The sequence below is a fragment of the Arachis hypogaea genome, chromosome 12 (assembly GCF_003086295.3).
Source record: "Arachis hypogaea cultivar Tifrunner chromosome 12, arahy.Tifrunner.gnm2.J5K5, whole genome shotgun sequence".
NCBI lineage: Eukaryota > Viridiplantae > Streptophyta > Magnoliopsida > Fabales > Fabaceae > Arachis > Arachis hypogaea.
Genome location: NC_092047.1, coordinates 102,630,337 through 102,774,515, shown reverse-complemented (window position 1 = coordinate 102,774,515; position 144,179 = coordinate 102,630,337). Strand labels below are relative to the sequence as shown.

Sequence of the window (144,179 nt, the reverse complement as noted above, 5' to 3'; positions counted from 1 at the left end):
AATCCACTTTGAGTGCAGGGAGGTCAGAATCCAACAGTATCAGCAGTCCTTCTTCAACCTCTGAATCTGATTTTTGCTCAAGTCCCTCAATTTCAGCCAGAAAATACCTGAAATTACAGAAAAACACACAAACTCATAGTAAAGTCCAGAAATGTGAATTTAACATAAAAACTAATGAAAACATCCCTAAAAGTAACTAGATCCTACTAAAAACATACTAAAAACAATGTCAAAAAGCGTATAAATTATCCGCTCATCAGACATCCAGGGATTTCCCGCAATATATAATAGTCCATATTTTTCCCGAGTTTAGATGACGCAAACTGGCGTTGAACGCCAGTTCCATGTTGCAATCTGGCGTTCAGCGCCAGAAACAAGTTGCAAAGTGGAGTTCAACGCCAGAAACACGTTACAAACTGGCGTTCAACTCAAAGAATGACCTCTCCACGTGTAAACTTCAAACTCAACCCAAGCACACACCAAGTGGGCCCTGGAAGTAGATTTCTGCATCATTTACTTATTTTTGTAAACCCTAGTAACTAGTTTAGTATAAATAGAACTTTTTACTATTGTATTTGACATCTTTGGATTATCTTTTGATCCTTTGATCACGTTTTGGGGGCTGGCCTCTCGGCCATGCCTGGACCTTGTTCTTATGTATGTTCAACGGTAGAGTTTCTACACACCATAGATTAAGGTGTGGAGCTCTGCTGTTCCTCATGAATTAATGCAAAGTACTACTGTTTTTCTATTCAATTCAAGCTTATTCCTATTCTAAGATATCCATTCGCACCCAAGAACATGATGAATGTGATGATTATGTGACGCTCATCATCATTCTCACTTATGAACGCGTGCCTGACAAACACTTCCGTTCTACATGCAAACAAGCTAGAATGAGTATCTCTTGGATATCTAATACAGAGGACCGAGTCCGAGATATTAGAATCTTCGTGGTATAAGTTAGAACCCATGGATGGCCATTCTTGAGATCTGGAAAGTCTAAACCTTGTCTGTGGTATTCCGAGTAGGATCTGGGAAGGGATGGCTGTGATGAACTTCAAACTCGCGAGTGCTGGGCGTAGTGACAGACGCAAAAGGAGGGTGAATCCTATTCCAGCATGATCGAGAACCTCCAGATGATTAGCCATGCAGTGACAGCGTATCGGACCATTTTCACAGAGAGGATGGGAAGTAGCCATTGACAACGGTGATGCCCTACACAAAGCTTGCCATGGAAAGGAGTAGGACTGATTGGATGAAGACAGCAGGAAAGCAGAGGTTCAGAGGAACGAAAGTATCTCTATACGCTTATCTGAAATTCTCACCAATGATTTACATAAGTATCTCTATCTTTATTTTCTGTTTATTTATTATTATTATTCGAAAACTCCATAACCATTTAATATCTGCCTGACTGAGATTTACAAGATGACCATAGCTTGCTTCATACCAACAATCTCCGTGGGATCGACCCTTACTCACGTAAGGTTTATTACTTGGACGACCAAGTGCACTTGCTGGTTAGTTGTGCGAAGTTGTGAAGTTATGTTTGGACCATGGTATTGTGCACCAAGTTTTTGCGCCATTTCCAGGGAGAGAATGAACAACAAATTTTACAACCTGAGTAACAATTTCGCATACCAAGTTTTTGGCGCCGTTGCCGGGGATTGTTCGAGTTTGGACAACTGACGGTTCATCTTGTTGCTCAGATTAGGTAACTTTATTTTAATTTTAAGTTTTTGTTTTTATTCTCTTAATTTTCGAAAAATTTTAAAAAAAATTTCCAAAAAAATAATAAAATATAATTTTCTTTAGAATTTTTAAGAATGAATTCTAGAGTTTCATGAAGCACGTTGAAGCCTGGCTGGCTGTAAAGCCATGTCTAATTCATTTGGACTGAGGCTTACACTTATCAGTATATGAAGTTGGATGAAGTATCAGCTGTTGTATGACTGATTTGTATTCTAAAGCTTGGCTGGCCATTGGCCATGTCTAGTGTTTTGGACCGGAGCTTTCACTGAAAGCTTGGCTGGCTAGTGAGCCATGTCTAATTCCTGGACTGAAGCTTTAGACTAAGAGTGCAAGATTCCTGGAATTCATATTAAAAATTTTGGAATCCTTATTTTTCTTTTTCAAATAATTTTTGAAAAATACCAAAAAAATTCATAAAATCATAAAATCAAAAATATTTTTGTGTTTCTTGTTTGAGTCTTGAGTCAAATTTTAAGTTTGGTGTCAAATGCATGTTTTTATTCTTCTTGCAATTTTTTCGAAAAATCATGTTTATGTGTTCTTCATGATCTTCAAGTTGTTCTTGACAAGTCTTCTTGTTTGATCTTCATACTTTCTTGTTTTGTGTCTTTCTTGTTTTTCATATGCATTCTTGAATTCTTAGTGTCTATACATGAAAAACTTCTAAGTTTGGTGTCTTGCATGTTTTTCTTTTCTTAAAAATTTTTCAAAAATAAGTCTTGATGTTCATCTTGACATTTAAAGTGTTCTTGGTGTTCATCTTGACATTCATAGCATTCTTGCATGCATTCATTGTTTTGATCTAAAACTTTCATGCATTGAGTCTTTTTCATATTTTTCTCTCTCATCATTAAAAATTCAAAAATAAAAAAAATTATCTTCCCTTTTTTTTTCTCTCATAATTTTCGAAAATTTGAGTTGACTTTTTCAAAACTTTTTAAATTTAGTTGCTTCTTATGAGTCAAATCAAATTTTCAAATTTAAAAATTCTATCTTTTTCAAAATCTTTTTCAAAAATCAAATCTTTTTCATTTTTCTTATTTATTTTCAAAAATTTTAAAAATATTTTTCAAAAATATTTTTCTTAATTTTATCTCATAATTTTCGAAAAAAATTATCAACAATTAATGTTTTGATTCAAAAATTTCAAGTTTGTTACTTGCTTGTTAAGAAAGATTCAAACTTTAAGTTCTAGAATCATATCTTGTGATTACTTGTGAGTCAAGTCATTAATTTTGATTTTAAAAAATAAATCTTTTCCAAAACTAATTTTAATCATATCTTTCCATCATATCTTTTAAATCTTATCTTTTTCAAAAATTTGATTTCAAAAATATCTTTTCTAACTTCTTATCTTCTTATCTTTTCAAAATTGATTTGCATATCTTTTTCAACTAATTAATTGACTTTTTATTTATTTCTTATCTTTTTCAAAACTACCTAACCACTTTTTCCTATCTAATTTTCGAAAATACTTCCCTCTTTTTCAAGTTTCCTTTTTTATTAACTAATTATTTTAATTTTAATTTAATTTCAATTTCAATTTTCGAATTTTTAACTTTAATATTTAATTTTATTTTATTTTAATTTTTGAAATTCCCTCTCTCTCATCTCCTTCTATTTATTTATTCATCTACTAACACCTCTCCTCACCCAAAAAAATTCGAACCCCTTCTTCTCCTCTAAGATCGAATTCTTCTCTTCTTCATTCTCTTTCTTCTTTTCTTCTACTCACAGAAGGGAACCTCTATACTGTGGTAAAAAGGATCCCTATTATTATTTTCTGTTCCCTTCTTTTTCATATGAGAAGGAGTAAGGACAAGAACATTCTTGTTAAAGTAGACCCTGAACCTGAAAGAACTCTGAAGAGGAAACTGAGAGAAGCTAAAATACAACAATCCAGAGACAACCTTACAGAAATTTTTGAAAAGAAAGAGGAGATGGCAGCCGAAAATAATAACAATGCAAGGAAGATGCTTGGTGACTTTACTGCACCAAATTGCAATTTACATGGAAGAAGCATCTCCATCTCTACCATTGGAGCAAGCAATTTTGAGCTGAAACCTCAATTAGTTTCTCTAATGCAACAGAACTGCAAATTTCATGGACTTCCATCTGAAGATCCCTTTCAGTTCTTGACTGAATTCTTGCAGATCTGTGATACTGTTAAGACCAATGGGGTAGATCCCGAGGTCTAAAGGCTTATGCTTTTCCCGTTTGCTGTAAGAGACAGAGCTAGAATATGGTTGGATTCTCAACCTAAGGATAGCCTGAACTCTTGGGATAAGCTGGTCACGACTTTCTTAGCCAAGTTCTTTCCTTCTCAAAAGCTTAGTAAGCTTAGAGTGGATGTTCAAACCTTCAGACAGAAAGAAGGTGAATCCCTCTATGAAGTTTGAGAGAGATACAAGCAACTGACCAAAAAGTGTCCTTCTGACATGCTTTCAGAATGGACCATCCTGGATATATTCTATGATGGTCTGTCTGAGTTATCAAATATGTCACTGGACCATTCTGCAGGTGGATCCATTCACCTAAAGAAAACGCCTGCAGAAGCTCAAGAACTTATTGACATGGTTGCTAACAACCAGTTTATGTACACTTCCAAGAGGAATCCCGTAAGTAATGGGATGCCTCAAAGGAAGGGAGTTCTTGAAATTGATGCTCTGAATGCCATATTGGCTCAGAACAAACTATTGACTCAGCAAGTCAATATGATTTCTCAGAGTCTGAATGGAATGCAAGCTGCATCCAACAGTACTCAAGAGGCATCTTCTGAAGAAGAAGCTTATGATCCTGAGAACCCTGCAATAGCAGAGGTAAATTATATGGGTGAACCTTATGGAAATACCTATAACCCCTCATGGAGAAATATCCCAAATTTCTCATGGAATGATCAACAAAAGCCTCAACAAGGCTTTACTAATGGTGGAAGAAACAGGTTTAACAATAGTAAACCTTTTCCATCATCCACTCAGCAACAGACAGAGAATTCTGAGCAGAATCCATCTAGCTTAGCAAATTTAGTCTCTGATCTATCTAAGGCCACTCTGAGTTTCATGAATGAAACAAGGTCCTCCATTAGAAATTTAGAGGCACAAGTGGGTCAGCTGAGTAAGAAGATCACTGAAACTCCTCATAGTACTCTCCCAAGCAATACAGAAGAGAATCCAAAGAGAGAGTGTGGTACGTGGAATTGTGATCCCTGGTAATGGCTCCAAAAACTTGGTGCTCTAATCTTAATTCATAATTTGTCACAACTCCGTGTAGCTGACCAACAAGTGCACTGGATCGTCCAAGTAATAAAACCTTACGTGAGTAAGGGTCGATCCCACGGAGATTGTCGGCTTGAAGCAAGCTATGGTCACCTTGTAAATCTCAGTCAGGCGGATATCAAATGGTTATGAAGTTTTCGAATACTAATAATAAATAAACAGAAAATAAAGATAGAAATACTTATGTAAATCATTGGTGAGAATTTCAGATAAGCGTATAGAGATGCTTTCGTTCCTCTGAACCTCTGCTTTCCTGCTGTCTTCATCCAATCAGTCTTACTTCTTTCCATGGCAAGCTTTCTGTAGGGCATCACCGTTGTCAATGGCTACATCCCATCCTCTCTGTAAAAAAGGTCCAAATGCTCTGTCACGACACGGCTAATCATCTGGAGGTTCTCGATCATACTGGAATAGGATTCACCCTCCTTTTGCGTCTGTCACTATGCCCAGCACTCGTGAGTTTGAAGTTCGTCACAGCCATCCCTTCCCAGATCCTACTTGGAATACCACAGACAAGGTTTAGACTTTCTGGATCTCAAGAATGGCCATCCATGGGTTCTAACTTATACCACAAAGATTCTAACATCTCGGACTCAGTCCTCCGTATTAGATATCTAAGAGATACTCATTCTAGCTTGTTTGCATGTAGAACGGAAGTGGTTGTCAGGCACGCGTTCATAAGTGAGAATGATGATGAGCGTCACATAATCATCACATTCATCATGTTCTTGGGTGCGAATGGATATCTTAGAAGCGGAATAAGTTGAATTGAATAGAAAAATAGTAGTACTTTGCATTAAATCATGAGGAACAGCAGAGCTCCACACCTTAATCTATGGAGTGCAGAAACTCTACCATTGAAAATACATAAGTGATGAAGGTCCAGGCATGACCGAATGGCCAGCCCCCATGATCTAAGAACTAAACGTCCAGAGATGAACTAAAAAATCCTAAGATGTAAATACAATAGTAAAAAGTCCTATTTATACTAAACTAGCTACTAGGGTTTACAGAAGTAAGTAATTGATGCACAAATCCACTTCCGGGGCCCACTTGGTGTGTGCTTTAGCTGAGCTTGAAGTTTACACGTGGAGAGGTCATTCTTGGAGTTGAATGCCAGTTTGTAACGTGTTTCTGGCGTTGAACTCCACTTTGCAACTTGTTTCTGGCGCTGAACTCCAGACTGCAACATGGAACTGGCGTTCAACGCCAGTTTGCGTCATCTAAACGCGGGTAAAGTATGGACTATTATATATAGCTGGAAAGCTCTGGATGTCTACTTTCCAACGCAATTGGAAGCGCGCCATTCTAATTTCTGTAGCTCCAGAAAATCCACTTTGAGTGCAGGGAGGTCAGAATCCAACAGCATCAGCAGTCTTTCTTCAACCTCTGAATCTGATTTTAGCTCAAGTCCCTCAATTTCAGCCAGAAAATACCTGAAATCATAGAAAAACATACAAACTCATAGTAAAGTTCAGAAATGTGAATTTATCATAAAAACTAATAAAAACATCCCTAAAAGTAACTAGATCCTACTAAAAACATACTAAAAACAATGCCAAAAAGCGTATAAATTATCCGCTCATCACAACACCAAACTTAAACTGTTGCTTGTCCCCAAGCAACTGAAAATCAAATAGGATAAAAAGAAGAAAATATACTATAAATTCCAAACTATCAATGAAACATAGCTCCAATCAGATGAGCGGGACTTGTAGCTTTTTGCCTCTTGAATAGTTTTGGCATCTCACTTTATCCATTGAAGTTCAGAATGATTGGCATCTATAGGAACTCAGAGTTCAGATAGTGTTATTGATTCTCCTAGTTCAGTATGTTGATTCTTGAACACATCTACTTTATGAGTCTTGGCCGTGGCCCTAAGCACTTTGTTTTCCAGTATTACCACCGGATACATAAATGCCACAGACACATAACTGGGTGAACCTTTTCAGATTATGACTCAGCTTTGCTAAAGTCCCCAATTAGAGGTGTCCAGGGTTCTTAAGCACACTCTTATTTTTGCTTTGGACCTTGACTTTAACTGCTCAGTCTCAAGTTTTCACTTGACACCTTCACGCCACAAGCACATGGTTAGGGGCAGCTTGGTTTAGCCGCTTAGGCCAGGATTTTATTCCTTTAGGCCCTCCTATCCACTGATGCTCAAAGCCTTGGGATCCTTTTTATTTACCCTTGCCTTTTGGTTTTAAGGGCTATTGGCTTTTTCTTCTTGCTTTTTCTTTTTCTTTCTATTATTTTTTTTTGCTATATTTTTTTTTCTGCAAGCTTTTGTATTCACTGCTTTTTCTTGCTTCAAGAATCATTTTTATGATTTTTCAGATTATCAAATAACATGTCTCCTTTTTCCTTATTCTTCAAGAGCCAACATATTTAACATTCATAAACAACAACTTCAAAAGACATATGCACTGTTCAAGCATTCATTCAGAAGACAAAAAGTATTGTCACCACATCAATATAATTAAACTAAGTTCAAGGATAAATTCGAAACTCATGTACTTGTTCTTTTGAATTAAAATATTTTTCATTTTAAGAGAGTTGATGGATTCATATTCATTACTTTAAGGCATAGACACTTAGACACTAATGATCATGTAATAAGACATAAACATAGATAAACATTAATCATAAGAAAACGAAAAACAGAAAATTTAAGAACAATGAATGAGTCCACCTTAGTGATGGTGGCGTTTTCTCCTTGAGAAACCAATGATGTCCTTGAGCTCTTCTATGTCTCTTCCTTGTCTTTGTTGCTCCTCCCTCATTGCTCTTTGATCTTCTCTAATTTCATGGAGGATGATGGAGTGCTCTTGATGTTCCACCCTTAGTTGCTCCCAATAATTGTGTGGAGGAAAATGTATCCCCTGAGGTATCTCAGGGATCTCTTGATTTGTAGTTAAATGTTCTACCACTGAGCTATAGACCCTTGAGATGAATCTCTCCATCTCCTATGACTCGGAGGTGGAAGCTTTTGTCTTCCCTTTCCTTTTTCTAGAGGTTTCTCCGGTCTTAGGTGCCATCAATGGTAATGGAAAAACAAAAAGCTTATGCTTTTACCACACCAAACTTAGAATTTTGCTCACCCTCGAGCAAGAGAAGAAAGAAAAGAAGAAGAAGAAGAAGAGAAAATATGGAGGAGAGGGAGGTGTGGGAAGGGTTCTTGGAAAAGAGTGATATAAGATTATGAGGAGGTAAGGTGAGTGGAGGTATGTGGGGATCCTGTGGGGTCCACAGATGCTGAGATGATCCTGTGGGGTCCACGGATCCTGAGGTGTCAAGAATTTACATCCCTGCACCATTGAGGCATGTAAAATGCCTTTGCATGCAATTCTGGCGTTTAAACGCCGAATTGATGCTTGTTCTGGGCGTTCAACGCCCAGATGTAGCATGTTTTTGGCGTTGAATGCCAGTTCTATGCTTGTTTCTGGCGTTCAGTGCCAGCTTTCCTCAGGGTGCATTCCTGGCGTCTGAACGCCAGGATGTTGCTTATTTCTAGCGTTCAACGCCAGATCCATGCTCTGTTCTGGCGTTGAACGCCAGCCAGATGCTCCTTACTGGCGTTTAAACGCCAGTAAGTCCTTCCTCCAGGGTGTGATTTTCCTTCTGCTGTTTTTGATTCTGTTTTTAATTTTTATATTTATTTTGTGACTCCACATGATCATGAACCTAAGAAAACATGAAAGAACAATAAGAATGAAAATAAAATTAGATAAATAAAAATTGGGTTGCCTCCCAACAAGCGCTTCTTTAATGTCAATAGCTTGACAGTGGGCTTTCACTCAGCCACACAGGTGATCAGGTCAATTTTATAGACTTCCCAACACCAAACTTAGAGTTTGACTGTGGGGGCTCTGGTTGACTCTGCAGTGAGAGAAGCTTTTCATGCTTCCTCTCCATGGTTACAGAGAGAGATCCTTGAGTTTTAAACACAAGGTTGTCCTCATTTAGTTGAAGGATCAATTCTCCTCTGTCCACATCAATCACAGCTCTTGCTGTGGCTAGGAAGGGTCTTTCCAAGGATGATGGATTCATCCTCATCCTTCCCAGTGTCTAAGATTATGAAATCAGCAGGGATGTAAAGGCCTTCAACCTTTATTAGCACGTCCTCTACTTGTCCTTAAGCCTATTTTCTTGAATTGTCTGTCATCTCTAATGAGATTCTAGCAGCTTGTACCTCAAAGATTCTAAGTTTCTCCATTACAGAGAGTGGCATGAGGTTTATTCCTGACCCAAGGTCACATAGAGCCTTCTCAAAGGTCATGGTGCCTATGGTAGAAGGTATTAGGAACTTTCCACGATCCTGTTTCTTCTGAGGCAATCTCAGTTGATCCAATGCATTTAGTTCATTGATGAACAGGGGAGGTTCATCTCCCCAAGTCTCATTACCAAATAAATTGACATTCAGCTTCATGATTGCACCAAGGAACTTGGCAACTTGCTCTTCAGTAACATCCTCATTCTCTTCAGAAGAGGAATACTCATCAGAGCTCATGAAGGGCATAAGGAGGTTCAATGGAATCTCTATGGTCTCTAAATGAGCCTCAGATTCCTTTGGTTCCTCAAAGGGAAACTCCTTGTTGATCACTGGACGTCCCAGGAGGTTTTTCTCCTTGGGATTCACGTCCTCCCCTTCCTCCTTGGATTCGGCCATGATGGTTATATCAATGGCCTTGCAATCTCTCTTTGGATTCTCTTCTGTATTGCTTGGGAGAGTACTAGGAGGGGTTTCAGTGATCTTCTTACTCAGCTGGCCCACTTGTGCCTCCAAATTTCTAATGGATGACCTTGTTTCATTCATGAAACTCAGAGTGGCCTTAGATAGATCAAAGACTAAATTTGCTAAGCTAGATGGATTCTGCTCAGAATTCTCTGTTTGTTGCTGAGTGGATGATGGAAAAGGTTTACTATTGTTAAACCTGTTTCTTCCACCATTATTAAAGCCTTGTTGAGGCTTTTGTTGATCCTTCCATGAGAAATTTGGGTGATTTCTCCATGAGGGGTTATAGGTGTTTCCATAAGGTTCACCCATATAATTTACCTCTGCTATTGCAGGGTTCTCAGGATCATAAGCTTCTTCTTCAGAAGATGCTTCTTGAGTACTGTTGGATGCAGCTTGCATTCCATTCAGATTCTGAGAAATCATATTGACTTGCTGAGTCAATAGTTTGTTCTGAGCCAATATGGCATTCAGAGCATCAATTTCAAGAACTCCCTTCCTTTGAGGTGTCCCATTACTTACAGGATTCCTCTCAGAAGTGTACATAAACTGGTTGTTAGCAACCATGTCAATAAGTTCTTGAGCTTCTGCAGGCGTTTTCTTTAGGTGAATGGATCCACCTGCAGAATGGTCCAGTGACATCTTTGATAACTCAGACAGACCATCATAGAATATATCCAGGATGGTCCATTCTGAAAGCATGTCAGAAGGACACTTTTTGGTCAACTGTTTGTATCTTTTCCAAGCTTCATAGAGGGATTCACCATCTTTATGTTTGAAGGTTTGAACATCCACTCTAAGCTTGCTCAGCTTTTGAGGAGGAAAGTACTTAGCCAAGAAGGCCGTGACCAGCTTATCCCAAGAGTTCAGGCTATCTTTGGGTTGAGAGTCCAACCACACTCTAGCTCTGTCTCTTACAGCAAACGGGAAAAGCATAAGCCTGTAGATCTCAGGATCAACCCCATTGGTCTTAACAGTATCACAGATCTGCAAGAATTCAGTTAAGAACTAAAAAGGATCTTCAGATGGAAGTCCATGAAACTTGCAGTTTTGTTGCATCAGAGAAACTAGTTGAGGTTTCAGCTCAAAATTGTTTGCTCCAATGGTAGGAATGGAGATGCTTCTTCCATGTAAATTGGAATTTGGTACAATAAAGTCACCAAGCATCTTCGTTGCATTATTATTATTTTCGGCTGCCATCTCCTCTTCTTGTTCGAAAATTCCTGTAAGGTTGTCTCTGGATTGTTGTATTTTAATTTCTCTTAGTTTCCTTTTTAGAGTCTTTTCAGGTTCAGGATCTGCTTCAACAAGAATATTCTTGTCCTTGCTCCTGCTCATATGAAAAAGAAGGGAACATAAAATAATAATAGGGATCCTTTTTACCACAGTATACAGGTTTCCTTGTGTGAGTAGAAGAAAAGAAGAATAAGAATGAAGAAGAGAAGAATGGATAATCGAAACACAAAGGTGAGGATAGGAGCAGAGATATGAGATGAAAAGAAGTGTTAGTAAGTAATTAAATAAATAGAAGGAGATGAGAGAAAGAAATTTTCGAAAATAATTTTTTTGAAAAGGGGTTGATGATTTTCGAAAATTAAAGGGGAAATAAAATTAAAATTTAAATTTAAACAATTAATTAACTAAAAAGAATTTTTGAAAAAGAGGTAGGTATTTTTGAAAATTAGAGAGGGAAGAGTAGTTAGGTGGTTTTGAAAAAGATAAGAAACAAACAAAAAGTCAATTAGTTAGTTGGAAAAGATTTGAAAATCAATTTTGAAAAGATAAGAAGTTAAGAAGTTAGAAAAGATATTTTAAAATCAAATTTTTGAAAAAAGATAAGATAAAAAAAGATATGATAGAAAGATATGATTAAAAAGATATGATTTTGAAAAAGATAAGATAAAAAAATATTTTTGAAAAGATATAATTGAAATTAGTTTTGAAAAAAAGATTTGATTTTTAAAATCACAATTAATGACTTGATTCACAAGAAATCACAAGATATGATTCTAGAACTTAAAGTTTGAATCTTTCTTAACAAGTAAGTAACAAACTTGAAATTTTTGAATCAAAACATTAATTGTTGATAATATTTTCGAAAATTATGAGATAAAGTTAAGAAAAAGATTTTTGAAAAATATTTTTGAAATTTTCGAAAATAAATAAGGAAAATGAAAAAGATTTGATTTTTGAAAAAGATTTTGAAAAAGATAAGATTTTTAAATTGAAAATTTGATTTAACTCATAAGAAACAACTAGATTTTAAAAATTTTTGAAAGAGTCAATCCAAATTTTCGAAATTTATGAGTGAAATAAGGGGAAGATATTTTTTTATTTTTGAATTTTTAATTATGAAAGAGAAAAACATGAAAAAGACTCAATGCATGAGAATTTTAGATCAAAACAATGAATGCATGCAAGAATGCTATGAATGTCAAGATGAACACCAAGAACACTTTGAAGATTATGATGAACATCAAGAACATATTTTTGAAAAAATTTTTATGCAAAGAAAACATGCAAGACACCAAACTTAAAAATTTTTCATGTATAGACACTATGAATGCAAGAATGCATATGAAAAACAAGAAAAGACACAAAACATGAAAATGCAAAGATCAAACAAGAAGATTTACCAAGAACAACTTGAAGATCATGAAGAACACTATGAATGCATGAATTTTTCAAAAATTTTATGCAAGATTTAAAACATGCAATTGACACTCAACTTATAAACTGACTCAAGACTCAAACAAAAAACACAAAAATATTTTTGATTTTATGATTTTATAATTTTTTTTGGATTTTTTTTCGAAAATTATTTGAAAAAGAAAAATAAGGATTTCAAAATTTTTAATATGAATTCCAGGAATCTTGCACTCTTAGTCTAAAGCTTCAGTCCAGGAATTAGACATGGCTCACTAGCCAGCCAAGCTTTCAATGAAAGCTCTGGTCCAAAACACTAGACATGGCCAATGGCCAGCCAAGCTTTAGAAGATACAAATCAGTCATACAATAACAAATTTGATTAGCAACAACTAGCTTGCTCTTGTAATGATAATTTGGAAGCCTCTGTCCAAATGAATTTAGACATGGCTTTACAGCCAGCCAAGCTTCAACATGCTTCATGAAACACTAGAATTCATTCTTAAAAATTCTGAAGAAAAATATATTTTTGAAAATAAATTATAATTTTTTTTGAAAAGAAAACGAAAAGAAAGTTACTTAATCTGAGCAACAAGATGAACCGTCAGTTGTCCAAACTCGAACAATCCCCGGAAATGGCGCCAAAAACTTGGTACGCGAAATTGTGATCCCTGGTAATGGCTCCAAAAACTTGGTGCTCTAATCTTAATTCATAATTTGTCACAACTCCGTGTAGCTGACCAGCAAGTGCACTGGGTCGTCCACGTAATAAAACCTTACGTGATTAAGGGTCGATCCCACGGAGATTGTCGGCTTGAAGCAAGCTATGGTCACCTTGTAAATCTCAGTCAGGCGGATATCAAATGGTTATGAAGTTTTCGAATACTAATAATAAATAAACAGAAAATAAAGATAGAAATACTTATGTAAATCATTTGGTGAGAATTTCAGATAAGTGTATAGAGATGCTTTCGTTCCTCTGAACCTCTGCTTTCCTGCTGTCTTCATCCAATCAGCCTTACTCCTTTCCATGGCAAGCTTTCTGTAGGGCATCATCGTTATCAATGGATACATCCCATCCTCTCTGTGAAAAAGGTCCAAATGCTCTGTCACGGCACGGCTAATCATCTGGAGGTTCTCGATCATACTGGAATAGGATTCACCCTCCTTTTGCATCTGTCACTATGCCTAGCACTCGCGAGTTTGAAGTTCATCACAGCCATCCCTTCCCAGATCCTACTCGGAATACCACAGACAAGGTTTTGACTTTCCGGATCTCAAGAATGGCCATCCATGGGTTCTAACTTATACCACGAAGATTCTAACATCTCGGACTCGGTCCTCTGTATTAGATATCTAAGAGATACTCATTCTAGCTTGTTTGCATGTAGAACGGAAGTGTTTGTCAGGCACGCGTTCATAAGTGAGAATGATGATGAGCGTCACATAATCATCACATTCATCATGTTCTTGGGTGCGAATGGATATCTTAGAAGCGGAATAAGTTGAATTGAATAGAAAAACAGTAGTACTTTGCATTAAATCATGAGGAACAGCAGAGCTCCACACCTTAATCTATGGAGTGCAGAAACTCTACCGTTGAAAATACATAAGTGATGAAGGTCCAGGCATGGCCGAATGGCCAGCCCCCATGATCTAAGAATTAAACGTCCAGAGATGAACTAAAAAATCCTAAGATGTAAATACAATAGTAAAAAGTCCTATTTATACTAAACTAACTACTAGGGTTTACAGAAGTAAGTAATTGATGCACAAATCTACTTCCGGGGCCCACTTCGTGTGTGTGCTTGGGCTGAGCTTGAAGTTTACACATGGAGAGGTCATTCTTGGAGTTGAACGCCAGTTTGTAACGTGTTTCTGGCGTTGAACTCCACTTTGCAACTTGTTTCTGGCGCTGAACTCCAGACTGCAACATGGAACTGGCGTTCAACGCAAGTTTGCGTCATCTAAACTCGGACAAAGTATGGACTATTATATATTGCTGGAAAGCTCTGGATGTCTACTTTCCAACGCAATTGGAAGCGTGTCATTCTGAGTTCTGTAACTCCAGAAAATCCACTTTGAGTGCAGGGAGGTCAGAATCCAACAGCATCATCAGTCCTTCTTCAACCTCTGAATCTGATTTTAGCTCAAGTCCCTCAATTTCAACCAGAAAATACCTGAAATCATAGAAAAACACACAAACTCATAATAAAGTCCAGAAATGTGAATTTATCATAAAAACTAATAAAAACATCCCTAAAAGTAACTAGATCCTACTAAAAACATACTAAAAATAATGCCAAAAAGCGTATAAATTATCCGCTCATCAGAGTGCTAGGCCATTGATATAACCATCATGGCCGAACCTACAGGGGAGGAAGAGGACGTGAATCCCAGTGAGGAAGACCTCCTGGGACGTCCAAAGATCAATAAGGAGTTTCCCTTTGAGGAACCAAAGGACTCTGAGGCTCATCTAGAGACCATAGAGATTCCATTGAACCTCCTTATGCCCTTCATGAGCTCTGATGAGTATTCTTCTTCTGAAGAGAATGAGGATGTTACTGAAGAGTAAGCTGCCAAGTACCTTGGTGTAATCATGAAGCTGAATGCCAAATTATTTCGTAATGAGACTTGGGAAGATGAACCTCCTTTCTCATCAATGAACTGAGTGATCTGGATCAACTGACATTGTCTCAGAAGAAACAGAAACCTGGAAAGTTCCTAATACCTTGTGCCATAGGCACCATGACCTTTGAGAAGGCTCTATGTGACCTTGGGTCAGGGATAAACCTCATGCCACTCTCTGTAATGGAGAAACTGGAAATCCTTGAGGTACAGGCTGCCAATTTCTCATTAGAGATGGCAGATAAATCTATGAAAATGGCTTATGGACTAGTAGAGGACGTGTTAGTAAAGGTTGAAGGCCTTTACATCCCTGCTGATTTCATAATCCTAGACACTGGGAAGGATGAGGATGAATCCATCATCCTTGGAAGACCCTTCCTAGCCACAGCAAGAGCTGTGATTGATGTAGACAGAGGAGAGTTAGTCCTTCAACTAAATGAGGACAACCTTGTGTTTAAAACTCAAGGATCTCTTTCTGTAACAATGGAGAGGAAGCATGAAAAGCTTCTCTCAGTACAGAGTCAACTAAAGTCCCCACAGTCAAACTCTAAGTTTGGTGTTGGGAGTCTATAAAATTGACCTGATCACCTGTGTGGCTCCATGAGAGCCCACTGTCAAGCTATTGACATTAAAGAAGCGCTTGTTGGGAGGCAACCCAATTTTTATTTATCTAATTTTATTTTTATTTTTATTGTTCTTTCATGATTTATTAGGTTCATGATCATGTGGAGTCACAAAATAAATACAAAAATTAAAAACAGAATCCAAAATAGCAGAAGAAAAATCACACCCTAGAAGAAGGACTTACTGGCGTTTAAACGCCAGTAAGGAGCATCTGGCTGGCGTTCAACGCCAGAACAGAGCATGGATCTGGCGCTGAACGCCAGAAAGATGCTGCACATGGGCGTTGAACGCCCAGAACAAGCATCAATTCGGCGTTTAAACGCCAGAATTGCATGCAAAGGTGATTTACATGCCTAATTGGCGCAGGGATGCAAATCCTTGACACCTCAAGATCTGTGGACCCCACAGGATCATCTCAGCATCTGTGGACCCCACAGGATCCCCACCTACCTCCATATCTTCTTCTTCTTCTACTATTCTTTCTTCTTTTGCTCGAGGGCGAGCAACATTCTAAGTTTGGTGTGGTAAAAGCATAGTTTTTTTTGTTTTTCCATAACCATTGATGGCACCTAAGGCCAGAGAAACCTCTAGAAAGAGGAAAGGAAAGACAAAAGCTTCCACCTCCGAGTCATAGGAGATGGAGAGATTCATCTCAAGGGTCTATAGCTCAGTGGTAGAACATTTGACTGCAAATCAAGAGATCCCTGAGATACCTCAGGGGATACATTTTCCTCCACACAATTATTGGAAGCAACTAAGGGTGGAACATCAAGAGCACTCCATCACCCTCCATGAAATTAGAGGAGCAACAAAGGCAAGAAAGAGACATAGAAGAGCTCAAGGACATCATTGGTTCCTCAAGAAGAAAACGCCACCATCACTAAGGTGGACTCATTCCTTGTTCTTAAATTTTCTATTTTTCGTTTTCTTATGTTAAATGTTTATCTATGTTTGTGTCTTATTACATGATCATTAGTGTCTAAGTGTCTATGCCTTAAAGTAGTGAATATGAATCCATCACCTCTCTTAAATGAAAAATGTTTTAATTCAAAAGAACAAGAAGTACATGAGTTTCGAATTTATCCTTGAACATAGTTTAATTATATTGATGTGGTGACAATACTTTTTGTTTTCTGAATGAATGCTTGAACAGTGCATATGTTTTTGAAATTGTTGTTTATGAATGTTAAATATGTTGGCTCTTGAAGAATAAGGAAAAAGGAGACATGTTATTTGATAATCTGAAAAATCATAAAAATGATTCTTGAAGCAAGAAAAAGCAGTGAATACAAAAGCTTACAGAAAAAAGAATGTGAAAAATAGCGAAAAAAAAAGAGAAGCAGAAAAAGCCAAAAGCTCTTAAAACCAAAAGGCAAGAGCAAAAAGCCAATAACCCTTAAAACCAAAAGGCAAGGGTAAATAAAAAGAATCCAAGGCTTTGAGCATCAGTGGATAGGAGGGCCTAAAGGAATAAAATCCTGGCCTAAGCGACTAAACCATGCTGTCCCTAACCATGTGCTTGTGGCGTGAAGGTGTCACGTGAAAACTTGAGACTGAGCGGTTAAAGTCAAGGTCCAAAGCAAAAAAAGAGTGTGCTTAAGAACCCTGGAAACCTCTAATTGGGGACTTTAGCAAAGCTGAGTCACAATCTGAAAATGTTCACCCAGTTATGTGTCTGTGGCATTTATGTATCCGGTGGTAATACTGGAAAACAAAGTGCTTAGGGCCACGGCCAAGACTCATAAAGTAGCTGTGTTCAAGAATCAACATACTGAACTAGGAGAATCAATAACACTATCTGAACTCTGAGTTCCTATAGATGCCAATTATTCTGAACTTCAATGGATAAAGTGAGATGCCAAAACTATTCAAGAGGCAAAAAGCTACAAGTCCCGCTCATCTGATTGGAGCTATGTTTCATTGATATTTTGGAATTTATAGTATATTCTCTTCTTTTTATCCTATTTGATTTTTAGTTGCTTGGGGACAAGCAACAATTTAAGTTTGGTGTTGTGATGAGCGGATAATTTATACGCTTTTTGGCATTGTTTTTACATAGTTTTCAGTATGATTTAGTTAGTTTTTAGTATATTTTTATTAGTTTTTAATTAAAAATCACATTTCTGGACTTTACTATGAGTTTGTGTGTTTTTCTGTGATTTCAGGTATTTTCTGGCTGAAATTGAGGGACCTGAGCAAAAATCAGATTCAGAGGTTGAAGAAGGACTGCAGATGCTGTTGGATTCTGACCTCCCTGCACTCAAAGTGGATTTTCTGGAGCTACAGAACTCCAAATGGCGCACTTCCAATTGAATTAGAAAGTAGACATTCAGGGTTTTCCAGGAATATATAATAGTTCATACTTTGTTCGAGTTAAGACCACGCAAATTGGCATTGAACGCCAGTTCCATGTTGTAGTCTGGCGTTCAGCGCCAGAAACAAGTTGCAAAGTGGAGTTCAACGCCAGAAACACGTTACAAACTGACGTTCAACTCCAAGAATGACCTCTCTACGTGTAAACTTCAAGTTCAACCCAAGCACACACCAAGTGGGCCCCGAAAGTGGATTTCTGCATCATTTACTTATTTCTGTAAACCCTAGTAACTAGTTTAGTATAAATAGAACTTTTTACTATTGTATTTGACATCTTTGGATTATCTTTTCCTTTGATCACGTTTTGGGGGCTGGCCTCTCGGCCATGCCTGGACCTTGTTCTTATGTATGTTCAACGGTAGAGTTTCTACACACCATAGATTAAAGTGTGGAGCTCTTCTGTTCCTCATGAATTAATGCAAAGTACTACTATTTTTCTATTCAATTCAAGCTTATTCCTATTCTAAGATATCCATTCGCACCCAAGAACATGATGAATGTGATGATTATGTGACGCTCATCATCATTCTCACTTATGAACGCGTGCCTGACAAACACTTCCGTTCTACATGCAAACAAGCTAGAATGAGTATCTCTTGGATATCTAATATAGAGGACCGAGTCCGAGATATTAGAATCTTCGTGGTATAAGTTAGAACCCATGGATGGCCATTCTTGAGATCCGGAAAGTCTAAAGCTTGTCTGTGGTATTCCGAGTAGGATCTAGGAAGGGATGGCTGTGACGAACTTCAAACTCGCGAGTGCTCGGCGCAGTGACAGATGCAAAAGGAAGGTGAATCCTATTCCAGCATGATCGGGAACCTCCAGATGATTAGCCATACAGTGACAGTGCAACGGACCATTTTCACAGAGAGGATGGGAAGTAGCCATTGACAACGGTGATGCCCTACACAAAGCTTGCCATGGAAAGGAGTAGGACTGATTGGATGAAGACAGCAGGAAAGCAGAGGTTCAAAGAAACGAAAGTATCTCTATACGCTTATCTGAAATTCTCACCAATGATTTACATAAGTATCTCTATCTTTATTTTCTGTTTATTTATTATTATTATTCAAAAACTCCATAACCATTTAATATCTGCCTGACTGAGATTTACAAGATGACCATAGCTTGCTTCATACCAACAATCTCCGTGGGATCGACCCCTACTCACGTAAGGTTTATTACTTGGACGACCCAGTGCACTTGCTGGTTAGTTGTGCGAAGTTATGAAGTTATGTTTGGACCATGGTATTGTACACCAAGTTTTGGTGCCATTGCCAAGGAGAGAACGAACAACAAATTTTACAACCTGAGTAACAATTTTGCATACCAAGGATCACAAGAGCAGGTTTTCAATCCATCCAGGAAGCATCAAGATGTATCAAGATCTAAAAACGATGTTCTGGTGGCCGAGAATGAAGAATGATGTGGTGTTGCATGTTTCTAAGTGTTTGACTTGTCAGAAAGTTAAAATTGAGCACCAAAGACCATCAGGAACCCTACAGCCTTTAGAGATTCCGCAATGGAAGTGTGAGAGTATTGCAATGGACTTCGTGTCGGGCTTACCTAGGACTTGGACTGGTTATGACGCTGTTTGGGTGATTGTGGATCGATTGACAAATTCGGTTCACTTTCTCCCCATTCGAATGAGTTGTACGTTGGAGGGGTTAACACATCTGTATATTAAAGAGATTGTGCGGTTGCATGACGTGCCTTCCATCATTATATCTGACAAAGATTCTCATTTCACCTCAAGATTCTGGGGAGCCTTTCAGTGAGCATTTAGGACTCAATTGAGCTTAAGCACTGTATATTACCCTCAAACAGATGGTCAATAAGAGAGAATGATTCAAACCCTTGAGGATATGCTGAGAGCTTCTGTTTTGGACCAGCCAGCGAGCTGGGATCGGTACATGCCACTAGTGAAGTTTGCATATAACAATAGCTACCATGCGAGCATTGGAATGGCTCCGTATGAGGTTCTGTATGGGAAAACATGTCAGTCTCCGCTATGCTGGTATGAAGCTGGAGAAAGAAGCTTGTTAGGGCCGAAAATGATAGCTGAGACCACGGAATAAATAAAGAAGATCTGGAGCCGAATGCTTGTAGCACAAAGCCGTCAGAAGAGTTATGCTTATCAAAGGCGGAAGCCTTTGGAGTTTAAGGAAGGAGAGCATGTCTTTCTGAAGGTTACTCCAACAACGGGAGTGGGAAGAGCCATTAAAACGAAGAAACTGAATCCCCGTTACATCGGACCATTTGAGATTCTGAAGAGAATTGGACCAGTGGCTTATAGGATTGCTTTATGCTGCATCTTTCGAACCTACACGAAGTATTTCACGTGTCGCAGCTTCGAAAGTATACTCCTGATGCAAGTCATGTTCTGGAGCCGAATCAATTCAAGTGAGAGAGGATCTGACGCTTCCAGTAATCCCAGTTAGGATCGATGACACCAGCATCAAACATTTGCGCAGAAAGGAAGTATCATTGGTGAAAGTGGCTTGGAGTCGGGCTGGTATTGAAGAGAATACTTGGGAGCTCGAATCAGATATACAGAAGGACTACCCACACATCTTTTCAGGTAACTAAATCTGAATTTTGAGGGCAAAATTCTTTGTTAGGTGGTTAGGATGTAAATCCCGTAAAATTAGTAAATAATTAGTCAATAAATTAAATTTTTTAAAAAATTAGAAATGTGATTTTTATATTAAAATAGAAAAGATCTCATTAAAATAAAAATTTTAAAACTAATTTCAAAGAATTTGGCCCAAGATTAAGCCGAACCGGTCGAACCGGGTCCAAAATGGGCCCAAGGCACAACTCAGCCCATTAACCTTTAATGAACACAGCTTCCCCTTTCTCTTTGCTCTTCATTCACGCTGCACAACAAGGGAAGAAGGGGGAAAAGCTTTCAAACCCTAACCTTATGAACAAACCACCATATCCCCTCACTCCGAGCTCCGATCGCCGCACCATTTGCAGCCACGCGACCATCGCGTCGAGCTCTACAAATCTATCGGAACAATTTCATAGGTAAGCCTTATTCTCACTTCAGTTTCTCTACCCCTTGAATCTCAAAAATTAGTGAGTATCTATATTGAGATTTTGTTGAATTTGGTACTCTAAGTTCGATTTAGCTTGCGGAACTTATTGCGCTTGGTTCATTTGGTTTGTAGGTACGGTAAGGATCATTAACCCTAGCTATTTCTTGATTTGAGTAGGTTGGGTATTGAGTTTTGGGTATGTATATGCTATATATATGTTAGGTGTGTATATATGTATGATATGGAGTCCTTAGAGCCATTGGAAGCTTGATTGGGAACTTGGTTGGTGTTAGAGCTAAATTTTGGTGTTGAAGCCTTGTCTTTTGCCTAACTAGGTTGCCTTAGATAATACATGGAAATCGGCCAAAGTATGGTTTAGGTTTCACGTATTTATTATATAATGTTCTGTGAAAACTTAGGCTAGATGACCATAGGATAGGTTGGAATGAATGAGTATGTTTAATACATAGCTCCTTGATGATGAATGTGATATAAAATTGAGTGTTTGCTGCATGATTATTGTTTATAATGATGCTAGGTTGTTAGGTGATAAGTTGATGATGATGATGATGATGATGATGATGATGATATGAGTAAATAGGAATAGTTAGTAGTATATTAATGATTTTGTTAACATTATTGGGAAATCTGTGCATATGATTGATTAAAGTTGAGGAATGGTTGTATATGGTAATATGTGATGGAAATGATGTGGTAATTGGTGTTGGGGTGCTGAATATATGTGTATAGAAGGTTGGGAGTGAGTTTTGTTTTGATGAAATTTGAGGTTTGAGTTTGTTTGTGAAAAATAAATTTTTAGCTGAACTTTGACAAGCTGTAACTCGGCTTCTAGACCCCCAAATTGTTTCAAATTTATTTCATATGTTGGGTCCATAAAGTTTTCGCTGTTTGAAAAACAGATGGAAAATGTTTTAAAACAAAAAAGTTATGTGTGTTAGAAGTTTAGAAGGCAAAACTGAAAATCCTGCATTTTTCAGCATTTTGCTGATTCTGCACAACTTGCGTACGCAACCACTGCACGCGACACGTTCAAACTCTTCGGGTTTGGCTGCTTACGTACACAAGCAGTGTGTTCGCGTACGCGAACACTGATTTTTAAGGGGTTGCGTACGTTACCTCCTTTACGCGACGCGACCAACCCTTGCGGGATGGGATCCTCACGTACGCCAGGAAGGTTCTTGCGTACGCGAGCAAGGATTTTCGCACACCCACGCGTATGCGTGACCTCTAAGTAAATGCACCTCGACGCGTACGCGTGGCCCACGCGTACGTGTGGTCCATTTTCAGCAAAAATGGATTTTATATTTTTAAGTATAATTTCAAACTTCTAAACCTCTATTTTCATTCTTTTAGCCCCAAATCATAGTAGTAATTCTAGTAGTGAGATGGAGTTAGGAAATTGAGGTAACTTCGGGGGTGAAGTAAAGTGAAAAAAGTGATGAATTGAATATGGAAATGAGTATATTTGGAGTGTATATGGTACCTTGACTTATATGATATGATTATGCAAAGATTTCCATGATTATGAATATTATTTGGCTTATGCACTCAATTATCTGAGATACGAATTTTCCTGGGTAAAGTACCGTGGCTTGCCACCACGTGTTCCAAGTCAAAACTCGATACTTTATTGACCCTACGTCGTAAGGTTGACCGGACACATATAAATTCCTGGGAATAGTACCCCCATTGAGCAATTGATATTTATATATGTGAAAAAGCTATGCATAGACTCATGGGATGTATGACGGGGGACAGTCCAGGGTTTAGCAGTCGGACTTATCGGGTTGGCTTGATAACCGATAGATGAGCCTCATCAGCCATAGGACAGGAATACATCATGTGCATATTATTTGTTTTGTTTGCTATGCATTATTTGGGAATGCCTAATTGAATATATTATGTTAACTATTATCTTTGCTACTTGCACTACTTGCTTCCTACCTGTGCTTGCATTTGTCTGTTTGTCTGTCTTTGCAAACTCACCGGAGATGGAGGAACGGAGGAAAGGTGGAAAGACTTAGTGTTAAGGTTAAGTTTAAGCTAGGCTTAGTGATGAGCAGATATTTTATACACTTTTTGGCATCATTTTCATATAGTTTTTATTATGTTTTGTTTAAGTTTTATTATATTTTCATAGGTTTTAGTAAAAAATTCATATTTTTTTAATTCTACTTTGAGTTTGTGTGTTTATGGTGATTTCAGGTATTTTCTGGCTGAAATTAAAGAGTTTTGGCAAAGTCTAATTCAGAGACAGAGAAAGGATTGCAGATGCTATCAGGATCTGACCTCCTTGCACTCAAAGGAGCATTTATGGATCTACAGAAGTCCAAATGGCACGCTCTTAATGGTTCTGGAAAGCTAATATCCAGAGCTTTCCAGAAATATATAATAGTTTATACTTTGCTTTGGAAATAAAGGCTCAAAATTGGCGTTCAACACCAGCCACCTACCCTATTCCTGGCGTTGGACGCCCAAAAGGGAGTAGCTGGCGTCCAAAGCCCAAAAGGGAGTCACAAGCCAGCGTTCAACTCCCCTAAGGAGTCCTAGCACGTGGAGACACCCTTGGCTCAGCCCAAACACTCACCAAGTGGGACCGAAAAGTGGATTTTTGCACTGTATGACTAGTTTGTCTTATTTTTGTAATTCTTAGTTGCTGGATTACTATATATAGGCAAAAGTTCACCCTTGTTAGAAACTCTTGCCCACTTTACATGTTTCATATCACTTTTCTGTAAGCATGAGTCACTAACCTCCTAAGGTTAAGGTTAGGAGCTCTGTTGATTCTTATGAATTAATAATATCACTATTCTATTTTAATCTATGCTTGATTCTATTCTAAGATGTATCTTCGTTCTTCATCCTAACAAATTGGGAGTGTAACTTGACCATCATCCCTATTTACATGGGTTCTTGTGAGTCTTTGATGGGATAGTTCTGAACCACAAGCTTGACTATACATCTCTTAGACGGCTAATCCACAGCTTCGTTGGGGACTTCTCGAGACATCAGTTTAGCCGAGGTGCGGGGTGATTAGGGCCTTTGTGGTATAGGCTAGAATCCAAAAAGCAGTATTCTCTGATCCGGAAGATCCGACCTTGTCTGTGGTGTTTTGAGTAGGATCACCAAGGGAATGGACTGCTAGAGCATCACCCTCGTTCATATTGGATGACCGCTGACCTGGCGTTTGATCTGAAGTAGAGGAGATTAATGACCCCTAAGTCGGCGTTAATCATATACAGCCTTCCATGGAATGAATCAGCAGAAGTTGGAGTAGATGGTGAGAAAATTTGATCCAGAAGGAAGAAGCATCTCTGAAGTCTGAACCGTTCTCATACCACTGAAACCACACCTATCTAGTAACGTTTTATTTATTTATATGTTTTATGCATTTTCTCGTGACAACTATATTTTCTATCCATCTGACTAAGATCTGCAAGATAACCATTGCTTGCTCAAACCAACAATCCTCGTGGGATCGACCCTCACTCACCTGAGGTATTACTTGGATGACCTGGTATACTTGCTGGTCTATCTGTGCGAAACGTGCGGAGCCAGTTTTGTGCACCACTTAGATATTCTTAGAAGACCACCCAATTATGGTTTCTGTTTCAGTACTTTAAGCTTTATAATCTGAGTGTCGACGTTCTAGGATTGCCTCTGGCGTTCCCATGACCTTATATCTTATGTGCGTGGCACCTTTACCATGCTGAGAACCCCCAGTTCTCATCCCATACTATGTTGTTGTTTTCAGATGCAGGTCGAGAGGCACCTCGGTAGGCATTTGGAGCTTCTACAGCGAAGTGGTTTCTTTTTCGGGGCTCACTTTTGATATTTTGATACATATATGTTTAGTTTCTCCTCTTGTATTTATAGATACTTTACTTTTGTACCTCTTAGAGGATTCATGGAGAACTAGGGCTTTTAAATAAGTACTTTTGGGCTAAAAGTTGTATATTTTGTATGTAAATATTCTCCGGTCAGCCTTAGCTTCGCAGACTGAGTCAGAGACTTGTTATCTTGTATTCTTGACCTTCTAATCTTGTTTTCCATTTATTTGTATGAGCTTTAGATTTCTTCACACACAAGTAATCTCGTTTCCTGAGCGTTGCTTTTTTTTGTGATTTCACTTTATCCGTTTTTCAAGGCTCCTCGTATATTGTATCATTTTCAATATTATTACATGTATATTTTATTTTACAGGTCGTAATACCACACCACCTCTGTCTTACAGCTTAAGCGTAAGGCTCTGTGTGGTAAGGTGTTACACTGAACCCCAGGGTGACCTAGAAAAATTCCAGGTAAGGGAGACAAAAGACAAGTTCACATTCGTGAATCGTAGCCTACGCTATGAGCTAAAAGGATCTCTGATCGAAGCCATCCGAGCTAACTGAGACCTCTTCGCCTGGATTTTAGCCGATATGCTAGGAATAGATTCGAAGTTCATGTCCTACCGATTGGCCGTAAAACTGGAAGCAAAGCCCTTCGCGCAAACGAAGAGGAAAATGTCCTCAGAAAGAGCAAACGAGGTGGCCAAGCAAACGGCTAGTTTGTTGGAAGTTGGTTTCATCAGGGAATTAAACTACTCTACACGACTTTCAAATGTGGTTCTCGTGAAGAAGGCAAATGGAAAATAGAGAATGTGCGTGGGTTACTCGGACTTTAACAAGGACTATCCAAAGGACTCGTTTCCCCTCCCCAATATAGATGCCTTGGTGGATACAGCGGTGGGATACAAGTTTTTTAGTTTCATGGACGCTTACTCGGGACATAATCAGATCCCGATGCATCGACTTAACGAGAAGAAGACGGCATTCATAACGCCAAAGGGAACATATTACTATAAAGTCATATCATTCAACCTAAAAAATGCAGGGACAACCTACCAAAGACTGATGAATAAGGTCTTCAATGACCACATAGTCAGGTCGGTAAAAGTTTATGTCAACGACATGCTGGTCAAAATGGCAGAACCGGATAATTTGATAGCTGACCTATAGGTCATCTATGAATCCCTTTGAAAACACAAAATGAGGTTGAATTCCCTAAAATGTGCTTTCGCCATGGAAGCTGAGAAGTTTCTAGAGTTCATGATCATTCAAAGGGGGGTAGAAGCCAACACAGATAAATACGAAGCCATACTCTGCATGACAAGCCCCAGGTGTGTGAAAGATGTGCAAATGTTAGCAGGGAGGTTGACAGCTCTATCCTATTTCCTTGGCACGTCGGCAGCCAAAGTGTTGCCTTTCTTTAACCTGGTGAAAAAGGAGATGGCCTTCGAGTGGGGCCCATCTTGCAACGAGGCCTTTAACCACTTTAAGAGGATCTTGTCGGAATCACCCGTGCTCAGAAAACCAAGAAAAGGGGAGCCGTTGTAACTATATCTCATGGTGACGGAAGAAGCTTTGGTTGCCGCTCTAGTGCGAGAGGAAGACAAACAACAGCAACCCGTGTACTTCATAAGTAAGGTGCTCCAAGGGCAGAATTGAGGTATACAAGACTAGAAAATGTGGCTTTCGCTTTGTTGGTCCCTTCCCGGAGGCAGAATTGAGGTACACAAGGCTAGAAAATGTGGCTTTTGCTTTGTTGGTCCCTTCCCGGAGGCTAAGGCAATATTTTCAAGGGCACCCGATTACGATAAGAACTGACCAAGCGATCAAGCAGATATTACAAAAACCCGACCTAGCGAAGAGGATGATAGTTGGGCAGTAGAGTTATCTCAGTATGACATTTAATATGAGCCTCGCCATGTTATCAAAGTCCAGGCAATGGGTGACTTCTTGGTAGAGGTAGTTGGCGATCCACACGAGGCTCCGAACACACGATGGAAGCTCCACGTTGATGGAGCATCCAACCAAGCATTTGTGGAGTAGGGATAATACGGAGGGGGTGACTTACGAGCAGTCCATCAAGTTTGAGTTTCCGGTCTCAAATAATCAAGCAGAGTATGAAGCCATTATTGGGGGCTTAAACTAGCAAAAGAAGTTGGAGTAACACGACTCGAAGTTAACAGTGACTCCCAGGTGGTAACAGCCTAAGTGAACAGAACATACCAAGTTCGAGACCCGCTACTGTAGAAGTACCTAGAGAAAACCAAGCAGTTGTATAGGGGTTTCGAAAAACTAATCATTCAACATGTTCCCAGAGAAAGGAATGCTAGGGCCAACCTCTTGTCGAAGTTGGCCAGTACCAAACCTGAAGCGGGGAACCGATCTCTCATCCAAGACTTGGAAAAGGAGCCATTAGTAGCCCTGTGCTTAACCTAGGGTCACCAAGAACCACCTTCCTGGATAAACCCGATCCAATGATTCATGGAAGAAGGAGACCTATCGAAAAGCATGGAAGAAGCTAAGCTCGTGAGAAGAGAGGCCGCCAAGTACACGGTAGTATAGGGCCAACTATACAGAAGAGGGCTCAACCAACCTTTGCTGAAATGTTTGCGACCCGAGCAAACAGAGTACATCCTGAAAGAAGTGGACGAGGGATGTTGTGGGCACCATATCGGGGGAAAGTCCCTAGCCCAGAAGCTCGTTAGGGTTGGGTATTATTGACCTACAATGATGGCCGATGCTAGCGAGTATGCGAAGAAGTGCCTCACATGCCAGGAGAATGCAAACTTTCATAAGGTACCAGCAGAGGAGTTAAGTTCCATCACGGCCTCCCAACCTTTTTCCTAGTGGGGAGTCGACCTGTTGGGACCATTTTTGATGGTTCTAGGACAAGTTAAGTACCTAATTGTGGTCATTAACTACTATACCAAGTGGGTAGAAGTAGAGCCGTTGACAAGCATATCATCGGCAAACTGCCAAAAATTCTTATGGAGGCAGGTAATCACCAGATTTTGAATTCCTGAAGTCGTGATACTGGATTACGAGACACAATTCTCTGACAAAAAATTTGGAGAGTTCCTAGCAGGACTTGGTATCAAGCAAAAATTCTCCTCGGTAAAATACGCCCAGAGTAACGGACAAGTAAAGGCGAAAAATAAGGTCATCCTGAAAAGGATTGAAAAAGCGCTTAGAGCAAAGGAAAGGCTTGTGGAAGATGAGCTAGCCTTGGTCCTATGATCTTACAGTACAGACAAATCTGGTGCTCCTGCTCTAGCAACAGCCAGAAAGGATGACAGTCCTCAACAGGGCAAACCTTAAAATACTCCGACTTGAACCTATTGAATGAGTCCTCAAATTAATCGAAAAGTCAGCAGTTTGTCTGGTCCCGAAAAGAGATATACCCCTTCCTGTGTTTCCCTTCCTTGTGGGAAATAGTCAGAAGAAGGAAAAATAGAAAGTCGTCACCATCTAAAACGGCTCCTTCATCACGGAACCTTTGAAGGTCCTCCTCGTCCACCTGGGAAGGCATGCCAAAAACATCGGATGTCACCCAATGTTAACGATGGGCACTCCCCCCACCGGGAAGACAGGACCCGGGTCCCCCTTATCTCCCCTCCGTCGCACCACATCTATATCCAAGTTAGGATTTTTTCCGCTGTCAGCACATTACCCAAAAAATGCAAAACACATAAAGGGTCCCTAAACCATACTAAATCAAAGCATCCTATAAAAAATTCCTTCAAAATTACATGAAATCACAGTGCCCTAGAATGTGCATTCTCCCTTAATAAAACCCAAAGTATGCAATAAAACACCAAAACAAAAAAAAAAAACTTCAAATGTGAAGGCGAGATAACAAAGTATACCAACCTGGCTAGTGAAGGAAGCATAGGAAGAAGAAATGCCAATAAAAGGACCTCCACCGGACAACCAAAAGCGACACCAAAGGAATTCCGTGAGAGAAGGCTCTGTGTCTGGAAGAAAGAAAGTAGAGGGAGAAGAAGCAGTTGCGAATGAAATCCCAATGTTTTCAAAAAAGAAATATGAAAGAGTAGGGACAAAGAGGGAAACGCGCAACCTCTCTCCTCCCACTAAAGCGTCATTATAACTCCTAGGAAAACGTAACGGACGAAGTATCTCCTTGAGAGAAACACGACGGACCAACATCGCACCCTAACACACGAAACACAGGGACCAGGCACATGGTCCCCCGAAGAGGACTCCCCTCCCGCACTCACAAGCGCCCTGCCTCACTGTTCACATAACCAAGCACTCCCAAGCAACAAGATCGGGCCCGCTCGCTCTCTCACTCGGGGGGGGGCAACTGTTTCAGACCTAATTCCCGGGTCCCCTTCTCCCAATTCGTCTCGACCCAGGCACCAGGGCCTAGGCCATCACCACGGCCCAACTCGACCTAAGAAGCATAACTGCCCGAACTGGTATTCAGGATTCAAATACTCCCCCTTATCTTTGCTAACAAGATAAGATAAAGATAACTACCCCAAACTATATAAAGGGGAGCCAAAGGCCCCTCAGGTACGTTACTCATTTTATACACCTTATACCTCTCAGATCCGTTCTGAGTTAGGCGTCGAAGTGTCTTTGCAGGTATCACCCCCCGCCGCTCCAAGCAGACGATCCGTTAACCGCCCCGACTAGCAAGTCACCGATCCATCTCACAACCCGTACCAGAGACTTCTAGTACAATAGCAACTAAACAATAGAAAATTTATTATCAATTATGATAAATTAATCACACTATAAAATCTTCTTATGCATTAGGATATACACAAATTCATAAATCGTAACGCACATCCAATGCAAAAATTGAGAAAATAATAAATCTTAAAATAAAAAGATACTGAGCAGCAATCACAACGGAAACAGGAGAAGAGACAAGCAGAAATATGACTGGAAAAGAAAACAGAGAGGCATATAGAGATGTAAACGACAGAGATACTGGTGGCAACGAGCGGACGGACAAGAAGAGATACTAACAACAACTACAAGCATTAAACAATATATGTATGCATTCATGCATAAATACATAATGATTAATTTAGTAGTTAATTTTTACTTGATACATAATATTTTAAAGCTTAAGATTTAGAATTTATTACATATATATCAATAATAGGTGAATTTGAAATTTTTTTTTCAAATAAAAAACATGAGCTTGTTAACTGTCACAAGCAACTCAAGAAGGAAGCCAACAACTCATAGGAAAATTTAAACAAAAAAAAAAAGGAAAGAATTCTCTTCAATCAATATCCAAAGCCATTAAAATAACGCAGTTTGTTGAGCTTTCTTGCTGTATGTGTTTTTCTTTTGTGACGATGCATACAAGATACAAAGTATTTGATGGAATACTATTATGTGTGTATGCATGTGCTTTATGGTATTTGTTGTTTTGATGGTCAGGAATAACAGTTTGTCAAATGTAAGTGTGGGATAAATTATGAGCAAAGCAATGAAGCATATAGAGAGACATGAGAAAATTACGGAAAGAAAAATGTTAGAATATTAATATTTTTTATTAATATTAGTCAATATTTTAGAATAATATCTTTTTTTACTATTAAAACTTAAGATTTAGTCTTCAATATTTAGAACTGATTAAATATTAATAAAAATTAAAAAATTTTATGAATTATGTAACATTACTTAAACTTTTATTTTAATTGCTTTTTTTTTGTCCAATAAATTGAATAACTTCCAATTTTAAATATTATATCATATATTTATTCATGTTACACACTGTCACACCTAATATTTTTAAAGGGTTCTTATCTACTATTTAATTTTACTAAGATGTTCAAATCTAAATGTAACTTATTAAAAAGCATACCAATGTACCATTTCAACTAAATTTCGGCTTCTCTAGTCTTTTCTCTGTACACGAAATGCGAGCTTAAAACGTACATGATTTAGTTATTAAAAAAAAAAAAAAAAAAGACACATGCTAGGTGCTTAGGCTTGGGCTTTTTCTCATATACTTAGCCTGTAGGTTTTTTCAGTTTTGGGCTCCAACCTGGCCGCTTCCTTAGCCATTCCAGACAGCAACATCTTTGAGGTAGCATCGGCAGACGAGAAGGATGAGGTCTGAGAAGAATCTTGAGTCTTGAGCTTCTTATTGGCCGCATCCAAGTCATTAATGAGAGTTCTCTTCCCAAACACAGATCCTGGAGCCAAGTTAAGGTCAAGGGCTGCTTTGTTGACTAAGCTATGTCCATCATTTACTGTCTCAGCCGGCACAGAAGGGGTTGGATCACCAACAAAGAAGCAAAACCACCTGGTATTAATACAAGTAAAAATAAACTATTCACCCCCATGACCAAAAAAAAAAAGAATATATTCACCCAAGAAATAAAAGTCATAAAATATGGTTCAATTCACAATATATAAGATATTCCTTACATTTTAAATTGATGTAAATGAACACAAATTCTTTTTAAAATAAATAAATTTTCACCCCTTAAGGGTTACATTCTTCACTCATCTATACTTCTTTATTGAATAAAGATGGACAGATAATAAATAGTAAAAAAAAAGTGAGATAAGTTTTTATTGTAGATTTGTAGTATATATATTAGTTACATTATTATCATTTATCAATACATACTAAACAGTATAATTTAACATTTTAGCATTGGCTTCGATTTAAAAAGGTGATAATATTTTTAAGGCTATTACCAACCAGATATGGAGGAATATATATGGATTATACTCATGAATAGTTATCATTATTAGAAATACGCTAATTATCATTAAAATTACCATTAGATCTTTCTCACTCTAATTTCAGTCGGAATTATTGTAGAAAAATCCAACGATAATCACTCAAATTCATATTTAGAATTTAGTTACTGTTGGATTGCATTTTTTAACGCAAAAATTATAGTGCCAAATCAAATTTAATGACGCCAAAATTACTGTTAAAACTTTTGTGGAAAAATTCAACGATAAAATAACCTAAAGCACTGTAAGAAAAATTACTTTTATCAGCAATTTATTTTATTTTTAGCGGTAATAAAAATAGCCACTAATATATTTACCGACAATTAGATATTAACTGTCTTATGTTTTGTCTTTAAAAAGTTTTAGCGGCAATTATAACATTTACCGATAAAGACTTTTTTAATTGCCACAAAAAATATATAACTTTTTTACTTTTAACAGTCATTCTCTTGGCAATTTATAAGGCCACCAAAAGTAATTCTAAAATTGCAATATTATTCACTTTTAGTGGCCATTGTTATTGCAGCCGAAACCCATTTTACCGGCAATTTATATGGCCACTAAAATAATTCTAAAATTGTAATGTTATTCACTTTTAGTTGCCATTACTATTGCCGCTAAAATCTTAAGACTTTTTTTAGTTATCTTATACTCATTTTCTTAAAAGTAACGAATTATCTTTTTTTCTAGAATCTCAATTACTTTTGCCAACAATTGTTATTATCATGGTTCTAAAAACCGAACCGGACCGGTCGGTTCAACCTGATTAACCAGGAACCGGTCACTAAGTCGTTCCGGTTAGGCCTAAAAACCGCATAGCAAAAAATTGGTTACAGAACCGGTCAAACCGGTGATTAACCGGTGAACCGACAGAACTGTCCGGTTTTTTAGAAGGTTTTCGGTTCGAAAATAAACCCTCCTAAACGCGGCGTTTTGTCCCTTAAATTAAAAAAAAAAAAAAAAAACGCAAAACGGCAAAACTGAAGTAGTGAACCCTAAATCAAACGCAGCCCCCATTTGATCTTCTTCTTCCCAGAGCCACAAACTCATCTCCTCTCCTCTCTTCTCTGAGAACCATAGAAGCCACCGCAGCCCCCAATCGCGCAGCCACCGCATCGTTGTCATCACTGAGCTCGCCTTCTCTCTGTTCGCCGGTGTTGGGTCCTCTGTCGTCGCCATTGCTCGCCTTCCACCTCGCCGCCGGTAAGTAATACTTTGTTCGCAGTTTCGCACTTCACAGCCATCTCCTCGGCGTCTGCTTGCTGGTTTAGGGTTTAGCAATGATTTCTGATAATACTTGTTATTTGTTTCAAATTGGTTTGCTTATTAGCTGGATTTTCTGAGGTTATTGTTTGTTGATTTAAGTTTTACTGTGGAGTTTGCTGAGTTAATTTCATTCATAATTTTTTGAAATTTTATTCTTGAGTTGCTGTTTTTTTCTGTTGTGTTCTGAGTTGGGGTGAGTTGCTGTTTTTATCTTCCAACTATTTAGTTGGCATGATTCCATCATGTTTGGGAAGCTTTAGTCAATCTCTTCAATATTTGTCGCTCGCAGGGAACAAACTGACTGGCAATATTCCTCAAACTTATGTGAAAGGAAATGCCCTTCACTTGATTGATTTTAGTTCTAACAAGTTGTATGGTCAATTACCAAGAGCACTTGTCAATTGCAGAATGCTAGAGTTTCTTGATGTGAGACATAACCATTTCAATGACTCATTTCCTTTCTGGTTAGGATCTCTTCCTAAGTTGTATGGTTCTTTCTTTATTGATTTGTCTTCATTTTCATTGTCCAACAAAGGAGTTGTCATGGATTATCTTGGGGGTCAATACCTTTGCGGCCATGAAGTACCTGCTTGGAAGTTGAAACAATGTTGGCATGGACTAAAATATTTGTGGTTTGTCCTTGTCCAATTAGTATGGAACTTATGGTGAATGGTTTTGTTAAATTTTGATGGATGATAGTTTAGGTGTTTTGTTAAATTTTTTGAATTAATTTTATTGATGATTGATGATGTTTTTTAAATATTTGAAGTTATATATTTAATTTTTAATAATTTTATTTAATATTTAATAAAACCGGTTGAATCTCGGTTGAACCCCAGTCGAACCAGTGAACCAGTCACTCTACCGGTTCATTGACCAGTTCGGTTCTCGCAACCTTGATAAAAACACAATAGACTTACTATTTCAGTTGAAGGTTTTGGTACATAACATATGAAGTATCCGTCTGACCAGGAAAATATATATATATATATAGTATCCGTGTGTGGAATACTTGCAGCGGAGGCTTAGCTCAGATAGTAAATCATGTGCCTCTTAATATGCTGCATTCGGATTTAAACTTTGGTATATGCACTAAGTTGAAAAGGAATCCTTTAGTGTTACCTTTTAGTATTGTGTGGGTGTGTGTAGTGTGGGTGTATAGTGATACTTAGGATTGGGAGTTATCTAATCCATTCGACCAAAAAAAACTTGGAGTATATATAGAAATAAATCCTCAAGAATTTTGCATAGGACATTTACGTTCTTAATAAATTTTATTATGTTAAAATTTTTAATTTTTATAAAAATAAAATATATAGATATATTTATTATATTTTTAAAGATTTATTTATCTCAAAAATAACAGATTTAATTAATATAAAAATTTATATGTTTTATTTTTGTAAAGTATATAAACTTTAATGATAAAATTTTTTTGAAGATATTTTAAATATATGCTCTTAAAATTGAGTTATCTATAATTAAGTTAAGTCTCACTTTAATTTCTAAGATTAACGAATTGTACTGATTTAGTCTTTGAAATCTCAATTGCTCTAAATTGATCCTCTAGATTCGAAAAAATGCACGATGTTAGTCTCTTTTCCATTTCCGTTACTGGAACACTAACGCCATGAATGACGTAGTCAATTTTTGCCACACTTGACATAAAGAAATAGTGTCGTTTGTGATTTGGCACTAAATGCACCTTGAAACGACATTGTTTGTCTTTGAATAACAAATAAAACATTACCCTTTTTTTGTCATCATTTTTCATCTTCAACTTCTCCATGAGTGAAGTAGAAAAAAAAATTCTTAAGAAGAAAAAAAATTGTTATTTATGTTGATGATGAAGATGATGAACTCAGAGTTATTGGTGAGTCCAGAGCCAATGTGAAGAATAAATCCAACATTGAATCCCCATGCAAGATAGCCCTTCCAAGTCTGATGACAAAAATACAACTCTTTTGTCGATGAGTAAAGTATCATTTTTATCCCCAACATTTAGGGTAAGTTTTAAAATTGTCCTTAACGTTTGAATCGTCCTATTTAAGTTCCTAACGTTTCAACATTGACTCAATGTTGTCCTGCTGTTAGGAATCTGTTAACGGAATTGACAATGGGACAAAATTGAGACGATTTTGAAACGTTAGGGACTTAAATAGGACAAAAACGTTAGGGACAAAAACAATAGGTAGAAATAAATTTTAATTTTATCCTTCACCAATATCAATCTTTTATGGTACATAGTTATTCAATTATTTTTTAATCACATTTAAGTAAATTTCTCTTAATCACATTACTTTGATTCTAAATAAATTTTTTTTTTTTATAATTTTACTCTTAAAAATTTTTACTCTTTATGAAATGTTTGTAAAATGACTAGAATCACATTACTTTATTGTATATGTATCATTTTTTTTCACAAGTTTATGTCCTAATCATTTTACAAACATTTTATGATGAGTAAAAATTTTTAAGAGTAAAATTATAAAAAAAATTATTTAGAATAAAATTAATATAATTAAGTGTAATTTACTTAGATGTTAAAAAATAATTGAATAATTATGTACAGTAAAAAATTGATATTATTGAAGGATAAAATTAAAATTTATTTCTATGTATCGTTTTTGTCCCGAACGTGTTCGTCCTATTTAAGTCCCTAACGTTTCAAAATCGTCTCAATTTTGTCCTGCCATCAATTCCGTTAAGAGATTCCTAACGGCAGGACAACATTAAGTCAATTTTGAAATGTTAAAGATTTAAATAGGACGATTCAAATATTAAAGACAATTTTGACACTTATTCCAAACGTTGAGAACAAAAACGATACTTTACTCTTTGCTGATAATACCCCATTTTCCAACAACAATGAACCAATAAATCCTAGTGCTAACTACCCTTTGTCTGACAACAATGAACCAATAAATTCTAGTGCTAATAACCTCCTATCCCACAACAATGAATCCACTCTCACATCTCACAATAATTTTTGGATTTTAATTTCAGTTTTTAATTTTTCAATTTTTCAAATTAAATTTACTTTCATTTGGTCAACGTCTTTTGTAGAAGTCATTTCTTTCCATTGACACTGTAGTTAGAACACCTAAAAAATAATTTGTTAGGGTTAGATTTTATTGTTGACCACTAGAGAACAGGATAACAAACACACCCACACCACTTTAGAATTCTTGACGCTCTACTTCGACTGGAGTTCTTTGTTGTTGGAACTCTGGCTTCACTTACAATCATGATCCCAGAATCGAAAAGGTGCCTAATGAAAAATAAAGAAGAACTAAAAAATCTAGGAAGAAGAAGTAGGAAAAGAAATTTAGATTATAAAAGAAAAAAAATGATCAAATTAGAGTTAATCCACTTTAAAGTCATGTCATCTAATCATTACTATGTCTAACATGGTAAGAATTGGCCACGTCACTCATAGCATGAGTGTTTTAGTGACGGAAAATGGAGGATAGACTAATGTAGATCGGAAATGTTTGGTAATCAAAGAAAATTAGTCAAAAACAGACAGAATTTGTCTTATTTAACATCATTAATTATCGCAACAATTAATGAATGGTAAATAAGGCAAGTTCTGGATTTTTTTTCTTTCTAGCATTATCATTTTTGAATTTGAGAGACTAACTTAGAGTAATTAGAATCTCGAAGACTAAATCAATGCAAATCGTAAATCTCAGAAATTAAAGTGAAACTTAACTCATCTATAAACACTTAGGTAGCATTTGTTTTGAAGTACTAAGACAGAGACTAAGAGACTGAGATTCAATATCATATTTGTTGGTTGAGAGATTGATACTAAAATTTCTGTCTCTGTCTCCAAAATTTCAGTATTTTAATACCTCCAAAAAGTGGGGATATAGGGGACTAAAGTTTTTAGAGATGAAGACGGAAACTTTAATAACATTTTATACCTAAAATACCTTCATTTCAATTAATTAATTTCAATTTTACCCTTTTATACAAATTAAATTAAAATTTCATTATTGTTTCAGTTTCTGTCTCCCACTTTACACCAAACAAAATATTGAGATTTATTTTAATTTCTATTTCTTAGTCTCTATCTCTCAGTCTCAATCTTTCCGCCAAACGCTACCTTAATTACACTTAATTATTGCTCAAGAAAAGAGATCATTTTAGAACAGAAGTAACATTAAAATTCACCGGTGATGATGACATATATATGATTTTAGGGGACTAGTCATTCAAAGTTCAAACAACGCATCTCAGTTTCTAATTAATGATTTAGATCTTTTTCTACCACCTAAATCTATATATTCAAGGAAAATTATATAAGATGAGATTTCACAATCTTCTCAATAATATTTGCTACTCAAATATTTTTGTATGACTATTTTTTATTTGATTCATATATATAACGACCCATCTATCTAAGTATTGTCATCTTGACTACGCTATCAATTCTGATAAGATGCCACAATATGATTGAATCTAAAGGGAAATTAATAAAAAGAAAAAATTAAAAGTTTTTTCATAGGAAAATATCCTGAATAATACTTTTATTAATGACCAAATTTATGAATAGACATGTGCTATATATTTGAAGTATGTTCGATTTTTAGACATATTTTATGTATGTTAAAATACATTAACAGTTAATAAATTCAAAGAGTAAATAGAAAATTATATTTGAAGTAGAGAGATTACGTTGCTTAGTCATGCCTATTCAAATTAATTATGCGAGGAACAGTGAGATCTTTGTCTTCAAGCTATATATGTAAATATGCTTTCGGATTTAATTTTAATATGTATGAAATGTATAAGTTTTGTATAAATGATTAACTGCAAGTTGCTAATTATCTCCACCGAGTATTTTAATTCTTTAATCAATAGCCACAAGTTTCAAATGCTTTTGTTTACGAAAGCAAGTTGTTGAATAAAATATTTTGACTTGGTTTCATGCAATGCTTTTGTCTAATAATCTTTTCCCATAAGACAAGAAGAAAGGGCTTAATAAACAAAAACGCCTCTTTTATTATTTTTCATATTTTAGTAATGTATGTGACCTTTTATTCAATTGTAACACATTTATTTTATCTCCTTGAATTAGGTTAAGTATGCATAAATATCTCATTTTTAGTGCTCAAATAAATAAATATCATATATCTAAAGGCACAACATACATATTTTAATGACCTAACTTGTCCCATATTTTAAGGCCAAACATATTTTAATTAAATTATTTAATAATAACTTATTTAAAAAAGAAGAAGAAAAACTAGCAGGTCTTCACATACATACATATATACATGCATAATCCTTGAAATTTAAGCAATATTCTAAATGATATCGTTACGCTTTGAGTTATAATCATTAAGCATCAAAGAATTTTATTTCTTTTGAACTAATTATTCGTCTACCCCCTGATCATGAATTAAAAAATATATAGCTTTATGCTTGATAAGTATTGAATTATTGTACCTTTGATTTATTCGGTCCACATCTTATGGCAAATAACCTATTAAGCTTGTTACGGATCGAATATCCTATGGGATCTTCCTCAGATATTTTTTGGAATCTCCTACATACTTATATTTGTAATTATTAATTATTAACTGATCATCATCTCTTTTTATATATAGAATATTACATATATTATTTGATAGGAGAAAGAAAATGTTCTCATGTTTAAAGATGTTACTGTGATCATCATTCATTAATTGTTAAACATTAAAATTTATTTTATAATTATATTATTATATTTTAATAAATTAATTAGTCCTGTATATGACACGGATTATTCAACTTGTTAAATGAAATAAATCAGATAAGGTAATGTTTGGATGAATAAAAATGCTTAAGAAAGTGTTAACTTTGCCAACGTTCTTGTTCTTTACTGTTTTACAGTATGTAGTAATTTTTGCTATATCATTTTATTCGATAGATATATCTCATTCCGTTTATTCTTTTTTTTCCTTATTATATAATATTTAAAAAAGTTATATGTCCACCAAAAATCAGCCGCCAAACATATAAATACACGTATTATATAAATTATTTTTAATATATATTTTATATTATAATATATATTTATACAAATAATTAATTTAGTAACTAATTTTTTGATATATACCTAATATAATTATATAATATTAATTTATGTATGATTTTAAAATAAGAAATCCTCTCAACACACTTTTTTAATAATATTCCTAATTTTTTTATTTCACTAATTTGCAAGCATCCGCTTATACATGAGAGACCATAAAAGATTAGATCTCCATAGGAAAAAGATACCTAAATGCAAACAAAATAATAACCATTTTAAATGGTCAACTCATTTGTATATATAGTAATTTATTAGTTATTTACAAATTTTTAAATTAAATTTTGATTCGTAATAAATTAATCACTAATATATTAATAAATAATATTATACATTAAAGTCTTTTAATTTTGTTAATCATATACATTAAGTTTGATAAAATTGATTTAACATAACAAAAATTAATTATAATTAATATTAAATTTTATTGTTTAACTTAATTGAACTTAATTTATAAAATGACTTGGGTGTATAGTGTTATTCTATATCAAATTAAAAAATATCTTAGAAAAAAAATAATAAAACAAAATAAAATAAAAGATTTGAAAAAGTGAAAGAATCTATCATGTGTAGTTGATAAATTTTCACAAAGATACGTTGCGCAAATGCCAACTTCATCTTTCTGTCTCACCAATTATAACAATTGAGGTAAATAATTACATTACGCATTGCCCCCACCACCATGTGCCTCACAAAATTAAACTACAAAATGAAGAAATCATCATACATATATATGTACAATTTGATTTGAGTTATTATTCAACACATAAATACACTACACCCTCATCAAAAGACGAAGAAAGAAACAAATCACACAGTAAAAGAAGACAAATGAAGAAGCAGCATGTAGACCCCACCATACCCTTATAGATGGCCTATTGAAAGGGCACTTTTCATTGTGCCCAAATTAAATTCAATTGTCACTTGTCATTATTTTTTTTGTTTTTTACCGTATTTTTCGATCCGACAAATTAATGACTAATCCATCATGAATTAGAGCTTTATTTAAAAATTTGTTATTAGTTAATAAATTGCTACGTACACAAGACAAAATTCAAACTCTCAATATTTAAATAAACTAGTAAAATAACTACTAAACTAACCCAATTTAGTTATAATTTGTCACTTGTCACTATTAAACAACAAGGATGACAAATATGTTGTGGGGGGAAAAAAATATTGTGGTTCAAAATGTTGTTTTGGTTTGGAGGAGTAGTTGTGGTACCAATTGATGTTCCTGTTGGGCTTAGTTTTCAATAGTAGTCCAATTGAAGGACAAGTAGTTAGATTGATGTACCTCAAAATGTTTTGCATGGTTTTGGAATATCATGTTAAGTTTACATACTTCCAATAACTACTTGTAAATTGACAGATCATAATAGTTGTGAATTTTTCTAAACATTTAAATAGTTGGAGTTCAATGTTTATGCAGCACTAATAATGTAAAAGATCATTCTTATTATAGTACAAAGAGAATTGAAGAATTTGGTTTCATCTTTCACTCATATATTTTTTCTTTTTATTTTTTTTGGTCTTTCTCTCAAGACAATAGTTTTAAATCATAATGGATTAAAAAATAGATTAATAAATGCATAGTTATTATAAGATCATAAAGAATTTATTCAAATAATTTTTATTAAGAACAAATATAGAGAAGTAACTTTTAATTAGTCAATTAATAATTAATTAATTTTTATTGTAAAATTATTTTTGAACATTAATTTTTTTTATTAGGATTTAGTTCAAGTTTACAATTTAACATTAGAGAATTTAAAATTTAAGACAAAAATAATTTCAAAAACTATATTGATATTCATTGAAAAAAAAATTAATTCCTTAGTTAAATTCTTTTCTTAGATATGAATGTACAATATACTGTTACAAAAAATGGATGGTCATCGTTCATCACCTTAAAAAACTATGTGATTGGCAGTTAAATAAGTCTCCGACAACCATAAAAGATAGTAAATTAGAGAGACAAAAAAAGAGTCTAAACTCATCTTATTTAACAAAATGTGGCGGCTAGTATTATTGTTTTGAATAGTGGTAGTACCAATTGAGGTTTCTGCTGGCTAAATTTTCAGGGAAATGAGACGTTTTTAATTTTTTTAATTATTTAATAAAATGTGATTTTTTATTTTTTATTTTTTAAATGAAATTAAAAGAAAAAATATAAAAAAGATGTTAAATAATAAAAAATTATATTTTACTAAATAATTAAAAAAATTGACAAGATCTACTTCTAATTTTCAGTCATCCAATTCAAGAACAAGTAGTGGTGAGTTCGTTGTAGCTAATTTTTGTATGGTTATGGATTATTCAAATATTTGTAAATTAATAACGAACAATACTACATGTACACTAAAATTAGCCACTAATTATGATGCACAGATACTGACACTGATACGGGACACGACACGATACGGGACACGCCGACACGCAAATTTTAAAATCTTGCATGACACGGGAACACGCATACATATAAAATATAAAGTATTTTTTAGATAAATTGTAATAATATTTTGATATTTTATTGATATTAAGATATAAATTAAAATTTTTAATTATTTTTAATGTCTTATTTTAATTATATCAAGTATTTAAAATATTTTTTGTTTTAATAAATAATAATATATATTATATCTAAATTTATTTTAAGAATATATGTTAAGAATAAGACTTGACACGCTGACACGTGATGGTATTTAGGTGTGTCCAGGTGTGTCCGGAGAAGAATTTTTTATTTTTTATTAAGACACGGTTGGACACAGTAGACACGCGTGTCGGACGAGTGTCGGTGAGTGTCGTGTCCGAAATGTGTCCGACACGCGGATACGACAACTCAACGAAGTGTCCGTGTTTCATAGGCCACTAAAGTCAGTCACTAGTATAAAATACATATTGAAATACAAATACACATTGAAAATAAATTAAACCACACATATATTTATACACAAATACATTGAGACTGATTTTAATAACTGATTTTAGTGAACAAATAACATTTTTGATCAATAACATTTCATCGTCATTTTTTATACTTAAATAATTTAGTATATATTATATTTATGTAAAGTTAGTCAATAAAATCAAAATATATTAGAACCTTGAGCGACAAATAACGATTTTTTTAAGAGAAATTTTTAGATTGTGACAGACCTTCATGTAGAAAGTGAGTTCTTGGAGTTGAAGAGAGATGAGAGATCCTCAAAAGTGAAAAATAAGAGCAGACTATGACAGGAAGAGAGATTGCAGAGAAGTGTGATGAACTTCTCATTACAAGAATGATGAATTTCAGTTTGTTGCACTTCCACGTCAAAAATTTTATTTTAATATTAAAATTAGTCATCATGTATTTGTTTATAAAAATTGTTTAACTTATTTTTATTATATATTTTATATTCTAACATATATTCTATAATAAAAATACTATTTATACATTAAAATTAGTCACTAAAATCAGCCACCAATATATTTATGTGTAAATATATATGTAGTTTAATTTATTTTTAATATATATTTATATTTTAACATATATTTTATACTGATGATTGACTTTGATAGTTAATTTTAGTGTACATGTAACATTACTCATTTTATAATAATAATTAATTTTAATAACTAATTTTAGTATATACCTAACATAATTATTTACACATATATACCTACTAACTAACAACTACTTTTCCCGCTAAAACTAACTAATTTCTCTGACTAACTAACTAACTTTCTAACTAATTTGTTAAATTAATCACTCTAAGTCTCTTTACTTAAGTCACACTTTAACTTTACAAATGAATAAAGTTCATTCCAAATTAACTCATATTTTTTGTTGAGATAAATCTTAGATTGTGGGGCGATTCCAAACCTCCGTAATCATATTTTGAAACTTATACATCAAATTGCATGGTTCTAAACAGTTGCCGATTCAATTATTTTTCAAAACAAGTTAATAGAAATGGTGCAATTTAAAACTAGCTAACGCGAATAAGTACTTATCATCTAACTAAATACTTCCTTCGCATAAAACCTTGAAGATAACAAAGATCAAATTAAAATGCTTTTATAAGGTAATAATAATAATAATAATAATAATAATAATAATAATAATAATAATAATAATAATAATAGGCTCATACAAGATATTCAGATTCATAGAAGAAGTTCAGTAGTTAGCCACTTTTTTTTTGTGGATGACTCAATACTATTTTATAAAACAACAGAGAAAATATGCACTAATATCTTAACTCTACTCTATGACTACGAAATAATCAGTGGACAGAAAGTTAATTTAAATAAATTCACAATTTTCTTCAGCCAGAACATTCCCAATACTCTTAGACAGCACTTGACAAAGGTGATTATGTAAGAGCTTAGGATAAGTACCTTGGTCTACTATCAATGGTACAGAGATCCAAAAAAATTACTTTTAGTGCAATTATAGACAAAGTCCGTCAAAGAGCCCAAACATGAAAGAGGCAACTATTATCAGTTGGGGGAAGACATGTCTTAATCAAGGCAGTTGGAGAAGCTATTCCTGTGTACACCTTTTTCTGTTTTCGACTACCAGACTCACTTATAGAAGATATCCACAGGATATTATTACAATTTTGGTGGGGTCAACGTGGTTAAGAGAGAAAGATGGCCTGAATCAGCTGGGACCATATGATGAGACCAAAAAAGCAACGAAGTTTGGGATTTAAGGACTTAAAGGCTCAGAATATGTCACTGTTAGGCAAACAATTATGGCGTATTACTACTAAGCCTAACTCATTGCTAGCTCGCATACTGAAAGGAAGATACTATAGATATTCAAACACATTATTACAAGCTGCAAAAGATTACCAGCCGTCTTGGGGATGGCAGAGCTTATTAGAGGGGAGAAAGGTGGTGGAAAAAAGTTTGTGTTGGAACACTGGTTCAGGAGAAAATATTCGCATATGGCACGACCCTTGACTACCCCGTTATCCTTTTCAATTAAACATTAACAGTAGTCCAATCACAGGAATCAATATCGTAAAGGATTTACTTATTGAGAATCGAAGATGGAACCAAGATTTGATCACTCAGTTGTTCCCTTTAGATGTCAAAAACCGTATTTTCTCCCTCGGCATTAATGCGGATGGCAGAGACAAAATCCAGTGGATTAGGAATAAGCGGAAGCAGTACGATTCAGCATCTGGATATTTTGTTACTTACAATTTTTTCCACGACCCAATGGAGCAAACCCCAACTGTAATAAAGAACCCTGTAATCTGAAAAGCCATTTGGAGGTTAAAAATTTCATAAAAAATACAGGTTTTTTTATGGAAAGCTTGCCACAGAAAATTACTTGTGTTGGAACTTATCCACTAACAATTTCAAACAACTTTTTCACTGTGCTCAAGATGTGGAACGGAGCAAGAATTAATTGTACACTGTTCGCGACACTGTGGTCCAGCAAAGGAAGTCTGGAGCTCCTTTTCCATTGTATCGGCGATTACCCAAGAAGATTCAGCCGATTTCGCAGCTTGATGGCTCACGGCGATGAGATGCAGCCAAGGAAGTGAATCCTCCCTCACACTCTTTGCATGTATATGCTGGTTCTTATGGAAAGCTCGAAACCTAGAAATTTTTGAAGCCAAGAGAACATCAGCATCAAGCATAATGAAAATGGTCTCCAGATTGCAACAAAAAATTCCCCAAAAAAGATGAAGCGTTAACCTCGAAGAATTCTCGTTTCAACTTTACTTTCTTAAAATGCTTGTTTTAATTTTACCTTCTCTTTTCTTTAAATTTAATCTTTTTGTCTTTTAGTGATATATATATATATATATATATATATACTAGCTAGGTTTCTTTCTTTTGTCCTTCTTTAGATAATGTCTCTCTTTACTTTCTAAAAAAATATAATTTATCTATCTTTAGTAAAAAAAATATAATTAAATATTTATTTAAACTTTATTTCCACGAAACATGTAAGAAATTTTAAATTCATGTTTTAAAAAGTAAGGAAAGCAAAGGTAATTCAATTCAATGCTTTAGTGGTCAAGAGTCAAGACCATTCAATGATTTTATTTTATTTTATTTTATTTTATTGATGTAGTTAAATACTAATAAGAGTGGAAGTGAGCCAGGTTACCTGACGATAATTCATGACTCAGTTAGATTCATTTTATTAAACATTTATGTTTTGACTTTCTTCTAAATTCTATTAGTTGAAAAGGTTAAACTATAGACTTTAAAAAAGACTATAAAATTTTTTAGGCTGTTTTATTAAAATATTTTTTTGTAAAAATAAATTATTTTTAGTTTAAATTTTTGAAAATTTTTAAGTGTATTATTATACTGATATTTTAGTCATTTTTAATTATTGATTTTAGTTATAAAAAATATATATAATATATATAATTAAGATTAATAATTAAAATTTTCTGAAACACCATATCGATATGCTTAAAAGTTTTTTGAATTTTTAATTATTCATTCGTAATAAATCTAAAATAAAATAAAAATAATAGCCAACACAAGTCAAAATTATATATTTTTTCAAAAAAAAAATGATGTTATAAATTGTAAGTATAATTATAACACGTGACTAATAATTGATATAAATAAAATATGATTTATAAATTATAAAATATATTTAATATCAATTTAATTTTTTTAAAATTTATTATTTTAAATTATAATTTATAAAACATATTTTTAAATAAATTTGTAAATTTATCAAATTTTTAAATAGATGGAACTTAAATCCAAAAATTTTTTATAAAAATTAATAAACTTAGATTTAAACTATATATTTATAACATAAATCAAATTCGTCTAAGACGCAACACCACTCGACTTGGCCCACTTCTTCCCGTTGATTCCAACCATCTTGCGGTAGAACTTATTGTTGTCTTTAACACGAATGCAGAGAATATAAACGAGATCAAACTATTATATCACGTGTGTTTGGTGAGGAAAGGATATAAGCCAAGAGCACTTTAATTTGTCATGAATACGTACGAGAAAGACTCAGTAGTTGTTGTGTTCTCTGATGGCTGTATAAACCCTAAACCCTTTAATTTCGTCAGGTTTCATATTCTTTGCTTATTGCCACGTAATGAAATTTTGCCATATTTGCAACTAACATGAGAAATTATTATTATAATAATGTGCATTATAATATTGCCTACTTATAAAAAAATATAAGGTATAGTAGAAGTAATAAAAAGTGTTTCTCCCGAGGAGGAAAAAAAAACGTTTATTAACCTTTTTATGCTAATTGCCTACCAATATTACAAGTAAATAAAGTTGATTAACTTTTAAAAATTCAGTGTACAAATTCTACAGATCAGACCGTGGTGTATGTATTCGTAGAACTTTTTATTTTTAATATGATGAAAGGGTTGGGTTATAATTGCTTTGTGGGAGATGTATGGTATTTTACTGATGTATGATGGCTGTCCAAGAGAAATCGAACCATCCGATAGAGTATTAGAATTGGACGAATCGAGTACAGAAATTAGATGGTACACAAAAATTTTGGTCTGATTTGTGCACTCGTTTCACGTAGCACGCATGCAGCTCCCCTCCGGATGAATTCAATGCTTTCAATAACCCTGAATGTAACCCATCCTCCTAGTAGCGTCACTTTTAGCCTCACACCCAAAACTCTCTCTATTTGTTCTCCAACCTCACACCATCTCCATTTTTGGAGGCTGCAAGGATCACATAGCAGGTCAAAAAAATCTAAATACAATACCAAAAAAACCAAAAATTAAGAAAGTGAATCAACCAGAACTTCACATTGTTAATTATCTCGGACATTTAAATTATGTAAGTTTTTATTATTTAAAATTTTGATTTAATAAATATAATAGTGTATCATATTTTAGTAATAGAGTAGAAATAATATAGTAGAACTAAGCAATTAAGTTTAAGGAATTTAGGAATAAAGTAGAACTAATCAATTTATAAAGTCTAAATTTTTTATTAATAGTATGCTCTATTTTGAAATGAAATGTATGACTAGTTGTTGTTTTGTTCTTACTAGTTTGAATGAATGAAATCAGATTATTATTATTATTATTATTATTATTATTATTATTATTATTATTATTATTATTATTATTATTATTATTATTATTATTATTATTATTATTTGTTGGAAGAAAATTTGAATTAATATATTTTCGTTTTAATTGTATTGTATTAGAAGAAGTAGAAATATGAATTTAAAATCTATTGAAAGTGTGAATTTATAATATTTAAGTTAAAAAAAAAGAATTTAATAAATTATTCTTGATTATTGATAATTGAATGGAATGTATGTAATGTAACATAATAGGATATTTGACAATAAATAGAAGACCGACCCTAATTAAACACAAATTTAATATATTGTTTTATGATTATTATTAACAATAACGTCGGTTTTTTAAAATTATTAACGATGATGATGATGATGATATTATGAAAATAATCTTAATCTGGTTATGATGTTGTTATTATATATATATTAATTTATGATGATTGAACTTATTCTGGTTATGCATAAACTGAGTGTAAAATATGATTTTATTGGTAGTAATAATGGACATGTGAGCATAATCATGTTATTGTTAATATAATTATGTATTGGTAGTTATAATAAAAATGTGATATTGCAGGGTTCATGAATGTTGATATGTGATCACTTTTTGCCGCCGGACCGTACAATCCAATTGTTGAGGCGCATTTATGGGAGACTGGTTTTTACCATGTTTCTCATATTGGAGTCGTTCAATGCCAGTCAGCAATGATTAATGCTCTGATTGAGAGATGGCGGCCAGATACTCACACATTTTATTTTTCGGTTGGTGAGTGTGCTGTGTCGTTGGAGGATAGGCGATGATTCTCGGTCTGCCGACCAATGTAATTTCAGTTACAAGACCAACCATGAGTAGTTTTGAGGCCTTGGAGGTCGAGTGCTTGCACGACTTTGGTGTTGCCGAGGAAGACGGACTGTAGAGGAAGCTTTAAAAAACTGACGTGGATTAGGGGTTTGAAGGATCGCACAGTGTTGACTGATGATATTCAGATTCAGAGGTATGTCAAGTGTCACATAATGTTGTTATTTGGGACAATTTTGTTTGGTGACAAGTCTGGTGCAGCGGTGCAGAGGTATGTCAAGTGTCACATAACTATCTTTCTTTACATACCTGCATTCATGTATTGAGGAAACTCTGGTGCATGCATAGCCTCCAAATCCAACGACTGCATGAAAGAAGGCTCTTGAAACGGTTGTTGGTTTGCCAATACATTTGCGACCTCCACCACATCTGCGTTCATAGTGCCGTCAGCTTCATCTTCTTCTTCACCCAAACCAACGATCTCATAATGACTTTCAAATTCCTCCTCGCTATCACTATTATAATCTTCCAATTCAATATTTCGGTCCGCTTCAGACTGCTTGAACTCAATGTACAGCTCGATGCATGACATTCGATGGCGATTTTCAATATACATTGAAAACATTTCATGCATGCTCGCTTCATCCGTTACGTACTTGGTTTGAAATTGAACGAACCCACCGAACACGGATAAAGGATACATGTACAAAATACATGACACTCTCCTAGATATCTGAGGATCTATATTCTCACAAATCACACCTTTTAATTCCTCAAACGACAATGTGTACGGAATAACAACATCTAATGGATTATCACATACAAATTGAACTCCTTTATACGTTTGTAATATCTGTTCAAAATAATATATTTTCAAAATAACTCTATCATCCATGATAACAGTGATATACTAACCACTCTCAATCACACTTTTTTTTTTGCAAGAATGAAGAAAGAGAACCAGAGAAGAGAAGCTATATAACTTCCTGGTTTTTTGAACTGGACGAAGAGGTAGAAGAACTACTGGGGAGTTCTGAAGGTAACCTTTATGTATACGGCAGTAACAAGCAAATCGGACGGTCTGACCACGTCTTCGCATTTCAAAATTTTCCATAACACTAATCGGACCGTCAGATTAGTTTCAACCAATTTTCTCTGTCCTGAAATCACTGGGTCCAATTTTAGTACTCTGCATCGCACAAATCGGATCGTCCGATTTGTGTCCCCTCTCTCTCTGCAATGAAATCGGACGGTCCGATTTCTTCCTACTAAAAACAAAACTTCAATGCCGTCACAACATTGTAAATCCCCCCAATGCTCCATAACGGAGAGTAACTCACATATGAAACTCATATAAAAAAATATTAGCCGTATTCGTAAGTCTAAAATAATAAAAAAAAATGTTACCGGCAAATATTAATATGTTTCAAAAAAAGAAAAGGGGACAATGCTTTTTAAATTTTAAAGTCTAAATTTTATACTTAAAATTCTAAATTTTGAATTTTAAATTTAAAATTTTAAATTATAAACTTTAAATCTTAAAACTCTAAACTCTTAAGTCTAAATCTTAAATCCTAAATTTTAAACTCTAAATCTAAATTATTGATATAAAATATAATAGGATAAAGTACTATATTTGGTCCCAACATTTGGCCAAAATTTTAAGTTAGTCCCTGACATTTTAAACGTCATATTTTAGTCCCAAATAATTTAAAATAGCATCAATGTAGTTCCACCATTAACTCTGATAGTCAATAGTTACTAGTGCAGCCTATGTGGCTTTTTTCAACGTTTGTAGTTAGAGCAATTTTAGTTATTCTCCCGTTGAGAGACAAAGCTCACTCTAATATGACACTTCCTCTTTTTGATGATGATTGCTGTGTAATCGAAGGCCGATACATCACGTTGGTGCTCGATTATTGGTGGAATCGTCATTGTGGAGTAAAAGACTTTGCATGTTGGAGAGCGACAACTGAAAGTATGTATAGTACTCTCTGTACCTAGTTGGTTGTTTAAATGGTTATTTTCATTTGAAGGTTGTGTCTTTTAATGGTTGTTTAATGTGTGTGCTAGGTCCATTTGTTTTGTGTTAGAGAAACTTCCGGCTGTTAATTTTTTTTTTGCTCGAGTGTTAGAGTGATCAACGTTTGAGTGTTTCCGAGTCTAATAACTTTTGAATGACATATTTGACAGGTTGAACAAAAAAAATGAATTATTTTAGTGTGAAGATATATCATGGTAGGAGGTTCAGGTTTGATGGAGAACCCCTACATTATGTGGGTGGTGAGGCGAACATTGTTAATTACTGTGACGAAGATAGATGGAGCAAGTTTGAGGCTGTTTGGATTGTAAAAAAGCAAGGTTATATAGGAAAAAATATTGCAATGATGTGGTACAAGTCTCTAACAGAGAGCATAGAAGAAGGCTTAAAGATGTTTCAAACAGACAAAGATGTAATGGAGCCAAAATTGGAATGAAGGAGGATTACATGGAATTATATGTTGTCCACAAAACTGAAACTTGTAGCAAGTCTTGTACCATTGAAGAATTAAAAGGGCAAGGGAATATTGAGTCAGCTAAAGGAAGTCTATGGGGATAGAACAATTGTGGTGCATAAGGTCCAAGATTCAGGTTAGGAGAAAATGGCTAAAGAGGCCCAATAAATTAACAAGGCCCAAAGTGATAGAAAATCCCAATAGTATGTGGGAACATCTTCTCCTCTTGATGATGAAGATGTGAAATTAGAGAAATTAGACTCAAGGAGTGAGAATGACGCAGAAGATGGTGATTATGAGCCTAAGAGTGATGGAGAGGATAGCGATAAGTCATGAAGATAGTGTTGCTGATACAAACTTTAATGATAGTGATGATGATTGGAATGGGGATGGGGTTTTGTTTGATGTAGATATAAGTACCATGAATGAGTCTTAAAATGCAAAGGAAAGGAAGACTGCCAATAAGGGGAATGCTGACAATGTTTAACAAACTGCCAATGTTAGTAAAGGTAAGGAGAAGGTGGCGTGGCTGGGTTTAGGGATGAGGATGATGAATATGATAGTGATGACCTGCTGGATGTTCTCTTAAGTGATGAGGAAGAAGATGCTCTATTGAAGAAATACTCACTGCACAAACAGTCACTACAAGAAAAATGTTGAATACTGTCGGATTTACCGTCACATTTAGCGTCGGAGGTTAGTTTGGCAATAATTTGTCGGGTAAAAAGTTACCACCTGATTTGGTTTTTCGACGGTAAATTCGCCGGTAATAATTAGAGAAAAAAAAAGAAAAATTGGCGCAATCATTACCGTCGGATTTAGGGGAGGAAAAATTCTGACGGTAAGGTAATTAAATGAAACGTGTCATTTTGGTCATAGGCGGCTATGTGTTATCAGCGAATTTTTCAACGATAAATCCGTTGGTAAAATTCACCCTAAATTCGAATTTGCGAACCCTTCCCCTCCATTTCTGCAACATCATCAACCTTACTTCTCTCCCCTTTCTCTTTCTCTTTCACCATCAGTCCCCCATTGCCACCCTCGTGCCCCACGCTCGTTCATCATCATCGCGGCCTCCTCCAATCATTCTTCCCTCGTTGTCACCGCATCCAACAAAATCGTCAACACCACTAGCAGCGTTGTCACCGCCTCCAACAGCATCTTTGCCGCTTATTGTCGATGCCTCTTGTAGCTTCATCATTGCTGCCTCGTCACGGTATCCTTCCGTCGTCGCCACCTCTCATTTGTCGCCACCTTCTGTACTAAGCCCATTTCTCTTATTAGTTTCTTATGAATTTTTCCAATATTTGAGGGTTTAAGGTTTGTTCAGTTGTTTGAAACTTCTTTGAAATTGTTAATCTTCTGAGTTTGTATCTTTATTTATTCAATTATTTGTGCATTTATTGCATAATTTTTTGTTTGGGGGTTTAGGATTTGTTTAATTCTCATCCTATCCTCCTCACGCGAACACAAACGGGAGCAGAGGCACAAAACACACTTCAGTGTGTGAACCGTTGTCACCCTGTAGCTATGCCTGTCAATACCAGTTGCGTCGCGCTTCCCCTTGCTGGTGGGTCCATCGCTGATCTGCTCCCTCCTCCCTCTGGTCTCATTCTTAAGTTTGCTCAGCTTCTTGGTTCATATTATTGGTATCTAAAAAATTCTCCTTTCAATTTTTGTTCTGTTTCCTTTTTGGTTTCATATTTCAATTTGGTTCACATTAATCTTTTACTTCTTGATTTGGTTTCAATTTACTCTTTTTTTTTGTTTTTGTTCTTGCCAAGAACACAGAACAAAAGGAGGTGAAGTAAAAGAAAGGCCTGCAAGACGCACCGGCACCACTGTGAAGAGTTGCCGCCGCAACGCGCTGTACCTCCATCTGGGTCTTTCCTATCTGATACGTGTATATTATTTGTTGTTGCCGCCTTTGCCTTTTTCAATTTGGGGCAGAATCAGCTTTCTTAAATTTGAATTCTTACTAAAGTGTTATGCGTTGTTGATTGATTTGTGGAAATAGCATTATTATATGTTAATAATAATTTTAAAGGGAGAAGGATTGTTTCTGCAATATATTTAGATGCAACAATACACAGAAAGATTGTTTATATAATATATTTGAATGCAACAATACACAGTTCATAGGTACACCAAATTAAGTATTATTAAGTTTGTAGTAGTATATTTTATTTTTCTCCATGTTTTTGTATCTTTAAAGTGGATGGACAGTTAAACTAGTTTAGGAGTGTATTTTAGTTTTCTCTATGTTTTGGTACTTGTGGATAGTGATGCCAGAATAGAGTCCGAACCAAGGTTGTAAAAACCGAACCGGTCAATAAATCGGTGAAATGACCGGTTCAGCGGTTTAGTGGTCTAACCGTGGTTCAACCGGGGGTTCAACTGGTTTAATTAAATATAAAATAAAATTATAAAAAATTAATATATCATTTTTAATATTTAAATTCAATAAATTTTCAACTAAATAAACTCAGTATAAATTACATATAACAAAATAAAACTTCAGTCATAAAAAATATACCTTTAAATTCTTTATCTCAAAGAAAAAAAAAGCTTGTTGTAGTTATTGGCATCAATGTATAATTTAATTTTTTAAAATCAACAGAATTATTCTAAAAAATTCAACAAGGTACCAGCAACCATTAACAAAAATACTCCAAAAGTAACAAAAAAAAGATGAAAATAAAATAAAGCAACAACCATATTTTCTTCAGTTAATCAACAGAGTTACATAGGTAATCCAATTGAAATATTTTTTGCAATTACAACAATAAGAATTTAATCTATCCAACCATCAGAATTCAGAATATAAAAATAGCAAATCATAATCATTATAATTAACAAAATAAAAAAATAAATTGAACTACCGATCGAATAACTCAAGAAAGAGGGAGAGCAACATAATCGAACTGTGTAATTTTCTATGGTGGCAGAGTGAAATGGCTAAGAGTCCACGGCGGAAGAAAGTAATGCTCGAACTGCGCTGTGAGCTCGACAGAGAAAGGGCAAAGATAGGCAAAAACGCCGAGGACAGAGACGAGTTCAGGAAGGCTGACGATGACAATGACAGAAGTGGCTTGACGACACGACGAGGACAGAAACAACGACGAGAACAACAGCTCCCAGTAGATCTGGCGATACGAGAATGGATCCAGGAGGAAAAGAGGGGCGGCCAACGATGACGAGGATAAAGGCAAGCTTAGCGACACCACGAGGACAGAGAAGCTGAGAAGGTGACGCTATTGTTGGTGGTGGCGGCGCTGGAACTCAAAGGGGTGGTGGCGGCGTGGAACTCAGAGGGAGAGAGAAAGGGGTATTAGGGTTTTCTTCTGAGAGAAAAGGGGTAGCTGGGCTTTTATACGGGGGGTTTGTTTTTTTTTTTTTTAATCTTTAAAAACCGTCAAAAAACCGACTGGTTTTACCGGTTCACTGGTTAACTGCCGGTTCGATCGGTTTTTTTACCAATTTTTTGCCAGGCAGTTTCTAGGCTCACCCGAACCGGCTAGCTGACCGGTTCCCGATTAATCTAGTTGAACCAGCCAGTCCGGTTCGATTTTCAGAACCATGGTCAGAACAGAACCTCTTAAGGAATAATACAACATTGAAATGAAGTTATTTTGGAATTCTACATTTTGGAACTCTGCATTTTGAGCTTTGTGTTTGGCCTTTTATATAACTTCAACCTCTCATAGAGTAATACTGATTTTGGATCTCTGCATTTTGTGCTTTATGTTTGGCCTTTTGTATATTAAATGCCTTTGATTTCTCTCTAAGCCTCCACTCTCCGTCCTATGCGTGTGTTAGAATTAATGAAATAAAGCTTCCTAATAGTATATATAGCTAAACCACACATCTGAAGCATGTCTCTCATACATTTTCATAACAAAGGAAAAATTGGGTTATTATTTTCAACTATTATTGATATCATCCCTCTACTTATATACTTTCACTATTCTTCTTACGCTTCTTTGCAATTCATCAATTTTAACCATCACCCCACCATCAAGGTAATAGTCATGAGTCAAAATAAATAAAACATTATGAATGAATTTTGATCCAAGTTCTTATATATATACGTGATAGTAGGACATTATTCTTCGCTGTTTTTAAACTATAAATTGACATTATATATATACATTCATTCTAGGTCTTTTCTATCTGGTACATGATGACATTTTTCTTTCGGTGTATCTTTTTTTTGTTTTGAAATTTGTTTGTGATAAATATTATTTATTTGGGTATAATTCATTTGAAGCACTTGATTTTAGCACTAGATTAGAGAGTTTGCTACTGTGTTTAAACAAATTAAGTTAACATGTTTTAAGAACACTCCAAAATTGACTCCCTAATTATAATGCAACCACCAGTATAACAACTTAATTCACAATGAAATTATATTTCATATTTCATAATGTAAGAACATTTTTGCTAATGAGTCATGAATGTAAAAACAATTATTAATATGTAATATGTGCACCCAATATCAACAATTAATGTCACTTATAAATGGGATAGAAGAGAGAGGGAGGGGGAGTCATTCTAGAGGATATTTAAAGCCTCTATTCTCTTTTTCTTCCTTGAGTTAACAAGTAAAGAAGGACTAAAAATACAATTTGAGGATTCTAAACTTTATCCATTACGGTTGGAACCTTAGATAAAGACAAAAGTATTTCACAACTGTGACAATGAGGCAGCTGGAGGGATGAGGGTAGCTTGAGAGAAAACTTTGGGGGGTTTTGGTTGCTACAAAAGTGGAAGGAAGACAATTGTGGGTTTAAGCCTTTAATTACTATCGGATTTATCTTAAAAAAATCCAATGGTAATATTCATTCGCGTAAGTGAAAATAGTGTGTTTCTTACTACAAGAAAAATAAGTTTTAGGGACAAATTTTTAGCGGCAATAACATAATGGCCACTATTCCTTTTATTTAAGTTATGTTTTTATGACTATTATATATTTGTCATTAATACTATATATTATAATGGCAATTATTATTATTGTCGCTAAAAAATACATGAAAAAAGTTTTAAAAACAAATTTTAATGGCAATTATATATTTGACACTATTATTATATATTATAATTTATTGCCACTAAATTATTATTTATTTTTACTTTTAGTTTTAATTTTTTTAAATTAATACTAGTAATTATTTAATTTTCACTAAAATTTTATTATAATATTTTATTTAATTTTCTAAATTGCAAACCAATGGAAGGAAAAGAGAACCCTTGTCTCCGATAACCCACTCCATCTCAACTTTCTCCACTGACAGCCGCTCACCACCACCGTCACATGCCTTGCCATCGCCGAGGATCACTGCCTATTGTCCTACATGCACATCTGTCTTCCTGTTTTCACACTCTACCTCAGATCTAGGTCAAATCCGCGCTAGATCCAGTCAGATCCGTGTCGCTGCTCTAGACACCAAACAGTGTTGCCGTTGCCGTCGCAGTCAAAGCCACCACCGAGCAGGCCTGTAGGTCCGCCGCCTGGTCTCTCTCACTCTCATGAAGCCGCTGATCAGGATCACTGGTCCGTTGCGTTGCTGTCTCTCGCTTTTACAAAGCCGCCGCCGCCGCCGCCGTAGGCTCGACGATCCATCCCCTTTTCCAATTGTCATGATCCTTCCTTTTTCTTCATCAAAGGTTGTTATTCCATCCATCTTATATATTATTATTTTTATTCTATACAAATTGATTCTTATGATGTTAGTATTAAGATTGATTGTGCTATGTTTTTTTGTTCTTCCCTCTTTTATATGGGGAATTTCATCAAACATGTTCTGTGCACTCTGCATTGCAAAAATATGCATGTGGTTATCTTGGTTTTGTGATTGCATTAGACAATTATTTATTTCCTTGCTTTCCGAACTAGAGTTTGTTGATTAGAGTCAGAGAAGTTATGCAGAGAATTTTCACTCTCCACTGCAATTGAACTTTGCTTCTGAAATGTATATGGCTCTTTTTATCTAGAAGTGTGACTAGAAAATACTGATGTTATAGTAATTCTCATCATGTGTAGGAACTTAGAAGTGTTAGATTAGATTCGAAAATTGTAAATGTAAATTATTGTCTTGCCTTTACTTTGTTTCTTCTTGTTGCTTCCTTATTGTATCTGTGAACTATGATGACTTGTTTTCTCTCAATGTAACAAGTAGTGACAACAATGAATACTCACCTTCCTATCTTAATTACATTTCACCAAAATTTTAATGCCTCATAATTCTTGCATCATATTACATGTGGTGTTTCTCATGTTAAGTATACAAAACTTAGCAAATTAGAATCATCTTTATTCAAGTATTTAAATCCAAATTGAGGATTCTTTGGGTTGACTTAAGCTAGAGCCATAGTTCGAATAACCTTGATTTGTCTTAAATAACAAGGAAATAAATACTTAGTTGATTATTGTCATCCTTATTCAAGTATTTGTTCTTATATTATGTAAATATCAAGCAACACAATGTTATATTACCTTACTACATGTTCTGTGCACTAAGCAATATGAAAGCTGCTTAGCTACCTTTATTGTTGTCCCTAGTCAGAAGAAAGAAACTTGAATTTTTACAAGAAAAAGAGGGAGAAAACAATCAAGTTACCCTTGTTGTGGATTGATCTACAATCAAGTAAGTGATTATGATGTAAATTGAATTTGCTAACTAAGAAGTTAGGACTAGCAACTTCTTAATTTGACTTTTCCATTCATTATATCCATCCTTTTTCTTCTTTTTTTTCATCGTTTATTTTTTTATTATTCCTTTTTTATTTTTTTACCAAATCGATTTTTTGGCAACAGAATGTTGTTGTTGGGTTGGTAGAGATTATAATTAGAGAGAGAAAAAGGAAAAGGAAGGGTCCTTTAAATATGGCCTCAACTGGAAGCATTTTGGGTTTCGTAGAGAAGGCAATCACTGGTATTGTTATCACTATTATCCTTTTTAATGTTCCTTTTCAATCTTAATTTTGATTCATTATTATGCTTCCATAATTTATTATACACGATCAGTTTGAATGAGCTATGGGCTTTGATTTGTTGTTATTGAGCTTTTTTTGTGTACTGCATGCATTTGTGTGTATAGAAAGAAAACAGTGTTTGATTGATTTTTTTTTCTTTTGGTGTATTCATGATGATAATTTTGTTAGTAGTATTTTTTTATGATGAGTTCAGATTATTTATCATAGATGATAGATAGATAGGTAAATTAAATCAATACCTATCTGGGACACAAGATTTTCTTATTCTGTATCAATTTTACTTGGTTATCACTAAGTAGTTTTCTATCCATCCTTTTGGAATGTTCACTTCATGCGTTGTGATTAATCTGCTAAGGGAGATACAGGGAGGGAGGAGCGGCAGTTGCAGTGGTAAGATGGTCCAAATTTAATTTATATTTGCAGTTAGTTGGAATCATTATGTGGTTCTCCGAACTTGATAACTTCTTTTACGTAGGCAGACAACACAAGTCTCCTCCATTTGCAATTAGTTGGAATCATCTTCATGTGTCTCTACCTAACAGCTTAACAATGATTTTGGAAGGTAATGTTTTATCGCTTCTATTTATATAATCATTGCACTTGGTCGCTTTCAATATTTACGTGTGTTAAACTTTGCTATATGTTAAAATGTATTGTCAATTTTATTATCTTTGTTAATCGGTTTACAATATGTATATTGAAAATGATCTCTCCCAGTTTTTAGGCCTACTAGTATTGAATCAGTTGCTAGAGGTCAGTTACTGTTTTACTGAACTCACTGGTTAACCACCTCTAGTACAAGTTATAGTGCTCTAACAAATTCTTCATTATTATTTTGTTCTAATAATTCTCTATCACTTGATGTGTCCTATTAATTCCCTGCAATTTATGCAAAATGGTGATCCAGCCTAAATTGGCTACGTTTTTACCTTCTCAATATTTGTTGGAGTGGTATGATACAAAATCTGATTAAATTGTAGATGATAATGTTGTATTTTTTATTTTCTGTGATTAATGATACTTCTAGTTAGGAATGCTTGCAACAACCTTTTATGTCATGGTAATGCTTCTTAGGATCTGTCACTGAGATTGGTTTATTAATCTTAGAACTTCTGATTATCCGTTGGTAATACAAGATGGTATGGTGGTGGCCTTAATTAAAATGCTATGTCAAATTTTATGTTTTTTTTTTGTTTCATAAGTATTATTTGCATAATTATACTCCTTACTTTTAGCCCTTTCTACTAATTGTTGTTTTGTATACGTTAATGATCACTTTGAATTTTTATTTTTTTCAGATCTGATCCAAACTTTTAGTGAGGTACCAAAGAATATCAATTTTGTACAACGTAACAATCGCTTGTGTTGGAAATTGTAAGTAGCATTGTTGATTTATTAGAGTTTTGTGATTTGTTTCTAAATTATTCTAACTTTTTTTGCCTTTTATTTTTGGTTAATACCCTTTTTTTTCAGTAATAAGAGAGGGAAGCCTATGATTATAGACCTAGGTCTATAAAGCCTTAATAAATCAGACTAAAAAAGATATAAAACATCCTTAATCTAATCAAATGACAAATATTGATGGACAAACTTTTGGTTATATATGTGGGATGGAGGGAGTGTAATGTTAATAATGTCCATATACTAAACAATTATTTAGTTTTAGCAAGATAATTGTTTCTTTATGTGCAGTGCTCTGGAGTTTTTTCTAGTTAAAAGAAAGATTAGGAAATCCTCGTAGCTACAGGTTTTGAACTTTTCAACTAGCCAATTTCTAAGAAGGAAAGATTTGTAAGTTGTGCATCCACTATAAGTAGTGTATTTTGATCTTCATATAGGATACTTAATTTTATTATTTTGATCTTCATGTAGGAAACATCTCTTAAAGCTGTTTCACAAAAGGAATGGATAGTGAAAAATTCAAAACATTGATTCTAGTTGATGCAGCTAAGAATCTGTTTAAAGAAAAGAAGACCAAAAAAATGCAACATAAAATCGAATATAAGCTAGGAAGAAAAAAAAGAGTTGCGGTTTGAACAAAGTACTACTTCATTTCGAAAATTATTCTGTTAATTTAAGAGAAGAAAATTGTAGCATTAAATTAGCAAGAGAGCAAAGACCAACTTCAAAACTAAGAAAACCGTGTCATTGGTGTCAAGATGAAAAATATTGCCAAGCTATCAATTCCTTGAAAAGTAGCCAAAGGTTTATAGTTTTGAATTCTTTAGTATATTCATGATTTATGATTTTCCTTTCTCATTTACTTTTAAATTCTTAGATCAATTGCTAAAAACGAAAGCTAGGCTACTTTTCAAGGTGCAACTTTAGATCATTGCTTACACTCGTATTGCTACATTGATGTAACATAGTTATAGGCTTGTAGAATTTTTTGTTATTTAGATTGTAACATGATTTATTACTTTTCAAGAAAAAATTGTGTATCAATATTTTGAGTCTAATGAAATATCTCATTTTGTAGTAATTAATTTCAATATATTTATATTATGCATAATAATAACAATTGTTGGCAAAAATAATTGAGATTCTAAAAAAAAAAAATAGTTTGTTACTTTTAAGAAAATGAGTATAATATAACTAAAAAAATCTTAAGATTTTAGCGGCAATAGTAATGGCAACTAAAAGTAAATAACATTACAATTTTAGAATTATTTTAGTGGTCATATAAATTGCCGGTAAAATGGGTTTCGGCTGCAATAACAATGGCTACTAAAAGTGAATAACATTACAATTTTAGAATTACTTTTGGTGGCCTTATAAATTGCCAAGAGAATGACAGCTAAAAGTAAAAAGTTATATACTTTTTGCGGCCATTAAAAAAGTCTTTATCGGTAAATGTTATAATTTACGCTAAAACCTTTTAGAAACAAAACATAAGACGATTAATGTCTAATTGTCGGTAAATGTATTAGCGGCTATTTTTATTGTCGCTAAAAATAAAATAAATTGCTACTAAAAATAATTTTTCTTACAGTGCTTTAGGTTATTTTATCGTTGAATTTTTCCACAAAAGTTTTAACAGTAATTTTGGCGTCACTAAATTTGATTTGGCACTATAATTTTTGCGTTAAAAAATGCAATCCAACAGTAACTAAATTCTAAATATGAATTTGAGTGATTATCGTTGGATTTTTCTACAATAATTCCGACTGTGATTAGAGTGAGAAAGATCTAATGGTAATTTTAATGATAATTAGCGTATTTCTAATAATGATAATTATTCATGAGTATAATCCATATATATTCGTCCATATCTGGTTGGTAATAGCCTTAAAAATATTATCACCTTTTTAAATTGTAGCCAATGCTAAAATGTTAAACTATACTGTTTAGTATGTATTGATAAATGATAATAATGTAACTAATATATATACTACAAATCTACAATAAAAACTTATCTCACTTTTTTTTTTACTATTTATTATCTGTCCATCTTTATTCAATAAAGAAGTATAGATGAGTGAAGAATGTAACCCTTAAGGGGTGAAAATTTATTTATTTTAAAAAGAATTTGTGTTCATTTACATCAATTTAAAATGTAAGGAATATCTTATATCTTGTGAATTAAACTATATTTTATCTGAAAAATTTCAAGTGTATTAAATATATCGATATTTTAATAATTTTAAGTATTAATTTAAATTATAAAAAATATATAATATATATTAATTAAATTACTGAGATATCAGTATTTCAGATATATTTAAAAACTTATTTTCTATCTTATATATAAGACACAACCGTATCGTTCTATACCAACCACCAAGTCTCACAGTTGGATAGCTTTATCAGAGTCCAAAATAAACACACAAAACAACCAAAATTCAAAATCTGATTATTGCTTGTTTATTGGACAATAGTTTTCTTGAAAGAGACAAGAAATGATCTTTTAATTGTTTTTATGATCAATAACACGTATTCATCCAATATAAGATAATAAGGAAAAGAGAACTTTATGTTTGTATAATATTTTAATTTCCCAACATTATATCAACTTATAACAGCGTCTGCTATTAAGTAAGGTATGAACCCGAATTGAATTTTCTCCAATAATAACATCGTACAAGTTTATATCATATCTCAAAGATAAATTCTTATAATTTAAAAATATTTTGTTGATATAATACAACTCATTATATTTTAGATATAGGGATAAGTATGATTTTGGTCCCCAAAGTAGAGGCTGAAAATTTATTTCGTCTCCCAACTTTTTTTCGCTCTAAAATGGTCCCCAAAGTTTCAGTTTATTTTAAAATCGTCCTTCGGACGAAAATACCCTCCCCTCCCCTCCCATCTTCTTCCTCAACACCCCTCTTCTTCCTCAACATTAACGGAAGCAGAAGCAGATGCACAAACGCAGAAAAAAAAAAACAACCAACAATGGATAACAACAACAACAATGACAAATTGAAAATCAGAAGAACAGCAAGCAGAAGCGGAAGAACAGCAGCAAGCAAAGCTGAACCCAGAACTCAAACAAACAACAATAAAACTCAGAATCATCTGAACTCAGAACTCGGAAAAATCATCATCATCAAAACTCAGAAAATCATAATCTGAACTCAAACAAACAACAATAAAACTCAGAATCATCTGAACTCAAACAAACACCAATATAAGAACAACAACCCTAAACTCAAAGTCATCGTCATCGTCAAAACTCAGAACCCAAAATCAGAAAAACCAAAACCCATAACTTAGAACTCAATCGATAATGGAATAAAAAGAACAATCAAGCAGAACCACCACCACCACCAGTATCATCATAGTCATCATCATCATCATCAGCAGCAGAAAAATCAAGCAACATGCACTTTAAACAATAATCAACAACCAGAAATTTCACAAAAAATTCAGTTCAGAAGAAGAAGAAGAAATGGTGGTGCTGCTGGTGCAGGGCGGCAGGGAGGCAGGGCGGCGTGGCGGCGAGAAAGAAGAAGAAGAAGAGGAAGAAGAAGAAGAAGAAATTGTGGTGGTGCGGTGGTGCAGGGCGGCGAGGCGGCGGGGCGGCGGGGAAGAAGAAGAAGAAGAAGAAATGGAAATGGTGGTGGTGCGGTGGTGCAGGGCGGCAGGGCGGCGGGGCGGTGGTGCGACGGCGGTAGTGCAGCGGCGGTCCCCCTTCTCTCCCCCTCCTCCCCCCCTTTTCTGCGCCCCCCTTTCTGCGCCCCCCTTTCTTTCTCTCCCCACTTCTCTGTATCCCTTTCTTTCTTCTGGTGGTGGTGCGGTGGTGCAGGTCGGCAGGACGGCGGGACGGTGGTGCGACGGCGGTGGTGCAGCGGCGGTCCCCCTTCTCTCTCCCCTCCTCCTCCCCCTTCCTCCCCCCTCCTTTTCTACGCCCCCTCTTCTGCGCGCCCCCTTCCTTCTCGTATCCCTTTCTTTTTTCTTTTTATTTTTTTATTTTATATTTATTTTATATTTATTTTATTTTATAATTTTTTTAATGAAGGGTAATTTGGTAATAAAAAAAATAAAATTGGTAAAAAGGATGATTTTAAAACAAACTGAAACTTTGGGGACCATTTTAGAGCAAAAAAAAGTTAGGGGACGAAATAAATTTTCAGCCTCTACCTTAGAGACCAAAATCATACTTATCCCTTAGATATATGAATTAAGTAAATGGCCAAAATAATTCTTTAAATTTCACATATTAGTTAAAGTAGTTATTCAAATTTTTACTTAACCAAATTAATATTCCAAATTCTCCAACATCAATCATATTCATTCTTATCTAATTTTTGTATCATGCTATGTTTTTCACATTCATTTATGAGATTTTTTCTTTGTTGTGGCAAATTTAAATATTTTTGTGGCATACGATTCTCAAAATATTTTTCTATTAATTTGTTGTTTTTATGTTTTCCTTCGCTATTTTTATCTATGAAACACGGACACTTTGTTGAGTTGCGTGTCGGACACATTTCGGATACGACACTCACCGACACTCGTTCGACACGCGTGTCTCCTGTGTCCAAACCGTGTCTCAATAAAAAATAAAAATTTTTTTTCCGAACACACTTGGACACACCTAAATACCATCACGTGTCAGCGTGTCGGTCTTATTCTTAATATATATTCTTAAAATAAATTTAGATAGAGTATATATTATTATTTATTAAAATAAAAAATATTTTAAATACTTGATATACTTAAAATAAGATATTAAAAATAATTTAAAAAATTAATTTATATTTTAATATCAATGAAATATTAAAATATCATTACGATTTATTTAAAAAATACTTTATATTTTATATGTATACGTGTCCCCGTGTCATGTAAGATTTTAAAATTCGCGTGTCGACGTATCTCGTGTCATGTCCCATGTCCGTGTCGGTGGGGTGCATCATACATTTTTATTCATCAATTTTTTACTATCACTCTCGCTCTAAAGGATCCAACAAGCTGTGTAATAAAATATGAATTTACTTTTCGTTATATAACATGTTACTATACTATTTGTTTGTATTATTAAATAGAATGTATACAAAAAAAATCCAGTTAATTTATATTCACACACTATCTATTTGTAGCAAATGGCGAGTCATTCATACAACACAGAATTAATTGACGTGATTGACATTCCTATTCCTTAACCATTAATATCAAATTGGAGTTTGAATATCCACTAATATGAGGGAAAAAATTCACTTCTTTTATAAGATTTCTAATTATAAGATTGTCTCTAATATATATAAAAGATATAATTAAAGTTCTAAATTGATTGTTTAAAATATGAACATGTATTAAAATTTAAAATAGTTTTTGAGATTTTAAATACATCAATTATATTTTTTTATCAAAAAATTTATCATACTTTTAGAAATTGGTATAATATACTTTTATTAATTTTAAAGTCGTAATTAATAGTTTAGTACATTAAGATCTTAAGTATTATTTTAGTATATGCAACCAATTTAAAAGAATTACTTTAAAGATATCTCTAATGCTTGATTTTAGTTTCATTTTATTTTGAATCTCACACAATATCACATAAGTATTTATGGGATTATATATCATAAAAAATTAATTTAAATTCAATATAAAATTCATCACTTCAATGTGTGATTTTATTTTAATTTAACAAAGTTACAAAGTTACAATGTTCATTTAATGGACTTAATAGATATACAAATATAATATTTACTAATCTTTCTTTAGAATGATGCAATATTTTTTTATTGATATTTGTATCATTTCAAAAATAATATTCAATACAAATTTTAATTTTAAATTAATTCAATAACTGTAAAAATCAAATTAATACCCAAAAAAATAGATTAGAGTTACTCTAAGACTTAATTCGATACAATTGGCTAAATTTTTTTTCCAAGTTGAATTATTGTGTAAAATGTGGGAAATAGGGTTGAATCATTTGACCAAAGAGGCAAATAGCATATGCTCAAAGTTCCCCCTTTTGATTCCTCTCTCACCCGCCATCATAAAGAGAATATCCATTGTTAGAGTCCTTTGCATGTGTCTTAGATTCCTTCATTCTCACACACACAAACACACACACTCTTCCTTGCAAACAATTCCATATTAATCAATTCAATAATCGAGCACATTTCAAAGGCTGTAACTTTATGATTATATACTCCTTCACATATTTGCCATCATCATGAACACTACTTCCACTTCTCTCTCTATAAATTCCTCTCTCTCTCCTCCTTTTCTCTCACCTGACACAAACACCACTTATTCTTCTTCTTTCTCTTTTCCCTCTTCCTCTTCTTCATACTACCCTCGTTTTGCTTCTGCCGGATTCTCTCTCCTCCAATCATTTGGACCAAAACCCATCACACCCATTTGCAAAAGATCAAATTTTTGCACCTTTCAAGGCTCAAACACTCTGAGAAGAAGGAAAAGTTCGTACCTTGGAGCTACCAACGAAAAAATGACCATAGCTGGGGATAGTTTGCTTCAGGTTGTTGAGGAAGAAGAAGATTCTCCTCCTGAGTCTGCTTTGCTTGATCCTGAGAACAATTCTAGGCCAAGAAGAATCGCACTTTTCGTTGAGCCTTCTCCATTTGCGTGAGTCATTCATTCCCTCTTTTGATTTTGTTCCTAACTCTTCCCCATTGTTTTACTAGTCGCTTTAACCAAACTTAATTGCTTAATTTAGATCTTCTTCCAACTGCATCAGCCCAACAACTTTCTTCTTTGGTGTCAAAACCCATCATGTGAATTTTTAATTAAAAAAAAAAAACTCTTTTGTTTCTTTGTTCAGATGACATTAAAGTTTTTAACTTTCTCTTTCCACTACAGTTGACTTGCTCTGTTGTTATGATCCAGTGTTGACTTTGGTTGTTTGAGGTTTTTTTTTTGCTTTCTTTTTTTCATGTAGATCAGATTGGATTTGACCTTCATGGTTTCAATTATGATTTAATTGAGCTGGATTTTGTGCTAATCTGTTTTGGAATATTAGAAGAAAAATGCATCTCAGCTATATGTTTTGCAGTGCTGCCTCTAGGACTTGTAAATAACTACTTGTGGGGTGAGAGAATCAAAGATTAATTATGAATTAATTCTGGGAAGTGTTGATTATAAATGAATGTCCCTTCATTTATAGGTTCTCTCTGCATTTAAGTACATTTGTGATTACATTACCTTTGTGAATTGTGATTATCATTCATGTGTAGACTACTTTTAGAAAGAACAATGTCTCTTCCTTTTAAATTGGATTTTTATTGAGAGCTCTATCTATTTTGCAGGTATGTTTCAGGATACAAAAACCGGTTTCAGAATTTTATAAAATACCTTCGCGAAATGGGAGATGAGGTAACTTTCTCTGTTATCTTAAGCCTGGTTGGTTTCTATTGTCATTTTTTCATGTTTTCTAGTTTGAGGATTTTATGAAGAAAAAACGAGAAAATTCTGCCATGTATCCTAAAAATTCTAACATTGTAAACTAATTGCTTGTCTTCATTTCTTCTTGTAATAGGTAATGGTTGTGACAACACATGAAGGTGTACCCAAGGAATTTTATGGAGCAAAATTAATCGGATCGCGAAGGTTGCTAACATTGATTTGTTTAGTTTCTTAGCAGATTTTATTCTTGGCCATCTCTAACCTCTGCAGTTATTTCTGAATCTTTTAACCATATAGAAATTGTTTCTAAGTTATAGTAATTGCTGATATTTGAAATTGCTTATATCAATTTAGAACTTAGAAATTAGAAATTTCCTAATTAGATAAAATTCATGAAAAATTCTTTGAAGTTATGGTTAATGCTGCAGCCATTGTTTTATCTAACAAATTTACTCTAAACCTGGAAAAAAAATGCAGCTTCCCTTGTCCTTGGTATCAGAAGGTACCCCTCTCTTTGGCACTTAGTCCAAGAATAATATCAGCCGTTGCCGAGTTTAAGCCTGACATAATACACGCATCATCACCAGGAATAATGGTTGGTGTCCGGTTTTTCTCATTTTAATAACTGTTGCATTTAAATGAATGATATATAGTTGTAGTAAAGAACCTACCATAACTAACAATGGTTGAATTTCAGGTGTTCGGTGCTCTTGCAATTGCAAAGCTTCTTAGTGTTCCCATTGTCATGTCTTATCACACCCATGTACCAGTGTAAGTTACATGTTTACTTAGGACTTGCTTTGTTTCTGTTTTAAGGATTTTGTGAAGGAGAAAAATGAAAACAGAAAACATGATGTTATTGTTTTCACTTTGTTTCTTCATAAATCAACCTTAAAATAGAAAATATTAAAGATCAAAATAGGCAATGTACACAAAAGTCAAAGTTCAACATTGCACCTTTGCAATGCTACGATGTTAGGCTTTCGAACATTAAACCAAGTATTTCTTATGGCTGATCATTTTTATTTTTATTTCTCTTTGTTCAGATACATTCCAAGATACACCTTTAGCTGGCTGGTGCAACCCATGTGGTGGGTCATAAGTATGTATGCTTCCTTCTTTCCACTGTTGTCATACTTAGTGACATGTTTTTGTGAGAATAATGTCGAGTTTCTGTTTTATGTAGAGTTTCTGCACAGAGCTGCAGACCTGACTTTGGTGCCATCGGCTGCCATTGCAAGGGATCTTGAAGTAGCTAGAGTAACAGCAGGTGAACTCAAACACCATTGTTGATTGGTCTTCAGCTTTCCTCGATCAATAACAATAGCCAAGCATAACCATTTCTTTTGTACACCATTCTTGGTGTCTGACTTATTTCATTTGTCAATTTCCAGCTAACAAGATTCGCCTTTGGAACAAGGGTGTCGATTCTGAAAGTTTCCATCCCAAATTCAAGTCCCATGAAATGCGAATAAGACTGAGGTTTGTGAACCTATTGTAATTTTCATATGAACAGTGTTTCTTTTAATATAATCAGGTTTGATCTTATCCTTAAACATGTGTTGTGCAGCAATGGCGAGCCTGAGAAGCCCTTGATAGTTCACGTAGGACGGCTTGGAGTCGAGAAAAGTCTAGATTTCCTCAAAAGGTAAGAAACATCACATTCTCCAAAGAAGAACTTGGAATTATATACAATATTTCGCAATCAAATCTTAAAATCAAACTTGAAGGGTGGTGAAAACTTTGGTTGTCATCATTGTACTAATGCTGAAAGATTGCTAAAACAACCTTTTCAAGAAATGCTTTCTGGCAGCTCAGTTTGACATGCCTCTATCTTTCTTTGTCAATTCTTCGGTTCATCACACCATAATGTATAATATACCTTGTTTGTAAACTTGAACATTTGTATATGACATTTGAAACACATGATTTGGCAGTGTCATGGATAGGCTTCCTGAAGCAAGAATTGCTTTTATAGGAGATGGACCATACAGGTAACTTAATATGATATGTCTTCGATTTCCTCTTTGCTATCCAAAAGCTTTCTACAAGTGGAAGTTGCTTTCATTGTGAAAATGATATTTTAAAATTATTTTTAGTCAGGTTGTACCGGTACCAAAATCTCATGTAAGCATACAAAATGTTTTACATATTAATCAAAATTCCACTCCATCTTTCTTTTCTATATGCTTGAACTACCTCACTTTTTATTAGATAAGCTTCATTGGTTAAATGTGAGTGACATTTTGTACAAAATACATTTGATCAATGCTTGAAAAACCTGAACTTGTGAGCGATTTCTTAAGATATGACACAAATTGAAAAATTAAATTGTTTCTTATTAATTTGTACTCCAATAAAAATTTACCCTCTAAAATTTTCTTGCCTAAATGTGAAATCTTTTGCACCTTTTAACAGAGAGGAGCTGGAGAAAATGTTTCAAGGCATGCCTGCAGTATTCACAGGAATGTTAGGAGGGGAAGAACTGTCTCAAGCTTATGCCAGTGGAGACGTCTTTGTGATGCCTTCGGAATCCGAGACACTCGGCCTGGTTGTCTTGGAGGCCATGTCTTCAGGGATCCCGGTTGTGGGAGCACGTGCCGGTGGTGTCCCAGACATAATCCCTGAAGACCAAGATGGCAAGATTGGCTATCTCTACACTCCAGGCGATCTAGAAGACTGTTTGAGCAAACTAAAACCTCTCTTGTACGACCACGAGTTGAGGAAAACCATGGGACAAGCTGCCCGTCTGGAGATGGAGAAGTACGACTGGAGAGCAGCCACAAAGAAGATCCGCAACGAAAACTACAACGCGGCCATTTGGTTCTGGCGCAAGAAAAGGGCTCAACTTTTAAGACCCTTCCAATGGCTCGCGAAACGGATTTTCCCATCTCCAGAGGTCAATGTATAGGTGATTGTGATTGCAAATGCAAATTGCATTTCCCTATATATAGCTTTGGATTGGTTCCTTAGTTTTCATGATTGCTTTGGCTTTAAGCAAGCCTTTGTATGTGACAAAACAGAAAGTGTGGTTGAATTGGGTTTAGTGCATTCATTGTGCTGTATATAATGGAACTTGAAATATGGTTTTCATGTGCCATATTTTGTGCCATTATGGAAGTGGATTAAAAAGTTGAAATGAAATGCAAATTCATGGTGTGAATTTGTCATAATGTACATTATTCAACCAAGAATAGTTAAATGGTTAATGTTTTAAATGTATGTGGAAGATTATCACAGAAAACTAATTGTTCACAATGCAAGGTTCTCATTAGAAACAACTTAGTTTATCTTGAATTAAAATTGATATATTTTTTTGTTCACCTTCCTGAGTCTGACAATGATATATTTAATTTTAACTGTAATTAACTTTCTCTTTCTTCAATGTATTGACAATTAGATGAGATTTGTGTAATTATTCAAGTGGTGGATGAAACTAGATAGATATATTTGCTGGTGTGATAATTTTAGGATAAGATAATGGTACAACAGTGTATCATTTTTTTTAGGGTCAGAAATAACTTCTAGTTTTATAAGAAAGTATGGTTTATAGATATGTATTAGTGCAATGCATTAATAACAAAACTAGCAATATTTGCAATATTGAAAGATCAAGCACTACTGGTTTTATTAGAAGCGTATTATGTATCCATTTGTAGGGAATTGAATTGAAACAATTGCAAAGATTATGTTAACATCGATTACATAATGTTACTCTCATTACTGATTTCTTAGTGCAAAAACTGTTCATCAGTTCATGTTCCTATTTCATTTGTAAGCTCTTCATGTAATTGTTGAAATTTTTTTTTTGGGTTCACAGTTGAAAAATCTTTTTTTTTTTCATTTTTGTTTCCTATGAGAGGCTAAATTAATTCGTTGCAAATTTGAACTCATATTTAAAAATTTATTGTTAGTCGATGAGTTGCTATATACACAAGACAAAATCTGAACTCCGCATACTTATTTTTTTTTTTGGTTTCCCACGGTATCCCCCAACCCGGCAGGTCAAGGACTAATCCGTCGCGGTACTGAGCTCCATTTAAGGGTTTGCCGCTGGCCAATGGGTTGCTGCATGCACAAGGCGGGATTCGAACCCCCGACACTTGCTTAAGCGGACTAGTGAGCTAACCACTAGACCAACCCAACTTGGTTTCCGCATACTTATTTAAGTAAAGGATTAACTACCAATTTGGTACCCGAAAGATTCAGCTACAGACAAAAAGGTCCTTGAAAGATTTTATCAATAAAACAGCCCGAATAATTTGAAAATACAACAAAAAGAACAAAAAAATATTATATTTTTTGTAAATAACAAAAACTTTCATATTTAGCAAACGAATTATTTATTTGATTTACATTTTTGTGACAACATTTGAATAAATAGTTAGATGTACAAACAAATTTGGAATAAAATTTGATTTTTAAATTTTTTATTTTTTAAAAGAATATGGTCATTCACAATAATTTTTTTAATAAAATACACTTGACAAAAAATTACTAAATCTAAGGATGAAAAAAATCTTATTTTTCTAATAATAATTACAAAAGTTTGCATTAAAATTTGGTCTCTAAAATCAATTTTTAGTATATATTTAATATCTAGGCCTTTTTGTCATGTTTTTAAATATTGTGGGAGCTTATTTGTCCTTACTCATTAGCATCTTTTGAAATTATTTTTGTAAGTGATATAAATTTTCGAATACTATTTTTGGTAATTTCTGTAAATAAGTGAGCTAGCAACTTTTTTTTGTGGTCGGAAGTGAGCTAACAACTTAAAAAGTCTTGATGAATAAAGGGGTGGCAAAGCGGGCCGGCCCACCCAACCTGTCCTGCTTAGGCTTGCGCCACAAAACGAGACGGGCCGACCCGCCTCGCCAACTAAGGTGGGTTCAAAATGCTAGCTCATCCCGTTTTATGGCAAATTGGCGGATCGGGAGTTAGCCCGCTTGACACTTTTTAAAAAAAAAAAAAAATTCATTAAAATTAATAAAAAAATAATAATTAAAAAATTAAATACAAATAAAAAAATCAAATTACAATCTAAGTTTTTTCACTATTATTTTTTTAATTTTTAACTTTAATAAAATTATTTAAAATAATATTTGTCAATAGAATTATCTTTATTTTAAAAAATAAATCACATAATTTGAGCATATATATAAAATTGTAAAATAAAATAAGTGAAGTTAATAACTAAAAGAAGAATAAAAAAAAAAAAAATATTTAAAAATTATATAATTATTAATTTTGTAACACTAATCACTCTTTTATTTAATAAAAAATTAAAAACTTTTGACCCGGCGGCCGACCTACTCCATGTCATCAAAATCCGTAAATTTGACGAATAATTTATTTGACGAGTTCTAAATCGTCCAACCCATCTTTTTAACGAATTCAGCGGGTCAGCGGGTCAGGCCAATAGATTCGACCCAGCTATCCCTAATATTGAAGACAGAATATGTACGACCCCAAAAATATTTGTCTATTCTATTTGCTGTGTTGGTCTTTCAATTTGTTGGTCTTGTTGTGTTGAGATAATTCAGGGTTGTGCATATATTGGGCTTATCTGTGTCATATATTTACTGGATATAATATAAATTACGAAGCAGACCTGTCCAACAAAAAAAAAAAAACAAGGAAGCAGATAATAAAAATACTAAAAATCTAAAACTGTTACATATAATCATTATAGAGCAGGTCCAAAAAAAAAAAAAAGTTAAAATCGTTATAGAATTTATAATTAAGTTGTTAGTAAAATAATATTGGTCATTTTTTTTTATTCTTTTTCGTTTTCTGGTGAACTATTTTTTCTTTAGACAAAACATATTATAAAAATATCACATTTTGACCTCTTATAACTTTGCCTTAAAGATTGTTGATTGGTCAAATAGAAATTAAGCCCTATTTTAATTCTGAGATTGACAAGTTGTACTGATTTAATTTTTAATTTTTAATTGTTATAATTTATTTTTTTAAGTTAAAAAAAGTGCACTAATATAATTTTTCGTGTATTTTTTCGCAACACTATTAGTGAAGTGGTTCAAACCTTGTCACATTGAATATATTAAATTGATGTTGTACGCGTTTTGGCACTAAATAAAGTATTAAACGTCTAAACGATGTCAATTAAGGGTTATGACAAGATTGTTCAAATTTTCAAATGATGTCGTTTTAATATGTCTAGTCTGGTGTAGTAAGGTTTGAACCACGTTACTAACGGCGTTGAATTCTGGTGACAAAAAATATAGAAGGAACTACATTGATGTATTTTTTAAATTTGAAACACCAAATTATAATAACTAAAAAATTAAAGACTAAATTAATGCAACTCGTGGATCTCAAATAATAAAGTGGGACTTAACTCGTTAACGTTAAGTAGATAATATTATCAACATTACTTGTTAATTTTGAACAACTCAAATCAATGTGAGATTTTTAATTTAGTAGTAAAAGATATTGATTAAAAATAACATTGTTATTACTGTAACAGGAAATTAAAAATATATGAATGGATAAAATAAAACAAAATTTTACTATAACACATCTCAAAGACATATTGCATTTTAAATAGCAACAAGTCACCCGTAATAAGTCCCATTCTTTTTAACTGAAATTCTCATGTTCAAGTTTTTCAGAATTAAATAAATAAATAAAATCTTAAGACACAACATAAAATAAACTTTTATCGATTAATGAATAAATTGAAGATAGTGACTTTAGTATGATTGGACTTGAACAACGACAAGCAGAAGATTATAAATAATAAATACTGTGTACTGTAGATAATGCACTAGAAGAACAAAAAAAAATTGTATCACATTACAGATTAACAAGACAGTAAGGTAAGATCATCATATCTTGTTCTTATTCTAGAACAAATTAAATCAATTATTCAAAGAGAGAGAGGAAATATACAGTAAATAATTTTAAAATTATTTATTTTAGTAAATAAAATATTTATTTAATTTATTTAAATAAAAAACCCCCTAATACAGAGCATAAACAACTCTCCACAAGTTACAAATTCTAAGCGAAAGAATTTTGATTTAGAGGAGAAAAAAATTGGGGAAAGGAAGGGGGTGTTTGGGGGGAGGGGGGGTGGGTTTGAAAATGAATATATTTATAAAAAATCTGTTTTACTCTTTTAATTTTTTTTTCCCTTTCAAATCCATTCCTCTATAAAACTTTAAAAGTGTATTTAGAACATAGTAAGGTTAGAAATGATTTGATTTTAAAATAAAATTATTTGTATAAAATGAATAAAAAAATAAGAATTAAATTGATTTATAATTATAACTAAATTCAAATTATTTTATTTTATTTTTATAAAATTTAGTCGAAACTGAAATAATTTGGTTTGTTGAAAATATAAAAATTACTTTTATCTTTTAAATATTAATATAAGAGAAAATGGTTTGAAGAGAAGAGATAGTAGAGGTCTGTAGTGGTTCGATGACGTCAGCAACGGTCAACCATTGTTATTAGAGGTAATGAAAAATTGTTTAGTAAATAAAAAATAAAAATATAAAACTATATTATTATATCAATTTTTAAATTAAATCAATTATTATTTTACATAATAATATATTTTTATTAATTCAATTAATTTTAAATCAAATTAATTCAATTCTAAAAATATTTTCTTCTAAATACACTTTAAAAGAAATAATATTTTTACTACTATATATTTCTGTATAATTTCTTTGTATTTTATAACATAAACGATGAATTTTTTATTTTTTTATTTCTCATCAATCACTTTTACTATTAAAAATTTAAAATATACAATATATATATGCAAAATAATACATACAATATTTTTCGAACTTCAATAAAAAAATACCTCGTTTTATTTTTTGGAAAACTTGAGGACATTATATAGAAGCTTAAATAATTTTTTGGTCACACCCAAAATTGAATTTCTAGACCAAGAAGAAAACAAAGAGCACAATTGTAAGCTAAAGTTATAGGCCTTTTCCTGAAAATATGTAAGATAAATTTTGATCGAATGATCATTTTATTCGTTTGCTTAAGTAAATATTAGGGATTTAAAATTTTTTTTTGTATGCAACAATTCATTGCCCAATAACAGATTCTTAAGTGAAGTTTAAATCCTTCTCGTTAGAGATTAGTCGCAAATGGCTAAAAAAATAAAAGGTCAAACCTAAACCCAATAATACGACCAACATAAAAAGTCTTATTCGATATGTAAAATTCGGTCAAATCGTAATTAATTAAATAATAAATTAAATAGGAGCGAATATAGTTAGCAAATTTAGCAATCAGAATTTGATAATTTAAATATGATATTTGGATTCAGTGAATTTTTTTGAGTCGGAAAACATAGTTTTCTGAATAAAAATATTCACTGGAAATTTGACTGGCAGTACCGGCTGCGATCTGTCCGGTATTGTGGCTGAGAAAATTAATTAGAAGTAAATAATTTTAAGAAATAAGAATTTATAATTTGGGAAGATAAAAATATTTAAAATACGATTTAAAATTCTAATTTTAAAGGTTTTGACCCAAAATTAGCCAACGGACTAAACTAAGTAAACCGGGCCCAAGTGGGCCAAGATCCAATATATATAAACATTAGTTATGAGTGTTTCAGCTCATTAACCCTAAAGAAAGGGGTGTAGGGCGCTGAAATGGAGAAGAGAGGAAGAAGAGAGAAAATCCTAATTTCATCAAACTTCAAATCACCATAACTTTCTCTCCGGAACTCCGATTGACGAGCTGTTTGCGGCTACACGTCGCTCTTCTCATCCTCTATAATTTTATCTAAGTTTTGTGGTGATTATTCCACTTTCCTCTGCCTATTTTTCGTTTTTTCCCTTAAATTCGAGTTTGGTTATGTGTGTTGAGTAATTTTATGATTTTGATTATTTAGGAGTGCTCTAGTATGAGACATTGGTGAGTTCCATCAACCAATTTCGTAGGTTAAGGTAAGGAACCCTCTAACCCTTGTGATCTATCAATTTCATGAACTCTATGTTAATTATAAGTGTGAAAATTGATTATATTAGAGTATTGGGTGATTTTGGTGCACAATTGGAAGATTGATATTGCTTGTGGGGCCTTGGTGAGGCTTGGAGTTAAGAGTTGGTGGAGACTCCCAAGAAGAAGCTCAATTATTTTTGCTACAAGAGGTACGGTTTAAGTTTCATTTAAGTATCGTGTGGTATGATGAGAATTCCTAGGCTAGATGCCCCTAGGATTAAGTTTGGATTGTGTAAATAGTTGGTGCTAATATGTATAGTTGATATGTAATGGAAATTAATGATTAGGTTGAGAATTGTGTGAATTTGTATGTTTGGTGTGTTGAGAATTTGATGAATTGGATAATGAATATTGGTTTATGAAATATGCATTTAAATTGTGAATTTGGGCCGAAGACCGTGAATCTTGGGACGGAGGCCGAAAAGAGGTAAGGAAGGTAAGTGATGTGTATATTGTGTAATGTCATATGAGATTAAATGGATATTGACTATTGAGTGTGTGAATAAATGGCAGGAATGTGGAATAATAAGAAATTAGGAATCTAGGAGTGGAAGGTGACGAAATTGAATTGAATTGTGTAGATGAGGTAGGTTTGGTTTTGGTTGAGTGTAATTATGTGAATGTGGTTGGGTTGTGGTCATTTGGTTGAGTGAAAATGAATTTGGCTTGTGAACGTTAGAATAATTGGTGATTTATGTTTTGGGTGAAAACTGATTTTTGACCAACTTTGGCGGCCCGTAACGCGGTCCTCGGAGTTAAGAATTCTTCAAAACTAGATTTTTATGAAAGTTTATTCAACGATCTTTTCAACAGTTCAGAAATGGTTGAAAAAAGAAATTCTGTAGAAGAAGTTATACTCGTCGGAAGTTTGGGGTTTGAAAATGTAATTCTGTAGCTTTTTAAACTTAGTAAAAATTTTGATAAAACGTACTCTGACACGAACGCATGACCGACACGCACGCGTCACTCACGATTTTTACCCTCTCACGCGTGCACCTGGCCGACGCGTATGCGTCACTGTATTGATGCAGGTGCATGGTATAAATTCGAGAGAGTTGTGATGGTAGCGTGTCAGTTTTGTGCGAGGAGCACAAAACGCATCCACACGTGGCTGACGCGCACGCGTCACTCTACCTCTCTACTTCCCACGCGTGTGCAAGCGTCGCCCGCTTTTCTCCGCTTCCCACGCGTGCGCGTGGGCGACGCGCACGCGTGACTCCCTTTTTCAGCAAAAGTTGATTTTTATGTTTTTAAAGCCGAATTTCAGACTTCTAAGCCTCCATTTTCATCCTTTAAGTCCTAAATTTTTATAGTATGCATAGTAATGAGAAGAATTAGGACATGTGGTAAATTGTGGATGAAGTAAAGTGAGAATCAATGATGAATGATGAGTAATGATGATTGTATGAGTTGCTGAGGATGATGGTGAAGGTGCTGTGTATGATATGAGCCGGATGGTTGTGATAAGCATTGAATTATGGCTGAGTATGTATATGTATATGATTAATGATTAAATGATTATGATAAACTGAGGAAGCTTGAACATATGGCGAGTATGCTGGAGATGCATATATGATTAATGAATGAATGTGGTAAATGAATAATGATGGAAAACGTTGAATGTGAATATACTTGTGTTTTCTCTCTGGTTGTAAGGGTGACAGGACACAGATACCCTCTAATGGTGACAGGGTACGGATTCCCTTTAATAGTAATAAGGCGCAATAGAGAGAGAGACTGTGTCTGGGTAGTAGGCAGTGGCGTTGTCCACTTGCTCCGAGTATGAGATGGGGAAAGAGAATTATGATAAATGAGTTTAATTATGGAGTTTTGAATGAATGTGTATTTGTGATTGTGATACCTGGGTAGTAGCAAGGGTTGTGGTTCGTCCCGCTTGCTCCGGGTCAATGCTTGAGATACCTGGGTAATAGCAAGGATTGTGGTTCGTCCCGCTTGCTCCGCGTCAATACTTGAGATATCTAGGTAGTAGCAAGGATGGTGGTTCGTCCCGCTTGCTTCAGGTCAGAGATTGTGACGCCTGGGTAGTAGCGGCAGTAGTGGTGATTTCACTCGCTCTAGGTTGAGCTTTTAAACACCCGCCTGGGTAGTAGCCGCAGTAGTGGTTGTTCCACTGGCTCTAGGTTGAGCGGGTAGTAGCAAGGGGGTTGTAGCTCAAACCTACTTGCTCCGCGATGGGTGTTTCTGTCCATGGTTAGCTACCAGGACGTGTCGGGTTGGCTATATAACCGACAGATGATATCATCAGCCAAAGGGTAGGCATACATCATATGTATATGTTTGAATTGTTTGGGTTTGCCTATTTGTTTTGGACTGCTATATCATATATGTTATGTTACCTGATTATGTGCTACTTGTTCTACTTGTACCTTATTGTGTATTACTTGCATGTATTGCTTGTGTTTGTACAACTAAAAGATCCCTCATGCTGGTGTCGGTTGACGCTGAGGACTATTCTTGTTGAGATGGAGCAATGATATGCTTAATTTAAAATGATGATTATTGAATGAGATAATTTGAGCTTTCTGGGTGGGCGCAGTAAAGTGATTTCACTTGCCCTAGGTGAGGATATGAAGTATTGATATAGAATTGGTGAGACAGAATAACTGGTGATGGTTTTATTTATGATTATGATTCTGATTCGTTGGAGAGTTAGAAAGTTGGGAGGCATGAGGAAAATGAATTAGATTTAGCATTCCCTTATGACAATTGCCTATTTATGGATTAGCGAGAACATAGGATGAATATTTGGTAAAAGGAAGTTTAGGATGCTTAGTGAGTTTTTATTACAATGCATTGTATTTATTTGGCACTTTTATCGTACTGGGAACCCATGGGTCGGGGTTCTCATTCCGTATATATCTCTTGTTTTTTCAGATACAGGTCCAGGTGCTCAGAAGTGAGCTATGGTTCATCTGAGAGACGGCGAAGATCTTTATATTCTCTACTTTATATTTTACTTAGAATCTCTCCATCTTTATTTTGAAAAGCTTATATTATGTATTGAATCTTTTTGAAAACTTGCCTATAGAGGCCCTTGTGCATCTTTTGGGAGAGATTAGGAGATACTATTGTCAACTACTGTTATACTGTACCATATCCGGCCTAAACTTCACGGGTCGCGGCTAGTCGCCATTTACTTATGTTATATATCTATATACTGTCCTTCTCTTATTCTCCTTAATGCCTTTAACTGTACATCGCTTTTGACTTCACGCTTTATCTTCTAGTTGTCGATGCGTGAGTGATATGACTTCGCGATTTTATATTTACTCTTTTCAGGCTTCTCGATTAATACTCCTTTCAATTATACTTATAAATTATGTATTAAAAATCCACCTTGAGAGTCGTACCACCTTATTATCATTGACTTATGACTCGAACATAAGGATTTGAATATTAGGGTGTTACAAAATAGGTCATTAGAAAATATGTAGGATAAATTTTGATTGAGTGATCAGTTCATTCGTCCACTTAAACAAGTATCAGGGGTTAAATTTTTTTTTTTGTGTATGCAACAATCGATTGACCAACAACAGACCCCTAAATGAAGTTTAAATCCTTCTCGTTAGACATTAATGGTAAACGGCTGAAAAAATAAAAGGTCAAACATAAACCCAATAATACGACCAACATAAGAAGTCTTATTCAATAGGTCATTAGAAAATGAGTGAATACCCAACTCGGTCCTTAATAATTTTTTCGAATGGACTACGAAGCCCCCAAACAAAAAGAATATCCTTTTCGGTCCCAAATCTTTATTTTTATAAGACTGATTAGCCCCTATGTCAATGATAAAAAATATTGACAGAGGGGCTAATCAGTCTCATAAAAGTAAAGATCAGGAGTTGGAAAGGATTTTTTTGTTGTTGTTAAGGGCCTCATTGTCTTTCGAGGCAATTCTCAGGAGCTGTTTAGGATTTTTTTTTCTAGAAAGATTAGGGTGTCAACCAACTTGGATTGGTCGAGTGGTCAGCTTATTCATCTGCTTAAAATATAACTTATTGGCTAGCGATAGTCCTTTAAATGGAATTCAGATTTGCAACGGATTAATTCTTGACCTGTCAAATTTAGAGATATTGTGAGCAACAAAAAAAAAAATAGAATACACTTAATTTACGTTTTTATTTTCTATTTTTTAATATTTTTTGTTTTTAAAATTTTGTAAAAGAAAAAAAAATAAAGCGAAATTCGCTTAGTATTTCCTAGTTAAAAATGATCAAATTCTTTAAGAGTGAAAAGATTAATAAAATAAAAAATTAAATATTTAATTATAGTTAATTAATATAGTGAAATTTAAATTAAAAATTTAATTATGGTTAATCTTTCATTTTGTCAATTTCATTTTAAAAAATTTTTTTCGTTAAAAGGTTAACTACCAATTCAATACTAAAATATATATTTAATATCTAGTTCTTTTTGCCGTATTTTTAAATCTTTTGCGACACTCATTTGTCGTTAGCGTCTTTTAAAATTCGTTTTGTCATCGATACAAACTTTCAAATATTATTTTAGTGATTTACTCTTCGTTAAAAAGACCAAACATTTCATAATAAATAAATAATAAAATTAAAACTCTATATCCAATACCTAATTCTTTATTGGTTTCACCTAATTCCTATGGTTATTACCTAATTAATGGTATAATCGTGACGGAATTAGCCGCCTTGGAAAAACCATACCATGAATTTGATTTTTATCATATCCTTTCCCTTTCCCCCTTCTACCAACCTGAATTCTCGTACAAAAGCAAAAGGGAAAATTATATTTAGAAATATAAAAATACAATATGCACTCACTACTAAAAAATGATTTAATAAAAATAAATTTACAGATAAATTTAGTCTATATTACAGACAAATTTTTAGTTATCGACGAAATTATTCTGAAACTTATGCATGAGAAGACAAAATACCGTTTGCATTCTCAAGATGTTCCATATGGTTCTGCATTTTTCTGATAGTGGCTAATCTAATTCTTTAAGACTCTATACAGAGAGTCTGTTCATGTAAGAAAATACAAAAACATAAATCAAAGACAAGATAAAAGAATTAAAAACATTTGAACATTAAAAAAAGGTGATATATCATACACCAAAAAGAAGGGAAATAATATAAAATTGCTTTTAATTTTTCTTTAGAAAAAAGAAAGAAAGAAAATAAAGATCAACACATTCAAGACCTGAAACAAAACCATTGACAAGCATTAGCAGAACTAGAGATGTTGTATCTTTATTTTTAATGTTTCTGTTCTAGATACCCCAGGACTCATGCTGCCCTTAGGATCTCACTCTAGCACATGTTAAATCACATTTACAAGTATAATAATAGTCACAAAATTAATCTCATTTAGTTGGGGGTATATGTGTGTGATTCAATTGCATATATGAACATAAGTTTATTACAGGAAGCAGTTAAATAAAATACACACTCTAATATTTTTCAAATTGTAATTCTTCTTTTTCTATTAGATCTACTATTATGCTCCCATCTGCTTCCACAACCTCATTAACACACGCTTTTTTTCCTTTCGACATTATTATTATTATTATTATTATTATTATTATTATTATTATTATTATTATTATTCAGTCCACCAACCACCCCCAATTTTAAACAAATACTTCTTTCTCTTCTTCCCAGCCTTCACTTTATATATATATATATAAAGAAATTGTTAATTTATTTTATTATTTAAAATGAAAAGGTAAGGCTGAGTAGTAGTGAGTGAAGAAAACTAAAAAAGAATAATTAGAAAATGATGTGAACAAGTAAGGGTATATGAAGTACCAAAACACCATTGTTAAATGTATCATTCCAAATCAATATCTTGTTTATGAGATTTTTCATCGAACAGCTTACATGCATCATTCGAAATACTTTGATTAAATAAAAAATTCATCACAACAACCAAATAAATCACAAAATCAAAAGCAAATCCTAGCTTAATTCTAAATCGAAAATGAAATCAAGCAGCAATTAAACTAACTGGAAAAAAATATAATAGAAAATTCAAATACTCACCATCGATGTTGGGTTTGAAGAGAAGAAAAAGTCACTGAAGGAGGATTAAAATTTATACTCATAAAAATAGAGTTAGGTTTACCGAGAGTGATGATTGACAACGACGAGAGTGATGGAAGCCCCAAAGGTGTTGATGATGGAAGAATGCGGTGGATGACTGTGGTTATGGAACAGCGGTGATGGAAGAATGTGGCGCTGAGGAGCAAGATTTAGAGTGTGAATGGAGTCTAAAGCTGATTGTGAAACTCGTTTGGAGTGTGGACTGTGGAGCTCAAGGGTATAGAAGTAGAGTTTAGGTTTAAGTCAATATTACCGACGAAAATTTTTAAATTACAGACGGATTTTTCGTCTGTAACCATTTTTCACGAAAAAAAATTAATTTTTCCGACAGAATTATCGACGGATTTTTTTTTCCATCTGTAATTTATGCTAATTTATTTTTTTTGTTTTTTGACAAAAAATTTTTCTGAAATTCCGTCTGTATTTCCGTGGGATAAAATCCGTCGAAAATATCCGTCTATAATAACTAATTTTCTAGTAGTGACTCTAAATAAATCAATCACTAAATCAGTCATTATATATATATATATATATATATATATATATATATATATATATAGTATTTGTATTTTATAAATTTAACACTAAATATTGATATAAATATTACCCTACAAACTCTCTAACTGGTCTCTAGCTACTATATTTTTTGAAATTTTGCTAATCAGATAGTTAAATGCTACAAATAGATAATACCTTAGCTTGTGCAAATATTTATATGTGACTTTTGAGAATACACTCTAAAATCCTAACTTGAAAATGCACTTTTAAGAAAAATTAGTGCGGAAAAAAATTGCAATAGTATATGCAGAAATTAAAAGCAATAGAAAGGGAATGAAAATGTGAAACACGCAAGTTTTTTGGATCATTATCATCAGTGTAAGGAAAATGAAAATGACCGCACTTGAAAATAAAGTTTTTTGCTTTCTCGGGAGAAATTGAAATATTTGTAACTAATTGAATATAATATTTGTATCCTTTAGCTTCATCCTACCATAGTGGAAGAAGAATAACTGTTAGCTAGATTTTCTCATTAAAAAAAAAACTTGTCACTTAGTTACTTATATATTATAAAAATTAAAGAAATTAGATATTTGAAGGACTTGAATTCAGATATTTTAAAATCAAGTGATGGCAACGGGACAGAAAATCAAACTTCTGGAGAAAGCTTCTTTTTGAAGAGTATGGTTCAAGATTTTTCCAAAGATTCTTTTATTTTGAATAATAATGATATAAAAATAAAAAAGAAAATTCCATATAACACAGGTGACATTTTGGGGTGAATTCAATTGTTGTGACATTCGACATAAATGGGAATGGTGATAATAAAACCAAACTATAAAAGTCCGAGTCATATATTAGGATAAAAAGAAAAAATAAAGCTATGATGATAAGTTGCATATACATGAATGTAATGTAATTAATGTGGAAAATATGTAAGTAGGGTAGGAGAAAAGTAGGGACCAGCTATATAGCATAGTCCAAAACATGCATTTTATTAAATGCATCTATGCTATTTATCTTAGTCTTCTGTAACAGACCCGGACACCCGGTAGTTAATAATTAAATAATTAATAATAATAATCTAGAAAATTGGATTCATATGTCTGTTTTGTGTCACATTCAGTGGTTCCCTTTTTTTTTTTTCATTTGGACTGCATCAAGCCAGGGGCATTGTATCAACCTTTCAAGTCTTTGTCATACACCAAAAAATTCCCCCTCTATCCTTCCAATTTCTGGTCAAATTGAAATTAATTAAAAAATAACACTAGAGTCATAGAGTGATTGGTATGGTAGGGTATGGTATGGTATGGTGAACTTTGTTAGTTATGGTGCACCATGAACCTTGAATTTGATGTAAAAATTATAGGAAAATTTTTAAATGTTCTTAAAATATCGGTGTTTTAGTAATTTTAACCGTTGATTTTAATTAATGTACATTATATATATTTTTTGTAATTGAAATCAACGGCTAAAACTATTAGAAATTCTTCCAAAATTATATATTATGTACTGTAGTATTTTTTTTCAAAAAAAAAAAATTACTACAAAAGTTTAAGAAATATAATAATAAATTTTTGTTACCAAAATTTAAATCTGTAGGTGTTTACTTGTTAACACTATTTTTTAATTTTAAAATAATAAATAAATATATGAAATTAGCAGATATTTCAAAAATGAAAAAATTAGTCTTAATTATCACCATAGAGATAAATTTTAATAGCTTTAAAATATAATTATTGGGGATTTATTTATGAATAGATGGTCTAAATGTTAATAATTATATGACAAAAAATACGGAACATACAAGGCACACGCCCTAAAAATGATACTAATTGTCAATTAATCAGACATTTTTAATTCTCTTTTGTTCTTTTAGTGGCATTTTCTTTTAGAACTGAGATGCTGGAACAATTATTGGGCCCAATTAGATTTTTCATATTAAAATTGTCACCTCTTGGGGATGCACCATTCTATGTCGTTTATTTCTAATTAGGATTAGGGTCAGGATGCATGAATGATATAAATTGGATAAACTTTTGATTGTGTACTTGAAGAAAAATTAAAGATCTGTCTAATCGACTAAGTTGTCATTATATATAAGAATAATCTAGATTTTTTTTTTGTTTTAATTCAAAGACCACATGACGAATATGTGTCGATTGATTAGAGGATGAATAAAAAGGAATATAACTTTAATCTTTCAAAGCACTGTGCCTGTTGTGAATGGACTCAACTATGTTAATCATGGAATAATAATTGTTAACATATGGATAATTTCATTTGCAGGTTTTAGAGTGAAAATGATCTTTAACTCTCTCCATTCTGTTAATGCTGTAGATTTAATACCACCAGAAACTCGTGCAGTTTTAGATTCGAATTTTAGTGAAACTTTGGATTCAAGAAGATGATTACCCAACTTGTTATCATTGATGACAGGAAGAGTTAGATGCTACTAAATTTTAAAATTATTTTCATTTAGTTTATCAATGGTGGGAGCAGGAAAAATAAAATTTAAAAAGGATGAAGAGAAGAGAACTAATTAATGCGCTATGGATCTTAAACCTAAACTCTATATACTATGAGAAAGTTTGCAAGAGAATGAAAAATTGAAAAAGTAAATTGAATTCTATTGTTGCAGTAGTGAATTACTTCCCCTTGAAGTATATATATATATATATATATATATATTTTGTGAAAATATCGGTCATATTTTATTTTTATATAATTTAAAAAATTATAATACATCAATAACAAATTAATGAAATTATGTTGCTATTATAATAATATAAAATATTTTTGTGTTTTACACAAAAATGCTAAATATATAAAAAATTTAACTTCTTAGAAGTAGTAAGGTTTAATTAAGTTTTTTTTAAATAAATAGTTTAAAATAATAAATATTTATATTAAAAGTAACTTATAAATAAATTATTTTATATTTAATTTTTTAATTTTAAAAATATTTATTTTAAAAAAATGTGATAAAAAAATTTTATTATAAATTTTTTTTTTAAATTTTTTGATAAATACTTAAATAATTTTTTAAAAAATTATAATTTAATTTTAAAAATTATACTAAATATTAATATTATATTTTTTTTATAAATTAAAAATTTATTGATAAATCTATCGAAACAGAATCTAAGTACTTTATCTTGAATATTGTTGCCTTAGTCATCTCGAAATCAGTGCCCTGAGGGAATCGTTATTTGATTCATGTTCCTTATAGGTGGAGGTTGATTGAAACAATTAGAAGGAGTTAAAAACTTAAAATAGCTCACGGCTCTACTAAAATTATAGCTACTAGCTGGGTAGACTAGGTTCAGCCGTTCAAATTCAAACTCCATGATTAAGAAAAGGATAATGTTATTTGTACAAAGAAAACTTCTGTACGATGGATAATGTTATAATCTTAATCCAATGCCGCGTATTTTTTATTAACATATAATTTCGCGTGTTTCCTATTACAAAGTTATCCATTACCGGCTGTTCGTACTGATTGGCCGATTAACGATGAAATCATCAGTAAAAAGAAGTGGGCGTTTGAAAATTAGAGAATTTTTTTCCTTTTTTTTCCCCCTCAAAGAGCTACTTTATTGACAGGCAGATCATCAGTAAGTTTTAACGCAAAATGACATTGTATGCAACGGGCCAATGAATTTATCGGGTAAAAAATTTTGATATGAAAATAAAATGAGTGATATACTTTAACATGATAATTTTTGGTATTTTTTAAAATTGTGGGAGTACACAAATCAGACCCTCCGATTTGTGTTTAAAAAGTTAAAAAAATTCAGAGTACACAAATCGGAGGGTCCGATTTGTGTTAAAAAATTTGAAAAAATTCAGAGTACACAAATTGGACCATGCGAGTTGTTTGATTTTAAAATTTTGCTTAACAAAACGCATGGTCCGACTTGTGGTTAGACAAATATGAATTTCGGAAGCTAGAAAACGGACTCTCCGAGTTGTTTGTTGTTATCAATTTTTTTATAAAAGGAAGAACTCGCATGGTCCGAGTTCTATTCACTGACACCACATGGCTGTGAAGTACTGTATTCCCCACATCTGAGTCCAACACCATTTTTTCATCCATATTCAAATTAAAAAGTGTGAATTTACCATCGTTAAATTTATGGCTAAGTCTATGGTGCAGAAAGAAAATTTCTTTTACATTTATAAATTTATGTTGTCTCAATAAATGATTGATAAGTGTCTTTAAAAAAAATAAGGTATGTCTTTTTACAGGTGAAATGTAATTTTATAAGATTTTTTTTTGTTATAAGTGAAAATTTTAATAGTTAAATTGATTAATAAGATGATTAATTATTTTAACATAATAGTAGACTTTGTGTACTAATTTTTTTCGTATTTAGATTATTTTACAATGAGGAACACAAAATAAAAATTTGAGCTTTTGAAAAATCCAATACCATTAAATGAAACGTGAAATATACGCGTCCAACACACACGAAACGTTTCTTCTCTTTTCCATCATGCTTCTTCTTCTTCTTCTTTTTCTTCTTCTCACGCTCGTTTACGCGTCTTCTTCTTCGCCTTCTTATTCGCGTTTCTCCTTCTCCTCCTTTTCCTCCTTTTTCGCGTTCCTTCTTCTTCACGTGTTTTCTCCTTATCGTCATTCTTTTGTTGTTGTTGCTGCTGTATTTTTTTGTTTTTTCCTCCTTCTCTCTCTGGTGAAGAAGCAGTAGAAGGTGAAGAATAAGAGTTTTGAATAGTGCAGAATGAACCGAACGCAGTACTCGTGGTGAACCGAACACAGTACTCATGGTGAACCGAACATAGTATTCATGGTGAACCGAACACAATACAACTGTATAGTACTGAGTGAATGAAACATAATCCATTATATAAAATCAAATTCAAACAGCTTTCTGCAGAATGAACTGAACACAGTACTCGTGATGAACCGAACACAGTACTCATGGTGAATCGAACATAGTACTCATGGTGAACCGAACACAATACAATTGTATAGTACTGAGTGAACGAAACATAATCCATTATATAAAATCAAGATGGTGAACCAAACAATGCTTCTTTCAAATACAATTGTATAGTACTCATGGTGAACCAAACAATGCTTCTTTCAAATGTATATATGTCAATATTAATGTATATATCTATTCTTAATATCAACGTATGTATAAATTGTTAATATTTATATTTGATTCAAGATGGATTACTCATCTGAGATGTTAATTTATATATATGTTGGAACTGTCTGACTGCTGTTTTATTCCAGGCTCTCAGTGATTGCAATAACTGTATTTACCAATACATTCGAACTCCAAAAGAACATAGTGAACCGAAATTAATACACTGGACGAACCGAAAGGTAAAAACACACTGAACCCCTAAACCATAAATCCTAAACACTAAAACTAGAACCCTGAACACTGAACCCTGAACCCATAAACCCTAAATCCCTAAAACCTAAACCCTAAACCCTACACCCTAAAATCTAAACCCTAAACCCTAAACCCTGAACCCGAACCCTGAACCCGAACCCTAAACTCTGAACTCTGAACCTTGAACGCTAAACCCTAAACCCTAAACCCTGAACCCGAACCCTGAACACTGAACTCTGAACCCTGAATGCTAAACCCTCATGGTGAACTGAACATAGTACTCATGGTGAACCGAAATCTTAGTTATGGTGAACCGAAATCTTAATTATGGTGAACCGAATAGACATAATACTATTTATTCTTAGATAAAATTTACATGCTTATTACTTGCTATTTGAATTTAATCTAATTTATTTTTTATAATAAATTTTAAATATTTAAAAATTATTTATTTTATATTTTTAAATTAAATATTAATTATGGTGAAACAATTTTATGGTGAACCAAAATCTTAATTATGGTGAACCGAAATCTTAATTACAGTGAAAAATTATATAGTGCTTAGGGAAGAAAACAGAACATATTGGTCTAATTTTTGTTAGACTCCTTTCTGCGGACCGAACCGAAAACATCAACGTGATGAACTACCTCTTTAGTACTTACCGAATCGAAAAGTTACTCACATATATTGAGAGTTACTCACAGTTACTGACACTCACAGTTACTCACAGTTACATATTATCAATTCAATTCAATTTAATTCAGATGTAGATCACCTCAGTCCATTCAATTCACTTCAAATAAAATTAACAATTTTATTCCATTAAATTCGATTCAGAATTCAATAATCCAAACATCATCAAATTGATGCGTTTCAGAAGAATCATCAAAATCACACTCATTCAACTGATTTGAAGTTGATTCATTCATTGTTTCAATTCAAAAGTGCATATCGAAGAAGAAAATGAAGAAGAAGATGAACGACGAAGATAATTGCGTTGAATCAATCTAGATCTATAATGGAGAGAAGAAAAACGCGAAAGAAGAGAATAACAAATTTAATTAGGTAGAAGAAGAAGAAGAAGAAGAAGAAGAAGAAGAAGAAGAAGAAGAAGAAGAAGAAGAAGAAGAAGAAGAAGAAGAAGAAGAAGAAGAAAGAGTAATTTTGATTACCTTGGATTTTACAAATTTGAAAAAAAACTGAATACTAATTTTGATTAGCTACCATTCGTCTAACTTTATTATAAAATAAATTTAAAGAATCAATTTTTCTTTGAAACAAATTATAGAGAAAAAATTAATTGTTTTACTATTTGTTCTTGTCCGAGTAGAGTGGCCGAGTTATAGAGCCTTTCTTCTGTCCTCGTGGGATGATAGTTGATCTATACGTTGGTCAGAATGAACACCAAGGGGAGGAGTACCTGTAAAAAGTACTCTAACACTCAAGTCAGTATTCAAGAATATAAGAAAATTAATAAAGACTGATCGTGTCTTGCTTTTTTCTTGATGCCCCCTTTATGCTTTTCTCGGCTTTGTTTTCATACAGGGTGAAGTAATTCTCGGTTAGTATTTTTTCTGCTTCTTTCAAAAAGGAAGATACTGCTTTGAATGTTTGTTGATTGCTGCCGTGATATTCTCGCTTTAACTCTTCTAACTCCAAGCTTGTTATGCTTATGGCCGAGATTTTAGGGCTAATGGCCGATCTATAACGTCCATATCACACTCCCCAAGCTTGACTTGCCTATAAGGAGGCAGGTTGAGCTTTTGTTTACCTCGGCCATTGCGATGTTAGGTGAGGACATAAGCCCCCAACCGAAACATGTTCTGCTTGATAAAAAGGAAAGTTTTTTTAAAGAATTAATAATATTTGTAAAGAAAAAATTTTCATATGCTATCATAAATGGACGTGACGTTTGGCCTATTATTCGAGTTCTCCTTATCCGTTAGATCTGAGGGGGTTTTATGACTTGTAGATCAACGATTCAGTTTGCTAGGAAGTATAACTGTTTGTATTACTTAGTTGATGTCTTAATTATACCTCATTTCCCAATTTTTCAAATCGTGTTGGGGATTTTATCTGTGTTGGTGGAACATGAGTCAAAAAGGTTAGTTCCTTTTCTTCTCTGTTTGATTGTACTTCTTACTTTGCCTTTAATCTGAAAAGGATAAAAATGAAAAAAATGAAAGTGATAGTGAACAGTGAAGACCCTTATGGGTGGGTAGATGCTGATGTAAAGAATCGAGCATCTTTGTTTAAGTATGTTGAGTCCATTCAAAAGCTAGGTATAGATGTGTGGGTGCCCGATAGTAATGTGAGGTTAGAGTTTTTGCCATGCAATGATGGTGATCGTGTCTGTGAGAAATGCGATGCTTGGGGTTACTTTTATTTATATAGGTACTTGTTGACAGAACTAGGTGTGAGGATACCCTTTATTGACTTTAAGTGTGGGGTCTTATATTGGTTGAACTGTGCCCCATCACAGTTGCATCCTAACTCATGGGGCTTCGTTAGGGCGTTTGAGAACCTAATGGAATATCTAGAGCACCCTCCTTCTTTGAGGTTGTTCTTTTCTCTTTTTCAGGCGAAGGGTATTAGGAGAGGTTTGGACCAATTTGAGTAGCTACCCTGGCCGCTCAATCTTTGGTTTGTACAAGTCTTCCTTCAAAGAATTCAAAGTTATGTATGTGAAGGTTTGTAGTAAGGAAGAGGATTTTCCTTTCTATTTATACAAGGTGTTAATGGAAAGGTTTCCACTTTATTGGTCACCCGAGCCCAACCAAGTGTTAGATGTAGAGGATAGGTTTGAGGATGATGATCTGATTTTGGAATTCCTTGTTCGTGGGGTGTCTCAAAATGAGCTATTGCCAGTTTCTGAACTTTTGAAATAGGGTACAGACACCCAAGGGATGTTGGACTATATAGGTAATATTTGTGTTAATTGATGCTTATGTATGTTGGATATGTTGATTTTTAACGCATTCTTCTTTGGGGTTTGCTCAGGTGAAAAAACGCCGACCATCACCACTGCTGGTTTGAAGGCCTTTTTTAGTCAGTAGAAAAAAAGGAAAGGGAGGGATCGACAACAGGGTAGCAAAGGATGGTGGGGCTGATGCCGCTCAGTTCGAGCTGAAGATGACAGGTAAGCAAAGGCGAGGTGAGGGTGTTGTGAAACCTAAAGAGCCAAAGTTGGTGGAGATAAAGAATGATGATAACGTTAATCTGGACGTGGTTAAAGCTTATTATGATAGTAAGAGGAGGTTGCATATTCCTCGTGCTGATGATGGCATGAGGTCTCTTTGGTCGAAGATGTTTCCTTACGCAACTCTTGCCGATCAGTTCGGCCAACTTGCAGATGATGTGAAGTTGGTGAATGATGTTGGTCGACTAGGTACTAGCCGTTTTCTTCATGTACTTTTTCTAAGGTTTATTTTGTTGTCTTTTGTTTTTTGTCTCGATTCAGACTTTATATCCATTGTTTTGGTATAGGTTATTGGTGCTTGTTTGGTGGCCATTGGCCAAACTCAGGAGCTGGGATTTGAAAAAGAGGAACGAAAACTACAATCAGTTGAAGAGTTGACGAAATCGGTTAAGGTCAAAGAGTCAGAAATTAATTTACTATCTTTTTCTCTGAGGGCCAAAGAAATTGAGGTGACGTCTCTCAAAGAGCACGATAGACTGGCAGAAGTTAAGGTTGAGGCTATGAAGTTGGAAAATGAGAAGCTGTCTGCTTGGGTGAAGGAGCTGGAAGACGAGCTGTATGCTGTGTTTTGTCAGGGCTTTGATCGAGCCATGTCACACGTTCGAGCACTGTTTCCCGAGGCGGATGTGAATAAAATGGACATTACTAAAGTTGTTATCGAAGGACAACTTGTTGATGATGAAGTTCCTGTGGAGAAGAACTCTGGTTGCTTGAATATGGGAGATAAGAAAGATTAATGACTTCGCTTTTTGTACTTTGCTTTTTGTATTTTGTATGGATAATTTGGGCCGATGTTTTGGTTATCGGTATAGATTGTGGTCCGAGTATAAAGCTCGGTTAGACTTTGTTATGCTATGTTAACAGTAAAAAATAGTAGTTGCTTGTTTGCATGATTTGGAAATAGTAGTTTCATTGAATTTTTGTCAATGTACAAATGCTTTTTAGGCATCCGGCCTCATAAAACCTTTCCCAAGAAAAACCCAATGAAGGGAAAAATTTAGGATTAGGAAAAAGAGTACCTTCATTTGCTGTTAATAGAAGTATTATCTTCGATACAACTTTAAAGATGATACATTCTATGTGCCAGGAATTTCCTTCCCATTTAGTTGTTGAAGCTTGTAAGCACCTTTTCCAAGTATTGTTGTCACTGGAAATGGTCCTTCCCATGCGACTGCAAGCTTTCCATGTTGTGGCGGCTTGCATGCATCCTCTATTCGTTGGAGGATGAGGTCTCCTACTTGAAATGTCCGTTGAATGACTTTTTTATTGTATTGCCGTTGAGTTAGTTGTTGTATTGCCTTTTGTCTCAAATTTGCTTTTTCTCGGACCTCCGCTTCCATGTCGAGCTCTGCTTCCCATGCTTCATTGTTTGATGCATCTTTGTGTAGCTCGACTCTTAATGTTGGATGTCCTATTTTGACTGGGATTACTGCCTCGGCTCCATACACCAATCTGAAGGGTGTTTCTTCTGTAGTGGAGTGGAGATGGTGGTGTTATAGCTCCAAAGGACTTCTAGAACTAGCTCGGCCCATTGTCCTTTGGCCTTGTCAAGCTTCTTTTTTATTGCCTGTAACATAACTTGGTTTGCTGCCTCTGGTTTGCCATTTGTTTGAGGATGTTCAACCAAGCTGAAATGGTGTTTAATATTAAAGTTTTGTAGAAAAAGAGCAACCTTTTTGTCAGTGAATTGTCTCCCGTTATCGGAAATAATCTCACCAGGCATTCCAAATCGACATATGATCTTTTTCATAGGAACAGTTATACCTTTTCTGCTGTTATCCAAGCTAATGGCTGTGCCTCTATCCATTTGAAAAAGCAATCAATTGAAACTAAAAGAAATTTTACCTGTCTTGGTGCAATGGAAAAAGGTCCAAGGATGTGTAACCCTATAGAAAGGCCAACTTGCCTCGGTAGAGTGTAAGAACTCGGCTGGGGAGTGTATTATGGCTGCATGTCTTTGACATTTGTCACATTGTCCGACCTTTCACATACAGTCTGCCTTAGTGTCGGCCAGTAATACCTTGCTTGTAATATTTTAGTTGCGAGGCTGCATCCTCCAGTGCGATTTTCGTAGATCCCCTCATGGATTTTGTTCATAATGAGCTGTGCATTGTCGTTGTGTAGACATCGTAGCAAGGGTTGAGAAAATGCTCGTTTGAATAGCTCGGTTCCCACAATAGTGTAAAAGCTTGCCTTGCACTGAAATGATCTTGGGTTTGTAGTATAGTTCGGTATGGTTCTGTCCCTGATGTATTTGATGAAAGGTATCCTCCAATCTTCATCCTGTGATGTACTTAACACACATGCTATAATGATACTAGGATTATCTAATGTAAGTTGTGTTAGAATTGGTACATATGTGTGCTTCCTAGTTGTTGCTAGTTTAGATAAGCTATCAGCCCTAGTGTTATGTTCTCGGTGAATATGAAAGATTTCAAAGAATTAAAATATTGAAATAAGGTCCTGAGCTATGAGCCAATATTACTCAAGCAGAGGATCTCTTACCTGGAACGTACTATTGACTTGCTAGACGGCTAAAAGGAAGTCACAATAAACTTTGATTTTTGTTACTTGAAGGTCAATGTCCAATCTGAGCCTGACAATTATGGCTTCATATTCTGCCTGGTTATTACTCGCTGTGAATGAGAATTTTTATGATTGTTTGATGGCAGTGTCCACTCCATCTTTGAGCAATATTCCTACACCGCCGCCTTCATTATTGGTGGCCCCATCCACATGTATTGTCCAAACATGAATTCTGTCTTCTGTTTCTAGGCTTGCGAATCCGAAATGAAGTCGGCCAATACTTGAGATTTTAAGGCCGGTTTTGCTTGATATTGTATATCGAACTCAGAAAGTTCTATTGACCATCAAATTAGTGTTCTTGCCATGTCTGGTTTTGTTAAGATTTGACGAAGTGGTTGGTCTATTCGAACTATTATTGTGTTGCTTTGGAAGTAATGACGCAATCACCGAGCATTGGTTATCAATGCTAGTGCCATTTGCTCGATTTTAGGATACCTTTGCTCGATTAGGGTGAGAATTTTGCTGACAAAGTAAACTGGTCGCTGTATCTTTCTTATTTCTGTAACAAGAGCTGAACTTATAGCATGGTTGAAGACAGATAAATATAAGTAAAGTGATTTACTGATCTCTGGTTTCTGAAGTATCGGGGGTGTTGCTAGTAAGGCCTTTAATTGTTTGAAGGACTCCTCACACTATTCATTCCAATGCAACTTGTTCCCTTTCCCTAATGTTCGGAAAAGGTTGTGTGATCGGTTGGCTATTGCTGGCAGGAAGCGCGACAAAGCTACTAACCTGCCTGTGAGTTGCTGCACCTCTTTTGCTGTTGTAGGGCTCGACATTTGTAGAATAACTTTACATTTTTCCAGATTTGCTTCTATACCTCAGTTAGTTAGGAGAAAACCGAGGAATTTTCCTCCTTGGACTCCAAAGGAACATTTTTCAAGATTTAGTCTCATATTGTACTTTCGTATCTGTGCAAATATCTCGGCCAGGTCTGATTGGTGTGAGCCACCTTTGGGTGTTTTGCCAACCATGTCATCGACGTATACCTCCATGATCTAACCTATTTATTTGTGGAAGACTTTGTCCATTAGCCGTTGACATGTTGCACTTGTGTTCTTAAGACCAAATGGTATTACTTTGTAACAAAAGTTTCCAAACTCAGTGATAAATGCAGTTTTATCCTGGTCGGTTGGGTGCATTAGGATCTGATTCTATCCAAAGTATGCATCCATAAAACTCAAGCTATCGAAACCAGATGCACTATCCACCAGTTTGTCAATGCAACGTAGTGGGTATGCATCTTTAGAGCATGCTTTGTTAAGATTAGTAAAATCAACGCACATGCGCTATTTACCTGAATTTTTTCTTACCATTACCACGTTAGATAGCCATGTGGTGAATCTGATCTCTTTGATGAACCCTATTGTTAGCAGCTTCTTGGTTTCTTCTATAGATCCTGCTTGTTTTTCTTTTCCCATGTTGCGTTTCTTCTGTGCTATAGTTCGGACATTGAGGTCGATTGCAAGTCTATGACTTCTGGGTCAATTTCCGACATATCTGCTGTTGTCCATGTGAAGAGGTCGGCATTTTATTGTAGTAGAGATATTATCTATTCCTGTTCATCTACAGAAAGAGCATTTCCAATATATTTGTAACAGTTTGGTTTGTCAGTTAGAGATACCTTTCTTAAGTTGCCTGTTGGTAATGGTTGTTCCTGGAGGTCAGCTCTGGGGTCCAACTCTGACAGCAATGATTGTTCTTCGGTAACGTGAACAGCCTGAACTTGTTCAGAATCTGTTGCTTATTGGGTCGTTGTTTGAGGCTTGTATTATGGCATTGTCTAGACTCTGTGATAGGCGTGTATTGTGGCAACCCTCTCATCCTCAGTTTGAAACTTGACACACAAGTGAACGGTGGATACTATTGCTCCAAAAGAGTTTATAGACAGTCTGTCGAGGATGATATTATAAAGGTTGGTGCAGTTGACAATTTGATATTGGATGTCAAACGTTCTGGAACGAGGATGCTCTCCCAATGTCATCTTTATCCATATAGATCCAAGGATTGGCACACGTTCCCCTGAGAATCCTACCAGCTCACTAGAGGATGGTTTCATTGCTTTGTCGCATAGCTTCATTTTCTAAAAAATAGAGTAAAATAATATGTCAACGCTACTACCGGGATCTAATAAAACTTTTCTTACCAGTAGGTCACCAGCCTGAACCGAGATGACGACTGGGTCATCTAGGTTAGGATTTGGTGAAGTAAGGTCGGAATTTGTGAAGGTTATGAATGTTGTGTCACAGCCTGGTTTGCTCATTATTTCTGTGTTTTCTACCATTAGCATTTCTCAGTAGCCTTTCTTTCTTGCCGAGTTGGTCGTGCCTCCTCCCGCGAATCCTCTGAATATGCAATCTATTATCCTTCGTGGTTGTGAAGGAGGGTTTGAGGTCGGCCATTTGCTTTCGTCTTTAGTGTTATTTGGCTGAGTATATGTTTCTAGTTGGGTGCTTTCTTCTCTTCTGATGCGTCCGTCGACGTATTTGTCTAGTAACCCTTAGTGAGCAAACCTTTCAAGCAAATCTTTTGCCACCATGCATTCATCCATGGTGTGTCCAAATTTTTGTGATGCTTATCTTCGTCCTTGTGGGGTTGTTGCTGTTTTTTTGCTTTTCGAGCCTCCCAGAGTTCTTTAATTTCAATCAGTCATGCCGCCTTCTCTCTTAACTCGGCTAGAGTCTTTTTGGCTACAGCAATAGTTTCTTGAAATTTTTCTGGTCTCAAACCACTCTTTAAAATGTGCAGGTATATGTCAGGGTTGAGATCTGGTATTGTCATAGTTGCCTTGGCGAACCTAGTCATGTAATCTTTAATACTTTCGTGATGGCCTTGTTTGATAATATTGAGGTAATCGGAGCTGTGCACTTAAATCTTGGAAGCGGCAAAGTAGTTTGTGAAGACTTGGGCAAACTCCTCGAAAATTGAAATTGACCTTGTAGGAAAATTGAAAAACCATAAAAGAGTGTATCTGTCTAAAAAAGTTGGAAATGATTTGCAGAGTATAGGGTCAGAATCGTCGTTTAAAGACATCATAGATTGAAATTTAGTAACATAAATGTTTGGGTCACCAATTCCCTCATATGGAGCTAGCATTGTTGGAAGAGTGAATCCCTTCGGCATTTGGAATTTCATTATCGCTTCTGAGAAGGGATTGGATATCGTCAGCTTTGTTTTCGGTGGAGTTGGACGACCCTCCGAGTTTGTGTCACTCATGCTCTTGTTGCTTTCTCCTTTGTGTTTTCCGTTTTGATGCTGAGCTAAAAGCTCGGACAGCTTCCGAACTTCAGCTTCTAGTTCCTCATTTCTCGCTGCTAACTCATCTGGTGACATACGGGGTATGCCGTTGTCAGTCATGTTAGTCGTACCTACAAAGAAAAAAGCAAAAGGAAAAAATAATACTGAAAAGGGTCAAGTCTATCTCCGACCCCACAGTGGGTGCCCAAATGTTCTTGTCCGAGTAGAGTGGCCGAGCTATAGAGCCTTCCTTCTGTCCTCGCGGTGTGATGGTTGATCTATACATCGGCCGGAATAAACACCGAGGGGAGGAGTACCTGCAAAAACCACTCCAATGCTCAAGTCAATATTCAGGAATATAAGGAGATTAATAAAGAGTGATTGTGTCTTGCTTTTTTCTTGATGCCCCCTTTATGCTTATCTCGGCTTTATTTTTATAGAGGGGGAAGTAATCCAGTATTTTTTCCGCTTCTTTCGAAAAGGAAGATACTGCTTTGAATATTTATTGATTGCTGCCGCGATATTCTTACTTTAACTCCTCTAAATCTGATCTTGTTATGTTTATGACCGAGATTTTAGGGCCAATGGCCGATCTATAACGTCCATATTATAGCCCCAAGCTTGACTTGCCTATAAGGAGGCATGTTGAGTTTTTATTTACCTCGACCATTGCGACATCGGTTGAGGACACGATTATTATTCAAAAACATAAAATTTATCTTTATTACTAAAAATATGCAAAATTATTCTTTTAAATACTTGTATATATATAAGAATGAGAACGTTATATTAAAATTCAACTGATAAATAAAAAATTAATTTTCAAATTTTAAGATATTATTTTGTTCTTATATAGTTTTTAGTTGAGAATAAAATTAAAATTAATTCGTATAAATATGTACTAATGGTATATATTTCAATAAATTAAAATTTTGTGTGATAAAATAAAAAAATGTTCTTTACGATTTATGAAGCAATAACAAAAAAACTTGGCCTCAACCCAAAATTCTTTCTTTTGTGCAAAAAAAAAAAAAATCCAACACATTATAATTAATCATGATAAATATAATTCTTTAAACTAAGCATTAAAACTCTTACCTGAAAGAGAGAAGGTCTTTACACCCCACTTTTAAAATTACAGACTTTATTCTCTTTGGAAGACACTAATCAACTATTTGTTAGAACAACATAAATCTACATGTATAAATTTTTTTTCTGTCTAACACCATAGACTTGACTTAAATTTATCGACAGTGAAGTCGTTAGTAAAACTTAAATTATTTAATTTAAAAATTATTTTTATAGATAAGTTAATGATGCTTGTTACGGTCTGGCCCAAACCATTCACGGGCCGGCCCGACCCGAGCACCACCCGACCCGAACGGTCAGGATCGAGGCGCCCAATTACCGACCCGGACACGCGTCCCTGACAGCTTTACTACAGCTGTGTGAAGGAAGCATCGAAGAAGGTGGGCCTGTCACTGCAGGGCCCACTTCTGACACGGTATATATGGGGAAGGTCCTACCCTTCCCCCAAGGTACGTCACATACCATTCAACCTTTTTTCGCCTGCACACTTTGCTGACTAGAGCGTCGGAGTGTCTTTGCAGGTGACACCCCACTCCTCTCACGAAGTGCTCGGAAAGTCGTCTACTCCAACCCGGTAACTTACGACCAGGCGAGATCTCCCCCTCATCAACCAAGACACTGATCCGATCTGTCCGGTACCCGACCTACCGAATATTGGCGCCGTCTGTGGGGACAGTCACCTAAATGGACATTGTACTGGGCCTAGGAGGAATAGGCCGCGAGTCCGAGCGCAGAGGGGAAGCCTCCGCGGCTTCTCCCCGGCAGCGCACGAGGTCCCCTCCAAGACGAATCACACGATCTCCCGAAAGGCGCCCCTTCGGGGGAACTGGCGACAACAGCGCCAGAATAATGCAAGAACTACGCCACAGGATGCAAGACCTGGAGCGCCGGCTGGCAGACAGAGAACATCGTCAACAAACTTCCGAATCGAGCTAATCCCGCTCCCCCTCGAGAAGCCGCACCCGACGAACAACTAGCCCACGATCTGAGACCGAGAGCGCCAGGGAGGGAGGACGTGCAAGAAGATGCCGCGACCCCATCATTTACACCAGGCACGATAGGCGTACCACAGAGCGAAACCGCGAGGACGCTCGTCGAGAGGACGACGAGGGAAGAACAAACAGAACGCGGGGACCAGTGATAATAGGAGCAACCCCATTCCACCGTTCCATCCTCGAGGTCCGGCTGCCAAAGCACTTTGACAAGCCAACGGACATGAGGTACGACAGAACCCAAGACCCGCAGGAGTACCTTACGGCTTTCAAAGCCAGAATGAACCTGGAGGGAAGGGGAGACGAGGTAAGGTGCCGCGCTTTCCCGGTCACCTTAGCGGGACCTGCAATATGGTGGTTCAACAACCTCCCGCAGGGCTCGGTGACCAGGTTCTCGGACATCAGCCGCACCTTCCTAGCCCAATTCATAACCAGAATCGCAAAGGCAAAACACCCAATCAATCTACTTGGAGTGACCCAGAGATCCGGTGAGCCGACCAGAAAATACCTAGACCGATTCAACGATGAGTGCTTGGAGATTGACGGGCTGACGGATTCGGTTGCAAGCTTGTGCTTGACGAACGGACTTCTAAACGAGGACTTCAAAAAGTACCTCACCACGAAGCCGGTGTGGACAATGCAGGAGATCCAATGTGTAGCCAGGGAATACATTAACGACGAAGAAGTCAGCCATGTCGTGGCTGCAAACAAACGGCAGTCCTCTTACAATCAAACCCGGCATCACGGGAGCAGAGAGAGACAAAAGGAATACGCCAGGGACGGCGGTCCGAGTAAGACGCCCAGGCCATTTTCTCGAGTCAGGAAGTTCACTAATTACACTCCCCTCACCGCGCCGATTATGGAAGTTTACCAACAAATAGCCGAGAAGGGGATCTTGTCGAAGCCCCGACCTCTGAAGGAACGAACAGGGGGGAACAAGAGCCTCTACTGTGACTACCACAAGGGCTACGGGCACAAGACACAGGACTGCTTCGACCTGAAGGATGCACTGGAGCAAGCGACCAGGGATGGAAAGCTAGCCGAGTTCTCCCACCTCATTAGGGAGTCAAGGAGACAGAATCACGACCACGAGGGCGAAGACAAGACCCGGGCAGCAAAGCGACGCCAAGAGCCGGAGGACAACGACCATGGCCTTACCATAGTGAACGTAGTAACAGCAAGAAACGCGGCGCCTAGGTCGAAATCGGCACATAAGAAAGACGCCAAAGTCCTGGCGGTTTCCACATCCTCTACGCGAAGCCCCAAGAAACTTCCATCCATTTCATTCGGCCCAGAGGACCAATGGTTTGACGAGGTCACGGAGAGCCCTCCCATGATCATTACGGCAAAAGTGGGAACCGGCATTCCTTGTAGATACGGGGGCAGATTCGAACATCATGTTCCACAATGTGTTCGACGCCTTGGGCCTACGGGACGCCGACTTAAAGACTCACCAACACGGCGTTGTAGGGCTCAGCGACCACTTCATCAAGCCGGACGGGATAATCTCCCTGCCGACCTCCATGGGACAAGGCCAAGGGAGAAGAATGGTAATGGCAGAGTTCGTGATCCTACGAGACTTCACGGCCTACAACATCATCCTAGGGAGGAAGATCATCAACGACCTAGGGGCAGTCATCAGCACAAGGATGCTGATAATGAAGTTCATAACTAAAGAAGGATCAGTAGGGTCTGTAAGGGGAGACCTGGAAACGGCAGTCGCTTGCGACAACGCCAGTCTCTCGTTAAGAAAGAAATCCAAAGAAGCATCAGGAGTGTTCCTTGCTAACTTGGATGCCAGAGTCAGTGACAAGCCGAGACCCGAACCAGAAGGGAACCTGGAAAAATTTAGAGTCGGCGACACAGAGGAGAAGTTCACCTTCATGAACAGAAACCTCCCTCATGAGCTGAAAGAACCTTTAATGAAAATGATCAGGGCCAATGGTGACCTATTTGCCTGGACACCGGCCGACATGCCAGCGATAGACCCCCAACTCATGTCACACCATTTGGCCGTCAAGCTAGAAGCCAGACCGGTGGCCCAGAGAAGGAGGAAGATGTCACAGGAAAGGACAGAAGAGGTGGCCAAGCAGACGGCCAGCCTCCTCGAGGCAGGATTTATCCGGGAACTTGACTACTCGACCTGGCTGTCGAACATAGTCCTGGTAAGAAAACACATTGAAAATGGAGGATGTGCGTGGATTATTCCGATCTCAACAAAGCATGCCCCAAGGATTGCTACCCCCTACCCAACATTGATGCGCTCGTCGACGCGGCGGCAGGGTACCGGTATCTGAGCTTCATGGATGCTTATTCGGGCTACAATCGGATACTGATGCACCGGCAAGACGAAGAAAAAATAGCATTCATAACGCCAGGAGGAACCTATTGCTACAAGGTAATGCCCTTTGGCCTGAAGAACGCGGGGGCCACATTCCAAAGATTGATGAACAAGATATTTAGCGACATCATTGGCAAAACGGTGGAAGTCTACGTGGATGACATCCTTGCCAAGACCACCCGACCCGAAGACCTTCTAAGCGACCTGAGAAACGTGTTCGCGGCCCTCCGACGACACGGCATGAGGCTCAACCCTCTCAAGTGCGCCTTTGCCATGGAGGCCGGGAAGTTCCTAGGATTTATGATAACCCAAAAGGGGTGGAAGCCAATCCTGAAAAATACCAAGTAATACTCCAAATGAAGAGCCCGGGCTGCGTGAAAGACGTCCAGAGACTAGCGGGAAGACTCACCGCGCTATCTCGCTTCCTTGGGGCGTTGGCAGCAAAGGCCCTACCTTTCTTCAACCTAATGAGAAAGGGAATAGCATTTGAATGGACCCCGGCATGCGAAGAAGCGTTCAGCCATTTCAAAAAGATCCTTGCAACACCACCTGTGCTCGGTAAGCCCGTGATCGGAGAATCGCTCTACCTGTACCTAGCTATAACGGAGGAAGCGCTGGCAGCGGTCTTGGTGCGGGAAGAAGGAAAAGTTCAACAACCGATTTACTTTGTGATTAAAGCGCTGCAAGGAGCAGAACTTAGGTACAGCAAGTTGGAGAAACTGGCACTAGCGCTCCTGACCTCTTCTCGCAGACTATGGCAATACTTCCAAGGTCACCAAGTGGTAGTAAGAACAGACCAGGGAATTCGTCAAGTGCTCCAAAAACTCGATCTAGCGGGAAGGATGATGACCTGGGTCATCGAGCTCTCCCAGTACGATTTAAGATATGAGCCTCGACATGCAATTAAGGCGCAAGCAATGGCAGACTTCCTGGTGGAAGTAACCGCAGACCCAACCGAGGACACGGACACACGGTGGAAGCTCCATGTAGACGGAGCCTCGAACCAGACGTCCGGAGGTGCCGGGATCATCTTAGAAAGCCCAGCTGGAGTCATCTACGAACAATCGGTTAAGTTCGAGTTTCTCGTATCGAACAACCAAGCAGAATATGAAGCCCTTCTAGGCGGCTTGATCTTAGCTAGGGAAGTCGGGGCTACGAGGCTAGAAGTATGCAGCGACTCACAGATCATCACGTCGCAAGTAAACGGAAGCTACCAAGCCAGAGACTCGCTGTTGCAGAAGTACTTGGAGAGGGTCAAAGAACTGAGCAAACAGTTTGAGGAGGTCACGGTCCAGCACATTCCGAGGGAAAGGAACACACGAGCAGATCTCCTATCCAAGCTAGCGAGCACGAAACCTGGAACTGGCAACCGGTCCCTCATTCAAGGCATCACGAAAGAACCAGCAGTTGCCCTCCACCTGACCAAGATGAGCCCCTCCTGGATGGACTCCATCACTGATTTCTTGCAGAATGGCAAACTCCCTGTAAGTGAGAAGGAAGCTAAAGCGTTGAGAAGGGAGACTGCCAAATACATGATCATACAAGGCCAACTGTTTAAAAAGGGACTTAGCCAACCCTTGCTGAAGTGCCTACACCCCGACCTGACGGACTACGTACTCAAAGAAGTCCACGAGGGATGCTGTGGTCACCACATCGGGGGCAAAGCCCTAGCAAGGAAGCTCATCCGAGCTGGATATTACTGGCCATCAATGATGGAGGACCCCAAGGAGTTCGTGAAAAGATGCGTTTAGTGCCAAGAGAATGCTAACTTCCACAGAGCACCGGCCACCGAACTAAGCTTGATGACGTCCTCCCAACCCTTCGCATAGTGGGGAGTCGACCTCTTGGGACCTTTCCCGGTTGGCCCAGGGCATGTCAAATATCTCATAGTCGCCGTCGACTATTACACCAAATGGATAGAAGCTGAGCCACTGGCCACTATCTCCTCCTCCAATTGTAGAAAGTTCATGTGGAGGCAGGTGATAACTCGGTTCGGCATCCCGGAAGTCATCATCTCAGACAACGGGACGCAATTCACCGATAAGAAGTTTGTAGAGTTCCTCGCCGGCTTGGGCATCAAACAAAAATTCTCAGTAGAGCACCCCCAGACAAATGGACAAGTCGAGTCCGCAAATAAGGTGATCTTGCTGGGCCTCAAGAAGCGGCTAAACAACAAGAAAGGAACATGGGCTAATGAGCACGCCTTAGTCCTCTGGTCCTACCGTACAACCGAGCAGTCCGCCACGGGAGAAACCCCCTTCCACCTGACATACGGGATAGACGCAATGATACCCGTAGAGATCGGTGAGCCGAGCCCACAGTTACTTCTCAAGGGGGTGGAAGAAGCTATAGATAAGGACCTAGTAGATGAGACTAGGGAGAAGGCCCACCTGTCATAAGTAGCACTAAAGCAAAGAATGGCCCTGCGCTACAACACCAAAGTGCTCAAGAGGGAATTTGAGCAAAACGACCTCGTCCTATGGCGCAATGACATCGGCCTACCGACCCAAGGAGAAGGCAAACTGGCGGCAAACTGGGAAGGTCCCTACAGGGTCAAAGAAGTGATTGGCAAGGGCGCCTACAAATTGGAGAAGCTCGATGGAAGGGAGGTCCTGAGAACTTGGAATGCAGGCTGGTGCACGAAATTACAATCACACTTTTGTAACTCCGCACAACTAACCAGCAAGTGCACTGGGTCGTCCAAGTAATACCTTACATGAGTAAGGGTCGATCCCACGGAGATTGTCGGCTTGAAGCAAGCTATGGTTATCTTGTAACTCTTAGTCAGGATATCAGTAATTCTCAGATTTAATTGTAAAAAGTAAAAGAACGTGAAATAAATACTTGTTATGCAGTAATGAAGAACAGGTTGAGGCTTTGGAGATGCTTTGTCTTCTGAACCTCTGCTTTCCTACTGTCTTCTTCTTCATACACGCAAGACTCCTTCCATGGCAAGCTTTATGTTGGGCATCACCGTTGTCAATGGCTACATCCCGTCCTCTCAGTGAAAATGTTCCAAATGCGCTGTCACCGCATGGCTAATCATCTGTCAGTTCTCGATCATGCTGGAATAGGATCCATTGATCCTTTTACGTCTGTCACACGCCCAACAATCGCGAGTTTGAAGCTCGTCACAGCCATCCCTTCCCAGATCCTACTCAGAATACCACAGACAAGGGTTAGACGTTCCGGATCTCAGGAATGGCCGCCAATAATTCTAGCTTATACCACGAAGACTCTGATTTGAATCATGAGGCTAAGAGATATGCATTCAATTTAAGGTAGAACGGAGGTGGTTGTGAGGCACGCGTTCATAGGTGAGAATGATGATGAGTGTCACGGATCATCACATTCATCAAGTTAAAGTGCGAATGAATATCTTAGAATGGAGGCAAGCGTAATAGAATGAAAAACAGTAGTAATTGCATTAATTCATGAAGAACAGCAGAGCTCCTCACCCCCAACAATGGGGCTTAGAGACTCATGCCGTAGAGAACACAACAAGAAACATGTATAATGTCATGAGGTATAAGATGAATCACTGAAAGTAGTATTTATAGTAAACTAGTGACCTAGGGTTACAGAAAATGAGTAAGCTAGGGTGTTTATTGTAAAAATCCACTTCTGGGGCCCACTTGGTGTGTGGTTGGGCTGAGCATTGAAGCTTTCGTGTATAGAGATATTTCCTGGAGTTAAACGCCAGTTTTTATGCCAGTTTGGGCGTTTAACTCCAGTTTTTGTGCCAGTTCTGGAGTTAAACGCCAGAATTATTGAGCTGACTTGGAACGCCTGTTTGGGCCATCAAATCTCGAGCAAAGTATGGACTATTATGTATTTCTGGAAAGCCCAGGATGTCTACTTTCCAACGCAATTGAGAGAGCACCAATTGGGCTTCTGTAGCTCCAGAAAATCCACTTTGTGTGCAGGGAGGTTAGAGTCCAACAGCATCTGCAGTCCTTTTTCAGCCTCTGAATCAGAATTTTGCTCAGGTCCCTCAATTTCAGCCAGAAAATACCTGAAATCACAAAAAAACACACAAACTCATAGTAAAGCCCAGAAAAGTGATTTTTATTTAAAAACTAATAAAAACATAATAAAAACTAACTAAAATATACTGAAAACATACTAAAAACAATGCCAAAAAGCGTATGAATTATCCGCTCATCACAACACCAAACTTAAATTGTTGCTTGTCTCCAAGCAACTAAAAATCAAATAGGATAAAAAGAAGATAATATACATTGAATTCCAAAAACATCTATGAAGATCAGTATTAATTAGATGAGTGGGGCTTTTAGCTTTTTGCCTCTGAACAGTTTTGGCATCTCACTTTATCCCTTGAAGTTCAGAATGATTGGCTTCTATAGGAACTCAGAATCCAAATAGTGTTATTGATTCTCCTAGTTAAGTTTGTTGATTCTTGAACACAGTTACTTTATGAGTCTTGGCCGTGACCCTAAGCACTTTGTTTTCCAGTATTACCACCGGATACATAAATGGCACAGACACATAACTGGGTGAACCTTTTCAGATTGTGACTCAGCTTTGCTAAAGTCCCCAATTAGAGGTGTCCAGAGCTCTTAAGCACACTCTCCTTTTTTTTTTGCTTTGGACCACGACTTTAACCGCTCAGTCTCAAGTTTTCACTTGACACCTTCACGCCACAAGCACATGGTTAGGGACAGCTTGGTTTAGCCGCTTAGGCCAGGATTTTATTCCTTTAGGCCCTCCTATCCACTGATGCTCAAAGCCTTGGATCCTTTTTATCACCCTTGCCTTTTGGTTTAAAGGGGTATTGGCTTTTTCTGCTTGCTTTTTTTTTTGAATGCAAGCTTTCTATTCACTGTTTTTTCTTGCTTCAAGAATCAATTTTATGATTTTTCAGATCATCAAATAACATGTCTCCTTTTTCTTTCATTCCTTCAAGAGCCAACAATTTTAACATTCATAAACAACCAAATTAAAAAATATGCACTGTTCAAGCATTCATTCAGAGAACAAGAGTATTGCCACCACATCAAAATAATTAAACTATTTTAAAATTCAAAATTCATGTACTTCTTTTTCTTTTTCAGTTAAAAACACTTTTTATTTAAGAAAGGTGATGGATTCATAGGACATTCATAGCTTTAAGACATAAACTCTAATTTTATTGATTATGGAATAAAAATAAGACTCAAAGATAAATATAAGAGCAGACCCATAATAATAGAAGATAGAAAATTAAAAGCAGAAAAATAAATGACTCTTAAAATAGACTCTTAATAATAAAGGTTATCACAGAGTTAGGACTCAACGACCTTGATTTTGAGAGGTTGATGCTCCCTCTTTTTGTGGGGTGCTTGGTCCTTCAAGGGAGAGCTTCTGGCGCTTCAGCTCCTGTAGCTCACGCCCCTGCTTCTCCTGTTCCTTCAGCAGCTTGCAGAGCATGCAGTTTTGATTCTGCTATTCTTCCTTAAGTTGTTCCATAGCTTCCTGCAGCTTGGTAAAAGATGCTTCTAAGCGGGTCCAGTAGTCAATTTCAGGAATTTCTGGGAGGAACTCCTGCGCCCTCTTTTTGATGGAGTTGTCTTGCACTTGTCCTTCCATTGACTTCTTGGTGATTGGGTGTTCAATTGGGATGAATTCATCTACTCCCATCCTCACCCCAGCATCTTTACATAGCAGAGAAATTAAGCTTGGGTAGGCCAGTTTGGCTTCAGTGGAATTCTTGTTTGCAAAATTGTGTAAATCTCACAAGAAATCAGATGATGAATCTCCACTTCTTTTCCAAGCATAATACAATGAATCATCAATGCTCTTTTGACAGTGACCTCAGAGCGGTTGCTAATAGGCAATATAGAACGCCTAATGAAGTCCAGCCAGCCTCTTGCAACTGGTTTGAGATCTCCTCTCTTGAGTTGGTTTGGGACACCTTTGGAATTGGTTATCCACTTAGTTCCAGGGAGGCATATGTCCTCTAGAACTTGATCCAACCCCTTATCTACTCTCACCATTCTCCTATTAAAGGATTCAGGATCATTTTGTAGTTAAGGTAGTTTGAAGACCTCTCTTATTTTGTCCAGATGGAAGTAAATAATTCTCCCTCTGACCATGGTTCTGTAGGTATGAAAGGCGGTTCCAGTCATTCTCTGCTTATCTGTCAGCCACAGATTTGAGTAGAATTCCTGAACCATGTTTCTTCCAACCTTTGTCTCAAGATTGGCTAGAATTTCCCATCCTCTGTTTCGAATTTGCTCTTGGATCTCCGGATATTCATCTTCTTTCAGATTGAATTTAACTTCCGGGATCACTGACCTCAGACCCATTATTTTGTAGTAATGGTCTGCATGTTTCTTGGTTAGGAACCTCTCTTGATTCCAAAGACTCTTTGGAGTATTCTCTTTCTTGCCTCTTGATTTGGTTTGTTTTCCCTTGGGTGCCATGATCTTGATGAGTCTTAGATCAGTGATCACGGAAAAGCACACCAAACTTAGAGGTTTGCTTGCCCTCAAGCAAAAAAAAGGAAGGGAGGAGAGAGGAGAAGAGGTAAATTTGAATGGTGTAGAGGAGGGGATGGCCGAAACCATATTTATAGGAGGAGGAGGGGATGGCTTTCGAAAAATGTGAGAGAGATATGAAAAGATATGGAAAGAATTTGAGAAGATATTTGAGTTTTTGAAGAAGATTTGGAAAGGATTTGAAAGAATTTTGAGAAAAAATTTAGAAAATTATTGAATGATGAGAATTGAGGGTGAATGATGAAAGTTTGAAACATGTTTATGCAGAAAATTATGAGTCAAAACATGAAAATTTGAAAAAAATTGAAGTTGGAAACAAAATCTCCTCCCCCTGTCTATCTGGCGTTAAACGCCCAGAATGGTATCCATTCTGGCGTTTAACGCCCAGTTGTTGGCCATTATGGGCGTTTAACCCCCAGCCAGGTACCCTGGCTGGCGTTAAACGCCAGAAACTCCTTTATCACTGGGCGTTTTGCTGAACGCGCAGGATACTGCAAATCTGGCGTTAAACGCCCAGAATGGTACCCATTCTGGTGTTTAACGCCCAAAATGGTACCTTTACTGGCGTTAAACACCCAGAATGATACCCATTCTGGCGTTTAACGCCCAAAATGCCCCGTACTGGCGTTTTCTTGCCAGCAAGCTCCTTTTCTCTGACCCATTCTGGCGTTTAACGCACAAAATGGTACCTTTACTGGCGTTAAACGCCCAGAATGATACCCATTCTGGCGTTTAACGCCCAAAATGCCCCTTACTGGCATTTTCTTGCCAGCAAGCTCCTTTTCTCTGCTTTTTGTACTGAATTTTTCTATAACTCTGTGAATTCCTTCAATTTTGATGCTTAGCCTTTGATGAAAATATATATCAAACCTCTACAAGTATTAATTAAAATAAATAACTTGCTAATGGCTGGGTTGCCTCCCAGCAAGCGCTTCTTTATTGTCTTTAGCTGGACTCTTACTGAGCTTTATTCGAGCCTCAGTTTTGAGCATTCTTGCTCAAAATTACTTTCAAGATAATGTTTGATTCTCTGTCCATTGACAATGAACTTTTTGTCAGAATCAATATCTTGAAGCTCAACATATCCATATGGTGACACTCCTGTAATCACATATGGTCCCCTCCACCGGAATTTTAATTTCCCAGGGAATAATCTGAGCTTAGAGTTGAATAGTAGAACTTTTTGTCCTGGCTCAAAGACTCTGGATGACATGCCACTTTTTTGCTTTTTCCTTATAAATTTTTGCATTTTCAAAAGCATTGAGTCTGAACTCTTCCAGCTCATTTAGCTGGAGCAATCTTTTCTCACCAGCTAACTGGTGCGCAGAAATTGTGATTACACTTTGATTATGTAAAATTCATTGCTCTTTCTTTCCCTGGTAATGGCGCCAAAAACATGATGCCAATACCATGGTTCACAACTTCGCACAACTAACCAGCAAGTGCACTGGGTCGTCCAAGTAATACCTTACGTGAGTAAGGGTCGAATCCCACGGAGATTGTTGGTATGAAGCAAGCTATGGTCACCTTGTAAATCTCAGTCAGACGGATATAAAATAGTAATGGGGTTTTCGAAAATAATTAATAAAATAGGGATAGAAATACTTATGTAAATCATTGGTGAGAATTTCAGATAAGCGAATAGAGATGCTTTCGTTCCTCTGAACCTCTGCTTTCCTGCTATCTTCATCCAATCAGTCTTACTCCTTTCCATGGCTAGCTTTATGTAATGCATCACCATTGTCACGGCACAGCTAATCGTCTGGAGGCATCACCCTTGTCAATGGTTACATCCTATCCTCTCAGTGAAAATGGTCAACGCACCCTGTCACGGCACGGCTATTCATCTGTCGGTTCTCGATCATGCTGGAATAGGATTTACTATCCTTTTGCGTCTGTCACTATGCCCAGCAATCGCGAGTTTGAAGCTCGTCACAGTTATTCAATCATTGAATCCTACTCGGAATACCACAGACAAGGTTTAGACTTTCCGGATTCTCTTGAATGCCGTCATCATTCTAGCTTACACCACGAAGATTCTGATTAAGAGATCTAAGAGATACTCATTCAATCTAATGTAGAACGGAAGTGGTTGTCAGGCACGCATTCATAGGGAATGATGATGATTGTCACGTTCATCACATTCAGGTTGAAGTACGAATGAATATCTTAGAAGCGAAATAAGATGAATTGAATAGAAAACAGTAGTACTTTGCATTAATCTTTGAGGAACAACAGAGCTCCACACCTTAATCTATGGAGTGTAGAAACTCTACCGTTGAAAATACATAAGTGAAAGGTCCAGGCATGGCCGAATGGCCAGCCCCCAAACACGAGATCACAGGATCAAACTTACAATCCAGGATGTCTAATACAATAGTAAAAGGTCCTATTTATAATAAACTAGCTACTAGGATTTACAGAAGTAAGTAATTGATGCATAAATCCACTTCCGGGGCCCACTTGGTGTGTGCTTGGGCTGAGCTTGAAGTCTACACGTGAAGAGGTCATTCTTGGAGTTGAACGCCAGCTTTTGTGCCAGTTTGGGCGTTGAACTCCACTTTGCAGCTTGTTTCTGGCGCTGGACGCCAGAATTGGGCAGAGAACTGGTGTTGAACGCCAGTTTGCGTCGTCTAAACTTGGGAAAAGTATGGACTATTATACATTTCTGGAAAGCCCTGGATGTCTACTTTCCAACGCAATTGGAAGCGCGCCATTTCGAGTTCTATGGCTCCAGAAAATCCACTTTGAGTGCAGGGAGGTCAGAATCCAACAGCATCAGCAGTCCTTCTTCAACCTCTGAATCTGATTTTTGCTCAAGTCCCTCAATTTCAGCCAAAAAATACCTGAAATCACAGAAAAATACACAAACTCATAGTAAAGTCCAGAAATGTGAATTTAACATAAAAACTAATGAAAACATCCCTAAAAGTAACTAGATTCTACTAAAAACATACTAAAAATAATGCCAAAAAGCGTATAAATTATCCGCTCATCACAACACCAAACTTAAATTGTTGCTTGTCCCCAAGCAACTGAAAATCAAATAGGATAAAAAGAAAAGAATATACTATAAATTCCAGACTATCAATGAAACATAGCTTCAATCATATGAGCGGGACTTATAGCTTTTTGCCTCTTGAATAGTTTTGGCATCTCACTTTATCCATGGAGGTTCAGAATGATTGGCATCTATAGGAACTCAGAGTTTAGATAGTGTTATTGACTCTCCTAGTTCAGTATGTTGATTCTTGAACACAGCTTCTTTATGAGTCTTGGGCGTGGTCCTAAGCACTTTGTTTTCCAGTATTACCACCAGATACATAAATGCCACAGACACATAATTGGGTGAACCTTTTCAGATTATGACTCAGCTTTGCTCAAGTCCCCAATTAGAGGTGTCCAGGGTTCTTAAGCACACTCTTCTTTTGCTTTAGACCTTGACTTTAACCGCTCAGTCTCAAGTTTTCACTTGACACCTACACGCCCCAAGCACATGGTTAGGGACAGCTTGGTTTAGCCGCTTAGACCAGAATTTTATTCCTTTAGGCCCTCCTATCCACTGATGCTCAAAGCCTTGGGATCCTTTTTATTTGCCCTTGCCTTTTGGTTTTAAGGGTTATTGGCTTTTTGCTCTTGGCTCTTAGTTTTAAGAGCTTTTGCTTTTTCTGCTTGCTTTTTCTTTCTTGCTATTTTTTTTTCTGCAAGCTTTGTTCTTTGCTGCTTTTTCTTGCTTCAAGAATCATTTTTATGATTTTTCAGATTATCAAATAACATGTCTCCTAGTCATCATTCTTTCAAGAGCCAACATATTTAACATTCTTAAACAACAACTTCAAAAGACATATGCACTGTTCAAGCATACATTCAGAAAACAAGAAGCATTGTCACCACCTCAATATAATTAAGCTAAGTTCAAGGATAAATTCGAAACTCATGTACTTCTTGTTCTTTTGAATTAAAACATTTTTCATTTAAGAGAGGTGATGGATTCATAGGATATTCATAACTTTAAGACAGAGTTACTAACTATTAATGATCATGTAATGAAGACACAAACATAGATAAGCACTTAACATAGAAAATGAAAAACAGAGAAAGTAAGAACAAGGAATGAATCCACCTTAGTGATGGTGGCGTTTCCTTCTTGAGGAACCAATGATGTCCTTGAGCTCTTCTATGTCTCTTCCTTGTCTTTGTTGCTCCTCCCTCATTGCTTTTTGATCTTCTCTTATTTCATGAAGGATGATGGAGTGCTCTTGATGTTCCACCCTTAGTTATCCCATATTGGAACTCAATTCTCCTAGGGAGGTGTTGATTTGCTCCCAATAGTTTTGTGGAGGAAAGTGCATTTGAGGCATCTCCGGGATCTCATGGTGATGAGCTTCATACGCCTCTTGAGCTCCATGAATGGGCTCTCTTTCTTGCTCCATCTTTTTCCTAGTGATGGGCTTGTCTTCTTTAATGAGGATATCTCCCTCTATGTCAATCCCAGCCGAATTGCATAGGTGGAAAATGAGGTGAGGAAAGGCTAACCTTGCCATAGTGGAGGACTTGTCAGCCACCTTGTAGAGTTCTTGAGGTATAATCTCATGAACTCTCACCTCTTCTCCAATCATGATGCTATGGATCATGATGGCCCGGTCTATAGTAACTTCAGACCGGTTGCTAGTGGGAATGATTGAGTATTGAATGAACTCCAACCATCCTCTAGCTACAGGCTTGAGGTCCAATCTTCTTAGTTGAACCGGCTTGCCTTTGGAGTCAATCTTCCATTGAGCTCCTTCTACACATATGTCCATAAGGACTTGGTCCAACCTTTAATCAAAGTTGACTCTCCTTGTGTAGGGGCGTGCGTTCTCTTCCATGTTTGGCAAGTTGAACGCCAATCTCACATTTTCCGAACTAAAATCTAAGTGTTTCCCCCGAACCATTGTAACATAGTTCTTTGGATCCGGGTTCTTACTTTGATCATGGTTTTTGGTGATCCATGCATTGGCATAGAACTCTTGAACCATTAGGATGCCGACTTGTTAGATGGGATTTGTTAGAACTTCCCAACCTCTTCTTTGAATTTCATGTCGGATCTCCGGATACTCATTTCTTTTGAGTTTGAAAGGGACCTCAGGGATCACCTTCTTCTTGGCCACAACATCATAGAAGTGGTCTTGATGAGCTTTGGAGATGAATCTTTCCATCTCCCATGACTCGGATGTGGAAGCTTTTGTCTTCCCTTTCCCCTTTCTAGAGGATTCTCCGGTCTTAGGTGCCATCAATGGTAATGGAAAAACAAAAAGCTTATGCTTTTACCACACCAAACTTAGAATTTTGCTCTCCCTCGAGCAAGAGAAGAAAGAATAGATGAAGAAGAAGAAAAATGGAGGAGAGGGAGAAGGGCTTGTGTTTCGGCCAAGAAGAGAAGAGAGGGTTGTGTTGTGTGAAAATGAGGAAGAATGGAAGGCTTTATATAGGGGAGGGAGGGGGTTAAGTTTCGGCCATGTAGGGTGGGTTTGGGTGGGAAATTAATTTTGAATTTTGAAGGTAGGTGGAGTTTATGAGGTAGGTTTATGGGAAAGAGTAGATGGATGTGAGTGGTGAAGAGGTGATGGGGAAGAGGGATTGAGGTGATTGGTGAAGGGTTTTGGGGAAGAGTGTTTATGGGATTGTGTGAAAGAGAGTGGTGAGGGATGAGAAGAAGTGAGTGGAGGTAGGTGGGGATCCTGTGGGGTCTACAGATCCTGAGGTGTTCAAGGATTTACAACCTTGCACCAAATTAGGCATGTAAAATGCCCTTGCACACAACTCTGGGCGTTCAGCGCCAGGTTGGTGCCCATTTTGGGCGTTCAACGCCCATTTGTTGCCCATTCCTGGCGTTGAACGCCAGAACCATGCTTGTTCTGGGAGTTCAGCGCCAGCTCCTCTCCAGGGTGCAATTCTGGCGTTCAGCGCCCAGATGATGCCCATTTTGGGCGTTCAGCGCCCAGATACTGCCCATTTTGGGCGTTCAGCGCCAGAACCATGCTCTGTTCTGGCGTTGAACGCCAGGCAGATGCTTCCTCCAGGGTGTGATTTTTCTTCTGCTGTTTTTGATTCCATTTTCAATTTTTATATTTATTTTGTGACTCCACATGATCATGAACTTATAAAGACATATAACTAAGAAAAATATTGTTAGATAAATAAAAATTGGGTTGCCTCCCAATAAGCGCTTCTTTAATGTCAATAGCTTGACAGTGGGCTCTCATGGAGCCTCACAGATGTTCAGAGCATTGTTGAGACTCTCCAACACCAAACTTAGAGTTTGGATATGGGAGTTCAACACCAAACTTAGAGTTTGGTTGTGGCCTCCCAACACCAAACTTAGAGTTTGACTGTGGGGGCTTTGTTTGACTCTGCTTTGAGAGAAGCCTTTTATGCTTCCTCTCCATGGATGCAGAGAGAGATCCTTGAGTTGTAAACACAAGGGTTGTCCTCATTCAATTGAAGGATTAATTCTCCTCTGTCCACATCAATCATAGCTCTTGCTGTGGCTAGGAAAGGTCTTCCTAGGATGATGGATTCATCCTCTTCCTTTCCAGTATCCAGGACTATGAAATCAGCAGGGATGTAAAGGCCTTCAACCTTTACTAGCACGTCCTCTACTTGTCCATAAGCCTGTTTTCTTGAATTGTCTGCCATCTCTAATGAGATTTTAGCAGCTTGCACCCCATAGATTCCCAGTTTCTCTATTACAGAGAGTGGCATGAGGTTTATTCCTGAACCAAGGTCACACAGAGCCTTAAAGATCATGGTGCCTATGGTACAAGGTATTATGAACTTTCCAGGATCCTGTCTCTTCTGAGGCAATGTCAGTTGATCCAGATCACTTAGTTCATTGGTGAACAAGGGAGGTTCATCTTCCCAAGTCTCAATACCAAATAATTTGGCATTTAGCTTCATGATTGCACCAAGGAACTTGGCAGCTTGCTCCTCAGTAACATCCTCATTCTCTTCAGAAGAGGAATACTCATCAGAGCTCATGAATGGCATAAGGAGGTTCAATGGAATCTCTATGGTCTCTAGATGAGTCTCAGATTCCTTAGGTTCCTCAGAGGGAAGCTCCTTATTGATCATTGGACATCCCAGGAGGTCTTCCTCCTTGGGATTCACGTCCTCTCCTTCCCTTATAGGTTCGGCCATGGTGCTTATGTCAATGGCCTTGCACTCTCCTTTTGGATTCTCTTCTGTGTTGCTTGGGAGAGTACTAGGAGGGATTTCAGTGATCCTTTTACTCAGCTGGCCCACTTGTGCTTCCAAATTTCTAATGGAAGACATTGTTTCATTCATGAAACTTGCAGTGGCCTTGGATAGATCAGAGACTAAGTTTGCTAAATTAAAAGTATTTTATTCAGAGTTCTCTGTCTGTTGCTGAGTGGATGATGGAAAAGGTTTATTATTGTTAAACCTGTTTCTTCCACCATTATTAAAGCCTTGTTGAGGCCTTTGATCCTTTCATGAGAGATTTGGATGATTTCTCCATGATGGGTTATAGGTGTTTCCATAAGGTTCACCTAAGTAATTCACCTCTGCTATTGCAGGGTTTTCAGGATCATAAGCTTCTTCTGCATAAGAAGCCTCTTGAGTACTGTTGGATGCAGCTTGCATTCCATTCAGACTCTGAGAAATCATATTGACTTGCTGAGTCAATATTTTATTCTAAGCCATTATGGCATTCAGAGTATCAATTTCAAGAACTCCCTTCTTCATAGGCGTCCCATTACTCACAGGATTCCTCTCAGAAGTGTACATGAACTGGTTATTAGCAACCATGTCAATGAGTTCTTGAGCTTCTGCAGGCGTTTTCTTTAGGTGAATGGATCCACCTGCAGAAGTATCCAATGACATCTTTGATAGCTCAGATAAACCATCATAGAATATATCCAGGATGGTCCATTCTGAAAGCATGTCAGTAGGACACTTTTTGGTCAGTCCTTTGTATCTCTCCCAAGCTTCATAGAGGGATTCACCTTCTTTCTGTCTGAAGGTCTGAACGTCCACTCTAAGTTTACTAAGCTTTTGAGGAGGAAAGAACTTGGCTAAGAAAGCCATGACCAGCTTATCCCAAGAGTTCAGGCTATCTCTGGGTTGAGAGTCCAACCACACTCTAGCTCTGTCTCTTACAGCAAAAGGGAAAAGCATGAGCCTGTAGACTTCAGGATCTACTCTATTAGTCTTAACAGTATCACAGATCTGCAAGAATTCAGTTAAGAACTGAAAAGGATCTTCAGATGGAAGTCCATGAAACTTGCAGTTCTGCTGCATCAGAGAAACTAATTGAGGTTTCAGCTCAAAGTTGTTTGCTCCAATGGCAGGAATGGAGATGCTTCTTCCATGTAAATTGGAGTTAGGTGCAGTAAAGTTACCAAGCATCCTCCTTGCATTATTGTTGTTGGGTTCGGCTGCCATCTCCTTTACTTCAAATAAGGTTGTCTTTGGATTGTTGTAATTTAGCTTCTCTTAGTTTCCTCTTCAGAGTCCTTTCAGGTTCTGGATCAGCTTCAACAAGAATGCCTTTTTCCTTGTTCCTGCTCATAAGAAAGAGAAGAGAACAAGAAAAGAAGAGGAATCCTCTATGTCACAGTAAAGAGGTTCCTTATTGTTAGTAGAAGAAGAGAAAAATTCGAACACAGATGGAAGCGGGGGTTCGAATTTGGTGAGTGATGTGAGGAAGAGATGTTAGTAGATGAATAAATAAATAGAATAAGATGAGAGAGAAGGAGAATTTTCGAAAATTATTTTTGAAAAAGAGTTAGTGATTTTCGAAAATAGTTTTTGAAAAATGTTAGTAATTTTCGAAAATTAAGATTTAAAAATTGAAATAATTAGTTAATTAAAAAGAAATTTTGAAAAAGAGGGAGATATTTTCGAAAATTAGAGAGAGAGAGAGAGTTAGTTAGGTAGTTTTGAAAAAGATAAGAAACAAACAAAAAGTTAGTTAGTTAGTTGAAACAAATTTTGAAAAGATAAGAAGTTAGGAAGTTAGAGAAGATATTTTGAAATCAATTTTTTTTTTGAAAAAAATAAGATAGGAAGATATTTTTGAAAAGATATGATTGAAATTAGTTTTGAAAAAGATTTTGAAAAAGATAAGATTTTTAAATTGAAAATTTGATTTGACTCATAAAAACAACTAGATTTTAAAAATTTTTGAAAAAGTCAAATCTAATTTTCGAAATTTTTGGAGAGAAAAACAAGAAAAATGATGCAATGCATGAAAGTTATGGATCAAAACAATGAATGCATGCAAGAATGCTATGAATGTCAAGATGAACACCAAGAACACTATGAAGATCATGATGAACATCAAGAACACATTTTTGAAAAATTTTTAATGCAAAGAAAACATGCAAGACACCAAACTTAGAATTCTTTAATGCTTAGACATAAAGAATTCAGGAATGGCGTGTCAGCAGCTAGCAGGTTGCTCAGAGGTTTTGCAATTTTTGAAAAGTCCTTTATGAACCTCCTATAGAATCCTGCATGCCCCAGAAAGCTTCTGATTGCCTTTACATTGGCAGGTGGCGGTAATTTCTCAATTACCTCTACCTTGGCTTGATCTACCTCTATTCCCTTGCTTGAAATTTTGTGCCCAAGGACAATTCCTTCAGTCACCATAAAGTGACATTTTTCCCAGTTCAAGACCAGGTTAGTTTCTTGGCACCTTTTCAGGACAAGTGCTAGATGATCAAGACAGGAGCTGAATGAGTTTCCAAATACTGAGAAGCCATCCATGAAGACTTCCAAAAATTTCTATACCATATCATAGAAAATAGAGAGCATGCACCTCTAAAAGGTTGCAGGTGCATTGCAGAGACCAAAAGGCATTCTTCTGTAAGCAAATACTCCAGATGGACATGTGAATGCTGTTTTCTCTTGGTCTTGAGGATCCACTACAATTTGGTTGTAGCCTGAATAGCCATCCAAAAAGCAGTAGTATTCATGACCTGCTAGTCTTTCTAGCATTTGGTCTATGAATGGTAAAGGAAAATGATCCTTTTTGGTGGCTGTATTGAGCCTTCTGTAATCAATACACATACGCCACCCTGTGACTGTTCTTGTGGGAACTAGTTCATTCTTTTCATTATGGACCACTGATGAGCGGATAATTTATACGCTTTTTGGCATTGTTTTTAGTATGTTTTTAGTAGGATCTAGTTACTTTTAGGGATGTTTTCATTAGTTTTTATGTTAAATTCACATTTCTGGACTTTACTATGAGTTTGTGTGTTTTCTATGATTTCAGGTATTTTCTGGCTGAAATTGAGGGACTTGAGCAAAAATCAGATTCAGAGGTTGAAGAAGGACTGCTGATGCTGTTGGATTCTGACCTCCCTGCACTCAAAATGGATTTTCTGGAGCTACAGAACTCAAAATGGCGCTCTTCCAATTGCGTTGGAAAGTAGACATCCAGAGCTTTCCAGAAATATATAATAGTCCATACTTTGGCCAAGAATAAATGACGTAAACTGGCATTCAACGTCAGTTCTCTGCCCAATTCTGGAGTTCAGCGCCAGAAATGGATTAAGAACCAGAGTTGAATGCCAGAAATGGATCAAAACCTAGCGTTCAACTCCAAAAATGGCCTCTGCACGTGGAAAGTTAAGGCTCAGCCCAAGAACACACCAAGTGGGCCCCAGAAGTGGATTTATGCATCAATTACTTACTTCTGTAAACCCTAGTGACTAGTTTATTATAAATAGAACTCTTTATCATTGTATTCACAGTCTTGGTTACTCCGGTTCCCCTCTGGGGCCGAGACCAATGAACTCCCTTATCACTTATGTATTTTCAACGGTAGAGTTTCTGCACTCCATAGATTAAGGTGTAGAGCTCTGCTGTTCCTCAAAGATTAATGCAAAGTACTACTGTTTTCTATTCTATTCATCTTATTTCGCTTCTAAGATATTCATTCGCTCTTCAACCTGAATGTGATGAACGTGACAATCATCATCATTCCTTATGAATGCGTGCCTGACAACCACTTCCGTTCTACCTTCGACTGAATGAGTATCTCTTAGATCTCTTAATCAGAATCTTCGTGGTATAAGCTAGATTGATGGCGGCATTCAAGAGAATCCGGAAAGTCTAAACCTTGTCTGTGGTATTCCGAGTAGGATTCAATGATTGAATGACTGTGACGAGCTTCAAACTCGCGATTGCTGGGCGTAGTGACAGAACGCAAAAGGATAGTAAATCCTATTCCAGCATGATCGAGAACCGACAGATGAATAGCTGTGCCGTGACAGGGTGTGTTGACCATTTTCACTGAGAGGATAGGATGTAAACCATTGACAAGGGTGATGCCTCTAGACGATTAGCCGTGCCGTGACAGGGGATTTGGATCATTTTCCCGAGAGAAGACCGAAAGTAGCCATTGACAATGGTGATGCATTACATAAAGCCAGCCATGGAAATGAGTAAGACTGATTGGATAAAGATAGCAGGAAAGCAGAGGTTCAGAGGAACGAAAGCATCTCTATTCACTTAGCTAAAATTCTCACCAGTGATTTACATAAGTATTTCTATCCCTATCTTATTAATTATTTTCGAAAACCATATCATTATTTTATATCCACCTGACTGAGATCTACAAGGTGACCATAGCTTGCTTCATACCAACAATCTCCGTGGGATTCGACCCTTACTCACGTAAGGTATTACTTGGACGACCCAGTGCACTTGCTGGTTAGTTGTGCAAAGTTGTGAACCATGGTATTGGCATCATGTTTTTGGCGCCATTACCAGGGAAAGAAAGAGCGATGAATTTTACATAATCACAATTTCTGCGCACCAAGTTTTTGGCGCCGTTGCCGGGGATTGTTCGAGTTTGAACAACTGACGGTTCATCTTGTTGCTCATATTAGGTAATTTTCTTTTTGTTTTCTTTTAAAAAAATTTTCAAAAATCTTTCAAAATTTTCTCCTTTGTTTTCGAAAAAAAAATTTTAAAATAAAAATGTTTTCAAAAATATATTTTTCTTCAGAATTTTTAAGAATGAATTCTAGTGTTTCATGAAGCATGTGAAGCCTGGCTGGATGTAAAAGCCATGTCTAAATTCATTTGGACTGAGGCTTCCAATTTGTTATCAAGAGCAAGCTAGTTGGTGCTAATCCACCTACTGCTAATCCATGATCTACCTGTTACATGCTAAAGCTTGGCTGGCTGGCTATTAAGCCATGCCTGACCCTTTGATTGGAGCTTTAGACTAAAGAGCATAAGATTCGGGGAATTCATATTAAAAATTTTGGAATCCTTATTTTTCTTTTTCAAAATGATTTTCGAAAATTTTAAAACAAAAATACAAAAAAAATCATAAAATCATAAAAATCAAAAATATTTTTGTGTTCTTGTTTGAGTCTTGAGTCATGTTATAAGTTTGGTGTCAATTGCATGTGCATCTTGCATTTTTCGAAAATAATCATGCATTCATAGTGTTCTTCATGATCTTCAAGTTGTTCTTGGTAAGTCTTCTTGTTTGATCTTTGCATTTGCATGTTTTGTGTCTTTTCTTGTTTTTCATATGCATTCTTGAATTCTTAGTGTCTAAGCATTAAAGAATTCTAAGTTTGGTGTCTTGCATGTTTTCTTTGCATTAAAAATTTTTCAAAAATTGTGTTCTTGATGTTCATCATGATCTTCATAGTGTTCTTGGTGTTCATCTTGACATTCATAGCATTCTTGCATGCATTCATTGTTTTGATCCATAACTTTCATGCATTGCATCATTTTTCTTGTTTTTCTCTCTCATCATAAAAATTCAAAAAATCAAAAAAATATCTTTCCCTCTTTTCTCTCATAATTTCGAAAATTAGATTTGACTTTTTCAAAATTTTTTAAAATCTAGTTGTTTTTATGAGTCAAATCAAATTTTCAATTTAAAAATCTTATCTTTTTCAAAATCTTTTTCAAAAATCAAATCTTTTTCATTTTTCTTAGTTAGTTTCGAAAATTCTAAAAATATTTTTCAAAAATCTTTTTCTTATTTTTATACCAAATTTTCGAAAATAACAATAGCAATTAATGTTTTGATTCAAAAATTTCAAGTTTGTTACTTGCTTGTTAAGAAAGATTCAAACTTTAAGTTCTAGAATCATATCTTGTGATTTCTTGTGAATCAAGTCATTAATTGTGATTTTAAAAATTCAAATCTTTTTCAAAAACTAATTTCTATCATATCTTTTCAAAAATATCTTCTTATCTTATCTTTTTTCAAAAATTTGATTTCAAAATATCTTCTCTAACTTCCCAACTCCTTATCTTTTCAAAATTGATTTTTGTTTCAACTAACTAACTAACTTTTTGTTTGTTTCTTACCTTTTTCAAAACCACCTAACTAACTCTCTCTCTATTTTCGAAAATATCTTCCCCCTTTTTCAAAAATTTCTTTTTAATTAACTAATTATTTTATTTTTATTTTGAATTTTCGAAAAAAAACTACTAACATTTTTCAAAAACTATTTTCGAAAATTACTAACTCTTTTTCAAAAATTATTTTCGAAAATCCTCTCCCTCTCTCATCTTATTCTATTTATTTATTCATCTACTAACATCTCTTCCTCACATCACTCACCAAATTCGAACCCCCCTCTTCTATCTGTGTTCAAATTTTTTCTTCTTCTTCTTCTCTTCTTCTACTAACAATAAGGAACCTCTTTACTGTGACATAGAGGATTCCTCTTCTTTTCTTTTTCTCTTCTCTTTCTTATGAGCAGGGACAGAGAAAAAGGCATTCTTGTTGAAGCTGATCCAGAACCTGAAAGGACTCTGAAGAGGAAACTAAGAGAAGCTAAATTACAACAATCCAGAGACAACTTGATTGAAAATTTCGAACAAGTAAAGGAGATGGCAGCCGAACCCAACAACAATGCAAGGAGAATGCTTGGTGACTTTACTGCACCAAATTCCAATTTACATGGAAGAAGCATCTCCATTCCTGCCATTGGAGCAAATAACTTTGAGCTGAAACCTCAATTAGTTTTTCTGATGCAGCAGAACTGCAAGTTTCATGGACTTCCATATGAAGATCCTTTTCAGTTCTTAACTGAATTCTTGCAGATATGTGATACTGTTAAGACTAATGGAGTAGATCCTGAAGTCTACAGGCTCATGCTTTTCCCATTTGCTGTAAGAGACAGAGCTAGAATATGGTTGGACTCTCAACCTAAAGATAGCCTGAACTCTTGGGATAAGCTGGTCACGGCTTTCTTAGCCAAGTTCTTTCCTCCTCAAAAGCTGAGCAAGCTTAGAGTGGATGTTCAAACCTTCAAACAAAAAGATGGTGAATCCCTCTATGAAGCTTGGGAAAGATACAAGCAGCTGACCAAAAAGTGTCCTTCTGACATGCTTTCAGAATGGACCATCCTGGATATATTCTATGATGGTTTATCTGAGCTATCAAAGATATCATTGGATACCTCTGCAGGTGGATCTATTCACCTAAAGAAAACGCCTGCATAAGCTCAAGAACTCATTGACATGGTTGCTAATAACCAGTTCATGTACACTTCTGAGAGGAATCCTGTGAGTAATGGGACGCTTATGAAGAAGGGAGTTCTTGAAGTTGATACTCTGAATGCCATATTGGCTCAGAACAAAATATTGACTCAGCAAGTCAATATGATTTCTCAGAGTCTGAATGGAATGCAAGCCGCATCCAACAGTACTCAAGAAGCTTCTTATGCAGAAGAAGCTTATGATCCTGAGAACCCTGCAATAGCAGAGGTGAATTACTTAGGTGAACCTTATGGAAACACCTATAATCCATCATGGAGAAATCATCCAAATCTCTCATGGAAGGATCAAAGGCCTCAACAAGGCTTTAATAATGGTGGAAGAAACAGGTTTAACAATAATAAACCTTTTTCCATCATCCACTCAGCAACAGACAGAGAACTCTGAACAAAATACTTCTAATTTAGCAAACTTAATCTCTGATCTATCTAAGGCCACTGTAAGTTTCATGAATGAAACAAGGTCTTCCATTAGAAATCTGGAAGCACAAGTGGGCCAGCGGAGTAAAAGGATCACTGAAATCCCTCCTAGAACTCTCCCAAGCAATACAGAAGAAAATCCAAAAGGAGAGTGCAAGGCCATTGACATAGCCAAAATGGCCGAACCCAATAAGGGAGAGGAGGACGTGAATCCCAAGGAGGAAGACCTCCTGGGACGTCCAGTGATCAATAAGGAGCTTCCCTCTGAGGAACCAAAGGACTCTGAGGCTCATCTAGAGACCATAGAGATCCCATTAAACCTCCTTATACCATTCATGAGCTCTGATGAGTATTCCTGTTCTGAAGAGAATGAGGATGTTACTGAAGAGCAAACAACCAAGTTTCTTGGTGCAATCATGAAGCTGAATGCCAAATTATTTGGTATTGAAACTTGGGAAGATGAACCTCCCTTGTTCATCAATGAACTAAGTGATCTGGATCAACTGACATTGCCTCAGAAGAGACAGGATCCTGGAAAGTTCATAATACCTTGTACCATAGGCACCATGATCTTTAAGGCTCTGTGTGACCTTGGTTCAGGGATAAACCTCATGCCCCTCTCTGTAATAGAGAAACTGGGAATCTATGGGGTGCAAGCTGCTAAAATCTCATTAGAGATGGCAGACAATTCAAGAAAACAGGCTTATGGACAAGTAGAGGACGTGTTAGTAAAGGTTGAAGGCCTTTACATCCCTGCTGATTTCATAGTCCTGGATACTGGAAAGGAAGAGGATGAATCCATCATCCTAGGAAGACCTTTCCTAGCCACAGCAAGAGCTGTGATTGATGTGGACAAAGGAGAATTAATCCTTCAATTGAATGAGGACAACCTTGTGTTTACAACTCAAGGATCTCTCTCTGCATCCATGGAGAGAAAGCATAAAAAGCTTCTCTCAAAGCAGAGTCAAACAAAGCCCCCACAGTCAAACTCTAAGTTTGGTGTTGGGAGGCCACAACCAAACTCTAAGTTTGGTGTCAAACCCCCATATCCAAACTCTAAGTTTGGTGTTGGGAGGTCTCAACAAAGCTCTGCACATTTGTGAGGCTCCATGAGAGCCCACTGTCAAGCTATTGACATTAAAGAAGCGCTTGTTGGGAGGCAACCCAATGTTTATTTATCTAATTTTGTTTTTGTTTTTCATGTTTTCTTAGGTTCATGATCATGTGGAGTCACAAAATAAAAATAAAAATTGAAAACGGAATCAAAAACAGCAGAAGAAAAATCACACCCCTGGAGGAAGCATCTGTCTGGCGTTCAACGCCAGAACAGAGCATGGTTCTGGCGCTGAACTCCCAGAACAAGCATGGTTCTGGCGTTCAACGCCAAAAATGGCAACAAATGGGCGTTGAACGCCCAAAATTGGCACCAACCTGGCGCTGAACGCCCAGAGTTGTGTGCAAGGGCATTTTACATGCCTAATTTGGTGCAAGGTTGTAAATCCTTGAACACCTCAGGATCTGTGGACCCCACAGGATCCCCACCTACCTCACCCTCTCTCTCCATTCATGATCATCCCTTCTGTTTTCCATTCACCACTCACATCCATACATCCCACTTACCTACAAAATTCAATATCTCTTTCCCACCCAATCCCACCCATATGGCCGAATACACACATCCCCCCATCTCCTCCATATCTTCTTCTTCTTCCTCTATTCTTTCTTCTTTTGCTCGAGGGCGAGCAACATTCTAAGTTTGGTGTGGTAAAAGCATAGCTTTTTGTTTTTCCATAACCATCAATGGTACCTAAGGCCAGAGAAACCTCAAGAAAGAGGAAAGGGAAGGCAATTGCTTCCACTTCTGAGCCATGGGAGATGGAAAGATTCATCTCACTAGCCCATCACTAAGAAAAAGATGGAGCAAGCAAGAGAGCCCATTCATGGAGCTCAAGAGGCGTATGAAGCTCATCACCATGAGATCCCGGAGATGCCTCAAATGCACTTTCCTCCACAAAACTATTGGGAGCAAATCAACACCTCCCTAGGAGAATTGAGTTCCAATATGGGACAATTAAGGGTGGAACATCAAGAGCACTCCATCATGCTCCATGAAATAAGAGAAGATCAAAAAGCAATGAGGGAGGAGCAACAAAGACAAGGAAGAGACATAGAAGAGCTCAAGGACATCATTGGTTCCTCAAGAAGGAAACGCCACCATCACTAAGGTGGATTCATTCCTTGTTCTTATTTCTTCTGTTTTTCGTTTTCTATGTTATGTGCTTATCTGTGTTTGTGTCTTCATTACATGATCATTAGTAGTTAGTAACTTTGTCTTAAAGTTATGAATGTCCTATGAATCCATCACCTCTCTTAAATGAAAAATGTTTTAATTCAAAAGAACAAGAAGTACATGAGTTTCAAATTTATCCTTGAACTTAGTTTAATTATATTGATGTGGTGACAATGCTTCTTGTTTTCTGAATGTATGCTTGAACAGTGCATATGTCTTTTGAAGTTGTTATTTAAGAATGTTAAATATGTTGGCTCTTGAAAGAATGATGACTAGGAGACATGTTATTTGATAATCTGAAAAATCATAAAAATGATTCTTGAAGCAAGAAAAAGCAGCAAAGAACAAAGCTTGCAGAAAAAAAAATAATATAGGCGAAAAAAATAGAAAAAGAAAAAGCAAGCAGAAAAAGCCAAAAGCTCTTAAAACCAAGAGGCAAGAGCAAAAAGCCAATAACCCTTAAAACCAAAAGACAAGGGAAAATAAAAAGGATCCCAAGGCTTTGAGCATCAGTGGATAGGAGGGCCTAAAGGAATAAAATTCTGGTCTAAGCGACTAAACCAAGCTGTCCCTAACCATGTGCTTGTGGCGTGTAGGTGTCAAGTGAAAACTTGAGACTGAGCGGTTAAAGTCAAGGTCCAAAGCAAAAAAAGAGTGTGCTTAAGAACCCTGGACACCTCTAATTGGGGACTTTAGCAAAGCTGAGTCACAATCTGAAAAGGTTCACCCAATTATGTGTCTGTGGCATTTATGTATCCGGTGGTAATACTGGAAAACAAAGTGCTTAGGGCCACGGCCAAGACTCATAAAGAAGCTGTGTTCAAGAATCATCATACTGAACTAGGAGAATCAATAACACTATCTGAACTCTGAATTCCTATAGATGCCAATCATTCTGGACCTCAATGGATAAAGTGAGATGCCAAAACTATTCAAGAGGCAAAAAGCTACAAGTCCCGCTCATCTGATTGAAGCTATGTTTCATTGATAGTTTGGAATTTATAGTATATTCTCTTCTTTTTATCCTATTTGATTTTCAGTTGCTTGGGGACAAGCAACAATTTAAGTTTGGTGTTGTGATGAGCGGATAATTTATACACTTTTTGGCATTGTTTTTAGTATGTTTTTAGTAGGATCTAGTTACTTTTAGGGATGTTTTCATTAGTTTTTATGTTAAATTCACATTTCTGGACTTTACTATGAGTTTGTGTGTTTTTCTGTGATTTCAGGTATTTTCTGGCTGAAATTGAGGGACTTGAGCGAAAATCAGATTCAGAGGTTGAAGAAGGACTGCTGATGCTGTTGGATTCTGACCTCCCTGCACTCAAAATGGATTTTCTGGAGCTACAGAACTCAACATGGCGCGCTTCCAATTGCGTTGGAAAGTATACATCCAGGGCTTTCCAGCAATATATAATAGTCCATACTTTGGCCAAGAATAGACGACGTAAACTGGCGTTCAACGCCAGCTCTCTGCCTAATTCTGGAGTTCAGCGCCAGAAATGGATCAAGAACCAGAGTTGAACGCCAGAAATGGATCAAAACCTGGCGTTCAACTCCACAAATGGCCTCTGCACGTGGAAAGTTAAGGCTTAGCCCAAGCACACACCAAGTGGGCCCCGGAAGTGGATTTATGCATCAATTACTTACTTCTATAAACCCTAGTGACTAGTTTATTATAAATAGAACTCTTTATCATTGTATTCACAGTCTTGGTTACTCCGGTTCCCCTCTGGGGCCGAGACCAATGAAGTCCATTATCACTTATGTATTTTCAACGGTAGAGTTTCTGCACTCCATAGATTAAGGTGTAGAGCTCTGCTGTTCCTCAAAGATTAATGCAAAGTACTACTGTTTTCTATTCAATTCATCTTATTTCGCTTCTAAGATATTCATTCGCTCTTCAACTTGAATGTGATGAACGTGACAATCATCATCATTCCTTATGAACGCGTGCCTGACAACCACTTCCGTTCTACCTTCGACTGAATGAGTATCTCTTAGATCTCTTAATCAGAATCTTCGTGGTATAAGCTAGATTGATGGCGGCATTCAAGAGAATTCGGAAAGTCTAAACCTTGTCTGTGGTATTCCGAGTAGGATTCAATGATTAAATGACTGTGACGAGCTTCAAACTCGCGATTGCTGGGCGTAGTGACAGAACGCAAAAGGATAGTAAATCCTATTCCAACATGATCGAGAACCGACAGATGAATAGCCGTGCTGTGATAGGGTGCGTTGACCATTTTCACTGAGAGGATAGGATGTAAACCATTGACAAGGGTGATGCCTCCAGACGATTAGCCGTGCCGTGACAGGGCATTTGGATCATTTTCCCGAGAGAAGACCGAAAGTAGCCATTGACAATGGTGATGCATTACATAAAGCCAGCCATGGAAAGGAGTAAGACTGATTGGATAAAGATAGCAGGAACGCAGAGGTTCAGAGGAACGAAAGCATCTCTATTCACTTATCTGAAATTCTCACCAGTGATTTACATAAGTATTTCTATCCCTATCTTATTAATTATTTTCGAAAACCATATCACTATTTTATATCCACCTAACTGAGATCTACAAGGTGACCATAGCTTGCTTCATACCAACAATCTCCGTGGGATTCGACCCTTACTCACGTAAGGTATTACTTGGACGACCCAGTGCACTTGCTGGTTAGTTGTGCGAAGTTGTGAACCATGGTATTGGCATCATGTTTTTGGCGCCATTACCAGGGAAAGAAAGAGCGATGAATTTTACATAATCACAATTTCTGCGCACCAACCACTGTCATGCCTCCCTTCTTGGGGACAACTTGGACAGGGCTCACCCAGGGCTATCAGAAATAGGATAAATAATCCCAGCCTCTAGTAACTTAGTGACCTCTTTTTTCACCACTTCCTTCATGGCTGGATTTAGCCGCCTTTGTGGTTGAACCACTGGTTTAGCATCATCCTCTAATAGGATCTTGTGCATACATCTTGCTGGGCTAATGCCCTTAAGGTCACTTATGGACCACCCAAGAGCTGTTTTGTGTGTCCTTAGCACTTGAATTAGTGCTTTCTCTTTCTGTGGATTTAAAGCAGAGCTTATGATCACTGGAAAAGTGTCACCCTCTCCCAAAAATGCATATTTCAAGGATGGTGGTAGTGGTTTGAGCTCAGGTTTAGGAGGTTTCTCCTCTTCCTGAGAGATTTTCAGAGGTACTTTTATTTCCTCTGATTCCTTTAGATCAGGCTGAACATCTTTAAAGATGTCTTCTAGCTCTGATTCAAGACTCTCAGTCATATTGATCTCTTCCACTAAAGAGTCAATAATATCAGTGCTCATGCAGTCATTTGATGTGTCTGGATGCTGCATAGCTTTGACAGCATTTAACTTGAACTCATCCTCATTGACTCTCAGGGTCACTTCCCCTTTTTGTACATCAATAAGAGTTCGTCCAGTTGCTAGGAAAGGTCTTCCTAGAATGAGAGTTGCACTCTTGTGCTCCTCCATTTCCAGCACTACAAAGTCAGTGGGAAAGGCAAATGGCCCAACCTTGACAATCATGTCTTCAATGATGCCTGATGGATATTTAATGGAGCCATCAGCAAGTTGAAGACATATCCGGGTTGGTTTGACTTCTTCAGTCAACCCAAGCTTTCTGATAGTGGATGCAGGTATTAGATTGATACTTGCTCCAAGGTCACATAGGGCTGTCTTGGTACAGGCACCCTCTAATGTGCATGGTATCATAAAGCTTCCTGGATCTTGAAGCTTCTCTGGTAAGCTTTTTAGAATGACTGCATTGCATTCTTCAGTGAGAAATACTTTTTTAGTTTCTCTCCAATCCTTCTTATGACTTAAGATCTCTTTCATGAACTTAGCATAAGAGGGTATTTGCTCAAGTGCCTCTGCAAACGGGATCTTTATTTCAAGAGTCCTGAGATAGTCTGCAAAGCGGGCAAATTGTTTATCCTGTTCCGCTTGGCGGAGCTTCTGAGGATAAGGCATTTTGGCTTTATATTTTTCAACCTTAGTTACTACAGGTTTATTCCCTACAGAAGTGGTTGGAGAAGCCTTCTTAGAGGGGTTACTATCAGCACTTGCAGGTGTCTGATCCCTCATTGGCGTTTGAACGCCAGGATTGGGTGCTGGATGGGCATTTAACGCCAGCTTCCCACCCTTTTCTGGTGTTTGAACGCTAGAGTTATTCCTCTCTGGGCTCTTGATGTCCTCAGAGGGATTTTGGGCAGTGGTTTGGTCATCCTCTGTCATTTGTTCCTTTCTTGACTTTTTGCTACTTTGGGCTAAGTTATTCAATGTCTTCCCGCTCCTTAGTTGGACAGCTTGGCATTCTTCTGTTATCTGTTTAGATAGCTGCTGTCGTGTCTGATTCAATTGTGCTTCTATATTCCTGTTAGCATTTTTAGTGTCTTGGAGCATCTCTTTGAATTCTGCTAATTATTTTGTCATAAGGAGTAATTGCTGATTAAGTTCCACAATCTGTTCTTTAGGATTGGGGTCAGTAGTTACTGCCATAGCCTCTTCTTTTATGGAGGACTCACTGTTTGAGAACAGATGTTGATTTCTAGCAACTGTATCTATGAGTTCTTGAGCCTCTTCAATTGTTTTTCTCATGTGTATAGATCCACCAGCTGAGTGGTCTAGGGACATCTGAGCTTTTTCTGTAAGCCCATAGTAAAAGATGTCTAACTGTACCCACTCTGAAAATATTTCAGAAGGGCATTTTCTCAGCATCCCTCTGTACCTCTCCCAGGCATTATAAAGGGATTCATGATCCTCTTGTTTAAAGCCTTGGATGTCCAGCCTTAGCTGTGTCATCCTACTTGGAGGGTAAAATTGATTCAGGAATTTGTTTGTTAATTGCCTCCATGTTTTTATGCTTGATGTGGGTTGGTTATTTAACCACCTCTTAGCTTGATCTTTTACAACAAATGGAAACAATAATAATCTGTAGACATCCTGATCCACTTCTTTATCACGTACAGTGTCAGCAATTTGTAAGAACTGTGCCAGAAACTCAGTAGGTTCTTCCTGTGGAAGACTGGAATACTGGCAATTTTGCTGCACTATGATAATGAGCTGAGGGTTTAGCTCAAATCTGCTTGCTTTGATGGGAGGTATACAGATGCTACTCCCATATGCAGCTGTAATGGGGTTAGCATATGACCCCAGAGTCTTTCTGGACTGTTCACTTCCACTTATGTCCATGATGGAGAAAAGGGAATTGATATGAATTATATTATTTTTTTTTTAAAAAAAAGTGACCGAAAATAATAAAATAAAATAAAAAGAAAATAAAATAGAAATTCGAAAACTAAAAGAAAATAAAATCAAAGCAAATTGAAAACTAAATTAATTAATTAATTAAAAAGATTTTGAAAAGATCAATTTTTGAAATTAGAATATTGCCTTGACAAAAAAAAGATATGATTTTGAAAATCTTTGACTACTTTAATGCAAAATTTCGAAATTTATGAGTAAAATAAGGAAAGGATATTTTTTTATTTTTGAATTTTAATGCAGAAAGAGAAAAACAACAAAATGACACTAAACTTAGAAATTTTAGATCAAAACACAGAGAACAAACAAGAAAACTTTGAATGTCAAGATGAATACCAAGAACACTTTGTAGATCAAGATGAACACCAAGAACAAATTTTTGAAAATTTTAAAGAAAAACAACAAGAAGACACCAAACTTAAAATTTTAAAAATCAAGGAAGTACTAAACACATGCAAATTTCGAAAAATAAAAGAAAGTAAAAGCATGCAATTGACACTAAACTTAAAATATGAAACTAAACTCAAATAAAAGACTCTAAACCAACAAAAATAAATTATTCCTAATTTGAGCACTAAAGCAAAGAATGGCCCTGCGCTACAACACCAAAGTGCTCAAGAGGGAATTTGAGCAAAACGACCTCGTCCTACGGCGCAATGACATCGGCCTACCGACCCAAGGAGAAGGCAAACTGGCGGCAAACTGGGAAGGCCCCTATAGGGTCAAAGAAGTGATTGGCAAGGGCGCCTACAAATTGGAGAAGCTCGATGGAAGGGAGGTCCTGAGAACTTGGAATGCGGGCTGGTGCACGAAATTACAATCACACTTTTGTAACTCCGCACAACTAACCAGCAAGTGCACTAGGTCATCCAAGTAATACCTTACGTGAGTAAGGGTCGATCCCACGGAGATTGTCGGCTTGAAGCAAGCTATGGTTATCTTGTAACTCTTAGTCAGGATATCAGTAATTCTCAAATTTAATTGTAAAAAGTAAAAGAACATGAAATATATACTTGTTATGCAGTAATGAAGAACAGGTTGAGGCTTTGGAGATGCTTTGTCTTCTGAACCTCTGCTTTCCTACTGTCTTCTTCTTCATACACGCAAGACTCCTTCCATGGCAAGCTTTATGTTGGGCATCACCGTTGTCAATGGCTACATTCCGTCCTCTCAGTGAAAATGTTCCAAATGCGCTGTCACCGCACGACTAATCATCTGTCGGTTCTCGATCATGCTGGAATAGGATCCATTGATCCTTTTGCGTCTGTCACACGCCCAACAATCGCGAGTTTGAAGCTCGTCACAACCATCTCTTCCCAGATCCTACTCAGAATACCACAGACAAGGGTTAGACATTCTGGATCTCAGGAATGGCCGCCAATAATTCTAGCTTATACCACGAAGACTCTGATTTGAATCATGAAGCTAAGAGATATGCATTCAATCTAAGGTAGAACGGAGGTGGTTGTCAGGCACGCGCTCATAGGTGAGAATGATGATGAGTGTCACGGATCATCACATTCATCAAGTTGAAGTGCGAATGAATATCTTAGAATGGAGGCAAGCGTAATAGAATGGAAAACAGTAGTAATTGCATTAATTCATGAAGAACAGCAGAGCTCCTCACCCCCAACAATGGGGTTTAGAGACTCATGCCGTAGAGAACACAACAAGAAACGTGTATAATATCATGAGGTACAAGATGAATCACTGAAAGTAGTATTTATAGTAAACTAGTGACCTAGGGTTACAGAAAATGAGTAAGCTAGGGTGTTTACTGTAAAAATCCACTTCCGGGGCCCACTTGGTGTGTGGTTGGGCTGAGCATTGAAGCTTTCGTGTGTAGAGACATTTCCTGGAGTTAAACGCCAGTTTTTATGCCAGTTTGGGCGTTTAACTCCAGTTTTTGTGCCAGTTCTGGAGTTAAACGCCAGAATTCTTGAGCTGACTTGGAACGCCTATTTGGGCCATCAAATCTCGGGCAAAGTATGAACTATTATATATTGTTGGAAAGCTCAGGATGTCTACTTTCCAACGCAATTGAGAGCGCGCCAATTGGGCTTCTGTAGCTCCAGAAAATCCACTTTGAGTGCAGGGAGGTCAGAGTCCAACAGCATCTGCAGTCCTTTTTCAGCCTCTGAATCAGATTTTTGCTCAGGTCCCTCAATTTCAGCCAGAAAATACCTGAAATCACAAAAAAATACACAAACTCATAGTAAAGCCCAGAAAAGTGATTTTTATTTAAAAACTAATAAAAACATAATAAAAACTAACTAAAATATACTGAAAACATACTAAAAATAATGCCAAAAAGCGTATGAATTATCCGCTCATCACGGGCATCCTGAGAAGGTTTTACCCCTAGATCAAGCATGCCGGCCAGGCGATCTAACGAACTTAATCACTTACCTTTGTATCTGCCATGGTAACATACTTGTTTAATTACCGGTTTATGTTTACTTGCCATTTCTACCAATTTTACTTCTATTGTTCTTTTTCTTACTTACACATCACACGAAAACAAGTTCCACGACGCATTAAACGGAACCACGATACGGCACCCTGGGACTGATCACCCCGAGAGCCACCTAAACTAAAGCCATAATAAACGGCTACAATGATAGCAAAAGGCCACGACCTGGCTTCGCCGAATTACCAACACAACGGTAAATAAGCACGAGCGGAAAGCTCATACCGACAAAACGATAACAAAACAAAACGAAAATGCTATCGGATAGGCAAAAGACAATAATCACAAGCCGACCAAGCGACTCTTAATATAAACGAAGTGAGCTTCAAAAGTTCTACAACAAAACCACAAATCCATACAAAGCATAAGGTACAAGAGCTCATTTCTTGGGTATGTCAACAATCTTGCCATCCTTGATCGTTTTGAAAACTCCAATTGCCGACATGTCGAAGTCGGGAGCCACGATCTTCACCTGGGCCTTAAGAGCCTCCTCGGTCATGAAGATCGCGTTCTTTCCCTGCTCTCTGGTCACCTTATGTTTCTTCTTAAGCTCCTCAACCTCAGCTTGAGCGGCCTTAGCCGACGAGACGGCCACTGATGAGAGGAACTTTTGCGTGGTCTAGAAATTTGCGGATAAATCCTCGTTGCAAGTATAGTTTCTAAACCTTCAAAAGTCCTTTCATACAAACGTTTTGGTTGTCACAAGTAACAAACCCCTTTAAAATTGATAATCGAGTATTTAAACCTCGGGTCGTCTTCTCAAGGAATTGCAGGGAGGTGTTCTTATTATTGGTTATGAGTCTTGTAAATTGGGAGTTTTGAAAGTAAGGAAGCAGTATGCTAAATGATAAGAAAAATAAATAATAATAATAAAATAAACTCTTGGCAAGGTATTAGAAATTGGAAGTCCAGACTTAGTTATCCTTATCAATAATAATGAAAGTTGAATCTTAATTCCACTTAGTCAACCTTTACTAAAGTAAAGGAAAGTCAAGGGATTAATTAGTTTGATCTTCGAATCCTATTTATTTCCTAAGAAAAGATTGAGATTATTGAAGTTCAATTCAATTGGCAAGATAACAATTATCAATTATGCTGTTGAATTGGATAACTCCTGAGTTACTGATTTCTTAACCAAAACCAAGAATGTAAAAAGCTAAATATAAATCACAAATCTGAAAATACCTCAATTGCATTAATAAAGAAAATCATAACATGAAAGCCATAAGCCAATTATTCAAAAGATAAATATCAATTAAAGTACTAAGGTGAATAAAAATGGAAACGAAATTAAACAAAAAAGAACATTAAACCTGGGATCGAGAGTCACTCCTAAAACTAAGAGAAGTCCTAAATCCTAATCCTAAGAGAGAGAGAGAGGAGAGAACCTCTCTCTCTAAAACTACATCTAAAACATGAAAAGTGAATTATATGAGAGCCTTCTATAAATGGATGCATTCTCCCACTTTATAGCCTCTAATATGTGTTTTCTGGGCCGCAAACTGGGTCGAAAACAGCCCAGAAATCGCTGGAGAAGAATTCAAACACGCTGATTTCCGTCACTGCGATGCGGCCGCATGGAGCACGCGGTCGCGTCACTTAGCGTTAGAACAACTATAGCATATTATATATCAAATCGAAGCCCCGAACGTAAGCTTTCCAACGCAACTGGAACCGCGTCGTTTGGACCTCTGTAGCTAAAGTTATAGCTGTTTGAGTGCAAAGAGGTCAGGCTGGACAGCTTAGCAATTTCTCTAGCTTCTTGTATTCCTTCCACTTTTGCATGCTTCCTTTCCATCCTCTGAGTCATTCCTGCCCTGTAATCTCTGAAATCACTTAACTCACATATCAAGGCATCTAATGGTAATAAGAGAGGATTAAATATATCAAAATTAAGACCAAAGAAGCATGTTTTCAATCATAGCACAAAATCAGGAAGGAGAATATAAACTCATGCAAATATTATGAATAAGTGGGTAAAGAGTTGATAAAAACCACTCAATTGAGCACAAGATAAACCATAAAATAGATGTTTATCAACCTCCCCACACTTAAACAATAGCATGTTCTCATGCTAAGCTCAAGAGAAGCTATAAAGAAATGAAGAGGAATAGTAGAATGTATGAAATGCAACCTATGTATATGAATGCAACTACATGCTAAGATGTTTCTACCTACTTGGTTAAAAATAAACAAATCCTTCAAGAACAAATATGAACTGGATTTCACTAATTCAAATCATGAAAATGAAGTACAAAATAGACTTTGCAAGAAGAAAATAGCTTATGAAAGTAGGGAACAAGGAATTGAGCATCGAACCCTTACTGGTAGTGTATACACTCTAATCACTCAGGTGTTTAAGGTTCGATCTCTCAATTCTCTACTAACCTTGCTTTCTAAGGCTTGCTCTTCATCTAACAATCAACATAAATTTAATGCACAGATACACATATCAAGAGGTCTTTTAAGGGTTGTAATGGGGTCAGGGTCAAGGTAGGATTGTATTTGGCCAAGTGGACTAAATCTGAATCCTTAATTAACTTAAACTTTCCACCTAACTTTAGACAATCCATGTAATCATAATACAATATCTAACCATTCATTAACCATGTTTTCCACATATTCATGCATTCTAATTTCAAGTACAGTACATATGCATTGTTTTCAACATTTACTTTGGGGCATTTTGTCCCCTTTTACTTATTTGCTCTTTTTCTTTTCTTTTTCTCTCTCTTTATATATATATATATTTTTTTTTTCTTTTATTTTTCTCAATGCATATGATTAATTTATTGAATGCATGAATATGTCCTAAACATTTCTTTCACATTTGTATAAAATTCTAACATACTCAATTCTCAAACCAAATATTTCCAAACCCAATTTTCCCCACACTTAATTCATAAGCACTCTCACTAGTCTAAGTTAACCAAGGATTCAAATTAAGGACATTATTGTTTTTTTCTTAGAGTTAATGATGTGCTAAAGTAAATAACAAAGGGGTAAAATAGGCTCAAAATTGGTTTGCAAGGGATAATGAAAGGTAAGGCCATATGGGTATGTAAGCTCAGTGAAACAAATGCCTCAATCATGTAAGTGTATGCATACATCAAATAATGGAAATATAGATTTAAGTAAGACAAAGATCACAATTTTAGAGAGAAAAACACACATCAAAAATAAAATATTGGTTGAAAAATGCAACCAATTCAAATAGGCTCAAAATCTCACAGGTTTTGTGTGTTCGAGCTCTGAACCATGTTCCAGTATAATATTTCTTCAAACAAGTATAACATTAAATTTTATTCAAATTAGTAAAATTTTCTAAAAGGTTTCTTGAAAAAGAAAATATTAATTTAACCAAGTGGTAAAATATGCAAAAAAAAATCAAACAAATATGCAATTAAATATGCAAATGCAACAACTAACAAGAAAAATAAACCATTGGTGTTTGAGATAGGAAGGTACTAACCCACGGAGATCGGTATCGACCTCCCCACACTTAAAGATTGCACCGTCCTCGGTGCATGCTGAGATTTGCAAGTGGATGGGGGTTGTGGTTCCTCAGTTGGGGCTCTTTTTGTTCCTTTCCTTGTCGGTAGTTTGGGAGTAGCTTTCTCTTTACCCTTCTTGGTGGCCATCCTGAAAAGGGAAAAAGAAAGTGACTCATAAAGCTAAGGGTTAGAGCAAGGAAGAGAGCGGGAAAGGTGGTAATCAATGCACAATAAAGAAGAATGACGTTAACACACGCTCATGAGTACATGTGAAAAGTCATCAATGGAAAATAGCTAGTGCATATGATAACAATTGAATGCAAGGTGTTTATTGACATGCAGGCAAAGGCATGAGTAGCATAGATCAAGCATTCAATGTCCAAGTTAGATTACCAAGTCTTTCAAACTAGCAACATGTTTGTAATGACAATTATATTGAATGAATATGATATGAAAAAGGGTTTTGTGAAAAGCAGGCATTCAGAGTAGTAGGATAAAAGATACTGAAAAGCAGTGCACAATGTCATACGGGCGTTTTCATAAACACATAGCATGCATGGTAAATAATCTAATGAAAATAATAAATTGAACATGCAAGCAACCCTTTAAAAATAAATATATATAATTGTCAAATAATTCCTCTAATAATCCACAAGTAAAATATAGAAATAATGACCCAAATAAATTTCTAACACCAATGAAAATAATGTAATGAATGAAAGTATGCAAATAAATTAAAATAAAATAAAAAGAAAAATAAAAAGAATGAGAAGGGAAAGAAGATAAGAAAGGAAGAAGAAAGAAACAAGAAAAGATAAGAAAAATAAGGATTAGAGAAGAAAAGATAAGAAAATTGGCTGATCTGGATAATCTGTGCACCGCTTGTGACGCGGACGCGTGAGTGACGCGGTCATGTGGTGCGTGATAAGGTCAGGTGACGCGGACGCGTAGGTCACGCGATCGCGTGGCCTGTTTTGTGCGATTGGCGCGAGTGCAGCCTCGCGGTCGCGCAACTCTCTGTTCGAAACTCTTTTGCTAAAAATCTGGGTGACGCGATCGCGTGGTCGACGCAATCGCGTGAGTGGCCTTTCTTTTAAAAATGACGCGGACGCGTGGAGCACGCGTTCGCGTGGTAGGGCTTGGGCTTCCAGCACGAGTTCAGCCCAACTCTAGCTCAACTTTCTGCCATACACCCTTTTTACGCCGATTTCAGGTCACGCGGCCGCGTGGGTGACGCGGTCGCGTGGGAGGCTATTTTTCCAAATGACGCGGACGCGTCATCGACGCGGTCATGTGGCGTCAATTTGTGCTAATGGCGCGCCTCCAGCCACGCTTTCGTGTGACTCTCTGTTCAACCTCATTTTCTTCCGAACACACATATGACGCGGATGCGTCGGTGACGCTATCGCGTCGCATGCGAAAATCCTTTTTTTTTTAATCTGAAAAAAAAATGCAGAATGTAGTGTTAATATAAATGTGATGCAAAACTACAGGTTCAATATAAAATAAAATAAAATAAAACTCGAAAACAAACAAAACTAAATAAAAATGAAAAAGGAACGATCATACCATGGTGGGTTGTCTCCCACCTAGCACTTTTAGTTAAAGTCCTTAAGTTGGACATTTGGTGAGCTCCTTGTTATGGTGGCTTATGCTTGTATTCATCCAGGAATCTCCACCAATGTTTGTAATTCCAGTAGCCTCCGGGATCCCAAACTAAGCATGTAAAGCCCTTAAGATTCTTCAAACAGATTCTTAGGCTCCCGGGGCAACAAGTGTCAGAGCAGATTCCAGGATCCCAAATCTTGCTTTTACACCCATCTTTGTCGGGATCTGTATTTTTCCAACTGGGTGATAAGTGAATTGAATTCTCACTGCAGCTACCAAACAGCTTCCTAGACCCATTCAGTTGAGCTTTACACCAACCTTTGCGTTTAAACTTAAAGCTTCCAACCATGATGAACCTTGCAGGACAATTCTTACCACTGGCCATCTTCCTCTTACTCTTTTTGCCACAAAGAGTTCTAAGTTGACCATCCGTCTCCAGTAGCCCATATTCAAGTGGGATTATAAAGCTAAGGGATATGAAATTTACCCATTTGAATGTTGTGAAGGATGATGGCAACTTAGGGGGAGGTATTTTTAATGAAATTGCAAGCTCCACTCCCTTGTTCTCTTCTCTGATAATTACCACCTCTTTGCAAGCTTTTTCAATTTCAACCTCTTCCTCTTGGTAGCTTTCTTCCAATTCAATCTCCTCTTCATTGCTTTCCAAGGGCATGGGAGGTTGTGCTTCTTCTTCTTGAATCTCCATCTCTTGATCAACCTCTTCCAAGTCCTTAACTGTGATATGCTTAGGAGGTTGTACACCCTCCTTGGCATCAATTTCAAACGTCTTGGAAGGGGGTTCTATGACTGGACTTTCCCATGGAGGTTCTGCATCTCCTAAGTCTTCAACCAATTCTTCTTCTTCAATAATTCCGGCTTCCTTTACTTGTTCCAGTACAAAGTCATGCTCCGTACTGTTCACTGGAGTTTCTAGTATCTCCTTCATACTACATTCTTCATTAGATTGTCCAAATGAAGCCATGGGGGTTCCTTGAGTGTCCGAACGTCGGAAAGCTAATTGACTCATTATTGCTTGCTCCAATTGACGAATGGTTGCATGAAATCGATCCACTGTTTTCTTGAAACGATCCTTTGTCTCTTGATGCACTCGGCTTTCATAAATAGGATCATAGTGCTCTTGGATTGATGGATATGGAGATGGTGAATATTGAAGTGGTGGTTCTTGTGAGTAATTGGGTTGGAATTGAGGTGGTTCTATATATGGTTCATAAGGTGGTTGGTATGGTGGATATGGGTTAGGGTCATATGGAGGTGAATGGTGTAAAGGGGCTTGTGAGTATGGTGGTCCAAAGTCATGTTGAGGAAAGGGTTCATAGGCATATGGTGGTGGTTGTTGATAGTCCATTGGAGGTGGTTGTTGCCATGAGGGTTGATCAAATCCTTGTGGCTCCTCCCATCTTTGATTGTTCCAACCTTGATGCCTGTTCTCATTGTAATTTCTTCTTCCTGCAACATAATTGTAACCAGACTCATAGCCAAAGGAGTGAGTGTTCATAGTAACAAATACCAATCTCCGTGGGTTAGTACCTTCCTATCTCAAACACCAATGGTTTATTTTTCTTGTTAGTTGTTGCATTTGCATATTTAATTGCATATTTGTTTGATTTTTGAAATAAGATAAGATAAGATAAAAAAAATTTTAAAATAAAAACCAATAACCTCTTAATTTATGAAAAAGCAAAAATAAAAACAAATAAACAAGTAAAAGAAAAATATTTACAATAACCAATAATAAGGCACACGTTTGCAATTCCCTAGCAACGGCACCATTTTCATGAGAGGAACTTTTGCGTGGTCTAGAAATTTGCGGATAAATCCTCGTTGCAAGTATAGTTTCTAAACCTTCAAAAGTCCTTTCATACAAATGTTTTGGTTGTCACAAGTAACAAACCCCTTTAAAATTGATAACCGAGTATTTAAAACTCGGGTCGTCTTCTCAAGGAATTGCAGGGAGGTGTTCTTATTATTGGTTATGAGTCTTGTAAATTGGGGGTTTTGAAAGTAAGGAAGCAGTATGCTGAATGATAAGAAAAATAAATAATAATAATAAAATAAACTCTTGGCAAGGTATTAGAAATTGGAAGTCCAGACTTAGTTATCCTTATCAATAATAATGAAAGTTGAATCTTAATTCCACTTAGTCAACCTTTACTAAAGTAAAGGAAAGTCAAGGGATTAATTAGTTTGATCTTCGAATCCTATTTATTTCCTAAGAAAAGATTGGGATTATTGAAGTTCAATTCAATTGGCAAGAATAACAATTATCAATTATGCTGTTGAATTGGATAACTCCTGAGTTACTGATTTCTTAACCAAAACCAAGAATGTAAAAAGCTAAATATAAATCACAAATCTGAAAATACCTCAATTGCATTAATAAAGAAAATCATAACATGAAATCCATAAGCCAATTATTCAAAAGATAAATATCAATTAAAGTACTAAGGTGAATAAAAATGGAAACGAAATTAAACAAAAAAGAACATTAAACCTGGGATCGAGAGTCACTCCTAAAACTAAGAGAAGTCCTAAATCCTAATCCTAAGAGAGAGAGAGAGGAGAGAACCTCTCTCTCTAAAACTACATCTAAAAGATGAAAAGTGAATTATATGAGAGCCTTCTATGAATGGATGCATTCCCCCACTTTATAGCCTCTAATCTGTGTTTTCTGGGCCGCAAACTGGGTCGAAAACAGCTCAGAAATCGCTAGAGAAGAATTCAAACACACTGATTTTCGTCACTGCGACGCGGCCCCATGGAGCACGCGGTCGCGTCGCCTAGCGTCAGAGAAACTATGGCATATTATATATCAAATCAAAGCCCCGAACGTTAGCTTTCCAACGCAACTAGAACCGCGTCGTTTGGACCTCTGTAGCTAAAGTTATAGCCGTTTGAGTGCGAAGAGGTCAGGCTGGACAGCTTAGCAATTTCTCCAGCTTCTTGTATTCCTTCCACTTTTGCATGCTTCCTTTCCATCCTCTGAGCCATTCCTGCCCTGTAATCTCTGAAATCACTTAACACACATATCAAAGCATCTAATGGTAATCAGAGAGGATTGAATATATCAAAATTAAGACCAAAGAAGCATGTTTTCAATCATAGCACAAAATCAGGAAGGAGAATGTAAACTCATGCAAATATTATGAACAAGTGGGTAAAGAGTTGATAAAAACCACTCAATTGAGCACAAGATAAACCATGAAATAGATGTTTATCAGCCACGTCACGCTTTTTCTCCAAAGGCACCACCCGACCTTGCGCGGCATTAAGTTGGCTCTCCAAAGTCATCTCCCGCTCGGTTAAACGGGACACGGTGTCGTCGGAGGCCTTCAACTTCTCCTCGGTAGACGCGGATTTCTCCTCAGCGGCCTTCAGTTTTTCCCCTGACTCGGACAGTTGCTCCCGAAGAGTTTCAACTTGAGTTCTGAATTCGTTATTGGCCTTGATAGCCGAATCGAGCTTCCTGCGCAGTGACTGCATCCCCGACAACTTGAATTCGGCCTTCCGAGCTATTGCAGCACCACGGAGAAGGGTACGGTACATCCACCTCGCCTGCCTTGCAAGCTCGGTGCCTAGGAAGTGATCCTCTATGCCGGGGAGCAGCTACGAATCTATGAAGGTTCCGGCATCAAAGTTCTGCTCCATTATGGTAAGAACCCTTTCCGGGCTAGAGGATGCCCTCTACCTTTTAGGGGTGGGAATAAGCTTCAAATCGTCATCCTCTTGCCGAGCGGAGGTCGAGTGCTCGGGGCCGGCCACCTCCTCACGGATTGGAGAAACGCGCGCCCCGTCAGAGTTCTTATCTATCATCTTGGTGTCGCGGGGTGACGGCGTCGCCTGATCTTTATCCTCCGAAGGGCCCTCCGGTTTCCCGTCAACCTTCTCTGCTTCCTCCTCATCGTTGTCCGCCAAGAAAGTCTTGAAAAAGTCTTCAAGCCCTGTCATGGAAGCAGACATCTCCACTGCAACAAACAAGTAAACAAGTTAGTCGTGAAACCGGCACAACCAAGCGAATGAATAGAAACACAAAAACATGTCAAAACAACCACAAACGTAATTCCTGGCGACCTCCCGGTCACCCATCAAAAGGTGGGGATTCACGTGATTCTTCCCAAAAACTGCCAACAACACGTCGGCGATCCTCTTGTCCACAGCGGACATTCCCTTATAAGACACCTTCATGAATGTGTTGGATCCCGCCCCAAAGCTCCAGTACGTCGGAATGAGGCGCTCCCCCTTCTAACGACAACCAAAAGGGGTGACTATCTTTGACCGGACGCACCTTAAAATATTTATCTTTGAACCCATGATAAGAGTCCTCGAACAACCCGAAGATCCTCCGACCTTGGGCATATCGGAAGGACATGAACCCTTTCCTCGCTTTTCCCTCCTTGTAAGGATTCGTGAGGTTGAAGAAAAAAAGGAAGACATTGACAGATACCGGAAACTCCAGATATTCGCATACCATCTCGAAACAACGGATAGAAGCCCAACTGTTCGGATGCAGTTGCGACGGCGCCATGGAGATCCGGTTAAGAAGCGCCATTTGAAAAGGAGAAAACAGGATACGAACCCCCACTTGGGTGAACATGTACTTATAAAACCAGATCCAATCGGGGACCCGAGGGGAATGGAAGTTAAGCTCATATAGCCGTTCATTGGGGGCAGGAACGAAGAGGTCATAATTGGCTTCCTCGTCTGTCCCTCCGCACAAGTACTCGCCTTGACGGAACTCCGTTAGCTCCCCCTCGTCCGTCTGATTTGGCGAGTCCTTCACATCGGAAGTCACCCAGGCATAGGGGTTGTAATTCGCGGCAGAGGGTGAGGCCCGGGAAACGATGCGAGGTATGCCTACAGTGGGGGTACCACTCCGTTAGTCTATGAGGTCGGGAGTCCGGAAAAAGCCCAGAAAACTACATTTGTCCTATTCAACAGCTAAGGTCAAGCATGGCTAAAAGCAAAATCCAAACAAAAACCTACCCTAGGATGGTAACCCCCCTAACGCACCTACTTAACGCTAAAACCATCTAGCAAACAAATCAAACAAGGAACAAGAACAAGCAGCAAGCACGTAGCAGCAAGCACGCAAAAAACTAATGATGAAAATAAAAGGACATTGAAGCAAAAAGAGAAGGGATTAATGTTTACCTGGATTAGTTGCAAAGACTTGAAAGAGAAAGGAACGCGCAGGGATGCAGGAATAAAGCTTTGGGATGCCCGGGAGAGAAGAAGATGAAGATAGGAGAAGTGAAAATAGGAGAGAAAAACAAACGCAAACTGTTTAAAACTGCTACGCAAAGCGCGAAAGGATCAAGGGTATAATGGTCTTTGCACACAGGGTTTTCCAACCCATTATGAGTATTTAATGCCTAGCGCGAGGAACGAGGCGATGAACGGTCACCTCAGCAACGAACAGACACGCGCGCAGGGGGCACGTCCCCTCCACGGGCAGCTGACCTGACGAAGACACACGAAAGAAGAGGTAACACACCACCAACAGCCCTCACGACTATTGCTGGCGCGTTGGGGGCACTGTTACGGCCTGGCCCAAACCATTCACGGGCCGGTCCGATCCGAGCACCACCCGACCCGAACGGTCAGGATCGAGGCGCCCAGTTGCCGACTCGGACACGCATCCCTGACAGCTTTACTACAGCTGTGCGAAGGAAGCATTAAAGAAGGTGGGCCTGTCACTGCAGGGCCCACCTCTGACACGGTATATATGGGGAAGGTCATACCCTTCCCCCAAGGTACGTCACATACCATTCAATCCTTTTTCGCCTGCACATTTTGCTGACTAGAGCGTCGGAGTGTCTTTGCAGGTGACACCCCCCTTCTCTCACGAAGTGCTCGGAAAGTCGTCTACTCCAACCCGGTAACTTACGACCAGGCGAGATCTCTCCCTCATCAACCAAGACACTGATCCGATCCGTCCGGTACCCGACCTACCGAACAATGCTAAAATCGATGGTAATGAATTTAAATTATTTTATTTTTAAAAAATTTAAATTACTTTAATAATAAACCAATTAAACTTACTACAAAAAAATATAAAAAAAATCAACGGTTAAATTGATGAACTGACCATCGAAATATTAAAATTGATCGTCGACGATTTCAGTTGTTTTTTAATTTCTCGATTTTTTAAAAATACAATACAATGAAGGCACCCAAAACTAATAGTTTTTTAATAAAATCGATGCATTTTTTATTGATAATATTAATTAAAACCGACAAGTAATTTGGCGATTTTTTATTTAGCTTTATTATTATTAAAATATTGATAATATTAATTAAAACCGACAAGTAATTTGGCGATTTTGTATTTAGCTTTATTATTAAATGATTGACAAGTATGTTGTCTTTTTTTTTTTTTTTTTGACTATTTTAAATTAATAAAACAGTGGCGCAACCGTCGATTTTGATAGCTATACCTTTTTGAATAAGCAATTCAAGTCCCTCTTCTCACAATCCATGCGAATGAATATATAATTCACACCGAGCTAAGCTCATTAAGGACCAAGCAAACCCACCCTTTTATCAACCACAAACCTTCTCTCTCCCTTTACAAGCACCATTGTTACCTTACCAAATTTTTTACTACTATTAAGAAAATTAGTAGTTAAGGTTAATCAAGTAACTATCCAGATATAACTTATTTTTTACATAATCAGTTATATAACAAAATATAGCTAGTTATTGAAATAAATTCAATATTTAAACTTTTTTAGATAAACCTTGAAATTATATCTATCCAATAACTTCAAGGCAAATAATAATATTGCTACTGCCATGAATGGTTGCACTTAAAAGAAATTTATACGGTAAAAAACTTAAATAAATTAAACCAATGCCAATTCAATATTATTCAAATCACTCAAAAAGAAAATCGTTACGTGTATGTCTCTAGAGGATATTTTTATATAAA

General features: G+C 36.5%; 3 protein-coding genes, 1 long non-coding RNA gene and 3 other non-coding genes across 29 annotated transcripts; 5 read left to right on the top strand and 2 right to left on the bottom strand.

Annotated features, from left to right (window-relative positions):
• Positions 1 to 10,461: 10,461 nt before the first annotated feature.
• On the top strand, positions 10,462 to 10,569 carry LOC112731611 (small nucleolar RNA R71). Its single transcript, XR_003167383.1, has one exon. It is a non-coding gene; the product is annotated as a small nucleolar RNA R71 (small nucleolar RNA).
• A 22,657-nt stretch (positions 10,570 to 33,226) lies between these two features.
• Positions 33,227 to 33,751, top strand: LOC140177351 (uncharacterized). Its single transcript, XR_011869191.1, has 2 exons — positions 33,227 to 33,364; positions 33,474 to 33,751. It is a non-coding gene; the product is annotated as an uncharacterized lncRNA (long non-coding RNA).
• A 21,224-nt stretch (positions 33,752 to 54,975) lies between these two features.
• LOC112727955 (uncharacterized) lies at positions 54,976 to 59,851 on the top strand. 23 transcript variants are annotated; one of them, XR_011868813.1, is made up of 7 exons: positions 55,596 to 56,040; positions 57,191 to 57,308; positions 57,735 to 57,759; positions 57,845 to 57,931; positions 58,668 to 58,743; positions 59,062 to 59,160; positions 59,242 to 59,393. XR_011868813.1 is itself a non-coding variant. In XM_025777915.3 (5 exons), exons 1-4 carry the CDS (start codon positions 55,903 to 55,905, stop codon positions 57,914 to 57,916), a joined length of 363 nt encoding a protein of 120 aa, XP_025633700.1. In that variant the 5' UTR covers positions 55,596 to 55,902; the 3' UTR covers positions 57,917 to 57,931; positions 58,668 to 59,851. The 23 variants fall into 23 exon arrangements, 3 of the variants coding, with proteins under 3 accessions (XP_025633700.1, XP_072065705.1, XP_072065704.1); XR_011868806.1 differs by having other exon boundaries at positions 57,725 to 57,759; XR_011868812.1 differs by having other exon boundaries at positions 59,062 to 59,851.
• A 4,868-nt stretch (positions 59,852 to 64,719) lies between these two features.
• Positions 64,720 to 69,439, top strand: LOC112727954 (sulfoquinovosyl transferase SQD2). Its single transcript, XM_025777913.3, has 11 exons — positions 64,720 to 65,418; positions 66,099 to 66,165; positions 66,329 to 66,399; positions 66,673 to 66,790; positions 66,893 to 66,966; positions 67,242 to 67,297; positions 67,382 to 67,465; positions 67,590 to 67,677; positions 67,766 to 67,843; positions 68,133 to 68,189; positions 68,614 to 69,439. The coding sequence occupies exons 1-11, from the start codon at positions 65,006 to 65,008 to the stop codon at positions 69,104 to 69,106; spliced, it is 1,599 nt and encodes a 532-aa protein (XP_025633698.1). The 5' UTR covers positions 64,720 to 65,005; the 3' UTR covers positions 69,107 to 69,439.
• Positions 69,440 to 91,795: 22,356 nt separating this feature from the next.
• LOC140176826 (uncharacterized) lies at positions 91,796 to 93,734 on the bottom strand. The gene is made up of 4 exons (XM_072208380.1): positions 93,688 to 93,734; positions 93,391 to 93,454; positions 92,390 to 92,652; positions 91,796 to 92,168 (listed from the first exon to the last, which is right to left on the bottom strand). Exons 1-4 carry the CDS (start codon positions 93,732 to 93,734, stop codon positions 91,796 to 91,798), a joined length of 747 nt encoding a protein of 248 aa, XP_072064481.1.
• A 21,318-nt stretch (positions 93,735 to 115,052) lies between these two features.
• LOC112732109 (small nucleolar RNA R71) lies at positions 115,053 to 115,160 on the top strand. The gene has a single exon (XR_003167847.1). It is a non-coding gene; the product is annotated as a small nucleolar RNA R71 (small nucleolar RNA).
• Positions 115,161 to 121,391: 6,231 nt separating this feature from the next.
• On the bottom strand, positions 121,392 to 121,499 carry LOC112731050 (small nucleolar RNA R71). The gene has a single exon (XR_003166845.1). It is a non-coding gene; the product is annotated as a small nucleolar RNA R71 (small nucleolar RNA).
• Positions 121,500 to 144,179: the final 22,680 nt, after the last annotated feature.

Bases quoted from the DNA above. Each gene is read 5' to 3' on its own strand.
- LOC112727955 (XM_072209603.1), top strand. From the start codon at position 55,903: ATGAAGCCGCTGATCAGGATCACTGGTCCGTTGCGTTGCTGTCTCTCG. The intron at 57,760-57,844 runs GTAAGATGGTCC...TCTTTTACGTAG, and splicing joins GAGGAGCGGCAGTTGCAGTG to GCAGACAACACAAGTCTCCT. The intron at 57,932-58,667 runs GTAATGTTTTAT...TATTTTTTTCAG, and splicing joins CTTAACAATGATTTTGGAAG to ATCTGATCCAAACTTTTAGT.
- LOC112727954 (XM_025777913.3), top strand. From the start codon at position 65,006: ATGAACACTACTTCCACTTCTCTCTCTATAAATTCCTCTCTCTCTCCT. The intron at 66,400-66,672 runs GTTGCTAACATT...AAAAAAATGCAG, and splicing joins AAATTAATCGGATCGCGAAG to CTTCCCTTGTCCTTGGTATC. The intron at 68,190-68,613 runs GTAACTTAATAT...ACCTTTTAACAG, and splicing joins ATAGGAGATGGACCATACAG to AGAGGAGCTGGAGAAAATGT.
- LOC140176826 (XM_072208380.1), bottom strand. From the start codon at position 93,734: ATGTCGAGCCCTACAACAGCAAAAGAGGTGCAGCAACTCACAGGCAG. The intron at 93,455-93,687 runs GTTAGTAGCTTT...CTCTTGTTACAG, and splicing joins GTGCAGCAACTCACAGGCAG to AAATAAGAAAGATACAGCGA. The intron at 92,169-92,389 runs GTATTACTGGCC...TCAAATGGATAG, and splicing joins ACTAAAATATTACAAGCAAG to AGGCACAGCCATTAGCTTGG.